Source organism: Carcharhinus amblyrhynchos, chromosome 2 (genome assembly GCF_965287045.1).
Source record: "Carcharhinus amblyrhynchos chromosome 2, sCarAmb.v2.hapA, whole genome shotgun sequence".
Classification (NCBI taxonomy): Eukaryota; Metazoa; Chordata; class Chondrichthyes; order Carcharhiniformes; family Carcharhinidae; genus Carcharhinus; species Carcharhinus amblyrhynchos.
In genome coordinates this window covers 36,982,220-37,126,398 of record NC_137325.1, presented here as the reverse complement: position 1 = coordinate 37,126,398, position 144,179 = coordinate 36,982,220, and the positions used below count along the sequence as shown (strand labels likewise).

The 144,179-nt window shown below is 42.2% G+C and overlaps 2 protein-coding genes across 3 annotated transcripts; both read right to left on the bottom strand.

Moving 5' to 3' along the window:
* Positions 1 to 45,443: 45,443 nt before the first annotated feature.
* Positions 45,444 to 96,907, bottom strand: LOC145353754 (mitochondrial calcium uniporter regulator 1-like). Of its 2 annotated transcripts, XM_080204530.1 has the most exons (9): positions 96,607 to 96,907; positions 79,795 to 79,914; positions 76,502 to 76,605; positions 73,955 to 74,056; positions 71,269 to 71,310; positions 62,394 to 62,465; positions 50,730 to 50,783; positions 48,527 to 48,641; positions 45,445 to 47,826 (listed from the first exon to the last, which is right to left on the bottom strand). In XM_080204530.1, exons 1-9 carry the CDS (start codon positions 96,905 to 96,907, stop codon positions 47,771 to 47,773), a joined length of 966 nt encoding a protein of 321 aa, XP_080060656.1. In that variant the 3' UTR covers positions 45,445 to 47,770. The 2 variants fall into 2 exon arrangements, with proteins under 2 accessions (XP_080060664.1, XP_080060656.1); XM_080204538.1 differs by lacking the exon at positions 96,607 to 96,907 and having other exon boundaries at positions 45,444 to 47,826; positions 48,527 to 48,632; positions 79,795 to 79,894.
* A 5,878-nt stretch (positions 96,908 to 102,785) lies between these two features.
* On the bottom strand, positions 102,786 to 106,125 carry LOC145353744 (regulator of G-protein signaling 9-binding protein-like). Its single transcript, XM_080204519.1, has one exon. The coding sequence runs from the start codon at positions 105,769 to 105,771 to the stop codon at positions 105,007 to 105,009; it is 765 nt and encodes a 254-aa protein (XP_080060645.1). The 5' UTR covers positions 105,772 to 106,125; the 3' UTR covers positions 102,786 to 105,006.
* Positions 106,126 to 144,179: the final 38,054 nt, after the last annotated feature.

Genomic DNA, 144,179 nt, shown 5'->3' with positions numbered 1-144,179 from the left:
TTCATTGCTCTTCATGATGCATACTAGATACTTCTGATACCTGAAGTTCATCCCAACCAAATTTTTCATTAGCAAACTTATCTTTCATATGTGACAATTGGTTTTATACATTGAACAATTTTGCCTGAGTAGAGTCCAATTCCTGCATGCTATTCTTACAGCTCAGATTATTTAATTTTTCTTTTGCTAATTGTTTCCCAGAGTCTTCTACTTTCTCTTCCAACTATTTAATTTTTTCTTGACCTTCCTGGTTCTTGATTGTAATTTCAGCCATGTCATTTTTCAATAATTCAATTGTTCTCAGTACATTAGAGGCATCCAGTGCATTTTCTTATAGTTCCTTGATTTTCAGGGTTGGAATTACATTTTCTAATCTTATTTGTCTTTTTTTTTCACCGCCTGCAGCAGTGCTTTACTCTTGTCCTTAATTTTGGTTTCACTGTTAGTTTGTCTCCAGTGAAGCCTTGTTTCAGTTCTGTAATTATGCTACTCATGGCTTCATTTTTTGCACGCAATTTGGCAAGTTAGGATTTTTGCTTTCAATTCCTCTGCTTTTCCATTCAACTGGTTCTTCAATTCTTCAGTCTCTTTCTCTTGGATTCCTCCTGGAATATTGAACATTGCTGAATCTTCTCTACTAACTGGTTATTCAGGTATTTCAGAGTCACATTAAATTTGTTTTACTTCTCTTCATAATTTTCCAGAGGAATAACTTCGATCTGAGGAATTCTTGTAGCATCCTTGACCAGGTTTTCCTTTCTTTGCAATACTCAATTACTTTGTCTTGATTTTTCTGGTGATTTAATAGAGACTGTGGTTTTCTTCTGCCAGTCCCCCATTCTGTGCTTAAGACAGTCTTCATTTCTTCAACTGCAGAAGATGTACTACTTCTGTATTTGATTTTGAATGACAATTAGAAGTTCTCTCAAATGTTTGTTTTCTTGTTCACTTCTTGCCAACACACACTGTACTTCAATATATTGTCTTGTCACCGCTGATAATTCCAACACAGCTTTTGCCTAAGTAGTATTCAATACCTTTATTACCGCTTCATGTTTATCCATGATTATGTATTGATTCATCAAAGGGTCTTTCAGGACAAGTTCTTTGTGTACCTTTACTGCTTGCTGTGATGCTTGGCTACATAGGGTCATAGTCAAAGAGCACAGAAAGAGGCCCTTCAGCCTATAGTGTCTGTGCCAACCATCAAGCACCTAACTTTTCCAATCTCATTTTCCCAACTTGATCCATAGCCATGACATTTCAATTGCTCACCTAAACACTTCTGAAATGTTGTGAGGGTTTCTGCCTCTACCACCCTTTCAGACAGTGAGATTCCCACCACCCCCTGGGTGAAAAGGGTTTTCTTCAAATTCCCTCTAAATATCCTGCACCTTACCATAAATATATGCCCCCTGGTTATTGATCCCGCTCCTATGGGGAAAAGCTTCTCTTTATCTGTCCTATCCATGTCCTTCGTAATTTTGTACACCTCAATTAGGTACTCCTTTAGCCTTCTCTGCTCTACGGAGGACAAACCCAGCCTAATTAGCCTTTCTTCATAGCTGAAGTGCTCCAACCCAGGCAACATCCTGGTGAATATCCTTTGCACCCTTTCAAGTGCAGAGCAGAGAGGCGGATGTGGTCTAACGACCATTTTATACAACTCCATCATAACCTCCCTGCTCTGATAATTTATGCCTCAGCCAATAAAGGGAAGTATCCTATGTGCATTTTAACCACCTTATTTACCTGTCCTGCTGTTTTCAAGGACCTATGCACATGCATCCTAAACTCCCTCTGTCTTCTGTATTTCCTAGCATCCAACCATTCATACTTTCAACTTGTTCTTTCAACTCAACTTCGATAGGAACATTTCCCTATTGAATTGTTTAATTTTCTTTTTGCAGGTTTTGTTTCCTTTGGGTTATCTCACATAGCTTCATTGACAGCCAGCTGCTCACTCCGCACTGCCACTGGCTGTTACATTTCAGGTAATGTGTTTGCATTTTCAAAAATATCTACTTTTGAGATTTTTAGCTGTTTCTCAGCCTCTTCGGCACTAAACTCCTTGGCTCATGCATCTCATTGTGCTAACATGGTCTGCAAACATCTAATATTTTACTTAGTATTGTCTCCCTCAGTCTGGGGCTCTCCTGTCTTAACTCACTCTGATGTTTCCTTGTCCCGTTGGTGCTTTACTGGTGAGTTTTCTCAACTTTTTAAGTTTTGCACTCTACACAACATGGAGTTTACAAGGCTTTTAATATCTCACCAAATGTAGTTGAGGATTCGGATTAAGTTATACCTTATTTTAAGATTACTTCACCTGCAAATACACCAAAGTATAAAAACCTTTTCAGCTGTACTTCTACTGATTCGTTTAATCCTGATGTACTCCTGTAGTTGAAACATCTTCTTTTCTAAAGACACCAAATTTTGAGTCTGGTTTGGCTTTTGCCTTAGCCTGAATTGGTCTGGCTGTTTTAATGTACCATCCGTGGCCATTTTTATAACAGATGAGTACCTTTTTAACAGTCTTTTTCTCTTCTAGGTGGCTCAACAGTTTCAGTTTTAATTCTTCTCTCTGTTCTCCTTGAGCTTTGTCAGGTTTTGGCTACCTCTCACTGCACTGACAGGGTAGATCTTTTTCAAACTAATTGATTCTCCAGGAAACGTCAAAACAAGTAATTTGGGCCAACTATCTGCCCCTCCAAGCCTGGAAACACCTGGAAGGTTTTTTAAACTCTGCCTGCCTTTTAAAAAAAAGAACATTTTTCAGTTGAGCTTGGCTACCATGTGTTATGGTGCCAGTTGTGCACCCATTGCTTCAGCTTTCTTGCAGTTGCACCCTGGATATGCTGGTTCTGATTGCTGCATATCTTAAATGGTAATTTCAGCTTTAGTTACTGCATTTTTTTCACCCTTTTGTGATTCGGCAAGTCCCTTGATTCTGTATTCACTCAAGTCCTTCGTTCCATCAGCACAGTGCATTCCTCTGCTTTTGTCCTTTTTGGAATTTTATTCAGCTTTTTTGTTGTGATTTGGTTAGGTCTTTCGACTCTGCCTCTATGTTGGATTGGGTTTGGCTCTTCCTCCGGACAGTGGATTCACCTGCTTTTCCTTTTTCTGAATTTTGCTCAGCTGTTTTGATCTAATTTCCTCTGCCTTCAATCAAGTCTCCACATGCCATGGTGGAGTCCTTGAGCTTCCACATCTGCAATGGGACTTTTTTTTAGGCTGTGTCTTCAACTGTGCCTTCAATTTCCTTTTAGATGACCTCCAACTGTACCTTCAATTTAGGCGCACTTCTCTTCAGCTTCTTTCATTCTTCACGCTTTGAGATTCTATGTTCCTTCTCCAGTTTCTCTGGGATTTTGGAGTCCAATTTTCACTGCTTCCACTTTATAAAGTTGTTGAGTGTCTCACTAAAAGGTCTGAAAGCTTGTATGGTTGAACAGACATCATTTATTGGTAGTCCTAATTATAGACAGCTCCAAGATATTGCCATGTATTGGTGTTGTCTCTAAGCCAGCTCCTTTCAGACTGTACTACATAGACAGTCTATCATGTGACTTTCTACATCATAACATGGGCAAGTACTGTTCTCCAGTCCCACATTAACCCTTGCTCTGCCAAACACTCCTATACCACAATTGACTCAATCACTGAGACTGATAAAGAGGCTGCCAAAAGGCTACCAACTGATCGAGAGATCAGTATCCTCCTTTTCAGACTAGAATACTGATATAGATGACTGGCTATGGAGCACTCATTGGGTCTAACTATTGTGTTAAAACCAACAGTGCTCTTTTCACTTGAACAGCTTGATTCATAGAAACCCTACAGTGCAGGAGGAGGCCACTCAGTCCATTGAATATGACCAACAATAATCGCACCCAGGCCCTATCCCTGCAATCCCAAATAATTACCCTGCTAATCCCTTTAATCTACACACCCTGGGACACTAAGGGGCAATTTAGCATGGCCAATTCACCTAATTTGCACATCTTTGGACTGTGAGAGCAAACCAGAACACCTGGAGGAAACCCAAGCAGACATCAGGAGAACATGCAAACTCCACACAGGCATTGACCCAAGGAATCAAAACCCAGTGCTAATCACTGTGCCACCCATAATTAAATATCATTATTAGAATGATGCCTATCAATTTACAATATTTAAAATGATTAAAAAAATGGTGGCACAGTGGTTAGCACTGCTGCCTGACAGTGCCAGGGACCCAGTTTTGATTCCGGCTTGGGTCACTGTCTGTGTGCAGTCTGCATATTTTCCCTGTGTCTGTGTGGATTTCCTTCAGGTGTTCTGGTTTCCTCCCACAGTCCAAGGAGGCACAGGTTAGGTGGATTGGCCATGCTAAATTGCCCCTTGGAGTCAGGGGGACTAGCTAGGGTAAATGCATGGGGTTAGGGTTTAGGGCCTGGATGGGATTGTGGTCGGTGCAAATTTAATGGGCCGAATGGCCTCCTTCTGCACTGTAGGATTCTATGATCTTCCCACTTCATGCCAATTCCAAATTCTTAGTGGGCTTATACAACATGATAATTAATATAGCAGAAACAGTAATGGTAACAATATGGTTTGTGAAATAAAAAGTGAATTTTACACTGTAATTTTGCATCATGGTCACCCATGGTACTTGCCCCATTGGTGGCCAATTGTGACACTAGTCTGTCTCAAAAGCTGCAATCACGTTTCACTGAATTGGCAACAGTATTTTGTTTTTATTATTTGCAGCAGGACATAGATAGGATGCAGGACTGGGCAGAGAAGTGGCAGATGGACTTCAACGCGGATAAATGTGTAGTCGTCCATTTTGGCAGAACCAACGGGATGAACGAGTACACTATCAAGGGCAGAAGTCTGAGTAGTGTTGAGGAGCAGAAGGACCTTGGGGTCCGGGTCCACAGGACTCTTAAATCGGCCTCGCAGGTGGAGGAGGTGGTCAAGAAGGTGTATGGTGTACTGGCCTTCATTAATCGAGGGATTGAGTTTAGGAGTCGGGAGGTAATGCTGCAACTTTATAAGACCCTTGTCAGGCCTCATTTGGAGTATTGTGCGCAGTTCTGGTCGCCTCACTATAGGAAAGATGTAGAAGCTATTGAAAGGGTGCAGAGGAGATTTACAAGGATGTTGCCTGGACTGGGAGGCATGCCTTATGAAGTTAGGTTGAGGGAGCTGGGACTCTTTTCCCTGGAGAGACAAAGGTTGAGAGGCGACCTGATAGAAGTTTACAAAATGTTGAGAGGAATAGATAGGGTGGACTCTCAGAGGCTATTTCCCCGGTTTGAAATGGTCGCTACGAGAGGACACAGATTTAAGGTGCGGGGAGGGAGGTTCAGAAGTGATGTTAGGGGTAAGTTTTTCACTCAGAGGGTGGTGAGTGAATGGAATCGGCTGCCGTCAGTGGTGGTGGAGGCGAACTCGCTGGGGTCTTTTAAAAGACTTCTGGATGAGTATATGGGGTTTAATGAGATTGAGGGTTATAGATAGGTCTGTAGGTTGGTAGGTGATGTGATCGGCGCAACTTGTGGGCCGAAGGGCCTGTTTGTGCTGTAGTGTTCTATGTTCTATGTTCTATGTTCTATTATCCTTGTTTTATTTAGAAATGAAATCAACATTTAAAAAAAAATGGATGGCTAAGTTTACAGTTAATTATTTGTACTCAAAATTACAGGGATACTTTGTAAAACTAATATTAAAAGGACTTGAGTGTTCCCAAAGAATGTTTAATGTTAACAGCTTCCATGGCTGCAATTCACAGTGGGTCCTTTTGACTGCTTGTGAACAGAGTTAAACATTTTAAATAATTCTCAGTATTTCAGATTCACCTTTGTGCATCATGAATTTTTTCAGTGATACGACTACATGATTATACTCTCTAGGAAATAAGTACAGGTCTTTTCAGTGTCCTTTAACATATATCATTGCTCCATTCTCCCTCTGATCTGCTATCGCCATGTTTGGACACTGATTAGTTACTTGTGCAGTGGTTATCCGCCAGGTCTTTTTTTCAACCCTTCAGCTGAAGGTCATCTGTGTTTGGCGCATCAAATCAATATCCACATGTGAATCTGCTGATGGGCTCTCAACTGATGATGTTCTGGCAGCTTTGGCCATTAATTTAGACATCGTTCCATTGTTAAAAGTAGAAGTATGGCACTTCTGGAGGTGTTAAACTTTTGCGTAGGCGACAAGCTGGAGGAGAAGAAATTATGAATGAATAAAGTCTAAGGAAGTTGGAGGGTAGATTTTTGGTAGGGCTAATTAGTACAGCATTAGGGATATGTTGGAGGCATATAGAAAGAAGCATGTTATCATGCTTCTGATTTTCATCCTAGATATTTTCTTGGGTTCAGCATCTTCCTTGCAATGCCCAGAATGTGGAGCCGGCCTTTATGAATAATGTATGACTGCTAGAATGTATCACATAATTCTCCTCTTGGGGGAAAAAAATAAGTCTGCAAACTTTAGATTGTTTTATTAAATAAAACAGATTAATGAATCGTAACCTTCGTTTTTCTCCCTAATGGATAAAATAATAAGTCTCATTTCACCTCATCTCCATACAGAGTCTGAAACTGTTGGTGAGTACAACGTTTGAACATAGAACTTCTGTTCTGGCTGGAGCACTGGAACAGACTTCCCAAAGAAATATTATTTAAATCCTTTGATATTAATCAAAAACATAAGGCAATAGATAATTCCATCTCTCATAGTTACCTTAAATCAACTATTTGAAAGGTTTACGCTCCAAGTACAATGGGCACTTTCAATGAAGAAAGAAAACTTCTTGGAGTTCAAAGATGGCAAAGCTAAATTTGGCCAGCTAGAGGAAAGGGGATCAAACTCAACATTTGGCTGATTTGGCAAGAAGGGGCCTGAGCTGAAAACTGGGGAGCGCCAAAACACCTAGTCTGAGGGCCAAGCCCAGAACTGCAAGCTGAACTTGAAGGCCAAAGACAGGTGACAGAGAAGTGATCCTGGAGTGATCCTCCAAAATGGTGTTGACTAATTTCTAAAATTATCTGAACAGGCTTAACCCTACTTTCAACCCATCTTCACCCCCACATGCCCAGATCCCGCACAGGGGTCTGTAACTGAAATCAGAATATCTGTAATTGAAGTCACTGTGCTGACACAGTGAATAGTACAACAAGGTTTTCCTCAGGCACAGCTGATAATTGAAATGACCATTTTCTTGCCAGACTGTTAAAAACTGAAACTATTTTACATGGGTGGCACAATGGCGAGCACTTCTGCCTCACAGCACCAGGGACCCATATTCAATTCTGGCTTTGAGTGACTGTCTGTATGCAGTTTGCATGTTCTCCCCATGTCTGTGTGGGTTTCCTCCGAGTGCTCTGGTTTCCTCCCACAGTCCCAACATGTGCAGTTTAGATGGATTGGATACCAAGGGGAAATTTAGCATGCCAAAGATGTGTAAATTAGGGGGATTAGCAAGGTAAATACATGGCATTGTGGGGATAGGGCAGGGATGGGCTCTGTTGGAGAGTTGGTGCAGACGTGATGAGTCGAATGGGCTCCTTATGCACTGTATGGATTCTATGATTGATATGCACATTGATTAGAATATGTTATTAGAAACAGGTCATATAATTGTCTAATATAACCCCACAAGCCAATGGACTATCAAAGCACCAAATAAAGCTGAAATAAAAAATAAAAGTAAAGTCACCATAGTCACAGCTGACCCATATGCTTTGAGGGGGAGAGCTGACTGGTGGGGATTTTAACCTGAGGATCACCACGCCTCAGGCGAGGGGCATGGTTGAGAAGGTATGCCTTCATGAATAATCTGTTGGCATCATCCTGCTTCACTGACCAGCTGTTCAGCCTACTGAACTAAACTGATCCCAAAATGAACAATGTATGGAGAATTAATGGACATTGCCCAATAGATTCACTCCATTGAAATGGTTAAAAACAGAAATCCATGGAGAATTCTGTATCACAGATCTTTTAAAAAAGCCAATAGAATCTCTACACTACAGAAGGAGGCCATTTGGCCCATCAAGTCTGTGACAACCACAATCCCACCCAGGCCCTATTATTCCTGTAACCTCACACATTTACCCTGCTAAGACCTTGACACTAGGGTCAATTTAGCACGGCCAATCAACCTAACCCGCACATCTTTGGACTGTGGGAAGAAACCGGAGCACCCAGAGGAAACCCACACAGACACGGGGAGAAAGTGCAAACTCCACACAGACAGTGACCTGAGGCTGGAATTGAACCTGGGTCCCTGGCGCTGTGAGGCAGCAGTGCTAACCACTGTGCCACCCTGATTGTTCTTCTGTGTCATCCTCTTCAGTCCTCACCACAAATTCTGTTCCCTAGCCACCAACTCCATCTCTCTCTCTCTGGACATTGTCTGAGGTCGAACCAGACAATTTGCAACCTTGATTTGCTACATGACATGCAGAAGAGCTTCTGACTTTTGTATCTGTTCCATCACCAAGGCTGCCTACATCCACCAAGGTAACATCTTGCCTCAGTTCATCCATGTCTTTATTACCTCAAGACTTGACTTTTCCAATGCTCTCCTGGCCAGCTCCACAGCTTACCTGCTGTAACCTTGAGCTTCTCTGAAATTCTGCTACTTTCTGCATCAAATCCCTGCATGTTGACCCACCTTGGCCTTTGGTCCCCTATTGGAATTTGATTGGTTGTCTGTCAATCAACTGTGGGGTGGTGCCAGGAGAGTGGCTTCGGGTAGAAAGATGGCAACAAGAGCGTAAGCATCGCAATACGTGTTCTCAATAAAAATTGGGTCTAGCTGCACCAAACCTGCTCCTTCCTCATGTCATTACACTGGCAATGAGGATGGGATCCAATTTACTGTACAACATCTTTCTGCTCTTTAGTCACAGGAGAAGTTCCAGAAGACTAGAGAATAGCCAATGTTGTTTCTTTGTTTAAGAAAGGTAACAGGGATAATCCAGGAAATTACAGGCCAGTGAGTCTTACATTCCAGGCAGGAAAATTATTGGAGAAGGTTCTTAGGGACACAATTTACCCACGTTCAGAACAAATAGATTTATTGGCAATAGGCAGCATGGCTTTGTGTCGGGGAGGTCATGTCTCACAAACGTGATTGAGTTTTTTGAGTAAGTGACAAAGATGACTGATGAGGGCAGGGTGGTGGATGTTGTCTACATGGACTTTAGCAAGGTCTTTGACAAGGCCCCTCATGGCAAGCTGAGACAGAAGGTGAAGTCACATGGGTCCATAGTGAGCTGGTAAGAGGGAACTGGTTTGCTCATAGAAGACAGAGTCTAACAGGGAAAGGGTGTTTTTCTGACTGGAGATCTGTAACCAGTGGTGTTCTTCAGGGATCACTGCTGGGACCCCTGTTGTTTGTAATATGTATAAATGATTTAGAGGAGAATGCAAGTAGTCTGATTAGTAAGTTTGCGGATGTACAAGGACTGGGGAACTGCCGATAGCAAGGAGGATTGAAGTGGAGATGCTGGTGTTGGACTGGAGAGCGAGGAGGATTGCCAGAGGATACAGCAGGATATAGATATGCTGGAGATGTGGGCAGTGAAATTGGAATTTAATCCAGGCAAATGAGAGGTGATGCATTTTGGAAGGTCTAATGCAGGAGGGAAGTGTACAGTATGTGGCAGATCCTTAGAAGCATTAACATACAGAGGGACCTTGCTGGAAAATGGCAACATATGTGGATAAGGTGATCAAGAAGGTGTATGTCGGGGCATAGAGTATAAAAATCAGCAAGTTGTTGCAGCTGTATAGAACTTTAGTTAGGCCACATTTGGAATACTGTGTACAGTTATGCATACCACACCACCAGAAGGATGTGGAGGCTTTGGAAAGGGTACAGAAAAGTCTTAGCAGGATGTTGCCTGGTTTGGTGGGTATTAGTTATGAAGAGAGATTGGACAAACCTGCTTTGTTTTCACTTGAATATCGGAGGCTAAGACCAGATAGAAATTTACAAAATTGAGTGGCATGAATGGGATGGACAGCTGGAGTCTTTTTCTCAGGTTAGAAATGCCAATTACTAGGGGATATAGGTGTAATGTAAAAGGGGGAAAGTTTAAAGGAGATGTGAGAGGCAAGATTTTTGTACAGAGGATGATAAGTACCTGGAATGCACTGCCAGAGGAGGTGGTAGAAGCTGCATTTAGCAATGCTTAAGAGGCATCTTGACACACACATGAATAGGCGGGGAATAGAAGGATATGGACCACATTAGTGCAAAAGGTCTTTAGTTTAGAAAGACGTCATGTGTCAGTGCAGGCTTGGTAGGCTGAAGGGCCTGTTTCTCAACAGTAATGTTCTTTGTTCTTATGCTGCATACTTCAGCATGGTTGCTGTGAGTGCCACAAAATTCAAAAACAACAAGGTCCTGCAAAGTTGAAAATAAAATAAAACGAAGACTCACCTAGACAAGTGTTGTAGCATTTTTGAAAAAAAGCCCCATGATCCCCAAAACTAGAAAAGTGCAGGAAACTCAGAAGAATTGGCAAGCTGTCAACATTTTTAAAAATGTCACTGTCTTAAATTATTAACCGCAGTTAAAATGATAAATGCAAGAAAAATAAAACAGCCAGCACCTGCAAAAGCAAAAAGAAAAATGACTTACTGTTCCATGTTGTTGTTTGGGAGGATCGTAAGATGTTGATGCTGAGGACTGGAGTTAGTATGTCGAGACACTTGGTTGCTATTTCATTGTGAATGAAATTATTGATGGAAGTAAACATAGAGCTATCCAGCTGAGTGTGTGTGGAAGCAACATGTATAATCTTATCAGAAACCTGGCTGCCCCAAACATATCCGATACTAAGTTGTACAATGAGCTAGTGAAGCCTGTAAAATCCCATTTTTAGCCCAAACCGTCTGTAATAATGCAATGCTTCAAGTTCAGCTTGAGAGTTCATGCTTCAGGAGAATCCATTGCTACCTTTAAGGTGAACCTGAAACAGTTCACTAAGTACTGAGAGTTTGGGAATGCCTTGGATTATCTGCTGTGGGACAGACTTGTATGCAGGGTGAATGATTACATAATACAGTGCTATTTACTTGCTTAATTGATTTTAACTGCGGTCTACACTTTTTCTCACTATGGAGAGCGCCAAGAAGATTCTCAGGATTTCCAGCACATAAACATTCGAATGTTAGGCAGAAGCCTGTCACTGAGCAGAGTGACACAACAGATTTACAGTACGATTCCTTGTATATCAAATGACATGTCAGGAAACCTACTTACAATGCATCAGCTGGCAAGAAGTGCATTTGCTATTGATGTAGAGGGAGTCTTGACTGGTCAGAAATATTCCACTTGAAGTCCGATGGAATTTTGGAGCTCTCGAAAAAATACAACACTGTTTTTCAAAAGGAATTGGAAAAATTAAAGGGCATGCCGGCCAAAATAATCATCAAGTCCCAGGCAAGACCACACTTCTTCAAGGTCAGGTCAGTATCTAACTAAGAGAAAAGTGGAAGCAGAGTTGTGTAGGTTAGAAAATTCGGAAACAATTCAGCCCATCTAGTACTGACCAGGCTGCACCCATCATCCCAGTTGTCAAGTGAGACTAGACCATTCAACAAAACAGCAAAGTTAGATACCACTTTCCCAAATTGATGGCTCATACACCAAGTTAGCATGAGGCAAGTCATTTGCCAAGAGAAGTATGAAGTTAGTTGAAACGGGGCAGCACATCAAGAGAGTCTGTAGCAGTTAATACTCAGAGAGGTCTCTACCAGTACACCTGATTGTCTTTTGGAGTTTTATCTGCATGTACCATTTTTCACTGAACTATGGAGAGTCTCCTGCAGGATTTTCATGTGTGGCCGTGTACGTAGGTGATGTCCTCATCACTGGGCCGGCTGCTGCTGAACACTTAGCTAATTTTGAGGATGTGATGAAAAGGTTTATGGAGTAAAAAGTCTGACAACACCAGGTTTTAGTCCAACCGATTTATTTGATAATAGACTCACAAGCTTTCGGGGTTAGTCCCCTCGTCAGGTGAATGGAGAGTTCTGGCCTCAGCATCAATTCACCTGACGAAGGGACTAACCCCGAAAGCTTGTGAGTCTATTATCAAATAAATCGGTTGGACTAAAACCTGGTGTTGTCAGACTTTTTACTGTGTTTACGCCAGTCCAACGCCGGCATATCCACATCAAGGTTTATGGAAGCAGGTGTGCATTTGAAGTGAGAGAAATGCACAATCCAGGCATCAGGGGTAGTCTACCGGGGCCACAAAGTGGATGCTATGCAGTTATATCCTGTTGAAGACAAGGTTCAAGCCATTAAAAATGCACCATCACTCTGTAATGTGACAGAGCTTAAATTATACAGCTGTTTCTTACCTATCTATGCACTATGCTTGTACCACTTCAACTGTTTCTGAGGAAGAGCCACCACTGGTCAAGAAAAGGTCTCTGTAGTAGTGAAGAAATTGCTTCAGCCGTCATGCTCAGTGGTACATTATGACCCAGCTAAAGAGCTCGGCTGACTCTTCTCTCTATAACATAGAAACCATACCATCGCATCAAATGGAGGATTGGTCAAGAAGGCCCATCAGTTCATTTCAAGAACACACTCCCAGGTTGAAAATGGCTACTGCCAGCTGGAGAAAGAAGAGCTGTCAGTTTTCTTTGGTGACAGCAAGTGTCAGCAATACCTGCAAGGGCAACCTTTTACAATTGTGTCTGACCAAAAGCGGCTGATGGACTGGTTCAGCAAAGACAAAGCTATTCCACTTATAGTTTCAGCAAAAATCCAGCACCAGGTTCTGATGTTATCAGCTTATAAGTGACACATTCATGTATTGTCCTGGCTTGCTTAAAGCCATTGCAGATACGTTCAGTCATTTTCCATTAAACAGCAATCCTGCCAACATACACGTTCCACAATTCTAACTAAGAAAATATACGGTTTTCCCACTTGGATTCAAACAACATAGAACAGGTTTAATCAAAGAGATATTCTTTGCACTGCACAGAACACAAACTTAAAGTAAAACAGTAGCTCCTGCAAACACCCAAATGACATCAGCGTCAAATCATGTAAGCAGCTCCTAAAGCAACCTGCAACCCTCTTAAATATATAACATCCCTCTTCCCTTCACTTCTGTGGTCATGACAACAAATTACTATGATGTTATACATAGGATTAATTATCCTATGTATAACATAGTGCTGTCCATTATCATGCTACACTGTCAATAACTAAGGCAATCAGGAGGACAACCTCTTTGGTTGTACACGATATTCTGGAATTTAGCTGTCCTTGATCCTAGAAGTATGATTTAGAACTTCAGTAGACACTTTGTCTCTTGGAACTAATCCTGCATCATTCTCATATGGTATAGTAGCTAAGCCAAAATATTCGGGCAACTCAACTTCAACTCCCATGGTAGTATTCACAACACCAGGGGCGAGAGAGGTTGGTATTTCTGGAGATGACTCTGAGAAATCATTTTGACATGACAACAATCAGTCAGCATGGTGCTGCCAAACTGGTTCATCTTTGGTTTGACCTGTTTTTGCTAAAACTATGGCCGAAACCCATTTCTCACTTGGGGCATAATTATGCAACAACACTCGGTCTCCTTGTTTAAATGAGCATTATTTTGCCCTATGTCTCATTTAATAACTTGAGATTGTTGTTCATGCCACACTATCTCTGAAGTTTGGAGAGGTAATAAAAAAATCAAGCTCGTTCTCAAACTTCTCTTTAAGAGTAGTAATGCAGGTTGAAATCTAGGTAGTCACACAAGTAGTGTTTCCATAAGATGTCAAAAAATTATTCACATGATGTGATAACAAGATAACAAAGCTTGCTCTTCTGAGGCTTCAAAAGAATGTTTCAAGATTGTACAGATCTGTCAGCTAATTGGATGGACGATAAGGTGCTAATTTTATATGCTGAATACCATTTACTTTGAGATAATCCTCAAACTCTTGTGAAGCATATTGTGAACCATTATTGCTAAAAATCTGTTCCATAGACTCGTACAGCACAAAAAAGACCCTTTGGTTCATCAAGCCTGTAGTGACAATAACTACCATTAAAGTCTCTCTAACCCCATTTTCCAGCATTTGGCCCATATCCTTGAATGAGCACTTGTTTCAAGTGCTCATCCAAATATTTTTTAAAGGTTGTAAAGTTTTCAGCTTCCACTAGTTTTCCCAGGCAGTGCATTCCAGATTTCCACCACTCTCTGTGTAAAAACAAATCTTTCTCAAATCCCCTATGAATATTCTGCCCCTTAGCCTAAAACTATACCCCTCAAGATTGACCAGTTTACCAGATCTTGCAAAAATTTCATGAAGTTTGTCAACTGTTTGTTAAATTGTAGGAGATCTCATGATGATATTTTCTAGCCACTTTGAGTGTGCATTAAATATGACTAATGTGATCATTGCCATTTTAGACCACTCTCAACAGTGTACTGGAGATGATGGTAGTGTATTCTTAGTCATGCACAGGATTGATACTGTCCCCCTTTTTTTTCGATCCGAGTATCCAGACCCAGTCACCAAAATAATTACATGCTAATTTCTTCATCCAGACTACACCAGGGTGTCCTTCATATAGTTTTTTTAAGAGCTCTTCCACACAGACAAGGAGGAATGATCAGTCGTATTCACCACAATAAACACCCACCTTGGATAGCCAATTCAAGCTTTCTTGATACATATGGTTTCAAATCAGGATGTGTATGATGTTTTCCAGCTAGTGTTGCTTTCAATATTATATCCGTCATCTTCCTCTTCATGATATCATTTCTGGTATGTCTCTGAACTTGAGAAGCTGTCACAGGTAAATGATCTACTGACAAAACTAGTTGGTGACATCTGCTCAATAGATAGAGCTAAGTGTGATAATCATCAGCATTAGCATAACACTCTGACAGACATTACTGTATATCGTAAGAATGTGCAGATAGGACAAGTGATCATCTTTGCAATGGTATACCTTTATACAGCCCAAAAATAGTTAAGAGTCAATGATCAGTTAATAATGCAAAGTGACAACTATAATGATGAAACTTTTGTACACCAAAAATTATGCTAATTGCTTTTTTTTTAGCTGAGCAAAGTTAGGTTCAGCATTAGTCAGAGTACATGAAGCAAAAGCTATTTGTTGTTCTTTTCTCAAAAACATCATATGTGAAACTACTGCCATTATTCCATAAGATGAAGCATCGCAAATAAGCAGTAATGGTAGCTCCAGAGTAAAATGAACCAATACTTCAGATTTCTGCAAAGCAGCTTTGACATCCTTGTATGCTTTCTCATATTCTGTTGTCCAGTCCTATGACTATTTCACACATAGTAAATTAAGCAATGGCTTCAATAATGTAGCTAAGTTAAGAACAAATTTGCCATTAAAATTCATTAATCCTAAAAAGGACCTCAATTGCATCACATTAGCCCAATTTGGTCCTTCTGAAATAGTTAGTATCCACCTTTTTAGGTGCTTAATGTAGGGCTCTACTATCAATAATGTGACCCAAATACTGGACTGACATTTGGAAAAGGTTACACTTTTCCTTCTTGATGCACAGACCACGTGCTTGAAGATGTTCCATTGTTGATTCTAAATTATCCAAACGCTCTTACTCACTGGATCCCGTAATTAGAATATCATCTTGGTAACATTGTACACCAGAGAGATCACTTAAAATCAGATCCATTAATCTTTGGAATAGGGCTGGTGTGGCTGTTATTCCAAAAGACAATTTTTTATAATGAAAAAGACCTTTATGAGTAACAATGGTAAGCAATGGTTGCGATTCAGCAGCTACATGCATCTGTAAATATGCTTGCTGAATTTCTGCCCACCTGATACCCCAGCAAACAAATCTTCAGTTACAGGGACCAGATATTGATTAGCACACAGCACAAGATTTATGCTTGTTTTAAAATGACCACAAATAAAAACTGAACCATCTGGTTTCATGCAACATATAACAGCGGGTAGCTGAATCACTCATTGTATCTGCCACTAACTCACCAGTGTTAACAATTCACACTAGTTCTTCTTTGACCAGAAGACGAATTGCATATGGCACCTCTCTTGCTTTGAAACTTTTTGGCTATTAGGCTTCTTCATGAGTTTCACTTAAGCTCCCTTCATTGAGCCAAGTGTCACTTCAAATACACTCTGCATTTATCTAGAATGTGCTATAGGTGTGTTTTGGCAACGCTTTCAGTTATGCTTTATCTTCTCCAACCATGATCTCCCAAATAAAGCTGGAAAATTACCACAGGCATCACAGAGAGGCAACTCGGCTGCTGACCATGATATAATGTTTTAATGGCACAATCTCTTCCATGTATGAATGCAAAATCATATCAGCTGGTTTTAAAGGTAGATGCTACAGTTTTTGCTGGTATCTAGTCTCAGGAATTAAAGATACAGCAACACCAATATCAACCTTCATCCTAATGTGTTGACCACTTAATTTCGCAATCAGGAGAATCTATGTGGTTCACCCTATATGGATAAGACATTCAGTTGGAGCTCTTCATCATATTTCTGGACATTCCCTTCTTCAGTCATAATTCTTCTACATTGTAAGTTCTTCTTTTAGAATGTGACCTATCCTTCTTCTGGAATTCAGATTTTTCTTCTGAATATTCTTCTCAGGAGAAACTGGCCTAGCCCACCAAACTTTTGCAATGTGATCCATTTTGCCACAATTCTTACATTGATTATCCTCACTCCAGTATTGACTCGCTGAATCACTCTTTTTGGCATATCTACAATGTGCTTGTTGCTGTTTTGACTTCTTACGAGTGGTTCTCAACTGTAGATCTTCATTCCTGCCCCAAATTGTGAAGCCTCTTCAACAACCAATTCCATTGGCATTGTGATTTCTCCTGCTGTCTTTAAAGTCAAAGCAAGTTCAGTAAGCAATATTCTTACAAAGAACAAAGAACAACACAGCACGGGAAACAGGCCCTTCGGCCCAACGAGACCGTGCCGCCATTTCAACATTGTGAGTCCCCTCTCCACCCATGACCCATGTCAATGCTTATGGCACTCCACATTGGAAACCAGATTGAGGGGAGAATAATTTAGGGACAATTTGTTACACCAATCAGCCTAAGAGCACATCTTTGGGGTGTGGGAGGAAACCGGAGCACCTGGAGAAAACCCACGCAAGCACAGGGAGAATGCGCAAACTCCCACAGACACTGGCCCAAATCCATGTATCTGCACAGCCAACAGTGATAGTCACTGAGCTGTCATGTTGCCTGTCAGCTGGTCCAGTTTAAGCACACACTAACAATGTGAAGCTCTAGGCTACTCTCACAACATCCAAGAGCAACCCTCGCATGACCCACTGCATGTATGCCCCTTGTTGGGCAACAAGGCAGACCGATTCTTTGGATAGCCTCATTTTGGACACCACAAATTCCCTCTTGTTTATAACTACACAAAGAGCTTGTTTCTTACATGATCTTCCTGGCACTTTGGTCGTTAATCATGTTGCTTCTCCCCAGTCTTCTAACATTTGAAGTGTGAGGACCTACAATTTTTTCCTTCTACTTAGAATCTTCTCTCTATGTTCTCAATTAAATAAAATCCCGGCTCATCGCCAATTTTGTTTTTGTAATGTTCTATGTTAAAGGTTGTTGGTTTTTACAAAAATAAAATGTGGTTTGCCCACACATTCGAATGAATGTACAATATGTTTATTAAAAGAGATGTTCCCTGCACTGCATAGAGTACAAACTGAAAATAAAACAGCAGCTTCTGCAATCACCCTTTGTATCATCACCAAATCATGTGATGAGCTCTTAAAGCAGCCTGTAGCCCTTTTCAACAAGAATTAGTGTGGCTGTTAAATTTCTTGGATTCATTATTTGTATACATTAAAGAGATCAAGAATTGGACAAGAGGAGACATAAGAACATAAGAACATAAGAAATAGGAGCAGGAGTAGGCCATCCAGCCCTTCGAGCCTGCCCCGCCATTCAATAAGATCATGGCTGATCTGTCGCTGCTCAGTTCCACTTTCCCGCTCTCTCCCCATAACCCTTAATCCCCTCTCCTATCAAAAACCCATCAACCCGCGTCTTAGAAATATTTAGCGAGGCAGCCTCCACCACTTCAACGGGCAGAGAATTCCAGAGATTCACCACCCTTTGAGTGAAGAAGTTCCTCCTCAACTCCGTTCTAAACCGCCCCCCTTTTATCTTGAGGCTGTGCCCCCTAGTCCTATTGTCTTTTTTGAGCAGGAAGAGTCTTTCCACCTCTATCCTATCCATCCCATTCATCATCTTATACGTTTCAATGAGATCTCCTCTCATTCTTCTAAACTCTAACGAGTACAAGCCCAGTTTATTCAGCCTCTCCTCATAGCTCAACCCTTTCAACTCCGGTATCAGCCTAGTAAACCTCCTCTGCACTCCCTCCAAGGCCAAAATATCTTTGCGCAGGTGCGGCGCCCAAAAATGCACACAGTACTCCAGTTGCGGCCTCACCAATGCCCTATACAGCTGCAGCAAGACGTCCCTACTTTTATATTCAATCCCCCTCGCTATGAAGGCCAGCATCCCATTCGCCTTCCTGACCACCTGCTGCACCTGCAAGCTGGGTTTTTGCGACTCATGCACAAGGACCCCGAGGTCCCTCTGCACCGTCGCCTGCTGCAGTTTTTCGCCTCGTAAGTAATAGTCCTTCCTACCATTTTTCCTACCAAAGTGGACCACCTCACACTTGCCAACATTAAATTCCATTTGCCATTTCCTGGCCCATTCGCCCAGCCTATCTAGATCCTTCTGCAGACTCTCCACACCCTCCGCACAATTTGCCGTTCCCCCAATCTTGGTGTCATCAGCAAATTTCGACACTCTACACTCGGTTCCCTCCTCCAGATCATCTATATAAATGGTAAAAAGCTGAGGCCCCAGCACCGACCCCTGGGGCACTCCACTAGTCACCATCCGCCAATCCGAATAGCACCCGTTGACTCCCACTCTCTGCCTCCTATTTGACAACCAATCCTCTATCCACGCTAACACCCTACCCCCAACTCCATGTCCCTCGACCTTCTGCAATAACCTCTTGTGAGGCACTTTGTCAAACGCTTTCTGAAAATCTAGAAAGACCACATCTACCGGCTCTCCTCTATCCACCGCCCTAGACACATCCTCATAGGACTCCAGTAAATTTGTCAGACACGACTTCCCTTTAATGAAACCGTGCTGCGTCTGCTCTATCAAGCAATTCCCTTCAAGATGCCTCGCAATTTCCTCCTTAATGACAGATTCTAACATTTTACCTACCACAGATGTTAAACTAACCGGCCTATAATTCCCCGCCTTTTGTCTGGCACCCTTCTTATTGACCCAGTATTGTCAAAAGTTAGGCTTTGTTTTGTAAGGCTGATCAGATAGCTGTTTTGATAATCTGTATCTCTTTTATTCCTGAAACACTGAACTGAGTTTTCAGGATGGTATCTTGCTATGGGGTTCCAGAATTGTGGTCCCTGTCTGGTGCAAAGAAGCATTCTTAGCAGAGCTTCACAATCCACATGATAAAGATATTGGCATGTCTGGTGACCAAGGTTAGACAGTGACATCAAGAACATGGTTACGCCCTTTGCCAACAGCACCAGAAGCTACCTGTTTTTCTCTTCACCCATGGGAATGGCTTGGCTGTCCTTTGGTCAGACTGCATTTTGACCATGTGGGACCATTTCCAGGCATCATAGTCCTGTTACTCATCAGCACAAATTAAAGCTGCTTGATGTTTATGAGGTAAGGACACCAACTTCAGCTGCACCTGTTGAGAAGCTTTACCATTCCTTCAGTTACATGGTTTGCTTAAGATTATTGTCTCCGATAATGGGACAGCTTTCACCAGCACAGAATTTCAACGGTATCCGGACCCGAACATCATCTGATACATAATGACTGTTCCCTGACATCCTTCATTGAACGGTCTTGGCAAAAGAGTTGTCCAGGCCTTTAAAGCCACAATGAAAAAGCTGTCTACAGGTACTTTGGAGTCTGATGTTTCCAGGTTCATCTGAGTTACTGCTTAACACCACAGATTACTACTGGCTCAATGCCATCAGAGCTACTGATGAAATGCTGCTTGCACACACATCTGGATTTGATGTTTCCCAATTTGGAGGGGAAGGTGAGACAGAAAAAACATGCTCAGAAAAGGAACCACAGCTCATAGAGATGGGTGCATATGTTGAATGTATGCAACCCTGCGTACATGTGTAACTTCAGAAGTGAACTTGCTGGGCTTCAGGAGCCATCATTTCAGAAATAAGTCCATTGTCATTTCGAGTTCAAGTTGGGGACAAAATAGTGTGCAGACATGTGGATCACATTCAAGTCAGAGAGACACATCCCAATGAATGCAAGGTCAACTTGTGATTGATGTTTCACCATCAACCTCTGAAATGTGTAATTGCAGGGCAGCTATATTCCTGACACATCAAATGAGTTCCTGAATACAGAACTAGCCAGTTCCAGGGATGCATCTTTTTGTACAGTTCAACAGCCCATTGTTCCTGTCCCAGAAACTTGCTTCGTAGAGCTGTGTCACTCTGACAGTTCCAGTAAAGCACCTCAGATACTTAATTTGCAAAAGAGAGAATGTTCCATTCTTTGTTTACAAGAAAAATTAAAGACAGGAGACTTTACAAATAGTTCATTTTCAGGAATGCTGTTGTAGTAAATGTATAAGGAACTTAAGGTGGGGGGGAAACGTATTAATTGGGTTGGTTGTCCCTCTCTCTTGTCAAATCAATTGTGGGACAGTGCGGGGGAGGGGGATTGCCTTCTGGTAGGAACTTGGCAATAAGCCTGTAAGCATCGTATGTTTTCAATAAAAGTTAAGCTTGTCTGCACCTCTCTCAAGTTGTTACATCGCCCAACACTGCCATTTAGAAATTCTTATTCTTGTTTTCAAATCCTTCCATGCTTTGCTCTTTCCTTTGCAATCTCCTCCAGCTCAAGTGCACTCTACCAGTGTAGGTTGTTGGTATTTCAGCTAGTTATAGTAGTACAGGTTGAGTGGCATCACTGAACCAGCAAAAGATCTAGAGATTTCATATGTAATTGTAAAACTACTTCTGTTCATGTTTTCTGCTGTATTTTATACATGTTCAAGATTCAATTCGCCTGAATTAGATTCCACCCACAAAACTGGCTGTACCCTCAGATCAAAATTGCAGGATTCCGGTGTTTGGAGAGGTTCCAGAAAACTCTTCAAATTACAGTCACTTTCTTAGGTGCACAGGGAGTAGTAGACATGTTTTCAATTTTTTTTCAGATCAAGAAATAATAATTTTCCAAGAAACTGACTGATGTACACGTATGAAAGTATTGAATAATTCAGTACAGGTTTATAGAAGTAATTTCCATTGATTTTAAAATAGATTGCTCATTGGTAGAGGACTGTTCACCTTTATTAAAATTATATTTTTTGCTAACAATACAGCTGAAAATAGGTATAAAAAAACTGCACCAGGTTATATGAATTAATGCATTTTGGTGGAATGAAAAATTCATTACATTTTATCACGCTGCTTGATTAATATTTTAAGTTGATTGTGCAAATTAACTTTAGTCAAAATGTAACGTAAACGAACCATTGCAATTTCAAGTGCATGTTTTCCAAGCTGAGAGGCATTATAAAAATGCAATCTTCCTTTTTTTATATCTGCTAAAATGCAATCTTTCTTTTGTTCTTCATCTGCTGTAGTATTTATTCTTGCAGGTTTGATCTTTCGCTTTGGGGGCGAGAAATGGAAATTAGTGGTTAGAATCTGAGAGACACGTAGGAATGGTACTGTTGACAATATTTTCATGAAAATCTCATTTTTATACTCGAGCAAATTTCAGTTATAGAAGGATCAGACTTACTTGAAAAAAGGAATGAACAGGATTATGGGAGAAGGTGGATGAATGGAACGAGACTGGTTTCTCATTCAGAGGGTGGGTGCAGACACGATGGGCCAAATGGCCTCCTTCTGCACTGTGCCAATTCTGTGGTTCTGTGACAAAAAGCATAAACAAGTATTTTATACCCAAACACTACGTGGGAGATGCCAAAAGGGCAAAGTATGTAATACAATTTGTAATACATATGCAAGTCTGTACATTTAGCAGATGTGACTGGATTTGGGAACTGAACTTAAATAGTTCGTATTGGCATCGATGAACATTTGCAAGATACATTTAGCTTAGCTCTATTGCAATTCCTAGTTTATTAAATTACATAGTTCCATGCTGTAGCTCTTGACTTGTGTAGCTTTCACACAGTTTCTGTCAGTTTCTTCATTTCAAAGTAAATATCTACTGAATAGAAATAAAATGACACGGGTATATTCAGGATTTTGGCAAAAAAAAGTAACCTAGGCTCCCAGAATTCTTTAGTTAAGAGTTGCCATGAAATGTTGAGGACAGAGATAGAATTCTTTAACATGAATAAATAAAACCTATATCTAAAATTCATAATCAGCAAATATTGTTATGTAAAGGATGAAAGGACTACAATGATGGTGAATAAGATAAGATCCCAATCAAAAATCATAATGACAAGAGCAGAACTACATGTCTGGCATTCCTAGAAAAGAAGTGGCAGCAAAGCAAACAGTACAAAACAAACTGCAAATATACAAAATTTTAAATGGAAAATGAAAACACCGGAAACACGTGGCAGAACAATTAGCATTTGCAAAGAGAAAATATAGGTTAATTGTTCACTAGACCAGAAAATTATAAATATTATTAAGTGCATCTCATATTCATTGAAACAATAAAAGCATTTAATAGCAGATTTAGGGAGATGTGATGTGCTCTGCTTAATGTGATTAAGTGCTTAGCAGCTCACCCCCAAAAAGTCACTGATAGTTTTAAAGAATGTTTTGAGTTTCATGGAAAATAGAACTGTAAAAGAAAATATTATAGAAAATTGATTCTTCAAAGCTACAAACATCCCTTGTGCCCCAAGATGAGCTGGTAACAGATATTCACCATTCTGAGCACAATACATAACGTTCCTATTCTTATTACAACTCCAAAGTGTCAATGCCTGAGCACTTGAAAAAGGTCCCTCAGCAACTGAGGAGCCAGTTACAGCAAAAACACATGAATAAAATAATTGAGTGTGTGGTTATGTTTAAGAGATTGATGCATGTTTTAAATTCCAACTTAGTTCGGAAATCAGTTACACCACCTGTTTTATCACCGTGCCAAGTTTTGGCACGGTTGCACAATGGAATTGGAATAATCTTCAATAATAGTGAAAAATATTCCAATATATTAAGTCATTTGCAGTGCATCCAAATTGTCAAGTCTCTGTGCAAACCTTCCACTACATAATCCTCAAGGAATATGATCTGTCAGGCACAGATCAATAAGAAACAAGCATTTGCAATTTAATAACTGTTCCACAATCTGCGTTACGGCAAATAGGGTCCAGAAGAAGGCTGGGATGAAAGCGCTTTATCTGAATGCACGAAGCATTCGGAATAAAGTGAATGAGCTGGTGGCGCAGATCGACACAAATGGATACGATCTGGTGGCCATTACAGAGACGTGGCTGCAAGGTGACAGGGACTGGGAGATGAATGTACAGGGCTATCAAGTGTTTAGGAAGGATAGGCAGGAGGAAAGAGGGGGTGGCGTAGCTCTGCTGATTAAGGACAGCATCAAGGTGGTAGCAAGGGATGATATCGGAGCCAAAGAGCAGAAAGTGGAATCGTTGTGGGTGGAGATTAGGAACAGCAAAGGGAGGAAGACGCTGGTGGGTGTCGTCTATAGGCCCCCGAATAATGATCTGGAGGTGGGGCGGGCTGTTAACGCGCAAATAAGTGCGGCGTGCAGGAATGGGACGGCAGTAGTTATGGGGGATTTCAATCTGCATATTGATTGGTCGACCCATGTTGGACGAGGTGGGCTCGAGGAGGAGTTCTTGGAATGCTGCCGGGATAGTTTCCTGGAACAGTGTGTGTTGGAGCCGACGAGGGATCGAGCTATCTTGGATCTGGTGCTATGTAATGAGGCGGGTAGAATTAGGGACCTTGAGGTGAAGGATCCTCTTGGAGAGAGTGATCATTGTATGGTGGAGTTTCTGGTGCAGATGGAGGAGGAGAAAGTGGGTTCCCGGACACGTGTCCTTTGTTTGAATAGAGGGGAGTATGGTAGGATGAGAGAAGAATTGGCAAATGTGGACTGGGGGAGCGCGTTGGAAGGTAGGTCTGCTGAGGAGCAGTGGAGGATCTTTAAGGAGATCTTTCTTGGTGCTCAGCAGAAATTTATTCCGATGGTTAAAAAGGACAGTAGGAAGAGAGGTAATAAGCCGTGGATAACGAAGGAGGTGAAGGAAAGTGTTAAATTAAAAGCGGAGGAATTTAGAGTAGCTAAGAGCAGTGGGCGAGAAGAGGATTGGGAAAGGTTTAAATGTCAACAAAGATTGACAAAAAAGTTGATAAAGGAGGGTAGAAGAAGCTATGAAGCTGGGCTAGCACTTAATATAAAAAAGGATAGCAAGAGTTTTTATAAATATATAAAAAGGAAGAGGCTGGCTAGGGTGAACGTTGGTCCCTTAGCGGATGAGAAAGGGGACCTAGTGGTAGGGGATGGGGATATGGCTAAGGTCTTGAATAACTTTTTTGTTTCTGTCTTCACGGAGGAGGACGTGAATAATTTGCCGGGTGTTAGCGATGGAAAGGTGGTAGGACTGGAGGGTCTTAATGACATTACTGTTACTAGAGAGGTGGTGCGCGACAGACTGGAGGGGCTGATTGTGGACAAGTCCCCAGGACCGGATGGAATGCATCCGAGGGTTCTGAAAGAAATGGCGGAGGTGATAGTGGATGCCTTGGTGGTTATTTTCCAGACGTCGCTGGATTCCGGGGAAGTGCCGGAGGATTGGAAAACGGCTAATGTTACGCCGTTGTTTAAGAAGGGTGCCAGGCAAAAGGCGGGGAATTACAGGCCGGTTAGTTTAACGTCTGTGGTAGGTAAAATGTTAGAATCCGTCATTAAGGAGGAAATTGCGAGGCATCTTGAAGGGAATTGCTTGATAGGGCAGACGCAACACGGTTTCATTAAAGGGAAGTCGTGTCTGACAAATTTACTGGAGTTCTATGAGGATGTGTCTAGGGCGGTGGATAGAGGAGAGCCGGTGGATGTGGTCTTTCTGGATTTTCAGAAGGCGTTTGATAAGGTACCTCACAAGAGGTTACTGCAGAAGGTCAGAGGACATGGAGTTGGGGGTAGGGTGTTAGCGTGGATAGAGGATTGGTTGTCAAATAGGAGGCAGAGAGTGGGGGTCAATGGGTGCTATTCGGATTGGCGGTTGGTGACTAGTGGGGTGCCCCAGGGGTCGGTGCTGGGGCCTCAGCTATTTACCATTTATATAGATGATCTGGAGGAGGGAACCGAGTGTAGGGTGTCGAAATTTGCTGATGACACCAAGATTGGGGGAAAGGCAAATTGTGTGGAGGGTGTGGAGAGTCTGCAGAAGGATCTAGATAGGCTGGGCGAATGGGCCAGGAAATGGCAAATGGAATTTAATGTTGGCAAGTGTGAGGTGGTCCACTTTGGTAGGAAGAATGGTAGGAAGGACTATTACTTATGTGGTGAAAAACTGCAGCAGGCGACGGTGCAGAGGGACCTCGGGGTCCTTGTGCATGAGTCGCAAAAACCCAGCCTGCAGGTGCAGCAGGTGGTCAGGAAGGCGAATGGGATGCTGGCCTTCATAGCGAGGGGGATTGAATATAAAAGTAGGGAGGTCTTGCTGCAGCTGTATAGGGCATTGGTGAGGCCGCAGCTGGAGTACTGTGTGCAGTTTTGGGCGCCGCACCTGCGCAAGGATATTTTGGCCTTGGAGGGAGTGCAGAGGAGGTTTACTAGGCTGATACCGGAGTTGAGGGGGTTGAGCTATGAGGAGAGGCTGAATAAACTAGGCTTGTACTCGTTAGAGTTTAGAAGAATGAGGGGAGATCTCATTGAGACGTATAAGATGATGAATGGGATGGATAGGATAGAGGTGGAAAGACTCTTCCCGCTCAAAAAAGACAGTAGGACTCGGGGGCACAGCCTCAAGATAAAGGGGGGGCGGTTCAGAACGGAGTTGAGGAGGAACTTCTTCACTCAAAGGGTGGTGAATCTCTGGAATTCTCTGCCCGTTGAAGTGGTGGAGGCTGCCTCGCTAAATATTTTTAAGAAGCGGGTTGATGGGTTTTTGATAAGAGAGGGGATTGAGGGTTATGGGGAGAGGGTGGGAAAGTGGAACTGAGCCACGACAGATCAGCCATGATCTTATTGAATGGCGGGGCAGGCTCGAAGGGCCAGATGGCCTACTCCTGCTCCTATTTCTTATGTTCTTATGTTCTTATGTTCTGGTAATGTTCATCTACAGGGAGCAGCGTCGAGATTACAAAGCCTCTTCCTCTTGTGTAATAAGGCCCCAAATTGAAGCACACAAAATGCAGGGCTTTTGAGCAATGCATCTTTGAATCAATGCCAAAAGAGCAACAATTTGGATTGAAATTAATTAACCTTGAAAATACCATTTTCTTGATTTCAGGAAGATGTACCCTAACCTCCTTTACTGCCTTGGTTCAATAACCCTTAATGCCTCTGCCAACAAAAATCTATCAATCTGTCTTAAAACCTTCAATTGAAGGTCACCCCTGAATGGCCTAGCTCTAATTTGAAGATTATGATCCTTCGTTCTAGACATGTCCAACCAGAAGTAGTTGTTTCTGTTTACCCTATCAATGCCATTAATTATATCAAAGACGTTTAGCCCTGTTATCATGGTGGTAAATCTATGCTGCAACACCTTCAAGGCCAACATATCCTTCCTGAGGTATAATTTTGAGAACTGAACACAGTGCTTTAAGTGGCATCTAATCAGAGCTTTATTTAACCGTAACATAACTTCAATCTCTTTCTATTTCAGGCACCTTCAGATAAAACTACATCGCATAAGCCTTTTAAATTATATTTTTGTACCCATCCACAAACTTTTAGTGATTTCTGAATGAGGATACATAAATGTCTCTGCTTCTCTATAGTTCACAGCTATTCACTATTTAGAAAACACTTTGATTTATCTTTCTTAGGCCTGAAAAGGAAACTTTGTTACATTGAAACCCATCTGCCACATTTAAGTCATGTGGCATCAGTTAGCTCTAAGAGTCTAATATTCTTGCTCTTGGTGTGCTAACACAGAATATTTAGTCTGCTGGTGTAAGGAAAGCATTAACTTTAATGGAACATATCTTAGAGTGGCTTCAATTTTCCATGATATTGTATGAGAGCAAAGTCATGGAATACTGCATCACTTCCTGTGATTATGTATACTGTTTCATTAGCATATTGCAGTTAGAAGTAGCCCCTTATACTACACCCTCACTCCCCCAATTCTTCCCATTGTACAATGTCTCCCCCAACCTTCTGACTTCTATTTATTATTTATAGAGACAAATGCTGTGGCAGTTTCACCAATATACCCAAACAGATCCGGTGCTCCTTTGGAGGAGTTTGGGGATTTGAGTCTTGCGCATGATCTCTTAGGCTCTGCCGGGCAGGTGGGAGAATTTGTAGATGACTCTACAAATCACCAATCAGGTTGTCATTTTAATCTCTCATTGAACATAGCACCTCTGGTCTGTTCAGTGCGGTAGGTAAGTGCTCTGACTGCATTGGAGGTTTCTTCTGAGTGGCAACCAGTGCACGTTTGTTCTTTCACCGTACCATTTAAGTTTGAATGGAGGAGGAATATGGATGTAGTGTCTAGACAATCACTCGTTCAAAGTGAGCTTTGTCCTGGATCCAAATGGGCTCTCCTGGTTGAAGGTCTGATAGATTGCATGCTTGATGACATTTGTCATAGTCCCACATTTGGCTGGAATGATATTTGTTCTCATTCTCTGTCACTTTTTCCAAATCATTCACTTGTACTTATGGCATTAGTGTCTGTGGGAGAGTGGGGAATTGCAGTCTCAGTCTTTTTACAGTGAAGTGTTTACATGGCGCTAAACTACTTTGGAGTGGTGTTGAATGATAGCTCAGAAGTACTTTTGGATGCTGTCATTTTTCTTTGGTAATATTATCACCATTGGCTTGTGGGTATCTTGGTGAACTAGCAGAAGGACAAATCTATATAAAGTTGTGAACTGTTTAAAGTATTCATTGGGGAACTGTGGTCCATTGTCTGAGATTATAAGATCTGGGATTTGATGTGTTGCAAATATTTTCTTCAACAATGTAATCATAGCTTCAAAAGTTTGACCCTGTTATGTATGCAGGGTGTAGCGATGTTAAGAGGACAGGAAGGGTGACCTGCCAGGGAAACCACCCCTACAACTACTTGAGGGCTGGATTGCAAGGAGTACAGTTCTTCAATAAACCCGATTGTTCCTATGGCTTGCCTTTGGTGTGACTTCTTCTATCCATCTTGAGTAGTGTTCTACTATGATCAAGAACATCTTACCTCTGTGTTCAAAGAAGTCCAGCCCAAGATGTTCCCATGCTCCTGACGTAAAGGAAGATGACATCAATGTTTCTCATCTCCTGAAGATGAATCACACAAGTTGTACAGTTTGACACAATGGCTGGAATTTTACCACCTTGCCCACCCCGGAATTGGGGCTGGCGAGACTCGCAGAATAGAATTCTCTGTTGGCCTCTGGTGGGATTTTATAAGCCTCCCTTGAGCAAAGTTGTAAAATCCTGGCCAACATCTCCCAACAATTTTGAAAGATCTAATTACCAAATGGAATGCATTGCTGTAGTATTTTGAGATGCCTCAATGTCCTTGGTGCAATTATTTCAGTATACCAAGTCTCAGAACTTTCAGAATGCTCAGTCTCTCATCATAGATGAGTAAGTTATCAATTACACTGAGGTGCTCTCTGTTCATAATACTGTGAGAATGAGATTATCGCAAAAACCCAGTCTACAGGTGCAGCAGGTGATCAAGAAGGTGAATGAAATGTTGACCTTTATAGCGAGGGGGATAGAATATAAAAGTAGGGATGTCTTGCTGCGACTGTACAGGGTACTGGTGAGGCCGCAACTGGAGTACTGTGCGCAGTTTTGGTTGCTGCATTTGTGGAAGGATATATTGGCCTTGGAGGGAGTGCAGAGAAGGTTCACTAGGCTGATACCGGAGATGAGGGGTTAGCCTATGAGGAGAGATTGAATAGACTGGGTCTGTACTCGTTGGAGTTTAGAAGGATGAGGGGGGATCTTATAGAGATATACAAGATAATGAAGGGGATAGATAGGGTAGAGGTAGAGAGATTCTTCCCGCTTAGAAAGGATAGCAGAACTAGGGGGCACAGCCTCAAAATAAGGGGTGGGCAGTTTAGATCAGAGTTGAGGAGGAACTTCTTCACTCAAAGGATGGTGAGTCTCTGGAATTTTCTGCCCATTGAAGTGGTGGAGGCTACCTCGCTAAATATATTTAAGTCACGGGTAGATAGGTTTCTGATAGACAAGGGAATTAAGGGTTATGGGGAGAAAGCGGGAAAGTGGAGCTGATCCACTTCAGATCAGCCACGATCTTGTTGAATGGCGGGGCAGGCTTGAAGGGCTAGATGGCCTACTCCTACTCCTATTTCTCATGTTCTTATGTTCTTATGTGTAAGCTGGCCATCCTTTGATGCAATACTCTAACTTGAGCACATTCTTCAAATTTCTATGCATCTCTGATTTCAATTAGTCCCTGAGTTGTTGTTGTTAGAGATATGGTTTATGCAATGGTTTCCACCTCTTCAACAAAGGCTATATCACCTTGATTGAGCTTGCTACTGGGATATGGAACAAAGCATCTGTTGTATCCTCAGAACATAACCTGTCTTTACATCAAACATTATCAACCTCAGTCTGAATTGTTGTACTCGTGGAGACATTTTTGTTAACTCATTAGAATTTAAGATGTCACTAAAAGTTTGTGGTCTGTCTCTATGTTGAAATAAAGACCAAGAACACAATCTGCAAATTTTTCACAGCTAATGCTTCTTTCTCTATCTCTGTATATCTCTGTTCAGTCCCTATCATTGAACAGGATGCATAGTAAACCGGTCTACATTTTCCATCCATCCGTATCGCAGCTTCCAATCCTAAAGAAGGAATATCTACGGCAATGATAGTGGGTAGCTCTGGGTCAAAGAAAGCTAAAATATCATGTGATACTGCATCTCTTTTATTTTCTCTGTTGTGCTTCCTGCCAGCACCATGTACTATCTTGTTGTAACACTTACATAGTGGCTCATTGACAACAGCTAGATTGGGCAAGAACTTTACAACTTGGTTTACCACATCTATAAATCTCTGGAGCTCGGTCATGTTCTGATGAGATGAAAATTTCTTGATTACTCTTGTGTGTGGATCATCTCTGACCCTGGATGATTCTATAATTTGTCCAAGAAACTTGACATTTGGCTGCAAGAATTCCCATTTGTTCTTGAGTCTAAGTCTCACTTCCTGTAGGCATTGCAGCACTGCTCTCAGTCTGGTGTTATGTTCTATCTGAGTGATCAATGAATCAGGACATTATCCATGTTATATATGACTTCATCCAGTCCATCCAGGATATGTGACATTGTCCTCTGGAAGATTTCTGGCAACGACGTGATGCCAAATGGTAACTTGTTTAAACAAGATTTCTCAAACATTCTCAAACAATGAAGGTTTAAGCAACGTAAGACTCTTCATCAAGAGGCAGTTGCCTAATGCCACTATTTGCATCCAGCTCCACGAAGACGGAATTATTTCCAAAACTGTTGTCCATAGGGTGAGCTTCACATTCAACTGTCCTGTTCAGCTGGGTAAAAATCTGCACAAATTCTAACAGATTCGTTAGGTTCAGGTGCTGGAACACAACTTTGTTGGTTCTGTAGCAGATGAAATAACTCTTTTGCTTCAAAATGAGTCAGTTTTCTTCTTTATCTTTGGCATGAGTGGATGAAGAACCTTTCTGGGTGTAACCAGACACACTGGCTTCATATCAGGATGGAAAGTGATGTAACATGCTGTTTTCGAATGTTCTAGCCTGTGAACAGCTGTGGGAACTTGGCTCTGAAGTTTTCAGGCTGATCTCACTTTCCAGTTACTCGACTCTACAAATCAGATGTAAGATATTCTTTCCTGCTTAAGTGTGAACAGTTCTGTATCACATTTCATGTTTCAGTGATTTTTCTCTCTCTACATTGGAGGGTTACATTCAATTGTCCAATGACCTTGAGTTCAATATCTCCTGGCTTATGTAGGTTTTTTACATGATGGTTGAAGAGTGCTTTCCTCCAATCACAGTTCAACATCACCAGACTGCTACTCCTGTGGTCAACATTAAGCATATACTTATTCTCTCAACCAGCATATCAGCATTCCAGTGGCAGAAAGTCATCTCCATATCATTGACATCTTCTATTTCATGAACCTTGCCACCTTTTGAAGGTTTGTCTTTTTACTTTATTCTGTACAGGCTGCTTGCTGTGGCACCAAGATTGAAAATGATCCTTCTTTCCGCAAAAGTAGTATTTGGTCTCCTTGGAGGGACAGCTTTCTCACCTTTATTTTCCCTGTCACACTGATAACTGTTACCGGGGTGTTTAATGGCAGCTCTTTCAGCCTTCCCTGTTTTTTTTTTACAGCCGTCTCTCTGCTTCTAAATTTAACATACTGCACTGAGTTGGTCATTTTTAGGATACAGTTCTCCCTGTCACCCTGAATCATCAATCGATTTTGCTTCCTGACCTCAGCTTCCCTGCTCAATTGAATTGCTTTTGTTGAGATAACTCATCCACCGACAACAAGTTGTCAAACAAGTACTTCATCCAACACTCTGACAACAGTTTTGTCCCTGATTAGTTATCTGCCATTTCACAGTTCTCTGCAAGTCTGTACCGATTCTTGATAAATGTATCAATGTTTTCCCTTTATCATTACATACACTTGATAAATTTAGGCTGCTTGACAATGATATTCTATTGCAGATTGAAGTGCGCATCCAATGCTTTTATCACTTCATTGTATGTTGTTTTATCTTCATCGATCTCTTGCCTGACTAGGATATCATCTGCACAGCTATAATAGCATTCCAACTTGCTCACCCCTTGCGGCTTCACCACAAGGCCAAATGCAGCAGCTTACCTGATAAATCTTTGGTGCTAGTTCAGCCAGTCTTCTCATAGAATTATAGCCTCCTTCTGCACTGTAGGATTCTATTTGAATCATCATAGAATCATAGAACCCTACAGTGCAGAAAGAGGCCCTTCGGCCCATTGAGTCTGCACCAACCACAATCCCACCCAGGCCCTACCCCCATATCCCTACATATTATACCCACCAATCCCTCTACCCTACGTGTCCCTGAACACTAAGGGGCAATTTCTTAGCATGGCCAGTCAACCCAACCCGCACATCTTTGGACTGTGGAGGAAACCGGAGTACCCGGAGGAAACCCACGCAGACCTAATTTGAGTTTGCACCAACCACAATCCCACCCAGGCCCTATCCCCATAATCCCATGCATTTATCTTGCTAGTCATCCTGACACTGAGGGGCAATTTAGAATAGCCAATCCAAGTAACACACATGTCTTTGAGTGTGAGAGGAAATCAAAGCACCTGGAGGAAACCCATGCAGACAAGTGGAGAATATGCAAACTCCACACAGACAACGACCCAAGTCAAGAATCAAACCCGGGTCTCTGGCGCTGTGAGGCAGCAGTGCTGACCACTGTGCCACCGTGCTGCCCCTGTGCTTCTGCTAAATTTAAGCCTGCAAACTGCTCAAACCTTACTGGTAATAGCAGAGACTTTCCATATTTGTTCTTTCACTTGCAATCTCCATATAATATTCTTAATCCCACTGTGCAAACACGGCCTGCTGAGGTAAGGAAAACATTAATTAAACATCTCTTACTGTGTCTGCATCTTTTCAGAAGGTTGTACAAGAACAAGATCATTGCATCACTTCCTGTCATGTGTATTGTCTCATTAGCATATTATAAAATTAACCTCTTCTCCTACATCACCCCCAAATGAAATGAATGGTTTACAGTAAAGATGGCCATTCAGCAGATAGTATCAGTGACATCCCACCTGGTGCAATCATAACCAATCCCATTACACTATTCCCTTGCAATAGATGCAATTTGCTCTGCTTCAAATATTTATAGGCATTTCATTTGAAAGCAATAGACCTTGCCTCAACCACCACGGATGACAAAACAACCCTCAGTGGAAACTTCTTTAAATCCTTTTATCCTCAATGACAATTTTAATTTGATGACCCTTCATCACTGACTTCTCAGCTAGTGTCTTTCCCTAGTCATATCAAAATCCTTCATAATTATTTATCTTAATTTTCTGTGCTCCATTGGAAATGATCCTTTTACCTCAAGTTAATTGTCTTAATAATGGTAGTTTGCATTCACGATATCATGTTGAATTAATTGAATATTCTTTCTTAATTTCAGACATGCTGGGTAGATAGAATCAGTTGCTAGGGAATAGAATTGGAATGGCTTCAATCTTCCTATTGTTTAACTGGAGAAAGCTCTGTTCATCCTGGACATGTTATTATAATCCCATGTCATTATAATCCCCAACACAATTCCTAAGATTTTAGCATTATCACACCCCAGGGCAAGTCAATGCTTAGTCATTGAATTTGATCCTCACAAACTAGCAGGGTTATATGTAGTTAATGTTTTGTTGAAAAACAGAACACGCTGCCAAAGTTTTCTGTTTTTCACCCATTAGGCAAGATGAAAATCTTCAACAGCGCGTCTCTTTTTTCAGCAATATATAATGTCCTGTATTTCCAAGCAACTATTAATATATTGCTGCTACAAATTTGGAATCCTTATACAAGCATTGCAAGGCGTAGTAATTGTTCTGTCCTGAAAAAATACTCTCCAACTCACTATAAGCATTACATAGGAAAATTGAACAATATTAAAAACAATATAACTGCATCCAATTCCTGATACTGCATCACTTTTGCATCAACTCAAATTAATCTGTTTTCATATTTAATGGCAAATAATAAAGGCATAGATAGCAAAGATTAATTAGAATTGTAGAACCCGAGTAGCTATAAAAAGTAACAATGGATGAGCAAAAACTATAAGGTGAAACAAGCAAAATCATTCAAAAATATGTTCCAAAATGTTTCACCGTTGCTTATTTTAGTTATTGAATTTACAATTGTAAAGATAAACTTTGCAATGTAGAACATGAAAAAATACAGATTATACAATCAACTCAATTTTTAAAATTCATTCAGGTGATGTTGTGTCACTGGCTAAACTGGCATTTATTGCCCTTGAAAAGGTGGTGGTGAGCTGCCTTCTTGATTTGCTGCAGTCCATGTGATGTAGATACACCCACAGTGCTGTTAGAAAGGCTGTTCCAGAATTTTCACCCAGCAATGGTGAAGGAATGATGATGTATTTCCAAGTCAGGGTGGTGAGCGACTTGGAGGGAAATGTCCAGGTAGTTTTATTCCTGTGAATCTGCTGCTAGATGGTAATGGTTGTGGGTTTGTAAGGTGCTGTCTAAGGAGCCTTGGAGAGCTATTGCAGTGCACTTGTAGATGGTACATACACTGCTGCCACTGTGCATCGGTGTAGGAGGGAATAAATGTTTGTGGAAAGGGTGCCAATCAAGGAAGTTGCTTTGTCCTGGATCGTGTCAAGCTTCTTCAGTGTTGTTGGCATTCCACTCATCCAGGCAAGAACAAAGAACGAAGAAAATTACAGCACAGGAACATACCCTTCGTTCCTCCAAACCTGCACCGACCATGCTGCCTGACTGAACTAAAGCCCCCTACTCTTGCAGGGACCATATTCCTCTGTTCCCATCCTATTCATGTATTTGTCAAGATGCCCCTTAAAAGTCACAACCGTATCCGCTTCCACTACCTCCCCCGGTAACGAGTTCCAGGCACCCACTACTCTCTGTGTAAAAAATTTGCCTTGTACATTTCGTTTAAACCTTGCCTTTCGCATCTTAAGCCTGTGCCCCCTGGTAATTGACTCTTCCACCCTAGGAAAAAGCTTCTGACTATCCACTCTGTCCATGCCTCTCATAATCTTGTAGACTTCTATCAGGTCGCCCCTCAACCTCTGTCATTCCAGTGAGGACAAACTAAGTTTCTCCAACCTCTCCTCATAACTAATGTCCTCCATTCCAGGTAACATCCTGGTAAATCTTTTCTGTACCCTCTCCAAAGCCTCCACATCCTTTTGGTACTGTGGCGACCAGAATTGAACACTGTATTCCAAATGTGGTCTCACTAAGGTTCTATAAAGTGTCAACATGATTTGTCAATTTTTACACTGCCGATGAAGGCAAGTATGCCGTTATGCCTTCTAGACAACTTCTCCACCTGCATTGCCACTTTCAGTGACCTGTGTACCTGTACACCCAGATCCCTTTGCCTATCAATACTCTTAAGGGTTCTGCCATTTACTGCATATTTCCTATCTGTATTAGACCTTTCAAAATGCATTACCTCACATTTGTCTGGATTAAACTCCATCTGGCATCTCTCTGCTCAAGTCTCCAACTGATCTATATCCTGCTGTATCCTCTGATGTTCCTCATTGCTATCCACAAATCCACTAACCTTTGTGTCGTCCGCAAACTTACTAATCAAACCAGTTACATTTTCCTCCAAATCATTTATATATATTACAAACAGCAAGGGGCGCGTATTTCATCACACACCTGACTTGTAGACTGTGGACAGGGTTTGGGGAGTTAAGTTGCAGGACTTATAGCCTCTGACCTGCATTTGCAGCCACAGTATTTAGCTTCTGGTCCATTGGTAATCCTCAGGATGTTAATGGATTCGGCAATGGTAATGCCATTGACTGTCAAGGGCTTAGATTCTGTCATTAACTTAGATTCTCTCTAGTTGGAAAATGGTTATTGCCTGCACTTATATGGCACAAATGTTACTTGAAATTTGTCAGTCTGAACATGGACATTGTCCAGATCTTGCTGTATTTGGACATGAACTGCTTCAAGATGAGGAGTCATGCATGATGCTGAACATTGTGCAATCATCAGCAATCACTCCCACTTCTGACATCATGATGAAAGGAAGGTCATTGATGAAGCAGCTGAAGATGTTTGGGCGGAGAGACTGCCCTGAGAAACTCCTGCAATGAGGTCTGGGAGCTCAGATGTCTGACCTCCAACAATGGCAACCATCTTACTTTGTGCTGGGTATGACTCCAACCAGTGGAAAGATTCAATGTTGCTTCATGTCAAAGGCAGTCACTCTCATCTCTGAAGTTCAGCTCTTTGGTCCATTTTGGACCAAGGTTGTAATGAGGTCAGAAGCTGAGTGACGCTGGTGGAACCAAAGCTAAGTGTCAGTGAACAGGTTATTGCTAAGCAAGTGCTGCTTGATAACACTACTAATGACCCCTTCTATCTGCTGATAGTGTGCTGATTGGCCAGTTTGGATTTAAGAAGGGCAGCAGGAATAATCCAGGAAATTATAGGCCGGTGAGCCTTACATCAGTGGTAGGGAAATTATTGGAAAAGATTCTTTATGGACAAGATTTTCTTACATTTGGAAACAAATTGATTTATTAATGATAAACAGCATGGTTCATGAAGGGGAGATTGTGCCTCACTAACTTGATCAAGTTTTTCGGGGAAGTGATGAAGATGATAAATGAGGGAAAGGCAGTGGGTGTTGTATACGTGGACTTCATGGTACCTCGTGGTAGACTGGTACGAAAGGTGAAGTCTCACAGGATCAAAGGAGAGCTGGTGGATACAGAACTGGCTTGGCCATAGAAGAAAGGGTAGCAGTAGAGGACTTTTCTGAATGGAAGACGGTGACTAGTGATGTTCCACAGGGATCAGTTCTAGGAGCTTTGTTGTCCATAGTATACATAAATGATTTGGAAGAAAATGTAGCTGATTAGTAAGTTCACAGATGACAAAAATTCGTGGCATTGCAGATAGTACAGAGGATTGTCAGAAATATAGCAAGATATAGACCGGTGGAGATTTGGGTGGAGAAATGGCAGATGGAGTTTAATCCAGACAAGTGTGAGAAAATGCATTTTGGAAGGTCCAATGCATGTAGGAATTATACAGTAAATGGTAGGACCCTTAGGAGAATTCACAGGCAGAGAGACCTGGCTGTACATGTCCACTGATCACAAAGTGGTAATGCAAATGGATAAGATAGTCAAGAAGATATACAGTATGCTTGCTTTCATCGGTTGGAGCATTGAGTATAAAAATTGGTAGGTCATGCTGTACAGAACTTTAATTAGGCCTTAGTAGAATATTGTGTAGAATTCTGGTTGCCACACTACCAGAAGGATGTGGAAACTTTGGAGAGGGTACAGAAGAGGTTTACCAGGATGTTCCTGGTCTGGAGGTATTAGCTATGAGAAGAGGTTGGATAAACTTGATTTGTTTTCACTGGAATGACAGAAATTGAGGGGTGACCTGATAGAGGTTTACAAGATTATTAGTGGTGTCGATAGAATGGATAGTCAGATGCTCTTCCCTGGAGTAGAAAAATACTAGGGGACATAGGTTTAAGGCTAAGGAGGAGTTGGGAAAAGTACCATAACCACAGAGATAGCCCTTGCACTGAGAAATGCAGAGAAAAGGATTGGAATTCTGGACGTTGATCTGTGTGGTCCCAGCATCCCTCGGGACAGGAGATGGGCGAGGCAAGGTTTTTTTTTACACAGAGGATGAAGAATTTCTGGAATGTGCTGCCCGGGGAAGTGGTGGGAGCAGGTACAGTAGCAGCATCTAAGGGGCAACTTGACAAATACATGAATAGGATGGGAATGGAAGGATATGGAGTCCTTAAATACATGTGGTTTTAGTTTAGGCAGACATTGTGATCGGCGCAGGCCTGGAGGGCCAATCTTTGTTCTTTCTTTGTCCACTAAGGTCACAATCTGTCTTGTCATCCAGGGTTCCTGAATCTTGCCATCTTCATCCTTCATTTTTACAGGGACATACTTGCCCTGAATTGTTGACAACTGACTTTTAAAAGACTCCTACATATTGGATGTGGATTTACTCTCAAACAGCTGCCCCCAGTCTACATTTCCTAGCTCCTGCCAAATACTGTCATAGTTGGCTTTCCCTCAGTTTAGTACTTTCACTCTGGGACTACTTCTATCCTTTTCTAACTTGAAACTTATAAAATTGTGATCACTGTTCCCAAAAATGGTCCCCCACTGAGACATCAGTCACCTGTCTGGGCTCATTTCCCAGAACCAGGTCTAAGATAATCCAACTCGGGAAGAGGCCATCTCCATTTTGCCTCAAGAAGCACTCTTCAATACACGAACAAACTCCGCCCTATCCAAGCCCCTGCCGCTAAAGGAGTCCCAGTCTATATTGCAGAAGTTAATAACTGTCCACCACCAGGGATGTGGCAGGACTACACAACTTAGATCTCCATTGGTTGTAGAATCACTTAATTCTGTCCATCACTTATGAACGTAGGAACTGGAATACGCCATTCAGCCTTCTCTGCCATTTAATACAATCATGGCTAATCAGACACTTCAATGCCTTTTACATTCATTATCCACATAACCCTTTGTTATGGTTAATCAGAAATCTATCAATTCCTGCTTTAAACATACTCAATGACTGAGCTTCAACTGACCTCTGGGGTCAAGAATTCCAAAGATTCACAACCCTCTGTAAAGAAATTTCTTATCTCAGTTCTATGTGGCATCCCCCTATTTTGAAATTGTCTCCCCTGGTTCTAGACTTCCCAACCTACATTGACTCTATTTCTTTAAATGAAATCACTTCATTCTTCAAAACAGGCTCAGTTTGCCCAATCTCTCACCTGCCATTCCTGGAACAAGTTTTGTGAAGCTTTGTTGCACTCCCTCTGGCAATCATATCCTTTGAGATGTGGGGACCAAAACTGCACAGTACACCAGGTGTGATCTAACCAAGCTCCTATACAATTGAAGCAAAATCCCTACTCCTGTGCTCAAATTCTCTTTTGATAAAGACTAACATTCCATTAGCCATCCTAATAGACTGTTGCACCTGCATGCTAGCCTTCAGTGACTTATGGAATGGACACTCCAACTCCCTCTGTACATCCTGGGGTAGCATGGTGGCAGAGTGGTTAGCACTGCTGTCTCACTTCACCAGGGACCTGGGTTCAATTCCCACCCTGAGTCATTGTCTGTGTGCTGTTTGCACATTCTCCCTCTGTCTGCATGGGTTTTCTCTGGTGCTCTGGTTTCCTGCCACAATCCAAAAGACATGCTGGTTAGTGCATTGGCTATGCTAAATTTCCCCTCATTGTTAGGGGGTTAGCAGGGTAAATAAGTGGGGTTGCGGGGAATAGAGCCTGGGTGGGATTGTGCTCAGTGCAGAATTGATGGGCCAAATGGCATGCTTCTGCACTGTAGGATTCTACGATCTCTCTAATTTGTGGACTTACTAATTTCTTACCATTTAGGAAATACTCTGCACATCTGTTCCTGCTACCAAAATGGATTACCTCATTTTTCCATCTGCTATGTTTTTGCCCACTCACTAAGTCTGTCCAAATTCTCCTGTCGCAGTTTTACATCATTCTCACAACACATATTCTGCCTAGCTTATCTGAAAACTTGGAAATATTTCATTTGGTCCCCACATCCAAATCATTGATATATATTGTGAACAGCTGGGGCCCCAAGTACAAATTCTTTTGGTACCCCAATAGCGACACTCTGCCATGGCAAGAATGACCCATTTATTTCTACTCTCAGTTTTCAAAAATCTCCAATGAGTTCAAACAAGATTCCCCATTTGTAAATCGATGCTGACAATGCCCAATCAGATCATGATTGCTCAAGTGTCAAATTATTCTTTAGAATAGATTCCTGCATTTTCCCTACCACTTGTGTAAGCTAACAGGTCTCTAGTTCCCTTCCCTGTTTTCTCTCTCCTTAAATAGTGGGGTGACATCTGCTACCTTCCAATCTTCAGGAACCATTCCTGAGAGAATTTTGGAAGATGATCACCAATATATCCACAATTGCTGTAGCAATCTCTTTCAACATTCTGGAATCCATAATATCAGATTTATGCTGTTTGGTGTGCAAGTAGTCCTATGTTGTAATTTTACCAGGTTCACACCTCATTATTAGGTGTATCCTTCACATGTCCATATCAAGGTTTTTACTAGGGGCCTAAACCTCTCTGAAAGATCAAGGAATCTGAGTTGGTACTCTCCCCAGTCTATAACTAAAGGAATGGAACTATAATCTGCTAGCAAACATTTGCATACTTACGAGTACCAGCATGTGATCATCTCTACAGAATGCAGTTTGATTTTCAGCAGATAAACCGTTTTGCACAGCATGGAAACATTATAAGTTTCAGCAATTTTTCCAAATGCCCACAAAACAAACTAACACATGAACTTTTAACATTTCTTGGAGGTTAAGTTTTGACAGGAAAGTTTTTTCAAGAGCCTATCATTATAGTGAGAAAAACACAGCTAGAGCTTGGGACAGTCGGAGAAAAAAGCTTTATTTCATAGTGTTTAATGAATGGCTCAGATGTGACTTTGTTTTAAATCTCAAAAATATTTGCATAAACAGATCTACATCAGTTGGCAAGAAAATCTCTTAGGAACCAGTCACTGCCACTGGGCAGGTCTCTTCCAAACTCTTTCACTGCGCACATATTTGGCCTTGAACAGCATACATATTATGGCCCATTGCGAATAACGCCAGACAATTTGTAATCACTCTCAAGCACATTTATTGTCCATCACAATCTAATCGCACGTGCCCCTGCACAACATTTAGCTTACAGGGTTCTGGTTCTCATTTGGATACTAACAGATCAGACTCAGTTTAGAGAGGATTAATGCGGAGATGTAAAAACCATTTTGAATTTTCACAGCAAAATATCAGATAGATCACAGACACCAATCTCTTTGTTTTTTTGCACTTTCAAGTTCTTTGAAACAGTGGTAATCACCTGGTACATTCCATAGTTGTTGTTATGAAAATATTTAAATGAGATACTGGGGACCACAAGCCAATATCTAGTAGAGGAAGGTTGGGTGATCAAATCTCGATGTGGTACAAGAAACAGTCAGTAACATTTTGCATGAAATTAAATCTCTGGAGGGTGGAGGCTGGCAGGCTGCCTAAAGAACCTTGGAATAGTGTAGTCTGGATCAGCGTTTCAGCAAAAAGTCTGACAACACCAGGTTTAAGTTCAACCGATTTATTTGATAGTAAACTCACAAGCTTTCGGGGTTTGTCCCTTCGTTCACCTGACGAAGGGACAAACCCTGGAAGCTTGTGAGTTTACTATCAAATAAATCAGTTGGACTTAAAACTGGTGTTGTCAGACTTTTTACTGTGTTTACCCCAGTCCAATGAGGGTTTCAGCATCAGGTGGGCCAAAGATCAGGGTTTGGGACAAGCAAAGTTAAAGTAAAGAATCTTTGGGATAAAGATTATATTAGTTTGACACTCATTTCACAAATGAAGTGTCACAAAACACAAATAGGTTCAGGCTCAACAGTGGCTAGCATAGGAGATGGAAGTTGTTGGATTGGGGTGGAGTTTGTGACAGAAATCGATGTTATCAGATTCAGTCTTCCAAATATACAAGTGGAGGAAACTGCAGCTCATTAGAGATTGAAAACCAGGAAAGCGGTTGGGCAACACTTGCAGTAAAGTAATTGAGAAAATAGTGGAGAGATGGAGCTGAGTGTCCAATGGGTAGAAGCGAACAGTACGAGGGAATGAACATAGGCGGAGTTCAGAGGGTAAATATGTGGTGTTATGGGGATAGGACCTGGGTGGCATTGTTGTTGGTGCAGGCCTGATGGGCCAAATGGCTTCCTTCTGCATTGTAGATTCTATAGAAGAGCAAAGAGGGGCTCAAGGCTTGATCTTTGGAAGATCCCCAAAGTAACAAAACAAGGGCTGGACAAGAGGTTTTTACTGGACATTCTTGCTTGTCTGATTATGAAGTATGTAATTAAGACAGGCTTATGGAGGGGCAGAAATTTCTTTCAGCTACTGTTGTTGTTCCTTCATTCAATACTTACTAGAAATAATGCATATAATGGAAAACACAGACAAAATAAATGCTATAAGATGATTTGTTATATCAGGTATACCTTTGGTATAGGCAAAAATATGGTGGAGTATAATGTTATAGAATATGAATGTGTCCACATTTGCAGGAAGAATAACTATATACTATTTAAAGAGAGAGATTTTAGAATTCTGTAGTCCACTGAGATCTGGATGACCTGGTACATAAATCACAAAGTTAGTAAGTGGACACAGTAAGTGGTAAAGTAAGTGGAACGTTGGCTGTTACAATGAGGGGAATGGAGCATAAATTAGGGAAGTCTTTCTGCATCTGTGCAAGGCCTTGGTGAGACCACATCTGGAATACAGTGTAAAGTTGTGGTCTCCTTATTTGAAAAGGATACAAATGTGTTAGAAGCAATTCAGAGAATGTTAACTTCACTCATTGCTGGGAAGAAGGGACCATCAGCCGAAGAAAGGTTGGCATTGTATCCATTGGGTTTAGACAAATGAGAGATGATCGGATTGAAACGTTCCGAGGGGACTTAATAGGATGGACACTGAGAAGATGCTTCTCTTGTAGGGAGCAGTTTCAACTCTCTTCCGCCCTCTTCCTTCAGGAAAAAAAATGCAAAAGTCACTTACCAACCGACTGAAGAACAGCTTCTTCCCTGCTGCTGTCAGATTTTTGAATGGACTTACTTTGCACTAAGTTGGTCTTTCTCTACACCCTAGCTACGATTGTAATACTATATTCTGAACCCTCTCATTCCCTTCTCTGTGAACAATATGTTTTGTCTGTGTCGAGCACAAGAGACAATCCTTTTCACCATAGGTTATAAGAACATAAGAAATAGGAGCAGGAGTAGGCCATCTGGCCCTTCGAGCCTGCCCCGCCATTCAATAAGATCATGGCTGATCTGTCGTGGCTCAGTTCCACATTCCCGCCCTCTCCCCATAACCCTTAATCCCCCCTCTTATCAAAAACCCATCAACCCGCATCTTAAAAATATTTAGCGAGGTAGCCTCCACCACTTCAACGGGCAGAGAATTCCAGAGATTCACCACCCTTTGAGTGAAGAAATTCTTCAACTCCGTTCTAAACCGTTATAACATGTGACAATAATAAATCAGATCAAAATAAGGGGTTTCCTCACAAGATGGAGGTGAGTTTTTTTTTCTTTCAGAGGGACATTAGCCTGAAGAATTCTCTTTCCTGAAAGCAGTGGGGACTGGGTTATTGAATTTATTCAATGCTTAAGTGAATTGATTTTTGATAGATAAGGGAGTTGAGGGATATAGGAGAGACAAAGAAAAGTGGAGTTGAGACCTCGATCAGATCAGCCATGATCTTATCTAATGGTGGAGCAGGCTTAAAGGGCCAGGTGGCCTGCTCCTATGTTCCTTGGCCTCTGTAGGAAGATCTTGATGGTTCCTATATGAATGCAAGGCATAAATATTAAACAGCACAGCAGCCTACAACTGTTTCTTGCAAATGGTATTTTACAGGCTAAACATTTGACTTCAACTAAGCTAATTTGTTTCTCTATCAAACAAAACAAATTTGAAAGTTAAAAACAAACTGAGTATGCTGAAAAAAATTCAAAAGACCTGGCAGCATTTTTTTTTGTTTTTATTCCAATTCAATCAAATCAAGTCCAATTCAGAGTCTCAACAAGTTGAGACATTCCTGATCCAAGCTGACAAGACAGGGCTCTCACCTCCTGTCTTGCGCTTGATCTACATGATCCAAGTTGATTGTAGGAGGCATAACTCCTTCTCCAAGGCTTGATCTCATTTGCATCTTAGCCAAAAGGCCAAGATGCCACTTTTAAAAATTGCTTCAAATGAAGCTAAAATGTCACCTAATAACTTCAACCAAGCACATCTGTAAGGAGAAACAACGGAGTTAAAGTTTTGAGACAATTTGGCTCTTCATCAGAACTGACAGGCAAAATCTCTTGTACCTACAATGTAGTATCTAAAACATTGCAACAAGTTAATCAAATTTAAAAGAAAGAGATAGATGACCACAGTGGGGGAGGGGGAAGGAACGTTTTTGCATCAAGACAAAAACTCCCTTTTTCATACCCCACGCATTTTAAGATAATGGAGCAAGATCACAGTCTGAAGTTGAACTCAATGTTGAGTCCCACAGGCTCTAACCCGCCTAACTGGAAAATGAGATGCTGCTCCAAGTTTGTGCTGGGTTTCACTGGAGCACTGCAACAGGCCAAGGATGGACAGGAGAGCAAGGTGCTGAGTTAAAATGGCAAAACAGCAGGAAGATTGGGTTTTGCTTGTGGATTGAGCAAAGGTGTTCTGCAAAGTAGTCACCCAGTCTGCATTTAGCCTCCCCAGTGTTGAGGAGACTGGAATGCAAGGAGATACAAGTGAAATGCTGCTTAACCTTAAAGGAGTGTTTGGGGTCATGAATGGAGAGGAAGGAGATAAAGCAGCAGGTGTTGCACCAGTGATTGCAAGGGAAGGTGTCATGGAAAAGGGACGCGAAGTTGGATGTGATGGACGAGTGGACCAGTGTGTCATACAGGAAGCTTTTCCTGTGAAATGCTGACAGGGGACGTCAGAAAGATTCTTGGTGGCATCATGCTGGAGATGGCAGAGGATGATTCTTTGAACGTGGAGGCTCTTGGGCTGGAAAGTGAGGACAAGATGGACCCTGTCACAATTTGAGAGAAGGGATGAAGACAGAGGTGCTGGAAATGGATTGAACCCAATTGAGTGCCCTGTCAAACATTAAGGGGTAACTTCAGTTAAGGAAAAACACGTCAGAAGCAGAATTTTCAAAGGTGGCATCATTGGAACAGGTGTGATGGAGGTGGAGTCCTAGCAGGAAGCAGGGCAAGGAGTTGTACTTGAGGTAGCCGTGGGAGTCTGTGGGCTTGTAATGAATACTGGTGGTCAGGCTATTGTTGGAAATGGAGACAGAAAGGTCAATGTAGAGAATAGAAGTACTGGAGATGAACCATGTGAAGGGAGAAGGGGCTGGAAAAAAAAATCATTTTTCCCAGGTCTAGGTGACAGTACTAAGCAACACGGATATAACCATCAATATAATGGAAAAAAACAGTTGTGGCAGCAGGCTTGAATAGCACTGGAACAAGAACTATTAAAAAGACAGTCATAACTGGGGCCCATGTGGTAACTCATGGCCACATCTTTTATTTGCAAGAAGTGAGACAAGTCAAAAGGAGGAATTATTGAGCGACAGAACAAGTTCAACCAGGAGGAGGAAAGTGATGGCGGATGGGGAGTATTCGGATCTCTGCTCAAGGAACAGGCAGAGGCAGAGAGCCCTCAGACCTCCCTGGTCGGGTTTGGTGATGTAGAAGGATTGGACGTCCATAATGAAAAGGAGGCACTTAAGGCCAGAGAACTGGAAATTGTTGATAAGACATAGGAAATCAGAGGAATCACAAATTAGGTGGGAAGAGACCAGACAACGGGAGACAACATGGATTCAAGATAGGAAGAAATTAGTTCCGTACGGCAGGAACAGACTGATATATTGAATCCATCAGGGCTGTCCTATTTCTGGATTTTGGCAAGGAGGTAGCAGTAGACTGTATTGGGTTGGGGGATGAGGTTGGAGGCTGTGGAGGGAAAATTTCCAGAGGCACTGAGTTCTGAAAGTTATGTTGAAGCATTATATACAACTTGAATTTGTATAATGTCAAATCGTACACAGCTAAAATCTATTTATTCAGCACATTATTAAAGCAAGTTTAATTAGTGTTTTGCATTGTACATAGGAAATTACAGGGCTGATAAGTTACAGGTTAGCTTTGTAGCCAGCAATTAAATGGCCATTCTTTCAATTAACTACCCAGTTTTGCTCAAAAAAAGTGAATTATCATACCAAGTATAGGTACAAAAGACAACATTACCATATCCTGTTAATTTTTTTTTAATTCATTACTGTTCATATAAACATTACAAATGTCAATGAGACCATGGCAGAGCTGCAAGACTTCAACATTAAATAGAGGGAATATTTACAGCACAAATTGGTTTCTCTTTTAGCCTTAAACAATGCATGAAATAACTTTAAATTTCAATGGGAGAAAATGCAACTATTGGCATCACATTTAACTTCCACCATTTCAAAGTTTAAACTTCCTCTAAGATGCAATGTTAATAGAAGATTCAATTTTTTGGTATTTTTATGCTTGTTTTGCCTGAATAAATTGATTCCACAGGAAAAATTCCACAGGCATCAGATACTTTCTTGCATCTCATCCAAGTAACTTTTCTGCATCTAAGAATGTAGGTGGTTAACTGACTGGTCATCATGCAAGACATGATGGCACACCAAATCAGTTCCAATTATGCACAGTCCAGCAGGAATCACTGGAAAACAACTAGGTTGAAAATCTTGTCATATTCTCTCTCTACACAGTGGCAGAAATCAAATTGCAGTATTTTATTCTACGCAGGCCTAGATCAACTAACTCCGATATCAGTCAAAACATCAGGTTAAAATACTGATCATTATTTTGTTGTCCCAATATTTTGCAAGGTAAGAAGAACAAATGCTTTCACATTTCCAATTGGTCTTAACACTATTTATTAGGTTTAGTTTTTAAAAAGGCGAGAAATTTTTCTGATAAATTAGTGAAGAAAAATTAAATTATACATCTATCCAAATTCTTACTTAAAAAGACAATTATTAGAAAGTTTCATCAGGCCAAATAATAGAAACAAGTTCTTCTGCAAATCTGGGAATAGAGAAATGCTTTGCAGGATAAGTTGAAAAACACCTTAAAGCTTGATTGAATGTGATTCATTTGGCTTTTCTTTTTCCTGTATACATTAGCTACATTATTTTTATTCTTATTACAAAACACTGCAAAATTAGATTTTATGAAATTATGGGCACTGATATGTGGTACTGCACTGATTGAAGTTGATACATCATTCACATAACTCGCCTGACACTACTGGGAAGCATTAAATCATTCCTTAAATGCTTTTGATAATCATGAGATTAATTCCAGTACTAACTGATGATAGTTTATCAACAAAATTCCTGAACTGTCATGATCTCTACCAAATGATTTGGAAACAATGCAAACAAAAATTTGACAATTTTTGCTTTGGTTTCTGTACATGTGAAAATATCCCAAACTTGTCCAGTGTGAAACAATTACTGACGAGCTTCCAGAAGCTTTTTTCTGCATACACCCTGTATGTCTAAGCTGTTACTATCACAAACAGCAATGTGAACTTTATAATGAACACTGATAACTTAATTTTTGGTTGGCCAAAAGAAGTAGAATAAAAAACTATTTTGAGACAAGTAATACAGGTTTGTGGTAAAAATAAATGAAGAATAGCTTTAAATTGTTAAATTAGTACAAAATTTACATGTGCAATTCTCTCAATTTACATAATTTAGCATACATAATTTGTCAGCACCAAATTTGGTAACAAAATGCATACTACATTTAAAAAGTTCAATAGATTAACACAAATTTTTAAGTGAATTAATATACAAAAGTCTTGATTCTTTAAGGCATCCAAGCTTCGCAGATGATTATGTCCTAGATATTATAAACAAACAATCACAATGGATCATTTTCCTGACACCTTGAGGATGAATGTTAACGTCCAGCGAGGGATTAAATTTCATACCCAGAGGCGATAAAATCCAAGTACTATGGTAAGACATGTGAAAATTGAACCTACAAGGAAACATGCATCAAGAATAAAGATCAATGGCAAGATTGTCAAATGTACATTATTTCACCAGCTCAAAAACTTTTTCATGAAAATGAAATTGTTGTAGTTACACTGCAATCAATTAATTCCAATCATAGAGGAACATCCTTTATATTAGGTCCTCAGATTTGCATGCTAAGACCTGCTTCTTACTATGATCTATGAATCATTGACCCATGAAAATCTGACATTCTGATCCTGATTGGGAAGAGTCAGTTTTGGCAAAATAATCAAAGCGAACCAGCAGACATGCATCTCCTACACCACTGTGATTTCAACCAAGCAAGATTCAATGCAAAAAACTTCTAAGCAACTCTAGGAGAAAAGTATAGATTCAAAAGATATTTGAAAGTTTGAGCTATACAGTACTGAAATTAAAAAGTAACATGCTCAAGAGATTACATATTACTTAAATTAACAAGTGTATCTAAAAAATCCTTAGCCCATTTATTATTGCTTGATCACAATTAAGAAGCAACTATTATAACATACTTTTCTTTCATTCATTCTTGATTTCCATTTTACTTAATTTGGAAGTTAGATGTCATACTGTCTATTAGATACCTGATCTCACACTCCTGCCATCAGCAAATGCATAGGTGACTTATAGAACAATTTACAGCATATACAGCAATCATTACCAATCTCAAACAAACTTCTTACCTGCTAAATATTTAATGGTATCAAGTTTGTGGGATTCCAACAGAGTTTTGAGCCCCGCTACTTCAGTGTCTATCTTTCGGTTTATTTGAGTCACAGCTTGGTTTTGCTGCGAATGCTGGAAGTTAGGTAGGAGCCACATCAAAACTTAAGTGACATTAAGCAGTTTATAAAGAAAAAGCACTCCTACAAATAGATACTGTCTGAAACTACCATAGAGAAAGGCAGGAGCTCAACTATTCAACAGTGTAGGCTAAGGTGCAATGTCCTCAGTTCAGGACCCCTTTTGGCACTTGAGCATGAACATCAAGGCCTACATTGCAGCTTAACTGAGGGAGTGCTACGCTATCAAAGAGGCTGTCTTTTGAATCAAATGCTAGTGTTCTCAGATTAATGTAGATGATTCCAATGCACTATCTTGAACAGCAGGAGAGTTATCCCTGGAATCTTGACCAATATTTTCTCCTCAATCAGCATCACAAAACTGATTATCTGGCCATGATCATCATGTTTCTTTCATTACCACGCTTCATTTGGCTTGGAGGCCTCTGTTGGTCATGAAAAGTGCTCTGTAAATACAAGTCTTCCTTTTCATTCTAACCTTCAATCCAAGGAAGAAATCATGGCCATGGTAAGGAACAAAGTGAATTATGTAATTAAATTTCAAAAGATAATTTGTCTGTTCAATACAGTACTTGTGTGGATGTTTTTGTTATGCTGTTTGCTTTGGGGTTTTAATGTTACTTTTCTCCTAATTAAGATTTTACAATAATGGGTTTGATAGAGAGTTTAAAATCAAATGGAAATTGGATTGGTTAAAAGTGTAACTGAAATAAGATTTTGAAATTCCTTAACCTTGAGTATAATTGATGGCCACGATTGTCCTCAAGAAAATACAGGAATTCAACAAAGGTTTCTAGCTCTGTCAGCTTAAGAAGCTGGAAGTGGAAATTGACTTGTTTAAAATTTGAGCTGCAGCAATCACTTTGAAATTCACATCAGCATTAGTTTATAAAAGCAGATCTGTGGGGAATAACTAAACATGCAAATTTTAAACATAGGGTGGAAGATGCAAGATAAGTGTGAAAATGTGACAGTCCTAATTTGGTAGGGTTAATTAAAGGTTGGGATATTTGAAATTATAATAACTCTTGTTTTGGATTAACCTTGGATGAAAACTTCTCATTAGGTTCAAAGATATATTCCTGATATGATTGGCACTGAAAAGATAATTCTAGAATTAGATTCTAAGAAAAGAATTAGTCGTGGATTCTGAATGCTTGCCAAAAAAAGTGATGACGAAACTTTGTATTAGCTAAAGTTTAGCTAAAAACGTTCTGGCAAGCTGACACATAACCCCTCTAATTATTGGGTGGTAAAAACATACTCACCCACTCTTGAGACATGTGTTACAGTCAGATCCAGTGAGTTGCCCTGCTTAGAAGTGCCAATTCTGTAGGGGTTTTTTCAGAGGCTAAGTATTGAGCTTAACTTTAGCTAATACAAAGACTCGTGGCTACAGCATCCTGGTAAAAGATGTTGCTTTATTGACCAAAGGCCAGGCAAACTAACCCTTCTCTGAAGTTACATCAGTGGCAATACAGTTATACAACTTCCAAAAGAGATTTTACCCGCCTTCTGGCTCATCATGAGCCAATTATTAAATGTTATATACCTCGGCCATTTACAGATATCCTTTGTACGACAGTATGAGAACGATACGCTCTAGTAGTTTCTGCTTCACATTCCCATGGCCTATGGTTCTGGATTCTTATCTGGCCTATTCATTTAGCTGTCTGGAATCACCAACTTGTCTTTGCTCAATGGATCTCTCATTCACCGAGCTGTCTGTACCCATGCTGATAACAGGTATGCTTCTATGGGTATATGTGGTTCACCTGACTGGCCTATTTCCCCTGATGCCTTAGAACCCTGTGCCATTAGCCAAGATGTATGCCTCTTCAATAATAAACTTTCAAAACTACATGTTTAAATTCTGTAACCGTGGTTGTGCGTGTTTCTATGCAGACAGTACCTCGGTAAAATACAAGGCAGTCTAAGATTCTTATCCTAAGTTAATCCAGTCTGTTCTAATTGTCTTTATTAGTATTTTAAATCCCAAAGTATTTTGAAGTTCTCCAACATTAACGTGGCCATACGAAGAACAATTATAAGGAATAATTAAGTTTCAAAAGACAAGTCTTACCAACTCTACAATATCTGCTCTGGTTTCCAATACTCTCTTTTCATGCTCTGTTAACTGTAGAGGCAGACAGAAAGTAACACCAGAAATAGATTACAAAGTTCAAATAGGCAGCTTGGTGTGACATTTAGTATGGGTGTTCAAATGTTCTATGCTATACTGATTTTTTTTTTGCAAATAAATTCTGTACTAAACAATAACCTTTAAAACAAGATTCTTGCTAACACTAGAATGGCAGATGCGAAGGCATGATGTTCGTAAGAAACTAATGGCTGAAATTCTTTTGCTATGCATTCCAATCTAAACTTGTTCTAAACTTGGTATACATAGTTGCAATTATAGTGCATCACCAAATGCTTCCTCATTCTTAACTCTGAAAGACTATTGTAAATATTCTTTCACTCGTAACTCATTATTAAACATATATGCACAGTATACAACAGAAAAGCTGGTTACTGAGATTATCATATTAAAATAGCACAAACCCACTTTTGTACTGAAGAGGAATAAACACCACCAGACTATAAACCACAAAACTATAAACAAGTCAGGTTTATTAAAACAAAGATTTAACAGTAGCATAAAGTCAATTCAACAGATTTCACCTGATTAGAAGTTTTGCAGAAGTTCTTTATTGTTGTATTTTAGGCCCAACCATCCTTAGCTGCTTCATCAATGCTCCCCCTTTCATCACAAGATCACAAGTGGGGATGTTTGCAGATGCTGGCACAATGTTCAGCATCAATCACAACTTCTCAAATACTAAAGCAGTTCATATCCAAATGCAGCAGGCCCTGGGCAATATCCAGGCTTGGGCTGACAAGAAACATTTCTGCTACACAAGTGCTGGATCATGACCACCGCCAACGAGAGAGGATCTAACTATCGCCCCTTGAGATTCAATGACATTAAAAACCACGATTCCTCCATCATGAACAGCCTGGAGTTACCATTGAGCAGAAACTGAACTGGACGAGCCAAATAAGTACAGTGGTAACAGAGCTGGTCAAAGGCTGGGGAATCCTGAGGTGAGTAATTCGTCTCTTGACTCCCCAAAGCCTTTCCATCACTTGCGAATCAAGATTGTAATGGAATACTCTCCACTTATCTGGGTAAGTGCAACTCCAAAAACAGTCAAGAAGTTCTACGACAAAGCAGTTTGCTTGATTGCTACCTCTTCACAAACATTCAATTCCTGCACCATCAACGAACGTGGCAGCTGTGTGTAATGCACTGCAGGAACTCACCAGGTTCCTTAGGTAATACCTTCCAAATCTACAACTACTGCCATTTTGGATCTTTCTCTACACCCTAGCTATGACTCCAACACTTTCTGCTCTCTCTCATTTCCTTCTTTATGAACAGTATGCTGTCAGTATAGTGCACAAGAAAAATACTTTTCACTGTATGCTAATACGTGACAATAATAAATAAAATCAAAGAGATTGGAGATCCCCCTCCAATTCACTGACTTGGAAATATATCATATTCCTTCAATACTGGATTTGCTCCCCAACAACACTGGGTATATCACCTCAGACTGCAGCAGTTCAAGGCAGCTGCTCACCACCACCTTCTGAAGGGCAACTAGGGAATGGGCAATAAATACTGGCCTAGCCAGCGACGCCCACATACCGTAAAATGAATTTTTAAAACCATGTATATTCTAGTGCACAAAATAGATATTACTTTCCTACACCCTATACCACCAAACCCAAAAAACAAATAACAGTCATTTCTATTTTTCACTTTACCACCACAAAGCTGCAAATAAATTGGTATTGTTTGAGCCAAGGTGGTGGTGGTAGGACAGATGAATTGGAAAAGGAAGTCATTTTTATCCTCAAAATCAAGAGCTCCTTGCTAGTGTCAGGCTTCAGAAGCTCTCTTCCCTCAAACCTGCTGCAAAAGATGAACAGAGTCAAGTCCATAAGGGGTAATGATAACTGATGATCTGTTTCCTTCACTCAAGCAGATTTAGGATAAGTCTTCCAATAATAAGTAGCTCATTTGCCCCAACACACTGTTACTCATGTCTTAAATATAACTTGCATCAAAGTTATGCTGGGCATTATGACCCTCCTAAAACTAGGCAAATGCTGTGGCAATTATACTTTCTAGCATGGGTCACTGGACTTTCCTAGTCTGTATGACACTGCTCCATAGTTTCTAATGGTGAAATCCCAACACCACTGGATAAGGATGTCCCTTACTAGACTTTTTGCATCTAAAATTCTGGGTATTATAAAGCAAAGTGTTGATAGTGTATAAAGTGGTGGAAGAGTGCATTCCACTTCTTTATTCAAGGATTTTATGATATGCTTCACAGCTGTGTACATCTCCACGCAGTATAAAGGCACCAATATAGGCATAAACACGGTAACCAATATATTACTCTTTATGTGCTGATGTGGTAATGTCTATTACCAGACTAGCAATCCAGAGGCCCAGGCTCATGCTCTGGGGACACTGGTTAAATTCCCACCATGGCAGCTGGTGTAAATTAAATTCATAGAATCCCTACAGCGTATAAGGAGGCCATTCTGCTCATCAGTTAATAAGTCAACTGTCATTCCTGTACCAAAGAAAAACCAGGCAGTGTGCCTTAATGACTACCACTCAGTGGCTCTGACATCCATCATTAGTAAGTGCTTCAAAAGGTTAATCATAGCTTGCAACAACTCCCGTCTCCCAAACTGTCTGGATCCACCACAGTTTGCCTATCACAACAGGTCCACAGCAGATGCCATCTCCCTGGCCCTACACTCAACCCTGGAACACCTGAACAACAAGGACATTTATGTCAGACTCCTATTTATTTGATTACAGCTTACTTTTTAACACCATTATTCCTACAAAACTAATCTCCAACTTTGTGATCTTTGGCTTGGCTCCTCCCTCTGTGACTGGATCTGAGACTTCCTAACCCAAAGACTGCAATTAAGGATAGGCAACAACACCTCCTCCATGATTATCCTCAACACCAGTGCCCCGCAAGGCTGTGTCCTTCGTCCCTTACTATACTCCTTATACACTTACGACTGTGTAGCCAAATTCCACTCCAACTCCATTTTTAAGTTTGAAAGCATCCTTTCTGCTTCTAGCACAGCTTGGTATGGCTCCTGCTCTGTTGAAGACCTCAGGAAACTACAAAGAGTTGCAAACGTAGTCCAGTCCTTCACACAAATCAGCCTCCCATTCATTGACTCCATCTACACTTCCTGCTGGCTTGGTAAAGAAGCCAGCATTAATCAAGGACCCCACATGCTCCTGGTACACATTCTTCCACCTTCTTTCATTGAAGAAGGTGGAAGATCACTTACCTAATGACTCGAACAACTTCTTCCCTGTTGCCATCAAACTTTTGAATGGACCTCCCATATACTAAATCATAAGAACATAAGAAATAGGAACAGGAGTAGGCCATCTAGCCTGCCTCGCCATTCAATAAGATCATGGCTGATCTGACAATGGTTCAGTTTCACTTCACTGCTTGCTCCCTATAACCTTTAATTCCCTTATTGATCAGAAATCTATCTGCCTGTGACTTAAATACACTTAACGAGGTAGCCTCCACTGCTTCAATGAGCAGAGAATTCCAAAGATTCACCACCCTCATAGAAGTTCCTCCTCAACTCTGTTCTAAATTGACTCCCCCTTATTTTGAGACTGTGCCCTCTAGTTCGTTTCCTTTCTAAGTGGAAATAATCTCTCTGCCTCTACCCTGTCTAGCCCCTTCATTATCTTATATGTCTCTATAAGATCTCCACGTAAGTAATAATCCTTCCTACCAAAGTGGACCACCTCGCACTTGCCAACATTAAATTCCATTTGCCAGTTCCTGGCCCATTCGCCCAGCCTATCTAGATCCTTCTGCAGACTCTCCACACCCTCCGCACAATTTGCCTTTCCACCAACCTTGGCGTCATCAGCAAATTTCGACACCATACACTCGGTTCCCTCCTCCAGATCATCTATATAAATGGTAAATAGCTGAGGCCCCAGCACCGACCCCTGAGGCACTCCACTATCACCATCCGCCAATCCGAATAGCACCCATTGACCCCCACTCTCTGCCTCCTATTTGACAACCAGTCCTCTATCCACGCTAACACCCTACCCCCAACTCCATGTCCCCTGACCTTCTGCAATAACCTCTTGTGAGGTACCTTGTCAAATGCCTTCTGAAAATCAAGGAAGACCACATCCACTGGCTCTCCTCTATCCACCGCCCTAGACACATCCTCATAGAACTCAAGTAAATTTGTCAGACACGACTTCCCCTTAACGAAACCGTGCTGCGTCTGCTCTATCAAGCAATTCCCCTCAAGATGCCTCGCTATTTCCTCCTTGATGACAGATTCTAACATTTTACCTACAACAGACGTGAAACTAACCGGCCTATAATTCCCCGCATTTTGCCTGGCACCCTTCTTAAACAACGGCGTAACATTAGCCGCTTTCCAATCTTCCGGCACTTCCCCGGAATCCAGCGATGTCTGGAAAATAACCACCAAGGCATCCAATATCACCTCCGCCATTTCTTTCAGAACCCTCGGATGCATTCCATCCGGTCCTGGGGACTTGTCCACAATCAGCCCCTCCAGTCTGTCGACCACCACTTCTCTCGTAACAGTAATGTCATCGAGACCCTCCAGTCCTACCACCTTTCCATCTCTAACACCCGGCAAATTATTCACGTCCTCCTCCGTGAAGACCGAAACAAAAAAGTTATTCAAGACCTCAGCCATTTCCCCATCCCCTACCACTAAGTCCCCCTTCTCATCCTCTAAGGGTCCAACGTTCACCCTAGCCAGCCTCTTCCTTTTTATATACTTATAAAAACTCTTGCTATCCTTTTTTATATTAAGCGCTAGCCCAGCTTCATAGTTTCTCCTACCCTTCTTTATCAACTTCTTTGTCAATCTTTGTTGACATTTAAACCTCTCCCAATCCTCTTCTCGCCCACTACTCTTAGCTACTCTAAACGCCTCCGCTTTTAATTTAACACTTTCCTTCACCTCCTTCGTTATCCACGGCTGATTACCTCTCCTCCTACGGTCCTTTTTGACCATCGGAATAAATTTCTGCTGAGCACCAAGAAAGATCTCCTTAAAAATCCTCCACTGCTCCTCAGCAGACCTACCTTCCAACGCACTCCCCCAGTCCACATTCGCCAATTCCTCTCTCATCCTACCGTACTCCCCTCTGTTCAAACAAAGGACTCGTGTCCTTCGCAGCAGGTGACGGTGCAGAGGGACCTCGGGGTCCTTGTGCATGAGTCGCAAAAACCCAGCTTGCAGGTGCAGCAGGTGGTCAGGAAGGCAAATGGGATGCTGGCCTTCATAGCGAGGGGGATTGAATATAAAAGTAGGGAGGTCTTGCTGAGGCTATATAGGGCATTGGTGAGGCCGCAGCTGGAGTACTGTGTGCAGTTTTGGGCACCGTACTTACGCAAGGATATTTTGGCCTTGGAGGGAGTGCAGAGGAGGTTTACTAGGCTGATGCCGGAGTTGAGGGGGTTGAGCTATGAGGAGAGGCTGAATAAACTAGGCTTGTACTCGTTAGAGTTTAGAAGAATGAGGGGAGATCTCATTGAGACGTATAAGATGATGAATGGGATGGCTGGATAGAGGTGGAGAGACTCTTCCCGCTCAAAAAGGACAGTAGGACTAGGGGGCACAGTCTCAAAATAAAGGGGGGGGGGGGCGGTTTAGAACGGAGTTGAGGAAGAACTTCTTCACTCAAAGGGTGGTGAATCTCTGGAATTCTCTGCCCGTTGAAGTGGTGGAGGCTACCTCGCTAAATATTTTTAAAGAAGCGGGTTGATGGGTTTTTGATAAGAGAGGGGATTAAGGGTTATGGGGAGAGGGCGGGAATGTGGAACTGAGCCACAACAGATCAGCCATGATCTTATTGAATGGCGGGGCAGGCTCGAAGGGCCAGATGGCCTACTCTTGCTCCTATTTCTTATGTTCTTAAGATCTCCCCTCAGCCTTCTAAACTCCAACGAGTACAGGCCCAATCTACTCAATCTCTCCTCATAAGCTAACCCCCTCATCTCCAGTATCAACCTGGTGAACCTTCTCTGTACTCCCTCCAAGGCCAATATATCCTTTCGCAAATAAGGGGACCAAAATTGCATACAGTACTCTAGTTGCGGCCTCACCAGTACCTTGTACAATTGCAGCAAGACCTCCCTGCTTTTATACTCCATCCCCCTCGCGATAAAGGCCAACATTCCATTTGCCTTCTTGGTCACCTGCTGCACCTGCAAACTGACTTATTGCGATTCATGCACAAGGACCCCCAAGGTCCCTCTGCACAGTAGCATGTTGTAATTTTTCATCATTTAAATAATAATCCATTTTACTATTATTCCTTCCAAAGTGGATAACCTCACACTTGCCAACGTTATACTCCATCTACCAGATCCTCGCCCACTCACTCAGCCTATCCAAATCTCTCTGCAGACTTTCCGCATCCTCCACGCAATTCGCTTTCCCACTCATCTTTGTGTCATCCGCAAACTTTGTTACCCTACGCTCGGTCCCCTCCTCCAGATCGTTTATGTATATGGTAGACAGTTGAGGCCCCAGCACCGATCCCTGCAGCATGCCACTAGTCACCAACTGCCAACCGGAAAAGCACCCATTTATTCCAACACTCTGCTTCCTGTTAGATAGCCAATCCTCAATCCACAATAACACTTTAACCCCAACTCCGTGTACCTTAATCTTTTGCAGCAACTTTTCTTCCAGTAACCAGTCGATCTTTCTCTACACCCGAGATATGACTAACGTTATATTCTGCACTCTCTCCTTCTCCCTTAAATACTCAATGAATGGTATGTTTTGTCTGTATAGTACACAAGAAACAGTACTTTTCACTGTATCCCAAAATGTGATAATAATAAATCAAATCAAGAAATAAAAACTATACTCAGTAATGGTAACCATGAAGCCATTGCTGATGGTCATAAAAACCTAGTTTATTAATGCCCTTTAGGGAAGGAAATCTGCCATCCTTACTTGTCCTGGACTACATGTGACTCCAAGCCCACAGTAACATGGTTCACTGAAATGGCCTAATAAGCCAGTCAGTTGTCCAAAGATGTGCAGGTTGAATGAGCATTCTCAATTGACACTCAAGTGTCAGGGGATTAGCAGGTTAAATAAGTGAAGTAATGGAGATAGGATTGTTGTTGGTGTGGGCCTGATGGGCCAAATGGCCTCCTTCTGCACTAAGGATTCTATCAAGCAACAGCCTGAAATTGCCCCTTTCATATCATACCTTGGAAAGTCCTAGACATTAATATCACAATTCCTGATGGTTGGATAGCAAAGACTCAGCAAGGAAATGCCCTAGGAGTCCTCAACATTGATTCCATGAAGTCTTGTGGCATCAGGTCAAGCATGGATAAGGAAACCTCTTACTATTACCACCCACTGCCACACCCCTTAGTTCATGAATCAGTACTCCTCCATCTTGAGCACAGTTGCAGGAAGCAATGACACCTTTAGGGTGTCAAAGGCACAGAATGCACTTGGGTGGGGGATTGCAATATTTACCAAGTGGCTCAGCAGCACCACTACTGCCTGAGCTGGTTGAATCTCCACATCATGACTAACTGAAGGACAAACCTGCTAGTTTAAGTCTGTGGCAGGTGGCGAGGGAACCAATAAAGGAAACACCTACTTGATTGCATCCTCACCAACCTGCCTGCTGCAGATGCATCTGATGACAATATCAGTAGGTATGACCAAAGTCAAAACTTCACATTGAGGATACCCTCCACTGCCTTGTGTGGTACTACCACCACATTCAGTGGGATAGATTTTAAACCAATCTAGCTACTCAAGACAGGGCAACCATGAGACACTGTGGGTCACATACCCCATCCTCAATGATGGAGGAGGCAAGTAAGAACAAAGCTGAAGTATTTGCAATAATCTTCAGCCTGAAGTGCTGAGTGATTGGTCCATTTTGGCCTTCTCCTGAGGTCCCAGAATTAAGAAAGTCAATTTGATTCACTCCATGTGATATCACTAAACAGCTGAAGGCACTGAAGACTGAAAAGGCTGCGGGCTCTGGCAACATTCCCGCAATAGTACTGAAGATTCGTGCTCCAGAACAAGTTGCACTCCTAGTCAAACTATTCCAGTACAGCTACAACATTGACATCTATCCAGCAGTATGGAAAACTGCCCGAGGTCTGTCCACAAAAAACAGGACAAATCCAACTCTGCCTACTGCCGCCCCAACTCAGCTCGATCATCAGCAAAGTGATACAACAAGTTGTGGCTATTGAAGATTAATTATCTTAGTCTCAGAACTTCCTCAGGGTACTGACCTAGGCCCAACCATCTCCATCTGCTTAAATCAATATTTGGTTGGACTTTAACCTGGTGTTGAGAGACTTCTTATTTTGCCTTCCCCAGTCCAACACTGGCATCTCTGTGGTAGCAATTTATAAGGGAGAGGGAGAGGGAGAGGGAGAGGGAGAGGGAGAGGGAGAGGGAGAGGGAGAGGGAGAGGGAGAGGGAGAGGGAGAGGGAGAGGGAGAGGGAGAGGGAGGTTGGCCAGCTTCAACTTGTTCCCAGTTTAAACTGAGAAAAAATACATCTTGCTTTCCCTTGCCTCCAGCAAAGAAAGACCTAGCAACGGCAAGTTTTAACATCACAGCCAATTAAGTCTTTGACTAACAGCTATAAAAAGCAAATGTTTCCCACTTCTGCTTAGGGATAGAAAGTATTCACTCCTGTCCCATATAGTAAAACACTGTGCCAAGTTAGGGGGAAAATATCCATTCCCAGGTTTACTCCCAAGGCATCCATAGACGACACTAATCAAAGTCACATGCAAACAAATGTTCTCATTCAACTTTAAACACCGAAAGGACTTTAATGTAACATATACAAGCAATATCAGGGAGAGAAAGTATATAGGAATTAGAGATAAAAATATCCTAGATTTGTGCTCATTAGGAGATTCACACCAGTATACGTGATCCCAATGGCAAGATTGCTTTATTCTGTCAGGTCTGGTTACAACAGTGAGAAACAACGGATATTGACTTCTAAGGGTAATAGACGAAGTCAAGTCAGAGACTGTGAATCTCAATAACAAAATGTACTATTGCTATCTGCAGTTCAAATGCAAGAAATGGAGAGCAGTGAAGATGTTCGGTCAATTTTTCTGAGGTCACATTCAATAATATAACTCAGCTTGGAAATATAGCTTGGAAACTGAACTGTATTAAGGCGTCTGTAATTTCCTGCCACCGGATAAATTTGTCGAGCTATTACGGAATTTTTGGCGAGTGTCAATTCCATGGCCCAAATCCTCCAACACCCGGAGCATTGAAAGACTCAATGCAATCCGCTGATGTGCATCAGGGCCGTGAGAAAGTCCTGACATTTACACTTGCACAGTCCGTATGTAGGATGTTATAATTTCTGATAGCTGGTTTTACACTGCCTGGACTGCTCCTTCATTTGGTATGACAGTGAAATTAAATGGCTGTAGCCATTGTGCTGCCTGCCCTACACTCACTTCCAAGGAAATGTAAAGTCTGCTCAGGAGCACAAGCTCTAACCAACTCGGCTGCAGTGTCAAAACACTCCAACACAACAGCAGCCCCCATGTAGCCCACTCCAAACCCAACAATACTAATCACCCCCCAGCTGAAAATGTTCTCCCCAACTCTCCTGACTCACTTTGTGGAATCCTTGGCTCCTGTCCAACTGACAGCAGAATAGTAATCATGTTGGGCTGAGAAGACTAAGAAGATGGTTAGGGGACTAAAGAGATGGTGAACATTGGCTGACAGCTACGACTCACCAACTTCTACAGGTGCACCATGTAAAGCATTGTTTCTGGTTGTATCTCAGCTTGGTAAGGCTCCTGCTCTATCCAAGATCGCAAGGAACGACTAAAGGTCGTGATTGTAATCCAATCCATCACGCAAACCAGCTACCATCCACTGACTCAGTCTACACTTCCCGCTGCCTTGGCAAAACAACCTGCATAATTAAGGACCCCACGCACCCTGGATATTCTCTCTTCCACCCTATTCCATTGGGAAAAAGATACAAAAGTCTGAGGTCACGTACCTAACCGACTCAAGAACAGCTTTTTCCCGGCTGCTGTCAGACTCTTGAATGGACTTACCTTGCATTAAGTTGATCTTTCTCTACACCCTAGCTATGACTGTAACACTACATTCCCTTTCCTTCTCTATGAACAGTATGCTTTGTCTGTATAGCACGCAAGTAACAATACTTTTCACTGTATGTTAACACGTGACAAGAATAAATCAAATCAATAAAAAGATTTGGGGTGGGTGTGCAGCCAGGTGGGCATTGTCAGAAAAGTTTGGAGGCAAATATTTTTGGGACGGATGAGGCAGCAGTTGGCAAGGGGAAATATTAATAGTATTATAGAATCCCTAGAGTACAGATGGAGGCCATTCAGCTCATCAAGCCTGCAACGACCACAATCCCACCTATCCCCATAACCCCTCTTATTTACACTGCTAGTTCCTCAGTGCCTGGGACCCAGGTTCAATTCCAGCTTGGGTCACTATTTTGAGAGAGTTTTCGCATTCTCCCATGTCTGCCTGGGTTTCCTCCGGGTACTCCAGCTGTGTGAAGGTGAGGACATGAACATTACCAGGATGCTTTTGGGGCGGGAGGTGAAGGGAAAGAGTAAGCATTGTCATGGGAGTTGGGAGGCAAACATTGCTTAGGAAGGCTGAGGCAGCAGAAATGGGGGTGGGGGGTGGGGCGCAGGAAGGTGGGTGAGCATTGTCAAAGATGTGTAGGGGAAGGATGAGCATTGTCAAGGCTATAGAGGTAGCATCATCGGTGACAGACATTTGAAAATTCTGCAAGTCAAAGATCTGAAGGCAGACCTTAAAGGGTACGTTTTTAGTTCATAATGAAAATCAGTGCAATAGCCTTCCCCAATTTGCTTCTCATTAGACCCAAGCTGCGGCACTGACCAAGATCAAGGGCTCAACCCTAAAAAGCTAAGTGGATAGTCATGATGTCAGCAAAATGCATTCCTGTTCCGCTGCTGATGGGAAGATCTAGGCCAGAATTGACCAACATCTTCAAGAACTTCCTGTAGTGATACTAAATTTGCTTTTTAGATTCAACCAGCATCCACATGTCCCACTCAATTGGTTTATGTTACTTTCCAGATTCACCTTTTACATTTTGTCTACCATCCAAATGCCTCTTTTCTCTCCTTCTTCCAAGATTGGAGTTTCTCATACCCAGCACAAAGGATAAGCCTTTAGACTCTCTTTGGAACAACACAATGCTTGAATATTGCTATGCGTCTTGGTGACCAGGATTTGCTGTATACAATACCTTACACTTGTATTAAATTTCAGTGTTCATTGTTCCGGCAACTGACAAAACATTTTGAACAAAATAGGTATTTCTTGAGCAGTATCCTCAGAATTAGCTGCCTCCCTTGATTAAACTCACCAGCTGAGATGAGTATTATCTGCAACTATGACCAATTTGTATTGACTTTGAATTCATGCAAGTTATAAATAGGTACCAATTCTATGCGTATGCCATTCCACTTTAAAAACCTTCAAAAGCAGAGAAACATCACAAAGAAAAAGTGCATTCAACTACCAAAAATTCTTACCATTTCTTGAACTCTACTTTTTTCCAAATTCATGTCCAATTTGTTGTTTGATGAAACTTTAACAACTTCATCCTAAAAGAGGCATTTCAATAAAATTATTTCTACAAACAGAAATGAATTGAAATTTTTGAAGTCTGAAACAAACAGCTATTATATCAGATTAATTCAACCGCATTTGCTGGAAAATGCAAACTGGATTTTGGAATGTTGATCGTTAAGTAAATGTTTTGTTACAAGAGAAAATTTTAAAGCCTATTTCTGGGAGTAAAGTTTAGACCCTCTCATATGCCAATCATTATGAATTGAGAATTGTGAGGAAAAATCCATAAATACTGATTTTGGATGCTGATGAGACGATCAAATTCAAATATATTTTGTAATCTATAGTAATCTTAAATCTGTGTGCAAGTGGGGTGTAAGTGTTGAGTGAAAGGTGTAAGAAGAGTACGATATCCATTGTTTTAATGTAAAAATAAATATTTTCCTTGAGTTAAAACCTAATCAGTGGTTCTGTGATACCACCACGCTTGATAAACCAAAAACAAAATTAAAATTGCCATTACAATGTTTTCAGCTATGGCTTCATTCTTGGATCCTTTGGACCAATTACAACACCAATTGGGACTGTAACACCTACACTGAAATACTGTTGCGGACTTCGGCCCTTGTGTACCAACTTCCAGAAGAGTATTGTTATCCAAAAGAAATCAATCTGATAGATGGAGTTTTGGTACATATCAACCATGATCGAATGGAATGACACAACAGACAAGACTCGAGAGCGGAGTGAACTACTCCTATCCCTATGTTCCTTAAGATATCGCTCAGAAGTCAATTACAGAAATAATTGTGAGAAGTAGTGTAATTTTTAAGGCTGCAAGAGCTAACAGTACAATCAACAGTGATGGACGAGTTCAGCAGCATACAGAAAGGGGGAGGCACATGACAGACAGTTAACTAGGTTACACGAAACAGATAACCGCAGTGATGAGATTAAGCGCAAAATGGGAGTTGAGAGAGTGTTAATTGAAGGAATGACACAATACAAGCCATTTACAGTGTTTAAAGTTAACAAGGTTAACAGCCAAATAAGGGGGAATAACACAATACAAGCCATCACAATGTTTGAAAAACAGTATAAAATGTGCTGCAAATCTATGTAAGGTGTGCCAATTTTGACTAGACACCCGGTCTTGCAAGAACGACAAATAAAATCTTGCTCCTTCAGAACTTGACTTGACTAAATTGTTTAACTGTGAGCTGTGTTTCTCACAATTGGGGGCTCGTCCGGGATCCTAACATCCCTGGTAGGGAGGTTGCCAGTGACAACTGGGAAGACGCGTCCCGTTCCAAATTGAATGGTCCCAGGTGTTCATCGGTGGGCCTCTCTGCCACTGACTGTTGAGAATCCTAGGAAAGTTGTTCTGAACGAGTAAGTGGGAAACGATAGGCACCGTCGTGTGGTCGGGCAACGCTGTGCACAGACCAAGGTAAGAAAAGTGACTTTTAAGTATTGCCTTGGCGACCGGGTCGTGGTAGGTAAACCATGGGAAGTGGGGGTAGTAGGACAAAGTCCCCCGGGAAAGGTGCTGGGAATCCGCGGAGAAAGGGTGGGGCCCCAGGGAACATCCCTCCAGAAAGTCCTTTGGGACGGATGTTGGAAGAAGGGTGGGGCCCCAGGGAACATCCCTCCAGAAAGTCCGTTGGGAAGGATGTTGGAAGGTTTGGGCACTAGTACTAGGGATAGAAACAAGACGACAATGATGAAATATTGTGTTTTGTTTGGGTGAAGGAACCAATCAGGAGTCCGTCCGTCTTCTGGCCAAAGTACGGTTCGGTTGAGGATTGGGTTTGTCAGATTCTTAATAAATATGTGAGACAGAAGCAGCCGGCGTCCCAGGAAGGAATTGATCATGCAAGTTGCTGGATAATGTTAATTCAGGGGCTGCGGGGGAGGTTATGTGATGAGGGAGCAGAGGAAAGTCGAATAAGGGAGGTGCCCCTAGAGGCACTGGAGTTTGTGGATGGGTCACGAAGTATATAGATGGATCAGCATGAATGGGATGGACCTACAATTGGTCTGAGCAGAAAGAGGTAGAGAGAAGTATGTCAGTGGAACTGGGAACCCTGACATGGGCTTTTACTGAGGTGCGGGGAGAACGCTAATAGTGGTTATGTATTTGGAATTGTGCATGACTATATGACTGTTTGAGAGAGAAAGGGATTTGTCACGACATGAGGCACCCGAATCAAACATGGTCAAATTTATTAGAGGCCAGTGAGCTCCCATCAGTAAAGGGTTAAAAAGAGACAAGCAGGCTGACTCTGTATGGTACAGAGAGAGAGAGAGAGAGAGAGAGGGTGTAACTGTAATTGAGACCCTCATGTGATGTAATAGATATAGCCAATCAAAGTGAATTGCTTTAAGTTTTTAAGTTTACTAAATTATGTAGGGATCGGACAGAAATTTGAATTCTGCCAAGTGGGAAAGGTGGCATTATATTGCATCTTAAAGTTGTGAGGAGAGATAACCATTTAGGCACACAGTAGATTTGATTTTGTACTTGCCTGTGTTGGTTACAAAGGCAGAGCTGTAGAAATAATTAAACATGTAGATTGCACATTAGAATGCTTTCAGTATTTCTTCGTGCATCTGTGCTCCAAGTGATGTTTTGTTTTATTGTACCAGAATTGTAAGAAGGTGCAAGGGTCTTGATTTAGTGAGGATATTTAATGGTGATAAAAATAAATCTTATTTTGGATTTTCTGAATCAGGCTTTAGTTAATTAAACTGCTGTACTTTGACTCACAATTAGTCTCAGAGGTATCTTTACCTACAAGGATTGGTGCTGAAACCTGGGATCTGTTTACGGGTCCGGTTGAATGGCCACAACTGGAGCTCCGGAACAGATTACCAAATTTAAGGGAGTGAATCAAAGTACAGTAGGTGCTCATCTGTGATGAAAAAGTGTGAGTGTGTGTGAGAGGTCTGAGCTGAGCACGTACAGACAAGGAGGCATCTGTCTTTACACCTAGCCCTAGACCAGTTGTTAAGAGGGGTAGCCCCCTACGCAAAGCTCAGGAGTTTGAAGTGGGTGTAAAGGCTAGAGAAGGATGCCTGGGATGTGATGTTCAGACGTGAGTAAGAAAGAAAGCCGGCTTAATAGTGTGAGCTTAAAGGTGTAAGCTCACGAGTGTAAGCGGTGGTACGGAGGGGACTGATCACCCCTGATAGGTATCACCGGACTGTGATAAGAGCGACCTAGGGGTGGGATCCATTTCACCCACTAGATCAACAATGGAAATGATTGGAAAAAAAAGGACAGAACTAAGAAAATTGGAATTCTCTTAGTTTGAATTAATTGAACAGGTTTAAACCAGATTAATTGAACACATCTCAGTCTTGGGTAAAAAAAAATATTGGGCTGACGACAAGGAGAAAATTAAAACGTCAGAATCACAGATTAGAGAGTTAGAAAAGAGAAACCAAACAAAGAAAATAGCAGTATTGTTAATACATCAGTTAGCTGGACTAATTGAACAAGTAGTCACTTCCACTAAGAGGTGGAGTGGGGATAAAAAAGATTAAGGAATTAGAATTCAGAGTAAGGGAACTGGAGAAACAAAACCAAGTGTTAGAAGACTACTGCAGAGGGACATCACCTCCCTACCCCGGCAGTATGACCAAATAGACCCGATAGTCTGGGCAGGGGAAGGAAACCGAGGGGGATTAGACGCTCCTCCTCTGCAAATAAATTTTAAAAAAAGGAGAGACGGTGTGTGTTAAGCAATACCCTATACCTTTGCAAGGAAAAAAAGGATTACAGCCAGTAATTGAAGGATTGGTTAGAGATGGACTGTTAGAACCCTGCATGTCCCCTTATAATACCCCTATATTGCCTGTAAAGAAGCCTGAGGGAACGTACCGCCTGGTACAGGACCTAAGGGCCCTGAACCAGATAGTGACGATGCGACACCCCATTGTCCCTAATCCTTATATTTTATTAAGCAAGATTCCTCCTGATCACGGATGGTTCAGTGTAGTGGACCTAAAAGATGCATTTTGGACATGCCCACTGGTGGAAGAAAGTCGAGACTTATTTGCTTTTGAGTGGGAAAATCCTATCACAGGACGGAAACAGCAGTTCAGGTGGACAGTGCTCCCACAGGGGTTCACAGAGTCACCAAATCTTTTCGGTCAAGTCTTACAGCAGGTGTTAGAAAGATTTAAAAAGCCTGATGAAATCACGTTACTACAATATGTAGATGACCTACTAGTAACAGGAGGAGGAAAGGAAAAGGTAATAGAAGCCACAAATAGCTTATTGAATTATCTGGGACAACAGGGATTCAGGGTGTCAAAGAAAAAGCTGCAGTACGTAGAGAAGGAAGTTAAATACCTTGGACACCTAATCAGTGAGGGAAGGAGAAGAATAGATCCAGAAAGAATACAAGGAATCCTAGATCTAAATATACTATGGACTAAAAAGGAACTTAGGAGGTTCTTGGGATTAGTAGGATACTGTAGATTGTGGATCAAAGGGTACGCACAGAAAACTAAACAACTATATTTGAAGCTGTTAGAAGAAGAACCTAATGTTTTAAAGTGGACAGAGGATCTAAGCTGATAATAGAAACGAAACTCCCTTGGACTAAGTGCTTACCAAAAGCACTTTTTGCGTATTTGTACAGCTCCTCGAAAGGATTTGGGTTTATCCCCCTATGAAATGCTATTTGGACTACCTTATATGGGGGCAGTCGGGGAGTTACCGGTTCCTGAAATGAATGATCAATTTGTAAAGAAATATATACTGGGCCTGTCCTCCTCGATATCTTCCCTTAGGAAACAAGGATTATTGTCGCAGACTCCAGCCCTCGACTTCACGGTACATACAATTCAACCAGGAGATCGGGTCCTGGTAAAGTCATGGAAAGAAACTAAGCTGCAACCGGAATGGGAGGAACCATATGAAGCACTCCTAACAACTGAGACAGTAATCAGGACTGCTGAAAAGGGGTGGACACATCATACTATAATCAAGGGACTGGTAAAACCTCCAGATAATTCCAACACGTGGATGGTCAAACTGACTGAAGAACCTTTGAAGCTGAAATTTAAAAGACTCTAAATAATCAATTTTTAGTTGCGGCGTGAGCGCGGGAAAGGAACTGTTTTGAATTAAGTTCTCTCCTAAAAGGTAACGAGAAAGGGATAGAATGGAAGGGGTAACCTGGATAATGCTTTCCTTCCTCTTGTCCAAGAGAGTACTTACAAGTATGGGATATAATTCAGATAAGTTAGAAGAGGACAAGGGAAACACTATGAGCTCAGTTACGGTTCCGGATCTCACTACAACACAGGTAGTAGAGACAGACCTGTGTTCTTTGGTAATATGTGGGGATCTGGTGAGCCAGCAAAAATATTCGGTAGAATCCTTACAATTTTATGCCGACGGAAAGTATCCTTGGGGTAAACTCCCTTCCATAATATCCCTTCATCAGAAACATATGCAGCCAAGATCAGAATGCCTAGATAAGGAATACAATCTTATAGGGACCAAATGGACTGAAAAAAAAATAAGCAGTCCAGTCTTAGATCCTAAGAACCTCTCCCGGTACTCCATAGCTGGTGGGCCCTTCTTTACAGGTAACTGGACCAGGGACCAACAATTGCACCAGGCAGTATTTGGAATTAGGGTAAAGGAGGGAGGAAAAGATAGCAAATTGAAATGTTTCCGAATCTATGTAGATAAAAATTTGAAAACACCTGACTAGAATGATAAGGTTCCCCAAAACGACCCAAGGGCAGTAAGAGTGGTCGAAGTAAACAACCTAAAACAAATCCTTGAAATAGAGACTGGGTATGAGGAGACTAATGCCTGGGTAGAATGGGTCAAATACACTGTAAAAAGCTTAAATAAAAGCAATTGCTATGCCTGTGCGTCTGGGAAGCCAGTGGCCCAAATAGTACCCTTCCCTCTGGGATGGAAACGCGACAGAAGAGGTATGGAGTGCATGTTAGCCCTGTATCAAGAAAAGGAAGCATGGGGCAACCCGAACTGCACATCCCTATCCCTGATGTTCCCTCCTGTGGAAGCAAAGAACTTAAAAACTCCCCCTCAGTTTCTCACTGCCGTTGTGAATCACACTTCATGTGTGAACCGACAAAGGGCAGAGTTAACTCATAATATGGGGGAGTTAGAATCATGCTCAGAGGTCAGGAGCATTACAGAGAACGGAATGGGAGGGAACTATTCATCATTGAAAATCCCCAGAGCAGATATATGGTGGTATTGTGGAGGAAGGGTACTGAGGCCAACTCTAACCCCCTCAGTGGAAAGGTACATGTGCAATTGTCCAGTTGGCTATACCATTTACCCTGGCATTTGAAAAATCAAAAGGATCAGGAAAAACAAGAGATCAGTGATAGGAATTTCTTTTGATGGAAAGATATATCTAGATCCCATAGGAGTGCCTTGGGGAGTTCCAGATGAATTTAAAGCTCGAAATCAGATTACAGCTGGGTTTGAATCCTTGTTTTGGTGGGTAACAATAAATAAGAACGTAGATTGGATAAATTATATAAGATTGGGACGAGCAAGTGAATAGTATGTTAGCCAAACTGGAACAACCTACTCGCGCATATCTGGACTAAACCTGGAAAAAGGGATGCTAGTGAAAAATTACAGACAGTAAAAAGAAAAGGGGGGATTGTGAGAAGTAGTGTAATTTTTAAGGCTGCAAGAGCTAACAGTACAATCAACAGTGATGGACGAGTTCAGCAGCATACAGAAAGGGGGAGGCACATGACAGACAGTTAACTAGGTTACACGAAACAGATAACCGCAGTGATGAGATTAAGCGCAAAATGGGAGTTGAGAGAGTGTTAATTGAAGGAATGACACAATACAAGCCATTTACAGTGTTTAAAGTTAACAAGGTTAACAGCCAAATAAGGGGGAATAACACAATACAAGCCATCACAATGTTTGAAAAACAGTATAAAATGTGCTGCAAATCTATGTAAGGTGTGCCTATTTTGACTAGACACCCGGTCTTGCAAGAACGACAAATAAAATCTTGCTCCTTCAGAACTTGACTTGACTAAATTGTTTAACTGTGAGCTGTGTTTCTCACATAATATACCAAAAACAAAGAAATCTAATCATCTTATAGAGCTCCTGAAATACTTGAGCATGCCCAAGAGTTTACTAAACTCTGAGAACCCTTGTTTTTGCACAGTTAAAGCTCCTTACAGGACAAACTGTGGGAACCAGTTATGTGTTTGGAAACATCTTTAGACATACAAGCTAACACCTGCATTTAGTGATATAGCCTGTTACGTAATTTCCATAAATCATACCAGCATACAATGCTCACCAAGTAATCACACTACGTTTCATACACAAGATTTAACAGTAGTATCAAAGCAGATTACAGCAAAAGCTTAAAGCGATCAGAATGATAAACTACAATAAGGGAAGAAATATATAACTCAAGATGGTGTTACAGGTATTATTGCACGTACACAAAATTCTTTCTATTGGCTTCTCTAGGAATGCATGTGAGCCAACACTGCTGTGTGCAACAGTGAGCTGTCCCCATCAGTAGTCTTACATACCAGTGAGCTTTTGTTTTTCTATTCCAGACGAAAAACGATCAAGAAAACAGATTGCATCATTTTGTTTCCTTGTTCACAAGCTCAATTTGTTTGATAGTTATCAAGATGTAACAAATGTCACACAATCATGAAAAGTATTTTGAGTATTTGTTCTTTATGGGGGACTGAACCACATAATATGAAAGCTGGATACATAAATGGGTCAGAACAGCAGCACAGTGATTAACATTGCTGCTTCACAGTGCCAGGGACCTGGGTTCGATTCCCAGTTTGGGTCACTGTCTGTGTGGAGTTTGCACGTTCTCCCCATGTCTGCATGGGTTTCCTCTGGGTGCTCCAGTTTCCTCCCACATTCTGAAATACGTGCTGGCCAGGTGTATTGACCCGAACAGGCGCTGGACTATGGCGGCTAGGGGAATTTCACAGTAATGTCATTGCAGTATTAATGTAAGCCTTACTTGTGACTAATAGTTGAACTACCGCTCTCATTCCTTTGAGCAAAGTTATCAATACAAACATTCTGATCGCAGATGAGCTTAACAATACAGTAAAATGTATTGCAAACTACAAGGGGCATGAAATTTAAAAAAGACAAGTATAAATAGAAAACATCTGGTTTTCATAGCCATGATTACCAAAGTTGTGGGCTGCAAGTGGTATTATGTTGCCGTTAAATACCCAGTTACACCTGACTGAGTAAAGTACAACACAAGTTGTTTCAAATAGTGATGTGGGAGCAGGAATGTTGAAACTCCTTCACGATTGTTGGTTGTGGGGGGAACCACAGCTTGTGCCTGAATCCTAACAGACTGCAACTTCAGGAATTGTCCAATGATCTGCATGTACACTCAGCCACAAAATCCAACCAATACTCGCAAATTCACCAAGAAAGAAATTAGAATGGGATACATATCATCTGTGGCTTCGTAAGCATCCTAGTTCTTGAGTACCCAAATGCAGTTGGGACATCCCTAATGAGTGTTTGTCCCATCCTGCCTGGGCAATTATAGTTGGGTTGACCATTAGTGATGGACAGCAAGTAAGGGAAAGCGCAAATGAAATGGAATGGAGAGAATGGCATAGCACATTTTTGTCTGTTTCAGAAATGCTCAAATCATTATTTTCCAATACATACTCCGAATGCAATTTTGTGTGGATATATATTTAAAAACCATTACTACTGAAATTTATGAAGCCAACATTTATATAGCTTTGAATTTATCCAATCATCAATAACTTAGAAAAGGGACTTACTATTAGCTGCTTTTTAAGTTGCTGCAATTCAATTTTCAATTTCTGAAAAAGAAAATTGCAAATCAGTCTTCTCAAAATACAGAAAAGTCCAGGTGAAGCATTTAGAAGCATCCTCATTTAGCTATATAAACTATATACAGCTGGTTCATATAGTGTCAAAGTTCAGACCCACTGGCATGTACTTGCAACAAAAAACACATACTGCTACATTTTTAACCAAATCAGTTAACCTTTCAATTCTACAGATTTGAACTATGAACAAATAATACTCAAACTGGCCTCCCTGTTCAGAATTAAAAATGAATCCTGCCCCACTTTTGGTTGAACGTGCTCACTCTGAGTACAGTTCACGGAAACCATGCAGCATTAGTAGCTCATATCCAAGAGGTGAACTTCTCTACAAAATTTAAGTGATCAAATTAGTGTAGAGTTGCAGGCTATTTAACCACAGAGATAATCACAAAAGGACCCAAATGGTTTTCTCTTCCAGTCCTAAAAGCACTGAGGATTATCTGTAGTGCCCTTATTTTCATTTTAGCTTAGACCAGTTAACACAGAATAGCATTCAAAGCAGTGTTAATTTTACTGCAACAATTGTTCACTTAATAACAAGCTAATTTATAAGTTACCTTGGAATAATTCTCTTTTGAATAAAAATTCAAAATTCATTTAAATATACATCCCACCTCCTTCCATTTCTTTTCCCCATCACCCTTATAAATGAGCTTGATGCAAACAGGATTTCTCGATTAGGTGGCAAACTGCTGATGGATTGCTGCATGGTTTTTGTAAACAATAAATTGGATTTTTACTGCACCAAAAATGATATTTAGATAGCAACTTTAAGGAGATGCAAAGTTCCAAGATCCTTCACAGAAGGATAATAAAGTATAGGATACTGCACCAAATAAGGAGATCAGTTAACAAAAGCTTGGCCAAAGAGTTTGCTTTTCAGAAGCATCTCTGAGGAGCCAAGATAGGGAGGCAGAGACACGCAAGGAAGTATTCCAGAGCTTGGGACCTAGGCAACTGAAGGTACGGCCACCGAAGGTGATGCAATTAAAACCAGAGGAAAAGTGCAAGGAGGCCAGAATTAGATGAGCCAAAATTCCTTGTGCCATTCCAGGCCTGGTGGAAATGGCTGAGATAAGGAAGGCAAGGCCATAGAAGGATTTGAAAACAAGTAATTTCTAAAGTCAAGGCATTGCGTGACAGGAACAAACATTGGTCAGTGAGCACAGATGAAAGGGAGAAAGGACTTGCTGTGAGTTAAGTACGAGCAGCAGCATTTTAGATGATCTCACATTTATAGAGGGAGAATGTAAGAGACCATCCAAGTCTAGTGATCCAATCTAGAATTAACGAAGGCATGAATGAGGGTTTCAGCAGCAGATAAGCTGAGACGGGATGAAGTGAATGATATTACAAAGGCGGAAATAGACAATCTTAGTGACAGCATGAATGACATCAAAAGATCATCGTGGCATCAAATGAGACACCAAGAATGTAGATGATCTGGCTTAATCACAGACCAATGCCAGAGGAATGGAGCCAATACCCAGACAATGGAATTTGGGGCAGCAACCAAAAACAATGGTGTCAATCTTCTGAATGCTTAATTAGGAGGAAATTTCTGCTCCTATGTTGGATATTCAACATGTAATCTGATAATTTAGCAATAGTGAGGTGTCAGGAGAGGCTGTGGTGAAATAGAGCTGGATGTCATCAGAATACTTGTGAAAACTACTGCTTTTAATGATGTCACCTAGGGTCAACATACAGATGAGAAACAGGAGGGGACCAAGGTTAAATCCATGGGGGAAGCTGGGGGGAACTGTGCAGGAAGAGAAGCTGTTGCAAGTGATTCTCTGGTCAGCTAGATAAGAATGGAATCAGATGAGAGCAACCTCAGAGCTGGGCAATAGTGAGGGGGTGTGAGGAAGATGGTGTGGTTAATCGTGTCAAAGGCTTCGAACAGCTCAAAAAAGGACGATAAAGGAAAGTTTATCTTTGTTAGAGCCACTTGGGATGTCACTTGTGACTTTGAAAAAACTGTTTTGGTACTAATCGCAGGGATTGCAATTTGATTGGAGGAATTCAAGCATGGAGTTCCAGCAAAGTTGAGAACAGTTTTGGGAGGTGACAACATGATCAAGTACGTGAAATAAAAGGGAGGTTAGATATGACACAGTAAATTGCAATGGATAGTGGGGTCAATGGCTGGTATTTGAGGAGAGAGGTATGAAGGAAAACACCTCTCAAAAGGAAACCATTTACAAAATTGGTTATTAAGATGAAAACCATTTACAATATTGGTTGGCACAGTGGCTAGCACTAGTGACTCAGAGCGGCAGAGACCTGGGTTCAATTCCAGCCTTGGGTGACTGTCTGTGTCGAGTTTGCACACATTCTCCTCGTATCTGTGTGGGTTTCCTTTGGGTGTTCCAGTTTCCTCCGTCTGAAAGGCGTGCTGGTTAGATGCATTGGCTTTGCTGAATTCTCCCTCAGTATACCTGAACAGGAGCCAGAGTGTGGTGACTAGGGGATTTTCAAAGCAACTTTACTGCAGTGTTAATGTAAACTGACTTGTGACACTAGGAAATGAATTTCAAACTAATATAGGGACAAGGACATGGAAGTTGAGTGACTTGGTGATTTAACATCCAGCTTAAAACTGACAACTCACTTCATTTGCTGCTCGTATTGCTGAAAACTCACTCTTCTCCAATATGATCATGTCCTTTTTCACAGCAGTTATGTGTGACATAATATGCTGAAGCATTATCTCCTGTAATAGAAATACATTGTACAAAATTTTATTACAAGGCAATCAAAACCAAAAGCAGGTGCAATTGGGGCTCATGACTAGATTAAAAATTTAGTACCATAAGCAGACATCAAAATAGAAACAGGGGGATTAAACTTTAGTACGGATCTAAGAAAAAGATAGCTGCACTTAATCCTCTGAATGGTAACCAAAGGGATTTTGATAAAGCTTTAAAAAGTCATTATGAATTCTGAAGTGAACATAATTAGAATTAACTTGAAGTGAAAGTGTAAAAATACCTTGTTTATTAAATCCACTCAGATTCCACTAACAGGCAATTAGTAGTTTGCAATGCACAATTTTCATGTGTAGTTTCAGGGAATGGGGGTTTTCAACTTTTCAGAACACAACCAGAGACTACAGCTTATTGTCTCAACTACTCCATTATATCCAAACCAAAATTTGATGAATGCTTCAGCTTCCAGATACCATTTCAGTTTCTGTTCAGAATCCAAAAAGACTTGATTTGTGGTTTTAAAGTGAAATGACCAGAGCTTATGAATTCTGGTATCCATATATTCAGTTTTACAGATACTGACAACTATCAGCATGCTGACTGTACTTCAAGTGGCATGGTGGCATAATAGTTAGCACTGTTACCTCAGTGCCAGGGACCTGGGTTCAATTTCAGTCTTGGGTCACTGTCTGTGCAGAATTTGCTCATTCTCTCCATATCTGCATGGCTTTCCTTCGAGATCCTCAGTTTCTTCCCACAATCCAAAGATGTACTGGTTGGCTAGTTGGCCATGCTAAACTGCCCCTTTAGTGTCATGGGGACCAGTAGGGTAAATACATGGGGTTACAGGGATAGGGCCTGTTGTGGCTCAATTGCCAACATGGTCCTCTTCTGTGTGTAGGGATTCTATCATTCTGTGAAAAACTCCCATAGCTAAGAAAAATCACTATTACAATTCAAATTATTTTCCTCTCGACAGTTTAAGTGAAATCTGATACACAAATAGAAACTGAGGGCTGATTCCCCTGTCAGGCACGTGCATTGAAGAACTAATGCCTTTAAAGAGCACTAATCTAGAAATCATAGACCTGGAGCTAATTATATTCTATAATATTTTATAAGGTTGCAAGTTAATCCATTTTAATCATAGAAAACATTCTTTTTGGTTGTATCACAGTTTGCTCCTGCTCTGCCCAAGACCACAAGAAACTACAAAGGGTCATGAACAAAGCTCAGTCCATTACACAAACCAGTCTCCCATCCATTGAGATGGTCTACACTTCCTGCTGCCTTGGAAAAGCAGCCAGCATAATTAAGGACCCCACGCATCCCGGATCCTGTTCTGTCGGGAAAAAGATACAAAAGTCTGAGGTCATGTACCAACTGACTCAAGAACAGCTTCTTCCCTGCTGGCATCAGACTTTTAAATGGGCCTACCTCGCGCTAGGTTGATCTTTCTTTACACAATCACTGTAACACTATGTTCTGCATCCTCTCCTTTCCTTCTCTACGACTGGTATGCTTTGTCTGTGTAGCATGCAAGAAATAGTTTTCACTGTATACTAATACATGACAATAATAAATGAAATAAAAAAATTTTGGAAATCCTCTGCTAAACTTTCTGCATGTTCAGTTTTCTTTAAGTGCAGCTGAATACTATGCATCTGAGTTATTGATGTACCATGCAAGTGGTTATACTCTAAATGACTAAAAGCAGACAAAATATGAAACACAGAAGTGCAAATTAAGCTGCAAACTATAAAAGGCTCAGATTTAACTTTACAGCTCCTTGGAGATATTTCAATGTTAAGCGTTCATTGGTATGGGAACATGGAAAAAAATACAAAAGGAAAGGAACAATCTGTTTTTCATTTTGTTTTGTTGGGGTAATATGGTTAGTTATTCAGGTAACATCTGTCTGCCTTCACATTTTGTGTCAGATTATAACTTATATTACAGAAGGCTATGGAGTAGAAAAGGACATTTCTTCAAGAATATTCTGACATGAAATGTCCATGACTTTTTACTTTGGAGTTTTTCACATTTTGTAGATGAAAAAGGCAGGGACAAGGCTCACCAAAAAGAACACAAATCATGTTAAAGGAGGAATGTAATTTCAGTGTCAGATTTTAATCTGAGGTCCTTTAAGATCACTGATCAAATTACAAACCTGCAAAATGTTGTGTATCCTTTGTTGCTTGCAAAATGCAGTGTCACATTTCAAACATCAAACAAGAACATACTTTATCACTGGGGCAGAAACAAAAACAAAAATACTGGAGGCACAGGTCAGGTAGCATCCATCAGTAAAACACGAGGCAGTGTGCACTTGAAATGTGTTTTCTCTTCAGATGTTGACTGACCAGCCAAGTCTCTCCAGCATTTTCTGTTTTTGCTTTATTTCCATCTGCTGCGATATTTTGCTTCTTGTATCACTAGGGTTGTCTTACTTGTTGAATTTTGGTTGCCATGTCCTTGTATGTAATTTCCATACTGGAGTTTGTAACTCTTAGCAGTGCAGCTACCACAACCTCTGATTGCTTTGCGCTGAAACCTACAAGAAAAACAGCAGTTATCAGGAAAGCCTGACAGAATCAAAGCATTAGTGTGAAATTTAACAAGATTAGTGAAAAGGTTGGTAGACTGTAAAACAGCATCTACCAAAAATATAACATTTACCATTGAACCTCTATTTTAAATATGTCTCCACAAAATAATCCCACTCTCATTATACCCACAAAAATCAATCCTCAAATCAGATAAGGGCAAATACTAGTTTTTATCCAAAGTTCTCCAGCATTTTACGTTTTTGCTTTATTTCCATCAACTGCCATATTTTGCTTCTTGCATCACTAGGGTTGTCTTACATGTTGAATTTTGGTTGCCATGTCCTTGCATGTAACTTTCATACTGGAGTTTGTAACTCTCAACAGTGTAGCTATATCAATTTACTTTGTGCTGAAACTTGGGCAGCACAGTGGTTAGCACTGCTGCTTCACAGCACCAGGAACGTGGGTTTGATTCCCGGCTTGGGTCACTGACTGTGTGGAGTCTGTACATTTTTCCTGTGTATGCATGGGTCTGTACATTTTTCCTGTATCTGCATACTAAATTGCCCCTCAGTATCCTGGGATATGTAAGTTAGAGGGATTATCAGGGTAAATGTGGGGTTGTGGTGATAGGGCCTGAGGTGGGATTGTTGTCAATGCAGACCCGATGAGCCTAATGGCCTCCTTCTGCACTGTAGGAATGCTATGATTCTCACATGATAGCTGATATCCAGAAATACTACTACTTCTGTTCTCTTATTTCAACTAGATCATTTTTATCAGCTAATGCTACATCTTGTGTTACAATGACATTTAAATGTCAATTATCCTTCCCAGTTTCTGTTCGACTGATTATAAACCTCACTTTCATTTAGCCAGTTGAACTACTACAGCTTTAAAATCAACCCTGCACAGTTAACAAGAAAATGCTATTTACCCGAATACATTTAGTCCACTTTAATGTATTTTTTGTAATTTCATTAATACAATAATGTTGTAAAAAATAAAACAGATTTCAACTACTTGAACTAGTGGTAGGATTTTAATCATTCAAAAAAATCCCCAGTACGGTTGGAAAATGAAGGAGGCTGATCAACAAAACCATGTATTCAAATCAACAATTTTATTTGCAAAATTCCAAAATTTTTATTCCGCAGGTGGAGGTCCACCTCGTGTCAAATGAGGGGCATGCACACAGTGGGTCATGCGTGGGCTGCTCTTGGAAGTTCCAGGAGTGGCCTAGTACTTCGTGTCGGTGTGTGTGCTTGATCCTGGACTGGTAGACGGGCGCCACAACAGCTCGGTGACTAGCACTGCTAGCTGTGCAGATACATGGATTTGGGCCTGTGTCTGTGGGAGTTTGCGCATTCTCCTTGTGGTTGCGTGGGTTTCCTCCGGGCGCTCCGGTTTCCTCCCACACCCCAAAGATGTGCTCTTAGGCTGATTGGTTTTACCAAATTGACACTACTCTCCCCTGAATCTGGCTAAGTTAGGGGTTCCATTCGTAGACACGCAGGGTAGAATAGGTGTAGGGTGATGCGGCGGCACGGGCTCGTTGGGCCGAAGGGCCTGTTTCCCGTGCTGGGTTGTTCTTTGTTCTAAAAACAAGCTATTAGATGCAACCAAAGAGGTTAAAAAAAGCAAACAATGAATAATGGAGACTTAGGCGCATTAAATAGAAATAACCTGCCCCATAGTATGTTGTGGTTGCTAGGCTATTCATGTCAAATGACATTACACCCTCAAAGGGAGAGAGTCAAATTACTTACTTTTAAAGCACAATGATTGAGTGGATGCTATTGAAAATTATTTTCCACTCAATTAGATCCTACAACAGCTTTGGAAATGCATTTTGACTGTTATTGTATAGGATTCTAAATAGTTATCAATATGGGCATATACAAGAAGCACCAGCAAGTGGTTCTCCTTTTTAGTTGGAAGTACGTGAATTGTAAATGACCATTTGCAATTGTACACATTATTGGAAAATATGAGATTCAATTGTCCTGCACTGCTTTACAATCATTTACATTACACGAAATACAACACTAGCATCTATGTTGTTCTAATTTCTCTATGCTAAATGTGTATACGTATTATACATCACCACTAAGATTTTCCTTGTGTCTCTGAGATCAATTATGTATCTTTGGTTATTACAAATATTCAAATATAGATGTTAGTGATACAAAAATATAACTTTCTTGCACCAGGGATAACTTATCCTTTGCTACACAAAGCCACTTCAATATTGAAATGGCAGAATATCACAAGTTATATTGGGGTTGATGTTAATACAAAGTCCAAAATACCATAAGGGGGAGACAGTGGCACGGTGGTAGTGCAACTGGATTAGTAATCCAGAGGCCCAGGTAATCCTCTGGGAACCTGTATTGCTGTGGCACTTGGGCATAAATCAAAAGATTTCAGGCTTTGTTAAGAACAAAAGGTATTTATTGATAGAGGAACTAGGTACAGAAATCGCGTTCCAGTTTTTAATCTCACTGGCAGTGACAGTACCACAAGATCCCCCACTGGGCAATGGCAGGCAGCCTCCTGCCACCGAGAACTATGCTGTGGAGCAGGGAGAGTTCCCAGAAATCCTCCCATTGTCAGTCTCATAGGATTAATGGTGATCAAAACTGACAGCTGACAACTCCTTAAAAATCCAGACCATTAACTCTGATATAGCACTATACTCAAACATCTCTCAGTTTAAGCCCCAATTTATTCATATTAGGTTGAAAACCCAATTTCTAAGTGGAATAGCAGATCTTTCATCCCTTCAAATGTTCATCAATTCAAATTCCAGGATGGCTAACTATTTTTGAGTACCTAGAGTTTAAGAGTTTGCTTATTTTCTATCTTTGCAATGAAGCTAGATTACTCAGAACATTTCACTCCTCCAGAATACCAACTGATCTAAGAAACGCAACAGTAAAGGTAAAGTTTATTTATTGGTCACAAGTAGGCATACATTAACACTGCATTGAAGTTACTGTTAAAATCCCTAGTCACGACAATCTGGTGCCTGTTTGGGTACACAGAGAGAATTTAACATGGCCAATGCACCTAACCAGCATGTCTTTTGGGCTTGTGGGAGAAACCAGAGCATCTGGAGCATGTTTTAGTAAAATAGAAAATAAAATCAAGGCAACCTTTCCATCAGAAAATATGCACAAAGTTATATTTACCATATTTTTCCAGTTGTTGCACTACTGCATGAGTATCGAAATAGAACTTCCGACCTTCCAATGGCGGTAGGTCCACTTTCTTAGAGCTATACTGCAAAAATGCTGCAGATGCACATATATCTAAAAGAGAATTGATAACTTTAGGAGGAGAAAAACTGCCATTAACTTTCTGAAGTAGACAAATAGAGGACAGGAAATAAAGGTAAACCTTGAAAACGTTATTTGATTCAAACCTGTCGCACAGTGAAACCAAATATTTTCACCAAATCTTCGCCCTCAAATTGGTTCTGTTCGTTAAACTGGATCATAAAATGAAACTCAACAGCAGGTGGCAACAGCTAACAATTGCCACGAGGGCTAAAAGTACTTTCATATATCTTACTCTGGCAAACGTGTTTGACTGTTATAAAAATGAAAAACCTATTTTCATTACTTGAGAACGAAGAACAACACAGCACAGGGAACAGGCCCTTCGGCCCAACAAGCCCACGCCGTCAGAAACACAAAACCTTGTCTAACATTAGTCAACATCACTAACAGACAGCATTTCAGGTAGTGCCACAAAAACTTTGCAATTTCAGACAATCTCAAGTTGATTCAGGGAATCATGTTAGAAGTTGAATATTCTGCCTTCTTGGTGTTTTTTACTCATATCATGGCCCTGGTAGACAGAGGGGAACCAGCGGATGTGGTGTGCGGTAGACAGAGGGGAACCAGTGGATGTGGTGTTTCTCGATTTTCAAAAGGCGTTTGATAAGGTGCCGTACAAAAGGTTGCTTCAGAAGGTTAGGGAGCATGGAGTTGGGGGTAAGGTGTTAGCATGGATAGAGGATTGGTTGTCTAATAGGAGGCAGAGAGTTGGTATCAAGGGGTGCTATTCTGATTGGCGGTTGGTGACTAGTGGAGTGCTGGGGCCTCAGCTATTTACCATTTATATAGATGATCTGGAGGAGGGAGCTGAGTGTGTCATCAACAAATTTTGTTACCCTACAAAGATGAGTGGAAAAGCAAATTGTGCGGAGGGTGTGGAAAGTCTGCAGAGGGATCTGGATAAGCTGAGCGAGTGGGCGAGGACCTGGCAGATGGAGTACAATGTTAGCAAGTGTGAGGTTATCCACTTTGGCAGAAATAATAGTAGGAGGGATTACTATATAAAGGGCAAAAAGCTGCAGCATGCTACGGTGCAGAGGGACCTGGGGGTCCTTGTGCATGAGTCGCAAAAACCCAGTGTGCAGGTGATTAACAAGGCGAATGGGATGCTGGTCTTTATAGGGAGGGGGATAGAATATAAAAGCAGGAAGGTCTTGCTGCAACTGTACAGGGCATTGGTGAGGCCGCAGCTGGAGTACTGTATGCAGTTTTGGCCGCAGCACTCACACAAGGATATTTTGGCCTTGGAGGGAGTGCAGAGGAGGTTCACTAGGCTGATACCGGAGATGAGGGGGTTAGACTATGAAGAGAGACTAAATAGACTGGGTCTGTACTCGGAGTTTAGAAGGATGAGGGGGAGGATCTTATAGAGACGTATAAGATAATGAAAGGGATGGATAGGGAAGAGGAAGGAGATTCTTCCCGCTCAGAAAGGACAACAGGACTAGAGGGCACAGCCTCAAGATAAGGGGGGGGGGGGTGCAGTTTAGAAATGAGTTGAGGAGGAACTTCTTCACTCAAAGGGTGGTGAATCTCTGGAATTCTCAGCCCGTTGAAGTGGTGGAGGCTACCTTGCTAAATATATTTAAGTCATGGGTAGATAATTCCCTTGTCTGTCAAAAACTTAAGGGTTATGGGGAGAAAGCGGGAAAGTGGAACTGATCCACTTCAGATCAGCCATGATCTTATTGAATGGCGCAGCAGGCTCGAAGGGCTAGATGGCCTACTCCTGCTCCTATTTCTTATGTTCTTATGTCCCAGTTTGTCCATATTGTTTTTCTATGGACCTCTTCAAAATGCACCAATTATTCAATATTTGTTAATAATAATACTAAAGAATCCATATTTTCAGCATTCTAGCATTTATGGTCATGCTGTCAGTTGCCTAGGCACCATACTCTGGAATTCCCTCCTTAAGATTCCCCACTTCTCTCTTTCAAGGTTGACAGTCAATTCAAGTTCACGATTATCCATCAACATTTTTATGTCAAAATTTGCCATTTTTCTCAATATGTACACCACTTAACGTTTATGTCATCAGTAGATCTACTTCAAGTAGCATTTCATAGAAATCAGAAAGCCTACAGCACAGAAGGAGGCCCATCAAGTCTGTACCGACAACAATTCCACCTAGGCCCTATCTCCGTAACTTCACAGACTTACCCCGCTAATCCCTCTAACACTAAGGGGCAATTTAGCATGACCAATCAACTTAACCTGCACATCTTTGGACCGTGGGAGTAAACCGAAGCACCGGGAGGAAACCTACGTAGACACGGAGAATGTGCAAACTCCATACAGATAGTGGCTCAAGCTAGGAATTGAACACAGGTCCCTGGAGCTGTGAGGCAGCACTGCTAACCATTGTGCCACCATGTTGGCCAAGCTTAGCTAACACCAAATCTCAAGTTCAAGACTGATTACCATAGTGCTCTTGTCACAAAACTTTAAGACATCTATTCCAGATCCAGTCACAGGTGCTGAATGATCATTTTATTACCACTGAACAGCTAAACCAGCTTCTTAAAAAATTAAGAAACTTTCAGCTGCTTTTTCAGGAACAGGCCTATGTTAGTTGAGATATAGGAAATTATATCACAAGTGTTATTAACTAACTTGTTTTTTATTGAAAGGATGATTTGTTGATGGGCACAATACTTGACATTAAGCAGACAGATCAAAACATATTTGTCGAATAGCATGTGGACAATAAATTCAACCCACAAAGCCCAGTTAACTCAATCCTATTTGCACTATTCATGGTTTGTTCTTGTGAATTTATTGGGCCTATGGCCAGGGAGACTGCATTTGCTGTATGCACAGTTCTAATGTTTGTGGGCCTTGTGAAGCGGGAAGCCTAATTTCACTTCAAAGAAACACACATTGCCCAGTGTGCTGCACTTGAAGTAAAAACAGAAAATGCTGCATAAAAATTCAGCAGGGGAGATGGTATTATCACTGGATTATTAATCCATAACCTCATCTTAGGATCTGGGGATGTGGGTTTTAAGTCCACCATGGTGGATATGGAATTCAATCAAAAAAATCTGGAATTAAGAATCTACTGATGACCATGAAACCATTGTCAATTGTTGGAAAACCCATCTGATTCACTAATGTCCTTTAGGGAAGGAAATCTGCTGTCATTACCTTGTGGCCTTTATGTGACTCCAGAGCCACAGGAATGTGGTTGACTCTCAACTGCCCTCCATGGGCAACAAATGCTGGCCAGCCAGCGAAGCACATGTCCAAGAATGAACATAAAAAAGGTCTGGCAGCATCTATGGAGAGAAAGAGTTGTTTCAGGTCTAAACAACCCTGTACAGACCACTCTCCACAGATGCTGTCAGACCTGCTGAGTTTAACCAGCATTTTCTCTTTGTATTTCAGATGCCCAGTATTTTGTGATTATGCATTTCACTTGAATTACTTAGTAAATTTCTGTGCTAGAAATTCCATTACAAATTTAAAAAGACATTTCTATCTGAAATCCGCATCTGAAAGTTAAATATAGGTATGAGATACCGTGTTTGTCTCTGATAAATGAGGTGAAACTGCATCTTCTAGTAGAAATTCTCTAGGTTAAAAATCAGACTTTACAAGATTTCCTGCAATGGTCTGTGGTTTAGTAAATTTACAAATTAATGGGAAACATAATCTTCATACAATCGCGCTATCCACAAAGATAAATAAATCATATACCTCTACTTCAGGGAAATGCACTACTGAACAAAGATTGATAGGTTGAATAATAGTTTGTCAGGAGTGATAGGGAACATAGAAGCTCTTTTCTGTGTTTCTGACCACATTGAGAGATTACACAAGGGATATCACTCAATGCTATCTAAAAGACCTTCACATGGAAGAAAACATTTATTTTGTCACAGCTTGTCGTGATTAAGGCAAACTTTGACAATTTTACCATTAGTTTCTTACTACAACGCTATGTAGTAGCTTAAGTTGTATTCAAAAATAAAAAAAAAATCCCTTGGCAGTACTTAAACAACCAATAAATGCCCAACTCTTGAAAAACATTGAGATACGCTATTGCTGCATTTCACACTGATGGTTTTTGTTTGCCCTTCACCAAATCTGAAGTTGAATAGATGACAATCCAGATAATATAGCATTTCATACTACTAAAAGTCTTTACCTTTCATAGTAATTCTTGTTCATCAGTTAGGTAAGTAACTACAAACGTTTATTTACATATAATAGAGTTGCAGTCTTGTGGCTGCCAGTCAGCTCCCAAGAAGGTTATGGACCAGAAGCACAAGCTGATCATAATGAGCCCCCATCTTGCCCCTTGATAATTTCCTTGGGTCATATGACCCTTACTCTGCAGACAGATAGACACTTAAAGGGAAAATCATCACATCCCTCCTCCTGCAACTTATTTTATACAAAATGTCAATAATCAATTTACACAGTCCGAGATCATTAAACATTTAGTACATTAATTCAGTTAATTATAAATGCAGTCTTTTGGGGTTTTTTAAAAATCATTGTGATGTACCTCTTCTCTCTGGGGCGCTTCCACCGGATTGCTGTCAGCCAAAACCACAATGACAGGTATCTTTCCAAATACAGGAAGCTCAGTTCTGTTTCCATGGAGAAATCAGTCTTGCCTACCACAGGACAACCAGGTACTTCAGTACTTGGATAGTTGACAGCATTTCCAGATGGCAACATTGCTCCTGATGACAGCACTGGCAATTCTTGCTCTCTCAAATGGTCTGTGCTTTGCTGGACAATCCTTCCATCTACATCCACTTTCTATGAAGGGGTCCAGTTTTGGATACAACAATTCCAGGGACCCAATTTGATTCACTTCCAAAATTCCTCACTTATGCTACATCATCCACTGAGAATGACTACATTGACTTACATGAATCATGGTTTGTTCCCAACCCCCTCTCACACAAATTTGGAAACATGCAGCTCATTCTCATTGAGACGACAATTCATTAACAACTCTGTTGGCAGGACTTCAATTGCTGCATGTGGAGTCACCCTATAGTCCAGAAGGAATTGAGAAATTGTGGTTTCCAAGGACTTCCTGACTGCTTCATTAGGCCAGACTTTAAAGTTTGGACGCTCATTCAGCTAGTCTGTTGGACGCTGGATGGTAAGGTGCAGTCCAAATGTGCTTGATACCATTGAGGGTGGTAAAATTCTGGAACTCAGTGCTCATGAAAGCTGTCCTATTATCAGATACCATGACTTCAGGTATTGCGTGGGTGGAAAAACATTGGTACAATTTCTCAACTGTAGCGTGTGATGTCAGAGACTTCACCTCAAACATTTCCATCCACTTTGAACATGCATCGACAAGGAACAAAAACAATGTTCCCACGGATGGCCCAACATAATCAATATGGACATTTATTTATGGCTGGCCAGACCATTCCCAAGGGTGCAGTGGCCCTGCAGCAGGTAACCTTTGTTGTAATTAGCAGGGTTCACTGTGCTTGACTAGGTTCTCAATATCAGCATCAATACCGGGCCACCGGACATAACTACAGGTGAGCATCTTCATCTTAGACATACCTGGGTGGCCACTGTATAATTCAGGAGGAATTGGGGACAATTACTCTTGCTCCCCAAAGTATGATGCCACCATGACAACTCATGATTTCACATGAAATATGTTTCATCTCTTCGGAAACTGGCTCATTATCACAACCCATTAATATCCTGTGTCTGACTTTGGACAGCAGTGGATCTTGACTGGCCCAGACTAACAGCATATCCAAGACGTTCACCAATGACAATTTCATGCGATACTGGGGGAATGCAACAGTTTATTGCAAAGCCAGGCAACTAAATGTCTAAAGACATACAGGTTAGTTGGATTGGCCATGATAAATTGTCCCTTAGCTTCCCAAGATGCACAAGCTAGGGGGAATTAGTGGAGTAAATACGGGGCTAGGACCTGGGTACAACGCTCTGTCAGAAAGTCTTTGCAGATGCGATAGGCTGAATGGCCTCCTCCTGCACTGCAAGTTTGCTTTGATAAGCGCCACATTCATTGTGTGTTCCAGGCCAGCGCTTAAAGGTATATTCATAGGCGTAGAGGATTAATGCCCAATGCTGAATTTTTGCCAATATAATTGATGAATAACTTTGTCTTCTTTAAAAAGACTCAAAGGTGGTTTGTGATCAAAAACCACAGTGAAGTGCTTACCATAGAAGTACTGGTGGAATTTTGTGACACCAAAAACTATTGGTGGTCCTTCTTGATTTGTGAATAGCCTTTTTTAGCTCCCGAGAGGATTCTCAAGACATACTCTTTGGCCTTTCCAATCCATCATCCATCTCTTTGAACAACACTCTCTTTGTGGTTATCTCGGGACTCTTGCCTGTGCCACGGGATAGTTTAGAGCAGAACAGAGAGAGGGAAAGTTTGAACTTGTGGATGAGGGGATGGTGCAGGAGGGAGGGGTTCAGGTTCTTGAGCAATTGGGGCTCATTCTGGGGAAGGTGGGACCTCTACAGGAGTGATGGTCTACACCTGAATCAGAGGGGAATCAATATCTTGGGGGGAAAATTTGCAAAGGCTATGCAGGGGGGTTTAAACTGATTCAGAGGGGGGGTGGGATCCTGAGTAGCGGAGGTGAAAGTGAGGGGGGCATAGATGGGGACTGCAATGCACGGCATCGTGGGGGTGAAGCGAAGCAGGGTTTGAAATGCGTATACTTTAATGCGAGGAGTATTCGCAATAAAGTGGATGAACTTGCAGCGTGGATCAGTACCTGGGACTTTGATGTTGTGGCCATTTCAGAGACATGGATAGAGCAGGGTCAGGAACAGTTGTTGCAGGTTCCGGGGTTCAAATGCTTCAGTCGGAGCAGAGAAGGAGGTAGAAGGGGGGGAGGGGTAGCATTATTAGTCAAGGATTGTATCACGGTGTCAGAGAGGAAGTTTGATGAGGATTTGTCTGTTGAGGTAGTATGGGCTGAGATTAGAAATAGGAGAGGGGAGGTCACCCTGTTGGGAGTCTTTTATAGACCTCCTAAAAGTTCTAGAGAGGTTGAGGAAAGGATTGCGGAGACGATCCTGGATAGGAGTGAAAGTAATAGGGTAATTGTTATGGGGGACTTTAACTTTACTAATATTGATTGGAATAGCTATAGCTCTAGCTCATTAGAGGGATCAGTTTTTGTGCAAAGCGTGCAGGAAGGTTTTTTGACTCAGTATGTTGATAGGCCAACTAGAAGTGAGGCTATATTGGATTTGGTGCTGGGAAATGAGCCAGACCAGGTGCTAGACTTGAAAGTTGGTGTGCATTTTGGTGATAGTGACCACAATTCGGTTACGTTCACCTTAGTGATGGAAAGGGATAGGCATGAACCTCGGGTCAGTAGTTTTAGCTGGGGGAAGAGTAATTATGAGGCTATTAGGAGAGAATTAGGGAGCATAGGTTGGACTAGGAGACTACAGGGTCTCGGAACGTCCGAAATGTGGAGTTTTTTCAAGGAGCAGCTACTGCGAGTCCTTGATACGTATGTCCCTGTCAGGCAAGGAGGATTTGGTCGAGCTAGGGAACCGTGGTGCACTAAAAAAGTTGATTCGCTGGTTAAAAAGAAAAAGGAGGCTTACGTCCGGATGAGACTTGACGGCTCAGGTAGTGCACTAGAAAGCTTTAGATTGGCTAGGAGGGAGTTAAAGAGTGAGTTAAGAAGGGCTAAAAGAGGACATGAGAAGACTTTGGCTGATAGGATTAAGGAGAATCCTAAGGCGTTCTATAGATATGTTAAGAACAGAAGGTTGGTTACGGCAAGATTGGGGCCAGTTAGAGACAGCAGTGGGAATTTGTGTGTGGAGCCAGAAGAGATTGGAGAGGCATTGAACCAATATTTCTCTTCGGTGTTCACACAGGGGGACATAAATGTAGCTGTGGAGAACACTGGGTTACAGGGTTGTAAACTGGACAGTATTGCAGTTGATAAGGAGGATGTGCTAGATATTCTTGAGGGTTTGAAAATAGATAAGTCCCCTGGGCCGGACGGGATTTACCCTAGGATTCTCTGGGAGGCAAGAGAGGCGATTGCAGAGCCTCTGGCTCTGATCTTCAGGTCGTCGCTGGTCACAGGTATAGTGCCAGAAGATTGGAGGATAGCGAATGTTATCCCATTGTTTAAGAAGGGGAACAGAGACTTCCCTGGGAATTATAGACCGGTGAGTCTTACTTCTGTTGCGGGTAAGGTTTTAGAAAAAATTATTAGGGATAGGATTTATAGTTATTTGGAGAGTAATGAATTGACTGGAGATTGTCAGCATGGTTTTGTGGAGGGTAGGTCGTGCCTTACTAACCTTATTGAGTTTTTTGAGAAAGTGACCAAAGAGGTGGATGGGGGTAAGGCAGTTGACGTGGTATATATGGACTTTAGTAAGGCGTTTGATAAAGTTCACCATGGAAGGCTTCTGCAGAAAATGCAGATGTATGGGATTGAGGGTGATTTAGGTAATTGGATCAGGAATTGGCTGGCGGATAGGAGACAGAGGGTGGTGGTTGATGGTAAGTATTCGTCATGGAGTTCAGTTACGAGTGGTGTGCCTCAGGGATCTGTTCTGGGGCCACTGCTGTTTGTAATTTTTATAAATGATCTGGATGAGGGTATAGTTGGGTGGATTAGTAAATTTGCTGATGACACCAAAGTCGGAGGTGTGGTAGATAGTGAGGAAGGGTGTCTTAGTTTACAGGGAGACTTGGGCAAGTTGCAGAGCTGGGCCGAGAGGTGGCGGATGGAGTTTAATGTGGAAAAGTGTGAGGTAATTCACTTTGGCAGGAATAACAGATGTGTAGAGTATAGGGCTAACGGTAGGACTCTGAATAGTGTGGATGAACAGAGGGATCTAGGTGTATGTGTACATAGATCCCTGAAAGTTGGGAATCAAGTAGATAGGGTTGTTGGAAGGCATACGGTGTCTTGGCGTTTATTGGTAGGGGGATTGAATTTAGGAGCCGCAGCGTCATGTTGCAACTGTACAAGACTCTGGTGCGACCGCACTTGGAGTGCTGTGTGCAGTTCTGGTCCCCACATTATAGGAAGGTTGTGGAGGCTTTGGAGAGGGTGCAGAGGAGGTTTACCAGGATGTTGCCTGGTATGGAGGGGAGGTCCTATGAGAAGAGACTGAGGGATTTGAGGTTGTTTTTGTTAGAAAGAAGGCAGCTAAGAGGGGACCTTATTGAAACATATAAGATGATTAGAGGTTAAATAGGGTGGACAGTGATAGCCTTTTTCCTCGGATGGAGAAAGCAAGCACGAGGGGGCATAGCTTTAAATTAAGGGGTGGTAGTTATAGGACGGATGTCAGGGCTGGGTTCTTTACCTAGAGGGTGGTGAGGGATTGGAATGCCCTGCCTGCTGCAGTTGTAAATGCGCCTAGTTTGGGGGTGTTTAAGAGATCCGTGGATAGGTTTATGGATGGAAAGGGTTTGGTTTAGGTTAGAGGGTCATTGCTTTTTAACTGGTCGGCGCAACATCGTGGGCCGAAGGGCCTGTTCTGCGCTGTAATGTTCTATGTTCTAACACCTCACTGACATCAGATGGAGAGGATCAGAGTTAACACCAATTTTTTAGACAGAGTGCAATGCACCAATGAATTAATGAATATAATATTTGCTCCACTTTTAAAAGCTTCTCTGGGGTATCTTCCAAAATGAACACTGGTGCTTCTTTAGCAGCATATGCAAGGGGGCCAATCCTCAACAAACTTGGTAGAAACCGCCCATAATAATTGACCATTCCTCAGAACAATTTGAGCTCATATGTTTTTGGGGCCGGTGCCTTATTTATTGCTCATACCTTGTCTTCTAGGGGGTATGTATAATCCTTGAGCATCTATGTGATATGCCAGACAGGCTATCTTAGTGGCTTGAAAACTACATTTCGTTTTCTTAAGGTGAATTCCAACCGTTAAATTTCTTTAGTGCCTTCTTTAAGTTAGCTAGGTGCTCAGCTTCTGTCAATCTAGTTATCAAAAGATCATCCAGGTATAGTGCAACTCATGGCAGTCCTTGCAATAGACCTTCCATTGTTCTCTGGAAAATGGCACATATTGACAACACACCAAAAGGCAGTCACACAGACAGAATCAATTCATGTGTTTATCATGACAGAGAAGTATCATTAATTAAATTGCTAATAGGCGTGACTCATATCCAGTTTGTATAGGTCTGACCTCTGGCCAACTTTGCATACAGGTCTTCAATCTTTGGGATTGGACACTTTCTAACTTGATAACCTGAATAGTTGTCCATTTGTAATCTCCACAAATGCAGTGTGGTCAGGCTTTATCATGTGAACTATGGGTGCTGCCCACTCTGAACTGAACTGGCTGGATAATATCCAGTTCTTCAATTCTGTGTCCAAAATTCCTCACAAGGCATTTGGTACTGACCTCACTCTTAAAAAAATAAATGAGGGATTGCTTCTGGATCTACATTGATCTTGACCTTCACCTGAAGGTGCTTTACTTTAACTAACGTGTCGCAAAAAATATTTTCTAGTTTAATTTGATTATCTTGAACCAATCATGACCCAAAAGATTTGGCACTTGACCTGACACTATTATTACTGGGAGTGAGTGGACTGTTCGATGCATATTGGGACTATGGTCTTTGTCTTGATAGTTTCACTTGTGCAAGTTGTTAGATTTCTTTTGGTACCCCTCAAACACGACAGCTGGACTCCTACTTGTTCTCCTATCACTGGGGCAGAGGCTTCTATATCAACTATCTATCTACAAGGGCCCATCATTTACCAGAAGCACCACAGTGATGGGAGGCTACCTTGCTTGCTTTCACATTGAACAACGAGTGAACTTTTAAATTTTCGGTACTGGACACTTCAATACACTGATATGTTACTAGATAGACTAGACTTATTTTTACACTGGCGTCTTAAGTGATCTTTCCTGTGGCAAAAATAACATTCAGCCTCTTTGTATCTGCAGACTTCAAGGTAGTGATTATCCCCACATTGGTGATTGATTGGCCCTTTTACATTTTCTCACTCCATTCATGGCTGCATTTGCTTCCCATTTTAAAATTACATCTTCACTTTCAGCATCACTGCTGATTGCAACTTCCCTTCCGAACTGGTGGGCCATGTCATTTTGTGCATTTTAAAGCTCCTGAGCACCCTTCTCAGTGCTCTCTATTGCCAGCGCTATCTCTGCAAGTATATTCCATTGGATGGGCTCAATATTTACACTGCAGACTAAACAGTCCCACAGTCAGTCATTGCGAATGACTGAAGTTATAGTGCTGAGATCTGTCTTAATTTGGTAATATAAGTTGCAACAGTTTCCCCAGGGGTTCTCCCACGCGAGTTAAACTTAAATAGCTGCAATAGGTCGGTCACCAGTGGAGTGCCCCAGGGATCTGTTCTGGGACCCTTACTCTATGATTTTTATAAATGATCTGGATGAGGAAGTGGAGGTGGGGTGGGGGGAGGGTTCTTTCGGGTCAAACCAAGTAAACAAACTCAAATTACATTAGGATAAAGAAAAAGGGGGCGGTTCCCCAAAAGGAGGGAGAACAGCCCAAACAGAAACAAAAAGTACAAAGGAAACTTAAGACATGTCAAATCAAAATGTGATTGTCAGGATCTATAAACGCACCTCAGACCCTGCGGTGCCCAACGGGCGTGGAAGGCGTCAACTGTGCCCACAGACACCGCATGCTCCCTCTCCAGGGACACCCGGCCACGAACATAGCTGCGGTAGAGGGGAGGAAGTGGAGGGGTGGGTTGGCAAGTTTGCTGAAGACATAAAGGTTGGAGGTGTTGTGGATAGTGTGGAGGGATGACAGAAGTTGCAGCAAGACATTGATAGGATGCAAGACTGGGTTGAGAAGTTCAGCCCAGATAAGTGTGAAGTGGTTCATTTTGGCAGGTCAAATAGGATGGCAGAATATCATATTAATGGTAGGACTCTTGGCAGTGTGGAAGATCAGAAGGATCTTGGGGTTTGAGTTCATAGGACACTCAAAGCAGTTGCGCAGATTGAAACTGTGGTTAAGAAGACATATGGCGTATGGCAAAGAATTGAGTTTAGGAGTCGAGAGATAATGTTGCAGCTATATAGGACCCTGGTCAGACCCCACTTGGATTACTGTGCTCAGTTCTGGTCACCTCATTACAGGAAGGATGTGGAAGCCATAGAAAGGGTGCAAAGGAGATTTACAAGGATGTTGCCTGATTGGAGAGCATGCCTTATGAGGATAGGTTGAGGGAGCTTGGCCTTTTCTCCTTGGAGAGACGAAGGATGACGGGTCACCTGAAAAACTTGTATGAGGTGTTGAGAGGTATTGATCGAGTGGATAGTCAGAGGCTTTTTCCCAGGGCTGAAATGGTTGCCACAAGAGGACACAGGTTTAAGGTGCTGGGGAGTATGTACAGAGGAGATGTCAGGGGTAACTTTTTCACCCAGTAGTGGGTGCGTGGAATGGGCTGCTGGCAATGGTGGCGGGAGCAGATTTGATAGGGTCTTTTAAGAGACGTTTAGGTAAGCACATGGAACTTAGTAAAATAGAGATTACTAGGCTTACCTATAACCCTCTAAGGGAGGGACATGTTGAACACAACTTTCTGGGCCGAAGGGCCTGTATTGTGCTGTAGTTTGTCTATGTTTCTGTATGACTGATGGCTTTGGGTGACTGTGCGTTCTCACCAATTCAATTCTCTCAGGTGAATGATTTGAAGTCAGACACACTTGGAGATGTGAGGCTGCATATAGGTCTGGGTTGCACACGCACTCAAAGATTGACTTTCTCTTCCCCTTCTCATCAATTCTGTTGGCTCAAGTAGTCCAAGCGCTCAATTTGTGTCCAATCCTCCACAGGGAATCAAAAGGATCTATCTGCCTGTAAAAGGACATATTTGCAACCTATCTACTGTTTCTCAACCTGAACTTTATATTCACAATCTTCAATGTAATCTTATCAGTTAGGTAAATAACTACAAACACTTACTGATATCTAACTATAATAGAGGTTAGCAGCTTCATAGCTGCCAGTCAGCTCCAAGATGATTCTGGAACTGGAACTTCAATTTAGAGTAATCACCCACTCTGCTCCCCAGTTGGTTTCCCAGGTTACGTGATCCTTACTCTGCAGGTTGATCATTAAAGGTAGTGGGTCCTATTCAGTGTGCCATGAAGAGCCCCGAAGTGTGTCACAGAAATAGGGTCATTCAGCTCATTACAGATTTGGTTCTAACATGGACAAAAGAGCTGAATTCCAAAGGTGAGATGAGGTGAGAGTGACAGCACTCGACATCAAAGCCGCATTTGACTGAGTGCGACATCAAGGAGCCCTGGCAAAACTGGAATCAATGGGTATTAGGGGAAACTCTCTACTGGCTGGAGTCATACCTGGTGCATAGAAACATAGTTGTGGCCGTGGAGGGTCAGTCATCTCAGCTAAAGAACATCTCTGCAGGAATCCCACAGTATAGTGTCTTCAGCCCAACCATCTTCAGCTGCTTCAATGACTTTCCCTCCGTGATGTGGAGATTCCAGAGTGGGACTGGGGTGGGCACAGTAAGAAGTCTCATAACACAAGCTAAAGCCCAACAGGTTTATTTGATTTCGGAGCACTGCTCATTTATCAGGTAAGTGGGCCTGAACAGATGAGATCAACCTAGTGTTCAGACTTCTTACTGTACCTTCCCTCTGTCATAAGGTCAGAAGTGGTGATATTCACTGATGATTGCAGAATGTTCAACACCATTTGAGACTCCTCAGAAGCAATCTATGTTAAAATGCAACAAGATCAAATGGCCTTCTTCTGCATTGTACGGATTCTATGGATATTATCTGGACAATATCCAGGCTTGGGCTGACAAGTGGTAAGTAACATTTGCATCACACAAATGCCAAGCAATGACCATCACCAATAAGAGACACTAACAACCTCCCCATGACATTCAATGGTGTTACCATCACTGAATCCCCCAACGGGGTTACCACTGACCAGAAACTCAACTGGATTTGTCACATAAAGAGTAGCTACAAGGGCAGGTCAGAGGCTAGGAATACTTCGGCAAGTAACTCACCTCCTGACTCCCCAAAGCCTATCAACTATCTACAAGGCACAAGTCAGGAGTGTGATGGAATACTCCACCCTTGCCTGGGTGGGTGCAGCTCCAACAACATTCAAAACTCAACACCACTTAGGACAAAGCAGTCCGCTTGGTTTGTCCGACAACATCTACAAATATCAATTTCCTCCATCACTGACGCTCAGTAGCAGCAGTGTGTACCACCTACAAGCTGTTCTGCAGCAATTCACTAAAGATCCTGACACAGTACCTTCCAAGACCACTTCCATCTGGAAGAACAAGGGCAACAATGGAAACACTACCACCTGCAAGTTCCCCTTCAGTAAACTCACCATCCTGACTTGGAGATGTAGAGCCATTCCGTCACAGTCACTGGATCAAAATCCTGGAATTCCATTCCTAACAACATTATGGGTCAACCCATAGCACATGGACTGCAGCGATTCATGGCAGCGGCTCACCACCACCTTCTCAAGGGTAACTAGGTATAGGCAACAAATGCTGGCCAAACAACACTCATGTCCCACGAATTAATAAAAAGAAAATTCAAAATTTATATAGTTAAACTAAAACTAGCCTTGGTCTTCAGCTCTGTGGTTAGAGTGTCCAAGACCCAATGGATCTTGGGCTTCTCACACTTGCGCTGGCTGGAAGAGAGCTGCACATGCACAATTTAGTTTTTTCATTTGGTCAGGTCCATGATTAATGGGATTTGGAGCTGAAGAAAAAAGTCCCAAGCATTTGCAGAAAATACAAAACTCAAAAAGCGCACAAAAACGCTGGGTGAAGCAAGAGAGATAGGGAGAGGTTATAAAGAGAAGCAGGAAGAAGTTAAGGAGAAAAGTAAGGGAAGTATCCCTACAGTTTAGAAACAAGTCATTCGGCCCATCAAGTCTGCAATGGCCCTCCAACAGAGCATCTCAGATCCTAACCCTATAACCCCATACATATACCTGCCCCAAATCCCCGTAACCTACACATCCTGGGGCCAATCAACCTAACCTGCATACTTTGGACTGTGGGAGGAAACCCACGCCAACAAAGGAAGAATGTGCAAACTCTACACAGATGGTCACCCCAAAGCCAGTACTGAATCCCATTCCCTGGCGCTGTGAGGTAGAAATGCTAACCATCATGACAGAGGAGACATCAAGAGACTACTATGTAAAGTTAAAGCACATGGGAGAGCAGGTAACATTTTGAGATGGATAGAAAGTTGGTTAGCAGAAAAAAGCAGAGTTGGCATAAATTGGTCTTTTTCTGATTAGCAATCAGTGACTAGTGGGGTTCCATAGGGATTTGTGCTAGACCCCAACTGCTCACATTATATAGCAATGATTTTGAAGAGGGAACTGAATGCATCATCTCCAAATTTGCAGATGATACAAAGTTGGGTGGAGGGTGAGCTGCGAGGAGAATGCAGAGATGCTTCAGTGTGATTTGAACAGGCTGAGCACGTGGTGTTGTGAATAAATGTAAGGCTATCCATTTTAATAGCAATAGGAAGACAGATTGTTTAAACGAGTATAAGTTCAAAGAAGTGGCTACTCAGTGAGACCTTGGTGTCCTCATGCATCAGTTGCTGAAAGTAAGTGCACAGCTACAGCAGGCAGTAAAGAAGGTAAGTAGTATATTGGCCTTCTAACGAGAGGATTTGAGTGTAGGGATAAGGATGTTTTGCTGCAATAGATAGGGCACTGGTGAGGCCACACTTGGAGTATTGAGACACGTTTTGGTGTCCTTATCTGAGGAACAATGTCTTTGTTATGGGGGGGGGGGATTCTTGGGATGGCAGGTCTGTCATATGAGGACAGACTAAGTCAGTTAGGATTATATTCCCTGGAATTCAGAAAAGTGAAAGGGGATCTCACAGAAACTTGGAAAGTTCTAACAGGGTAGATTCAAACAGAATGGTGACAATGGTGGGACAATCCAGAACTAGTGGTCATAGTTTGACTATAAATTTCTTCACCTAGAGTGGCAAATGTATGGAATTCACTACCACAGAATGTAGTTGAGGTCAAAACATTGATTTCTTCTAGAAATCAGATATAGCTCTAGGGGCTAAAGTAATCAAGGAATATGGAGACGGTGAGTGGGGAAGAATCAGCATAATGAATTTGACAAATCAGTCATGATCAAAATGAATGGCAGAGCAGGCTTGAAGGGCCGAATATCTATTACTGCTTTTAATTTCTACATAAGACAGAGAAAATAGCAGGTATGCCTAAAAAAAATTGAAAGAGTTGTGCCATTACATATAAACGGTTGGCAACCACTGATTAAAGGGACAATCATCTTTCTAAACCCAAAACGTTAACCTGTCTTTTATATTTTCAGATGCTGTTAACCATTCCCCACTTTTCCACGATTTGATGTGGCTGGCTATTAAAATGAACATGCCACAGTTTGTCGCCGAGTCTCCAAATCCATCTGTAAATACAACAAAATAGAAAAATGTGGAAGTGGAGCCCCCAGAAATTTGGTGTCATCGTCCAGGAGTGGACATCCCCTGCCCCGAGTGTGCTGTACATTCAGCCAACATAACAGAGATACCGGCGAACGGATAGGGTCCTTCGCACCAGCTCACCTCTCCTGAACTGCCGCTGGCCAACGGCTGGTTCTAAGTTCACCCTGCGGCGCAGCAGCAGAATCCATCCCCGCTCCGGCTCTCCCACCGAGCGCACTAGACCGAGACCAGGAACAGCAGCACCAACGCCTCTTTGAGCGGCAACGAAGCAGAGCCTGGGATGAGCAAGCCGTCGGCAGGATGGAGATAGAGTCAGGCCCAAAGTGAGAGCGCCTGCCTTCAGCCTGGCAGTAAACACTCTCCTCCAGCCGACCAGAAGACCCCAACTCGCGCACAGCTCACTATTCCCCGCCGCTGACATCACCTCCCGCTGATGTCACCGCGTCATGCGTCCGCAAAAACGTCATGGCACAAACGGATGACGTATCACGTATATTTGATTTGTAGGCGCGCGGCGGGGAACAAAAAAAACGAAATTCTGTATTTATATAGCGCCTTTAACGCGTGTCATGGTGCTTTACAAATCAACGAGAAGTATCTCTCTCTTCTTAAGCAAACTTAGAAGTTTCCTTGAAGTGCAGCAGCAATGGTTCAAAATGGCAGCGACTTGTCTCTCAGAAAGCATCTCCCTTTGAGTCGCAACATCTTAATAATGATGCACGCAGAGCGTGAAAGAAAAGGAAGCATTTGATCCCACTTCTTCAGTCCTGGGACATTTTGGTCCCATGTGCCCAAAGATCTGTTGGCCGAGAATTCATCTGTTCAGTCATGTGAAGAAATAGCAGGTAGAACTCATCCTCAAATTGAGGGTCCACCGTTGATGATGTAACAAAGTATGACTCTGAGCCACACGAGGAGATTTTAAATTAGATGATCAAAACCTTGGAGCTGGGTTTGAAGGAGTGTTTTAAAGGAATTTTATAATTTATTTGTTAGTGTCACAAGTAGGCTTACATTAACAGTGCAGTGAAGTTACTGTGAAAATCCCCTAGTTGCCACAATCCGGCACCTGTAAGGGTATTCTAAGGGATAATTTAGCATGGCCAATCCACCTAACCAGCACATCTTTGGACTATGGGAGGAAACTGGAGCACCCGGAGGAAACCCATGCTGACACGGAGAACATGCAGACTCCACACAGACAGTGACTCAAGCTGGGAATTGAACCCAGATCCCTGGCACTGTGAGACAGCTGTCCTGATGACTGTGCAACATGCCAATAAAGTGGAATAGAGAAGTGTAGGGACTTCAGGTTAGGGCCTAGGAAACTGAAGGTAAGCCACCAATGGTGGAGCAAATAAAATTGGAGATGCTCAAAGGCCTGAATTAGAGGATTGCTGAACATGGATTGTTGTAAGGCTGCAAATATTACAGGACTAGAAAGGGTCAAGGCATGGAGGGATTTGAAAATAAAATGAAAATATTATTCTAAAACCATGCCAAAGTGCTCCACAACCAATGAATTATCTGATGCAAATGTCAGAGCTTATTTATGCTAATGCTTGTGGAAAGTACCTTTGCCTGGAGACTGTGAATTGAATTTCCCAATCTTCCTCAAGCGTACCAAGGGATTTCTTACGTTCAATTCTGAATCTTAATATCTCATCCTAAAAAATGGCAATTTTGACGTTGTCATCGCTGAGTACTGCACAAAACTGTTAGCGTAGGTTGTATGCTCAGTTGTGATGTGGATCTTTAACAAGAGGTAAGAGTATTATGAATTGAAACAAGAGATTAGAAACATCAATTGTTATTGGAACCTATGGAATCTGTAAAGGACTGTTCATGGATCTGAATGGTAGAACCAGGCATATGACATTTAGGCTCTCAAACTTGCTCTGCCACTGGTAATATCATGGCTGAACATTTATCATAATTCCATTTTCCTGCAGTAATTTTAATTTCCCTCAATACTTTTGCCAATCTCAATTTTAAAATTTTCAATAAACCTAGTTTCAATTGCTTTTTAGGGGGAGAGAGTTCCATATTTCCAAGACCAATTCTGTGTGTGAGGAAGCGCTTTCTAATATCACCTAAATAGTCTTGTTATAATTTTAAGATTATTCCCCCTCCTGGATTCCTCTACCAGGGAAAATTATTCAGAGGAAATAGTTTAAACAGCATTTAAATATTGCATGTGAACCCAGGATGCACTCTGCAACAGCGAGATTTTGGCTGCAATTATTCTGGGGAGAGGGGGTGATTGGCTGTAAAACCCCGCAGTAGCGAAGGGATAGGGTGATCAGCCATAAACAAAGAAAATTACAGCACAGAAACAGACCCTTTGGCCCTGCAAGTCTGCACCAACCATGCTGCCCAACTGAACTAAAATCCCCTACTCTTCTGGAGACCATATCCCTCTATTTCCATCCTATCCATGTATTGTCAAGACACCCATTAAAAGTCACTATCGTATCTACGTCTAATATCTCCCCCAACAGTGAGTTCCAGGCACCCACCACCCTCTGAGTTAAAAAACTTGCCTCATACATCTCCTTTAAACCTTGCCACTCGCACCTTAAACCTATGCCCCCTAGTAATTGACTCTTCCACCCTGGGAAAAAGCTTCTGACTATCCACTCTGTCCATACCCCTCATAATTTTGTAGCGTTCTATCATGTCGCCCCTCAACCTCCATCATTCCAGTGAGAACAAACCAAGTTTCTCCAACCTGTCCTCATAGCTAAAGGCCAGCTATAATGGGGAGAGGGAGTGACAGATTTCTGTGCTCAAAGGATACAGAAATCTGCACATGCGCAATGATGCACTTTGCTACGATCAGCCAGCTTTTGTGTGAGCTAGGCCCTGCTCATCCTCCCTGCTGGCGGAAAACTGGTTTGGCCTCATTTTCTTGATAGATGCAGATAAGATTTGTTTTTTAATTTGCTAAAAAAAAGGCACGGATTTCCCCTGTTTTCACGACCATTTGGCACCTAGAATTCTTTTGGTAAGATTAGCCCTTAATTTTCTATTCTTAACGGAATAGCAAACCTTTATACCATGTTTTATTCTGGAAAATTTGCTATACCTCTTCCAAGGTCAATATTATCATTCTTGAGGTTGGATGTCCAGAACTGAATGAAGTCTAACCAGAGCTTTATATAACAAAAGCTTTGACAAAGATCATCTGGACTTGAAATGTCAGCTCTTTTTTCTCTTTAAAGATGCTGCCAAACCTGCTAAGATTTTTCAGCATTTTCCCTTTTGGTTTCAGATTCCAGCATCCACAGTAATTTGCTTTTATCCAGAGCTTTATATAGTTGTAGCATAACTTGCTCACTGGTGTCTAATGATTTCTCTAGTTTTTATTGCTTCTCCACAGTTACTGATTTTTCGTCATTTAGACATCTTCTAGTTGACCTTTCTTGCGTTTAAAGTGGGTCATCTTCCATTTCCCCATATTGACCTTCAACTGTCACGGTGTTGCCTTCTCCTCTGAGCAGCAAACCTTGATGGCCCTTTACACATATGGGATTCCAATCCTATTTGGCATTAAAATTGTTAATTATATTATAATAATAGAATAAAACTAAATCAACAACAACCAGTTGCTACTGGAGAATATCATATTTTAAAAATAACTTTATTTTTCATTAACTCATCAGCTGTTACAGAAGTAAATTATTACAAATTCGCAGCTCTCCTATACTCCCAGTTTGTCACCTTTGAAGAATACAACTCTGTAAATATAATATTCCCACCACATACTTTTTATTATTGCTAAATGTGTTGAATGCTGAATTGACTCACTTACCTTTTAATATCCTATGTTTATTGTGCTGAAAGGGACATATCTTTGGAACGTTGTGGTTATTTGTCTTATTTCCCTGGGTTCACTGTTAACACTCTATTCTGAGTCATGGATTCAAATCCTTCTCCACAGACTTCAGCATATTATTTCCACTGGCACTTCACTGCAGCACTGAGAGAGTGCTGCACCATCGGATGTGCCAACTTTGGAATAAGGTATTAAACTTAGGTCCCATCTGCTCTCACAAATGAACAGAAATGATTCAATGCCTCTATTTGGAAAAAGAATCAGTGAGTTCTCCTGGTGTTTTGGTTAACATTTATTCTGCAACAACATCACAACAAATTATCTGATCACTTATTGCTGTAATAGCGTCTCCATTTCCTCCATTATAAAGTGATTACCCAGCAAAATTCTTAATTGGTTTTAAGACACCCTAACATCTGTCTCTTTCATTTGCATTTTTATTTTTATTTCAAAAATTCAGCTATGCTTTTTCAGTAATCTTTCCTTGTACAGTTGCATGTCCTAAATTACCATTCATATACCTGGTTGGTTGCCTACCACAAATATCAAACCTATTCCTTAGCCCCAACAGCTCTTGGGTATTATTTCCATAAGAGTATTAAATTATGCTTTCTGTGTGTATTCTTGTAGTGCAGAATACTGTTCTTAACTTGATTAAAGATTTAATGAACACAGCTTTACACTCTTATGTCAACATGCTCCTATCCCACAAAACTATTTTCCTCCTATCTAAGATCTATCCTATGTCCCCTTCTCTAGTTCATATCCATCATCCGTGACAATTTTGATGTATTCTATATTTTAAATGACTTCAGATTCTTTTGCCCATTTTAACTCATTTTTACCCAGGACATCCATTATTTCTTTGCCACCCTCCAACACCTGAATGTTCTCTGGCTTGTGTGTTTCTTGTACAGTGAGTGACCAATTCATGTTCATTACCACCCTCCTATATTTTGTTTATCTTGTTCTGTTTTTGAACAATTTCTCTTTGTTCCATTCACTTTCTCCAGTGAAAAGGCTGCTGCATAAGTCCCAGTTTTGCCTATCTGTCATTTTGCAAAATATATAGAACACTTTTTATGTTAATTCTCATATCTGACCTAAGGCAAATATAATTTGCTTCAAATTCCCACCAGTTCTTCATAATCATGTGGTTCATCTTTGATTCTTGCTTTCTAGATTTTCTAGATTGACATCTGGAATGAATGGGTTGCCATATGAGGAAAGGTTGGAGAGACTGGAGTTTAGAAGAATAAAGGATGACTTGATTCAAGTATATAAGATCCTCAATAGTCTCAACAAGGTGGACGTGGAAAAAACGTTTTCCCTTGGAGCACTATTTTAAAATTAGGGATCACCCTTTTAGGACAGAGATGAGGAGATTTTTTTTCTCTCTGAGGGATGTACACTTTAAACTCTACTTCAGAATGTGGTAGAAGTTGTATCATTGAATATTTTTAAGGCAGAGGTAGACAGATTCATATTAGGCAAGGGAATCAAAGGTCATTGGGGTGGGAATGTGAAATTTGAAACAAACTGATCAGCCATGATTCTATCGAATGACGGAGCAGTTCAAGAGGCTGAATGGTCTCCTTCCAGTTCTTTTTCTGGATTTTACTCTCTTTACCTTAGGCAAGTGGTTTTATATTACAAGCCCACTAACTCCAAAAACTATGCTAACCATGATCTATCATTCTGACTTCCTGTTGTTACAATTTTCTGATCACTCCTTTTACCAGCATTTACCATTGCAAGTTGCTATGTCAACATTGCCTGTACAATTTTGAACTGTCACAATGTAGGCTCTAGACAGTGGTACAATTAAGTTAGTTTTTAGAATTTCTGTCAGAAACCAAATGCCATCATGTATGTAAGCATATATATCATGTATATTAGTAAAAATACTAATTTTCCCATTGTGAGCAAAGGCAATTTACTACCATAAAATGTAAATGCAATAAGTAGGATTCTTTTCATGGTTCTCTGAAACAAAAAATCTAGTTACTTCTTAGTGAAAAGCTTGTTGCAGGTAAGGTTAATCCTCCTCTACTTTTTATACCAGGTGAAATTCTGCTGTTTGCAACATCTGACCTTTTCTTTAAGTTCATGTGAACAAAGTTTACAAATCCCTAGCACAAAATTCAGCTTGCATGAAAGTCTTGTGAAGGAACTGAAAATAAGAGCAGAATCCTCCACTTGCCTGGCAGCAGCATGTGGATTTTGATCCATGAGTATTATGCCTTTGTTGGCTTTAAATCACCACCTTAGTCTTTGTTCTCAACATTTCTATAGGTTACGAGTAAGTTTAATGAAGCTGGGTAGAGTTGCAAAATGAAGGGCAGCGTGAATGAGAATAATTTATGTAGTTTGAAAACATTTGAGGAATATGGACACAGGGCTTTATTCATGTAAATTAATTGTTTTACAACTTCTGCTTACATCTTACGATAGTATTATGAACAATGTTTTCAAGCCACTTTTTCAGTAACTGTTATTACGTTTTTTTTAAAAAAGGTGCATTTCACATTTACCACACTGCTGAATGCTCCTTAATTAGAGCCTTTTGCTTCATTCCACTTTTTCTTGTCAGTACTTATTTAAAGTCACTATTTATTACAACTTGGCAATCATGGAATGATTGACTTTCACTTTTTGTCTTATCACATCAAAACATCCAGAACACTTCATACAATAAATTACCATTTGCAGTGGAATTCTTGTTTAATAACAAAATCCATGCCCTTGTTTAATCTTCTGCAGTCAGTAGTTTTGATTTTTGGTCAAAGAAAACACATTTTCAATGTCAGAAATTGTCTCAACTAAAATAAATAATACTGCTTCCATAATTTTTAGTATATAATATATTTTATAATTTGATGCTACTTGCATACAATATTATATTCTATAGCATACAGGAAATGTTTCATTCTTACACGAAGAAGTGGTGGATTTGAATGATCGGACATTATTGGTTGCAGCTACTGCAAAGCAATTTGTGTGTGTATTGACATTTAATTGGGTATTTTAACTTGATAGGCAATCCCCAATTAAAAAAGAGGAAGTGTCTTAAGGAATGGGTTCTAAATTTAGTTTCATTTTGGTTTAGGGAAGCCTTTATCTTCTATAGGTGTTTACTAATGCTTTAATCCAGTCTAACATGCACTGACAGCAAACTGCTGCCTTGCTCAAGTGACCTATCTTTCATGTGTAACCACTGATAGAGAGTTTTGGTAAGCTATTCAAAGATAAGAAGATCACAAGAAATTTGATCTTTTTGTCACTAGGTCTTCCTACAATTATAATTACAGCAAGGATCGCTCTATATTGATCAGAAGCAGGATTTTATTTTCTATTTCCTTGCAAGAGTCACAGAGCCCTCCACAGCAGCAGATAAGAGGAACACAACTTAAGAGAATATTTTCTGATCCGAGTGCACAGTTTCTTGTGACAGGACCATACATTGACAATTTTACACTGCTTAGTTCATGATCCGCAATTTTCTGTTCATTGATTTCAGCACTGGATTCCCAAATGCTTTCCTGCCACTACTGAGTGTTGGTTATATAAGCTATTTTTTGGATCTTCTCTGCAGTGGTATCATGCCACATGGTGTCCTTATTCAGTAAGTTAACAGGGGTGTTAAATAGTCAGAAAAATTTGTCTCTTCATCATAGAGTGTTACAGCACAGGAGGGCAATCATGCCTGTTCCACCTCTTCAAAACAGCTATCTGATTAGTTCCAATCTCCCACTCTTTCTCAATGTCTTGCAAATTTTTGCTTTTCTATAATACATCCAATTGCCTTTTCAAAGTTTTTACTGAATCTGATTCCACACTCATTCAGGCCATACACTTCTGATCATGACAACTTGCTGCATTTTTTATAAAACATTTTATTTCTATATAACTGGTAAAGTTTAGGATTTAATACTTATAGTAGAAAAGTTATAAAGGATGCTCCATTTGGAATCACTTTATTCATATTCTATTTCATGGATTTAAAAAAAACTAAAACACTTGCTTTCAATCCAAATTATCTACTAAGTAGGCTGCATTGTTCTAAATTTCCACTTTGCTGTGCTATTTAAATTGCTTACTTTAAATTCATAATATTGCAAAAAGAATGAATTATCAACAGCTGCTTGTCCTCAAAAAACCATCACAAACCAAATGAATCTGTCATACCTTTTTAGTGACATGTCAAACATTTCTTCAGCATTTAAATTCATTTTGATTTTTTTTTCATATGACACCACTTGATCAACATTTTTTAAAATCCACCTTTCCCAAACTGTTTTCTATTTTTAAACTTTATTTTGCATTGCTCCTGGTGAAACCTAGGAAAGTAACATTTAATATTGTTATTTTTACCTTTATCATTTTAATTGAGCTCAGCCGTCAGTGAAATATAATTTTCATCGCAGCAAACGTTGTACAAGAGGAGAACCAATCACAGCTTCTGTAGCCCTACACAGCTCACAGTTTTATTTTTTGGCATACATCATACATATTAAGAAAACTTGTGCAAAAAAAACTTTGCCGTGTTTAGCAACTCACGGCTGAGCGTCTAACTGTTAGATGCTCCTTGATTTCTCCTCCGTGTGTATACAATGAATTGCAAATTAAGTGGGACCGACCCGCAGCCTCCTGAGTTCCACGGATCGGTGGGGGTCGAGCGATCATGCAAGGTTCACAACACAGACCGATAAGACGACGGCAATCAGAGCCACCGTGCAAAACAGCATTGACATAAAACACGTCTCACGGTCACAACACTGGTTGCTCCTCATCTCCTCCTCTGCGCACAGTAGGGCCACTGAAGAGGCGTCATTGCTGATCACGGAATGATACGCGTCTCCCTTGGCTTCCACCGTCCACCTGAGGACATTGACTTTCATCTCCATGTTCTCCATCATCCTGTCCACTTTTTCAATCTGCTCCTCCAGCTCATCCAGCTCCAGGTTCTCCACATTCTGCGTGCTGTCATGGACTATGTTTTGGACGCTCAGAGCCCGGGCTGCCACCTCCGAGGTCCCTCCAGACATCCCGGTCTGGATCAAATGTTTCTCGGTTCCCGAGAGAGGGAAACCCTGGCCCAGCTCTAACACTTTGCACATGTCCATCTGAAAGGTCTCCAGGTTAGAGGAGAAGATGACCCAGAGGCGCTCCATCTCGGCTCGCTCCTCCTTGCTCAGGTTCTTATCCCGAAGCACCGCCGTTAGCTTGTTCCTGATGACCATCGCCAGGTCCTGGGTTTTCTCTCGAGTTTTCCTAAGCTCATCCCGCAGGTTGGTGCAGTCCGATGAGCCCCCGACACTGATGGCCAGGTGCTTGTAGCATCCCGTCACCTTGTTCAGAGAGTCCACCAGAGATCTGCAGTCATCCCTCGCCTTTGCCGAATTTGCAGTCCCTTCATCTGCCACCTTGCTGTTTTGGATCGGCATAGGTCTCTCTTCTATCACCAACTTCACTGCTCTGAAATGTTAAAGGTACTTGCAAATAAAGAAACATCGATCTTCTGAGTGCAGCTTCTGATCTCAGTCCTGTATACAAGATAAATTTTCACTTTCAGCTAGCAGTGGGTGCGGACTCCGAGTTACAATTTAGAAATCCGGAAAAAGTTCTCACTGCAGATCATTTTTCTATCCATCTGCACACATCTCTTATTTTCCACCCGCGAGAGTTCCATCAAATCGAAAGCTGTCGGCTCTGGAAGCTCCAGTAAACGCTGCTCGCCTCTAAAGCGTGTCCAAGAGTGTCTGTTATTCACTTTGCAAATCCGGCTCTGAGATTACGGCGTATCTGGTGACGCATAAAGCACGAATGGAGTTTTAACCTTGCTGCACATGGATATGTCCATGTGGCTTGTGTGTAAAGCCTTGTCCCTCTGCAGGCTGTGCCATCAGTTGCCTCAAGGACTTAGAATTTCAGAGTTCTCTCAAGCGTACATCCCAGAACAAAGCTTCGCGATGTACCCAAAAATCACCTTCCAATTTCAATACATTCGGAATGGAAAGCTCAGTTGGCTGGACAGCTGGTCCTTGATGCGGAGTGACGCCAACGTCGTGGCTTCAATTCCAGTATTTGCTGAGGGTATTCACGAAGACCTCCCTTCTCAACCTTGCTCTTCAAATCATCACCAGCCTATGGTTGGTTATCTGGGACTATGGCAACTTTAGCTTTATATGCAAAGTTAACATTATTAATTATTGTTTGAACTTTTCTCCTTATTGACACTCAATAGGGACAGGAGACTGTGTTCTACAAACATTAAATTACATCTCAGATAGGGACCATCATTTGTGCTGGATCATCTAATAGGAATAATGGTGAGATTTGCACTAATTTTACTGGAAACACCATCACTTGGATATATATTTAATCCATACTAGTAAATTTATGTGCAGTTGCTCATGGTCACTTAATGAATGTAAGTTATTTGATGTACAGGATGACAATATACTTGGGAGAGAGATTAATTTGCCTATTGAAACCACCCTATGTTCAGGCCATGGAACTACATCAGGGAAGTTGATATTGTTAAACTAAATATGTTGACATAGTACTTTACAAAGTTAAGCTGATGATACAAATGTTTGGCAAAAATCGTGACACAATTTGTGAAAAGGACGTATGAGCCCCAAGTAAAATTGCTAACATAATACAAATTATATTTGGCTTTTATCTCAGTATTGAGCTGTGTTCAGAACAGTCTGGTACTCTGCTATAATTGTTAAAGTGGCTACTCAAAGGAAAGTGTAAATAGGTTGGTAAACTCATCCCCAACATTAAAAAAGTGTTGCTGATCGAGTCTGGAGTTTTGCATGTATATTTAAATATAAATGAAGTGGGAACTGCTTTCCCCAGTTAGAATGTAATGTGAGTAGACAGTACAGAAACATGGAACCTTGTCCATTGGGAGACTATATCGGGAATTGGGGTGTTCACCCTCCATGACTTACATTCATTAAATTTAATGAATGGAAAATCAGTGAGTGCGCAAACTGCTATTCCCAGTTTGTGCTCCTGATGGGCAAGCACTGCACTGAGAACACATATTCACAAGTTCACCCTGCTAAGTGTACCATTCCATAAATGGCACAGGTGTCAAAGCAGTTAAAACAACATAAGTGCACTGTAAAACTGCTCTTAGTGTATTAATTAAGAAGCAGTGAATCATTCTCTCATTTTGCTTGATTAGATCTGAATTGGCGTAAGCACAAGGAAGACAGAATTAGAACCTCTGTTGAAATCAATTAGGCAAGATATAGAATCATTTCAAACCACAATGGCAGACAACTGCAGGAAATTTATGTCTGCCTCTCATGTGCTACACATTGTTACATTTATTGGGCGCGATTTTACGGCCTCGCTTGACTCAAGACCGGAAAATCACACCCGAGGTCAACAGAACTTCCCATTATTGGCCCCTCACCTGCTCCAATTCCCATGGTGCGTGAGTGGTAGAATTCCTACGATTATCTTGGTTGTTTCTATTATAACAACTTGCATTTATGTAGCACCCTTAATATTGTAAAACATTTCAAGACAATTTACAAGTGTATTATTAAAATCAGACCTAGGCAGCTGAAGGCACGGCTGTTATTGGTGGTCAGATAGAAATCAGGGAGCAGAAGAGGCCAAAATTGGAAGAATGCAGAGAGATCTTGGAGGTTGTGAGGCTGGAGCATAGTTCCATGGATAGAGAGGGATGAAACAGTGAGTCTCTTGAACACAAAAGTAAGAATTTTAAATTTGGGTCTTTTCTTAACTAGACGCCAGTGAAGTCAAAAGTGTAGGTAATGAGTACAGTTGATGGATGAATGGAACTTAATGCAAGTTAGGATATGGGCAGCAGGAATTTGGATCAACTGAAGTTATAACAGGTGCAAGGGACATATGGATGAGAGTTTCAACAACTGATACACTGAGGGAAGAGCAGATAGTAAATATAATGGAGGTAGAGATAATTGATTTTGGTAAGGGAGTGAACGTAGGGTTGAAAGCTCAACTCAGGATCAAATAGGGTGCAGAGGTTGCACAAATTTGGTTTAGCCTCAGACAATGGCCAGGCAAGTGATTTGAGTTGAGGGAATGGATTTTGTGGAGGTGACCAAAGACAATTTTGATGTGGATATTGTGGTCAATAGCAAATGACTGGTGCTCATTGATCATTACATTTATGGTTACCCAGGCAATTTTAGTGATCTTTTGCATGGCAACCTGTAGTTATTAGAAATTAATTTCAGCACAGTGCCCTCGAGAGGACATCTAAGAGCTGTGTGTAAAGGGCAAACAACATGTCTCTTCAACCAATCGGATTGAGTAATCCTTAACGAGAAACACATGGGATCAAACTCAGATTGTTAGCATCAGTTATTTGGGAGCTACAGGCGCAGTTCGGGGGGTCAAAATGCTGTCCGTGGAAGACATTCACATTTTTGAGGTGCGCCAAAGGCCAAATTGGTGCTGGCATTATGGTGTGCCCAGTAAATGGCTGCCAGAAGTTTTCACAGCAGGCAGACCATGACAACAGCTAGCATTCAATGCTGATTTGATGTCAGTGCTGCTATATTTGAGCTTAATCTTGTGCAACTGACTTTGCATTCAGCCCAGAAAGGATCCTTCTCCACCAGTGCTATTTAAACAGATCATCAGCTACTTACAGGTTAGTTTCTGGTTGATTTCTTCTGGCTTCAATTCTGTAACTGTTTGGTGCTTCCTAATGTTATTGTTGCCAATGTCTGTAGGGAGTGATGTGGCAAATGCTCAAGGAGCTTTTGCTGACTTCATGGATTCTGAACAAACCAGATGCTCACAGATATGGATTCACTAGTAGCTATTGCCTTGGAATGCAGTGTAGAGAATGAACAGAGGCCACATGATCCAGGGTTTGTTGTTGGAAGAGGGAGGAATATTAGAGACAGAAACTCTCTCATTCGGATGCCATGTAACCGAAGGTCTTTAGGGAGCATTCTCCTACCTGACCCCCACCAAGGACAAATATTTAGACCTCTGCACTTAAGTAAGGACATCTTCTCTAAAAACTTCCACCTCCTGTAGCCACAACTGCAACCTCAGATTAGGGCAAGGATTACACTGGCAGTGGCTTTGTAAATGAACATGGCGATGAATTTATATGTGCCAGACTTCTAGACTGGAGCAGAAGATGTTTACAACATCTCCCAGTTTTCCCTCCACATTTGTATAAGAGCATTCACTGAAGCTCTTCAGAGATTCATACAGGTCAATACCTGGTTTCCTGACACAGTCATGATGCTTTCATTCTGTGACAGTCCCTTGTGCTAACTGCTTGATTTTTGACTATGGCAAATCAAAGGGGCATCACTGGCTTTCTGCTAATCATACCATTGATGATTCTGATGTGTAATCCATGCATATGTGGGCAGTACCCATATGGAAAAGCCATGCTGCTACAGGAAATGTGATAGAGCAGACAGTTGGCATACTGAAACACTGTTCCTGCTACCTGGACTGCTCTGGGATGCTCTACAGTACTTGGCAGAGCAGGTTTCGAGATTCATTGCGGTCTGCTGCATGCTGCACAACCTCACCGTTTTGAATGGATAGTCCTGTCACCAGTGAGCAGCCGAGGTGCAGGAGCATGAGGAGGAAGAGAACTTAAGAACAAGAAGTTGAAGAAAGATGTAGAGGATGAGAAAGTGAAAAGACACCCTAGAAAGTCCAGTTCTTTCCTGATGTTTGTGAGGTACTCATTTGAGTGCGATACAAGCCACCTCACCCAATTCCGCATTCATAAACAGTCTCAAGCCTTACTTTCCATCACTCACCATTTTGGTCACAAGGCAAAAATAAAAGCCACCATAAATTAAATATTCCTAATCAAACTGAGAAATAAAATCATTTCCTTTTGTATACAAAAGTCAGTAAAACACCCATGTGAATTTTCTTAATGCCAGTCTTTCATGTGCTCAGCCAATGTTATACTGACTGCAGCATGACTGGTGAAATACTGCTGACTTTCATTGTGGGAGACTGCAGATTGCCTTGGACCAATGTCGGGTGGACTGCAATATTCAGGTGGCACCAATCTGGACTGGTTAGCAGGCAGTGAAGGCACTGGCAGAGTGACAGGAATGGGAGGAAAATTGTTGTTCTGAAGGCAAATGAACAATGGATTTTGTTCCGAGGAGACAATGCCACCTCCTGGGATGATGCCTCTGCAAACCAAGTAATTATGTGGAGGACAGATTTCTGGGTGCTGCGATATCTTGTTAAGTCCCTCTGAACATAGTCATCAACAACCATGATGGCAGCAGTCTGAGTTTGCACAGCAGCAAGCTGGCTTTGCATGAATTCAGCATTAGCTTCCACCATAGCATTTACACATTAATGTAAGCTTCTTGCGTTGTAATACAAGCTGACACATCATCCGTCAGACATTCCGTCACGGTTGGGTCCATAATTGTGCTGATGGAGTTGCTCACCGCTTTTATACTGGAAACAGTGGGCTACAAGCCCTGCACTAAGTACTATGCCAAGTTGGTGCTCGACGTTCCAGCTGGGATTCTCCAGCCCTGCTCGTGAATAATGGTAGGTGGGGATTGGGGGCATATTGTGGGAGTGAAAAAGTCTGTTTCTCCTCGGCGTAAAAGCAGGTTGCCATCGTCCACTCTTGCCCTCAATGGCAGTGTGCTTTTCCCGTTGTGCCATGTTCGGAATTCTATTTGAATACATTAACATATCATGAATATTGAGGAAGCAGGGGGGCTGCAGAAAGACTTGGACAGGCTAGAAGAGTGGGCAAAGAAATGGCAGATGGAATACGTTGTGGAAAAGTGTGATGTTATGCATTTTGGAAGGAGGAATGGAAGCATAGACTATTTTCTAAATGGGAAAATGCTTAGGAAATCAGAAGCACAAGGGACTGGGGAGTCCTTGTTCAAGATTCTCTTGAAGTTAACGTGTAGGTTCAGTCGGCAGTTAGGAAGGCAAATGCAATGTTGGTATTCATGTCAAGAGGGTAAGAATACAAGAGCAGGGGTGTATTTCTGAGGCTGTATAAGGCTATGGTCAGACCCCATTTGGAGTATTGTGAGCAGTTTTGGGCCCCATTTCTAAGGAAGGATGTGCTGGTCTTAGAAATGGTCCAAAGGAGGTTCACAGGAATGATCCCTGGGATGGAAAGCTTGTCGTATGAGTAACGGTTGAGGACTCTGGGTCTGTTCTTGTTGGAATTTAAAAGGATGAGGGGGGATCTTATTGAAACTTACAGGATACTGCAAGGCCTGGATAGAGTGGACATAGAGAGAATGTTTCCACTAGTAGGAAGAACTAGAAGCAGAGGGCACAATTTCAGACTAAAGGGACGATCCTTTAAAACAGCAATGAGGAATTTCTTCAGCCAGAGTGGTGAATCTGTGGAACTGTTTGCCACAGAAGGCAGTGGAGGCCAGGTCATTGAGTGTTTTTAAGACAGAGATAGATAGATCCTTGATTAATAAGGGAACCAGGGGTTATGGGGAAAAGGTAAGAGAATAGGGAGGAGAAGAATATCAGACATGATTGAATGATGGAGCAGACGCGATGGGCCGAGTGGTCTAATTCTGCCATTATATCTCATGGTCATATGCAGGTGAGTTAGAGGACTACATGAGCCTCTACTTGACACAGCTTAGAAAGAATATCACTCAAACCTACAATGCATATCGACAAGATACTTCGCACCTAAGAACACTTAATCTTGAAGGGCATCACTGATGTTTGTAATGAATGGAGACACATCTTGATGAGATGGCTATGCACAGCATCAACCAGAGGCACATTACGAAAAATCTGCAGTTAACTGGGGGAGGGAACATTGTGTGACACATGATCAAGTACAACATAACTCAGCATACAGAGGAGGTAAACAGAAGAGAAGATGTGAAACGGGTGCAATTCTATTTACATTGGTGGCAAGTATATACATAAATGCCCATGCCACCATTGTGTCCCTTATATTCCACATTCTCCCTGTGTCTGTGTGGGTTTTGCTCTGGTTTCTGCCCACAGTGCAAAGATGTGCAGATTAGGTTGAATGGCCGTGCTAAATTACCCTAGTTTTAGCAGGATATATATGTGGGTTTACAGGGATAGGGTGGGATTGTTGTTGGTGCAGGCTCGATGGGCCAAATAGTCTCCTTCTATCTCTGTGCTGGTGGTAGCTGTGGGTGAGCGCTGTGATGGATCTATGTAAGAATCTATGTAAGAAAGATCTATGTGTGGATGCGGTTTAAATATGGTGCCCAGAGAGTGGATGCACTGAGGACATGGCAGGGCAGGTGAATACGCCTATGTAAGAGAGTAAAGAAAGTTAGTGCTTGGCAACAGACTCAAGGCATAACACTGCACTCCCAGTCTCACTGTCTGGAGGATCAGTTGGAACATGGTCCTCATTTTGGGTGTACTGCATGTTCCTCATATGGATGTGGACTCTGGTCTCTGGCATCCTGCCACTGGTTTGGGTCTCTCCCTCTTATTGTGGGCAAGATTGGCCTGCATGAAGACAGATGGAGAGAGTATAAGCAGGAAGCATGCTCAGGCAGCTTATAAGGATGCCTGCCTTCTTGGGTGCTGAGTAGGGCCATGTAGGGGTGAGGGCATGAACTGTACAGTTTGAGAGCCAAGATGGAGATGCCAGGGTGTGGTGGGAGAGTGAGTAGTGCTGGTAGTATGTGAGATCCCTGTGGAGCATCATCCTGCAAATATGTGAGGGGCTTGTGAGAGCATGAGCATGAGTTGAGAGGGATGAGAAGATTGATTTACTCTGGCTGTGCAGATGAGATCATTCAACCATCTGTGACACTGTATATCACTCTTGTCATGTGGGCTGAGGTGGCACTTACAACTTCACAAGCCGCTTTGGTGACCATGTTGGACCTCCACCGGCCACCCCCAGGATAGAGGTCACGGTGGGCCCCAGCAGCTTCCAGAAGGTGACCCAGACAGGTGTCACTAAACTTGAGGGTTGCACTCTTCCTGCTTTTTGGGGGCGTTTCTCACATGAAATACTTCTGGCCTGCAGACATTGAAAGATCTATGTGTGGATGCGGTTTAAATATGGCGCCCAGAGAGAGGATGCGCTGAGGTCATGGCAGGGCAGGTGAATCACAGGCTACCTTCTGCTGCTAAATAGCATATTTTCAGCTGATGCATATTTATTGAGATGGGAGGTGTACAATTGGGCACTGAAATGCATCATTACGTTTGGGAGAGATAAAGCCACTTTTCCTGCCCATCACCACACTTAGTCCATGGAAGGGAAAATCCTGTTTTCCATGTTGCTTAACATTGATTTCAGACTTTCTGCCAATCTTCCCAATGCATCAAACATTTCATTGTACGTGATAATCAATCAACAACCTATGTTGCCCCGTCAAAGTAATTATCAGAGTCCTGTGTAGCAGGGCTTGTGTGTGTGTCCTTATCCTCCAACAAGCTAGCATCTATTGCCCTTGATCCCATCCTTTGCTGAAGACTGGTATTTCACCACACCCAGCACTGAACTCTATTATGTAAATTGCATGAAGTGTCAGCATCTGACCTGGTGCCTGTAAGTGTGAAATCATATAATGGTGATGCGTGTTCATCTTTACTGTCTTCTTGCTTTTCCTCCATACCTAGTTGGATGCATTCTTGGGAGTCTGAAAAGAGAAAGGCACAAGGAGAAAGTTGTGTTGAGGGGAAGGGTAGAACGTTAGATTATTGTTGCACCATGCTTTGTCTTGGATGGCGTTAGAAATCGCAAATGAAAGTGAGCACCATATAATCATATGCAAACGCCTGCACTTCTGACTTTGTGATGGAAGGAAGTTCATTGGTGAAGCAGCTAAAAATGGTTAGGACTAGGACACCACTCTGAGGAGTTCCTGTAGTGATGACCTGGGCTATCCGTGATGTTTCATGTCACATAGTGTCAGTGAAAAACAATTCCAGTTTTGCACCAGAACCAATTGCTGAGACATGAGTTGACTCTAAAGTGAAACACAATGAGAGCATCTCCCCCAGCCACTATCACTGTGTTTTTTCTCTCTGGTGCTGGGCCTGGCTTTGATTCCAGATGCAAGCTGCTTCATGCCATTGGAATAGTTATAGTGAAAGTGCATGCACTTGACTTTTTCGAAGAAGCCATTCTAAACATTTTTGTCTATAAGACCATGCTCAGTTTATAGCCTGTTTCTTGTATTATCTACACAATAACATTCATACTGAATATTAAACTATTGCAACAGGGGACCATTAACATTAAAACAACAGTCATTAACATTCAAATACTAATTTGTTAGTTTAATGATTTGAATGTTCTCAGCCCAGACAATGGCAGATTGGAAGATGCTACCATTAGTTTTTTTTTAATTATAATCATTAGTCTGTGCACTGCTTACAAAAATAACAGCCTTTGCTTTGTAGTTGGGGATTTCAGCTATTGAACTGGAAGTGATTGTGCAGCCAACTTTTCTCAGCATTATTAGTATTCATTTGTGCTGGAGATAATTCAGAGGGGCACTTACGGCTGTCTAATTCATTAATTTTACAATTATAAAAATATGTACAATGTAAGATATCATTTTAGATATATCTATACAATCAGATTTGGTAACAGATTTTACAACTTATAGCTCTAAAGAAGCTTTTAGCTAAAAAAAAATCAGAGAAACATATATTTGAAAGTAATGATTCAAAGAAAGCAAAGAGCAACTAAAAAAAGTGTTCAGCTTCAGGCTGCCATTTCTTTAGTCAGGTGATGTTGTAACATTGCTTTTTCTTAAGTAATGTAGAAAAATGCCAAAAGCCATATATTCTAAACAATACATCCCAAAATGCCTTGCTTTTCAACAAACATTAACTTTGTGAAGCCCTTTGAAATCATTTGTTATCTCAATTGAGAGGGCAAAATCTATTTGCTGTGAAAGATATTGTTTGAAACATAATAACAATGCTGCTGAATTGAATGAATGACATTATTGTTGCTTTCTGTTACTCACATCATTGTGATCAGTTTTGATTTGCTTTGATCAGTACAGTCCTTGGAGATATAAGGGTAAACAATTCCTTCTAGCAACTGAATTTTGTCAGTGGAAACTGAACAAGTGGGTGGTGGAAAGTCACAAGTTACAGAATTCATTGGCTCCCTGTCTGATGTACTGTGAATAAAATTTTTGGCTTGATTGTCCTCTCACTCTCCTGGACAGAATGTTTCAGTATTTCATGACAGCAGTTATTTGTTGGACCTTCAACCAGCTGATATATCAATGCACGCACTTGCAGGTTACAGCTGAGATGTGTTGAAAGGATTTTCTGTGCAAAACCCCTTAAAGATTTCAGCGTGACTGCATTTTGAGAAATAGTTTGCAACCAGAATGTGTGCTTTATGGCTGAATGACCATGCATGGGAAGTATTGATGGGGCTGTAAGAGTAAATACATATTGGTCAGCAGTAAAAGAGCAGCAGTTTCTCTGGACGCATGTCTTTGAACATCAGCCGAGGCAAATTTCCTTAGTTTATATATGTACATATATGGCAAGGGGAATGGAATATAAAAGTAAGGAAACCTTTTTGTAATTATACAACACATTAGTGAGACCACCCTTGGAGTATTGAAAATATAATGTTCTCCTTATTTACCTTGCATTGGAGGTAATTTTTAAGAAGTTCATTAGTTTGATTCCTGGGGTGAAGGGATTGTCTTATGAGGAAGGTTGAACAGGTTGAGTATACTACTTAGAAGAGTGAGATTTGATCTTATTAAAACATAAAACCTTCTGAGAGGGCTTGACAGGGTACATTCTGAGAGCAAAGGAGAAAATGCTGGAAAATCTCAGCAGTTCTGGAGAGAAAAGAGCTGACGTTTCGAGTCCAGATGTCCCTTTGTCAAGCTTTGACGAGCTGACGTTTCGAGTCCAGATGACCCTTTGACGAAGAGTCATCTAGACTTGAAACATGAGCACTTTTCTCTCCTTACAGATGCTACCAGACCTCCTGAGATCTTCAAGCATTTACTCTTTTGGTTTCAGATTCCAACATTTGCAGTAATTTGCTTTTTCACATTCTGAGAGAATGTTTTCCTTGTGGGGGAATCTAGATTCAAAGGATACAGGTGAAAAAGAAAGGGTGTCCCATTTAAGACAGAGATGAGGAGGAATTTCTTCTCTCAGTGGGTCATTGATCTATGGATTTCTCTTTCCGAGAGCAGTGGGGATTGGCTCATTGAATATATTCAAGATGGAGTTAAACAGCTTTTTGATCTCTAAGGGAGTCGAGGGTTAAGTGGGGGAGGCAAGCAATTGGAATTATGCTTAATCAGATCAACCATGATATGATTGAATGGCGGAGTAGATTTGAGGGGCCCAACAGCCTTTTCCTGGTCCTATTTATTATGTTCTTATTGTATTTTCTCTGAGTATTGTGAATGATGCCCCAGGGAGTAGGACATAGAATCAGAATTAGGCCATTTAGTTTCTCCAGCTTGTTCCACCATTCAGTGCGATCAGGCTGATCTACGAACTAATCCGTGATTGAGCAAGAAGTAATTGAAGCTTGTAACAAAGGTGTAATTATGGGGCACTTTAATCTTCATATGACTGGCCCAATCAAATTGGCCAAGGTGGTTATAGAAGGCCTTTGTGACAGTTTCTGGAAGCTAAATATTGTGGAACTGACAAGGTATAATGTTATTTTAGTTTTATTATTATGTTGTGAGACAGGGTTAAGTGGAACATAAGAAATAGAAGCAGAAGTAAGCCATTTTAGACCTCAAGCCTTGTGGCTGACATGATTGTAACCTTTCCACCTCCAGCCCAACCACCGATTCCCTTGTAGATCAAAATCTAATCAAAGACAAATTCAACCTTACCTATATTCAATGATCCAGCCTCCACTGCTCTATGTGGAAGAGAATTCATAGGCTAATAACCATCAAAGAAAAGAAATTCCTCTTCATCATTTAAATGAAAAACTCCTAATTTTGAAACCATACCCCAAGTTTTAGAAACATTCAACATTTACTCCCAACTTTTATACACCGGCTGTCTTGAAATACAGGCCAATATTCCATTTACCTTCCTATTTACTTACTGCACCTGCATGTTACATTTTGTGATTTTTGTATATGGACACGGAGAGGAGGAGGACATGAATAATTTGCCAGGTGTTAGTGATGGAAAGGTGGTAGGACTGGAGGGTCTTAATGACATTACTGTTACTAGAGAGGCGGTGCTCGACAGACTGGAGGGGCTGATTGTGGACAAGTCCCCAGGACCGGATGGAATGCATCCGAGGGTTCTGAAAGAAATGGCGGAGGTGATAGTGGATGCCTTGGTGGTTATTTTCCAGACATCGCTGGATTCCGGGGAAGTGCCGGATGATTGGAAAACGGCTAATGTTACGCCGTTGTTTAAGAAGGGTGCCAGGCAAAAGGCGGGGAATTATAGGCCGGTTAGTTTAACGTCTGTGGTAGGTAAAATGTTAGAATCTGTCATTAAGGAGGAAATTGCGAGGCATCTTGAAGGGAATTGCTTGATAGAGCAGACGCAGCACGGTTTCATTAAAGGGAAGTCGTGTCTGACAAATTTACTGGAGTTCTATGAGGATGTGTCTAGGGCGGTGGATAGAGGAGAGCCGGTGGATGTGGTCTTTCTAGATTTTCAGAAGGTGTTTGACAAAGTACCTCACAAGAGGTTATTGCAGAAGGTCAAGGGACATGGAATTGGGGGTAGGGTGTTAGCGTGGATAGAGGATTGGTTGTCAAATAGGAGGCAGAGAGTGGGGGTCAACGGGTGCTATTCGGATTGGCGGATGGTGACTAGTGGAGTGCCCCAGGGGTCGGTGCTGGGGCCTCAGCTTTTTACCATTTATATAGATGATCTGGAGGAGGGAACCGAGTGTAGAGTGTCGAAATTTGCTGATGACACCAAGATTGGGGGAACGGCAAATTGTGCGGAGGGTGTGGAGAGTCTGCAGAAGGATCTAGATAGGCTGGGCGAATGGGCCAGGAAATGGCAAATGGAATTTAATGTTGGCAAGTGTGAGGTGGTCCACTTTGGTAGGAAAAATGGTAGGAAGGACTATTACTTACGAGGCGAAAAACTGCAGCAGGCGACGGTGCAGAGGGACCTCGGGGTCCTTGTGCATGAGTCGCAAAAACCCAGCTTGCAGGTGCAGCAGGTGGTCAGGAAGGCGAATGGGATGCTGGCCTTCATAGCGAGGGGGATTGAATATAAAAGTAGGGAGGTCTTGCTGCAGCTGTATAGGGCATTGGTGAGGCCGCAGCTGGAGTACTGTGTGCAGTTTTGGGCGCCGCACCTGCGCAAAGATATTTTGGCCTTGGAGGGAGTGCAGAGGAGGTTTACTAGGCTGATACCGGAGTTGAGGGGGTTGAGCTATGAGGAGAGGCTGAATAAACTGGGCTTGTACTCGTTAGAGTTTAGAAGAATGAGGGGAGATCTCATTGAGACGTATAAGATGATGAATGGGATGGATAGGATAGAGGTGGAGAGACTCTTCCCGCTCAAAAAAGACAGTAGGACTAGGGGGCACAGCCTCAAGATAAAAGGGGAGCGGTTTAGAACGGAGTTGAGGAGGAACTTCTTCACTCAAAGGGTGGTGAATCTCTGGAATTCTCTGCCCGTTGAAGTGGTGGAGGCTGCCTCGCTAAATATTTTTAAGACGCGGGTTGATGGGTTTTTGATAAGAGAGGGGATTAAGGGTTATGGGGAGAAAGCGGGAAAGTGGAACTGAGCAGCGACAGATCAGCCATGATCTTATTGAATGGCGGGGCAGGCTCGAAGGGCTAGATGGCCTACTCCTGCTCCTATTTCTTATGTTCTTATGTTCTTATGACACTAAATCCCTTTGTACATGGCAGTCTGCTGTCTATTGCCATTTAAATTATATTCTGCTTTTCAGTTCTTCTCAGCAAAGTGGACAACCAGACAATTTCTCACCATCCACATTGTCAAGTTCATCTGCCATTTTTTGTCCATTTACTGAACCTATCTGTCTCTGTTTGCAGATTATTTGTGCCTTAAAACTTGCTTTCCTATCTATCTTTGTACCATCAGCAAAGTTGGCTCTCTTCATGTCATTAATATTCATTGTAAATTAATAATCTTGGAGTAAAAATCCACTGTGAAAAGTATCATCATATAACAATATAAGATTGATTCGGGCAAAGGGAGTGAGTGGGGAAGTGAAGGGCAAGGGCTGGAGGGACTCTTCAAAAATCATTTAAACATAGTACCAGAGCCCAGAGGCAGACCTTGCAAACAACCGAGCTCTATACCCAGCAGCCTGCACATTCAATTTGGGCTCGCCTTCCCGTCTGTTTCACCCTGCACCTCACCACACAACCGACCGAAAATCCAACCCGTGGAAGACATTTTTAAAGGTTGGGTTTGCCCTGTTGGGTAATCTCCTGATTTGCGAACCCAACCCTGGGACGAAAGTCTGAACCATTATATCTGCCATCACATTAGAAGACACAAATTATAATTCCAGAAATAGGGGAAATCTAGTTGCAAAGAATGAATAACTTATGGCAATTCACATCAGTGGAGAAAAGGTACTGGAGGACGTTATGGGACTAAAATCCAACAAACCCTTAGGACTGATGGACTACATCTTACAGCTGTAAAGGAGTTAGCTGCAGAGATAGTGAATGCACTAGTTATAATTTTCAAAATTCCCTAGATCCTAGAATGGTCTCAACTGATTGGAAATTAGGAAGTGGAACCCTGATATTCATGAAAACTAGATGAGAAAAACAAGGAACCACAGGGCAGTTGGCTTGACATCATTTGTTGGGGAAAAGGCTGGAACCTATTAATAAAGTCTTAAAAATGCATGTAGAAACGTATGATCAGGCAAAGTCAGCATGGTTTTAAAAAATGTATTGTGAGTGATTCTCTCAGCCTGCTGAGCTACTTGGGCAGTGCAGTGGGCTGGGAGACATCAGTGGTGGCTGTTTCACAGGATTCACGCTGGGCACCATAGCCTCTGTGCACCTCCCAAGGTAAGGTTTTCAGCGTCATCATGTCCATGCCAAAAATTGGCCCGGAGCAGATTATTATTTGGAAAGGTCATGGAAACTGACATTTCCATATGGTTAACAAGCCTAAGATAGTATTCCAGGGCCTGCTACTGCACCACCACCGCACCCCCCCCCTCCCACCCCCCACCCCCCCAACCCTAACCCTACTTCCCCACCCGCCCCGGTTCTGGCCAGGAGTGGTTCACTTCAGCTGGTATTTATGACTGCTTCCCACTAATGGTGAACAGGCGCCCTGACACAGCTGGAGGGAACAGAGGTCATGGAGGTCAGGGTAAAGAGGGGTGTTGACCCTTAGAAAGTGTCAGCATGGCACCCTGGCACTATCTAATCTAGCACTACCCATCACTGGGCAGTGCCAAAGGTGCAGGGCCAAAGGGGGATGGGCCTACTGGGGAGGGGCTGTCGGGGGTGATTGGGTGGGGAGTTGAACCCACTGCCACTCTGCAGAAAGATCAGGGAAGGGAGGGAGTGAGGGCGATGATCAGAGCTGGCCATCGGGTTGGGGGGGGGGGGCGCGGGGGGGGAGCGGGTGTTGGGATTGGGGAGATCAGTCTTGCTGATGGGGGGGAGGGGGAATTGACATAGAGGCTGGCCCGGGGAGGTCCAGGATGCCAGCAATGGGTGGTGGGGGGGAGTGCGGGTCAGAAGGCCAGTAGTCGAGGGGTTTCAGGAGGGCAGCGATTGGAAGGCTGTCAGTACAGAGCCACTGTGCATGCACCAATCTCGGCTCTGAAAGATTGGCACATGTGCAGTGGCCTGCTCAGCACTATACTGCCAGCCTCTCAAGCAGGAATAAGGCCCGCCCACCACTTACCAGAGTGAATCCCGCTGAGACACTGTGCTTTGCAATGCACAGTGTGTCAGAGATTCACTCTGGTAAAGTATGCTAAAAAAACAGCAGGAATTACTCCCACTTTCCCACATGTTGGGAGCTTAGAATTTTTTTGGCTGAATCCTGGCCACTGTGTTTGATGAATTTATGGGAGCCTTTTGGGGATGTAGCTAGCAGGGCAGATCAAGGGGAACCAGTAGATGTTAGTATGTCTGGATTTCCAGATGACAGTCAATAAGATATAATACACAAGATAAATGCTCATGGAATTGGCAGTAATATATTAACATGGATAAAGAATTGGTCAATAGGTGAATGGTTATAAAGGGTATTTTCAAGCTGACAGTCTATACCTAGTGGAGTTCAGCAATGATCAGTGCCAGAACAACAGCTATTTATAATTTATTTTAACATTTTATGAGATGTATAAATAGGTTATGTGAGTGGGCAACAGGATGGCAGATGGAATATAATGTGGGGAAGTCTGAGTTTATTCATTTTGATTGTTAGATTAAAAAAGCAGAATATGTTTTAGAATGTGTGAATCTTCTGAATGTTGAAGTTCAAAGGAACAAAAAATTCGCACGGAAGTGCAGCAAGCAATTAGGAAGGCAAATGTGCAATTTTGGTCATCATATTTAAGGATATGCTTGCATTGGGAGCAGTGCAGAAAAGACTCACTAGATTGGTTCCAGCCCAGAAGGAAAAAATAGTAAAATGGGGAAATAAGAATACTAGTCCGAGCTGTTTTTGCCTTCTGGGAGACTGGTTCCTGGGGATGAGAGAGTTGCATTATAATGAGAGGCTCTTTGGAGTTTAGAAGAATGAGAAATGATTTCATTGAAACATACAAGATTCTGAAGGTTAATAGGTTGGCGCTGAGTTTTTTTTGCCGTGGCTCTTGTTACACCTGCACAGTTATACCCATAAAGTTATGGAAAATGAGCACTTTTTTAAAACAATATGCAGAGAGGGATCGCATGATGTAATTGAAGAAATGACTGCAGTTCTGGTGTCACTCATCTTTTAATGCCTTTATTTATCCAGATGCACAACCCATAATTATCTAATCCTGGAGTGTATACTCCATGCTATGTTCCTGGAAGATCCTGGTTAATTTTGGGTGATGAGGAGCCAAGGAAAGTCAAGAAATTCCTTGTTTGATCAAGGTGACCGGAGAAAGCTGGGGTAGGGCCTTGTTTGCAGTGGCAGTTTAGCTGGTGAATGGCGATGTTCTAGCTATTGAAATAGTGGGTGCCAATGTGAGTAAAGCTGTGGATGACAGTCTTGCTCAAATCATTGGTGTTCACATGTATGAACTGCAAGATATCTGAAATATAATGGATGAAATAGAGGAAAGAATTCTGTCAGAGAAGGCAGGTTCCTCGGCGGAGACTCACCTTTAGTCTGGAAATCCTATTATGTGGAATGTCAGACATCCTGGTATATTTGTGGAGATGGGGCCGGAGAAGGATGTCTATGTGCCTGGTCTCCTGAGGGGAGTTGAGGATAAATTCCCAGCTGAATTTGAGAACTGCTGCCACGCTTTTGTAATCTCAAAGAACAAAGAACAACCCAGCACGGGAAACAGGCCCTTCAGCCCAACGAGCCCGCGCCGCCGCATCCTCCTACACCTACCCTGCCCTGTGTGTATGTGAGTGGAACCCCTAATTTAGCCAGATTCAGGGGAGAATAGTGTCAATTTGGTATACGAATCAGCCTAAGAGCACATCTTTGGGGTGTGGGAGGAAACCGGAGCGCCCAGAGGAAACCCACGCAACCACAGGGAGAATGCGCAAACTCCCACAGACACAGGCCCAAATCCATGTATCTGCACAGCTAGCAGTGCTAGTCACTGAGCTGTTGCGGCGCCCGTCTACTGGTCCAGGATTAAGCACACACACCGACACGAAGTACTAGGCCACTCCCAGAACCTCCAAGAGCAGCCCACGCACGACCCACCGTGTGCATGCCCCTCGTTTGACAACAAGGTGGACCGACACCTGCGGAATAAAAAGACAAAAACGTTAACATGTAATTCTACATTTCCGGTGTCGTCCCGAGGCTCTGACCCTATTTAATACCCTCTACTATAACCCTCCATCCTTGTTTCGCTCATGTGTCTATCTAAGTAAACCTTAAACAAGTCCAACATGCCTGCCTCCACCAGCCTACTCGGTAGCACGTTCCATACCCCCACGACCCTCTGCGTGAAGAACCTTCCTCTCATATCCAAATTATACTTCTCCCCCCTCACCCTTAGATCGTGACCTCTCGTAATTGTCCCCAATCTAGGGAACAGCCTACCACTATTGACTCTATCTATTCCCTTCAGTATTTTATATACCTCTATCATGTCCCCCCTTAATCTCCGTCTTTCCAAGGAGAAGAGTCCCAGTTTCTCCAACCTTTCCTTGTAACTCAGTCCTTCCATGCCAGGCAACATCCTGGTAAACCTCCTGTGCACTCTCTCCAGAGTCTCCACGTCCTTCCGGTAGTAAGGTGACCAGAACTGGACGCAGTACTCCAAATGCGGTCTAACCAACGTTCTGTACAACTGAAGCATTAGACGGCAGCTCCTATACTCTATACCCCTTCCTATAAAGGCTAGCATTCCATAAGCTTTCCTCACAACCTTCTCTACTTGTGTCGCCACCTTCATAGACTTGTGAACCTGCACTCCCAGGTCCCTCTGTATTTCTATACTCCTAATCGGTCTACCTTTTATCACGTAGCTCCTCTCTGCATTATTCCTTCCAAAATGCATCACCTCGCATTTGTCAGGATTAAATTCCATCTGCCATCTATCTGCCCAATATACCAACCTATCTATATCCTGCTGTGTCACCTGACATTCCTCCTCGGTATCTGCCAATCCTGCCATCTTGGTGTCATCCACAAACTTGCTGATCACACCACATACGCTCTCTTCCAAGTCGTTTATATATACTACAAAGAGGAGAGGTCCCAGTACTGAGCCCTGCGGCACACCACTGGTGACTGGCCTCCAGCCCGAAAAGGTCCCCTTGACAACTACTCTCTGTCTCCTATTGCCCAGCCAGTTTTCAATCCACCTAGCTACCTGCCCTTGTATCCCATGTGCCTTAACCTTTTCTACCAGCCTACCATGACGGACTTTGTCAAATGCCTTACTGAAATCCATATAGATGACATCAACGGCTCGCCCATCGTCAACCGTTTTTGTCACCTCCTCAAAGAATTCTACCAGATTCGTAAGGCAAGACCTCCCCCTAACAAAGCCATGTTGCGTATCCCTAATCAGATCGCAAGGCTCCAAATGCTCATACATCCTACCCCTAAGAATTTTTTCCAATAATTTTCCTACCACTGATGTCAAACTCACTGGTCCATAATTACCAGGGCTGTCCCTACTACCTTTTTTAAACAGCGGTACAACATTAGCTACCCTCCAGTCTTCTGGGACCTCACCTGTGTCCAAAGAAGAGACAAAGATTTACATCAGAGGCCCAGCAATTTCATCTTTCACCTCCCTAAGCAGCCTGGGATAAATACCATCAGGCCCCGGAGCTTTATCCGTTTTTATGCTACCTAAAAATCTTAGCACTTCCTCCCTCGTAATGGATATTTCCTTCCACTGATCTACAGCTCCCTCCAAGACACTACACGACACCGAACCCCTCTCCTTCGTGAATACTGACGCAAAGTATTCATTCAGGATCTCCCCCATTCCCTCAGACTCGATACATAACTCCCCTCCTTTGTCCCTAAGAGGACCAATTTTCCCTCTAACCACTCTCTTGCTCCTAATATAAGAGTAAAATGCTTTTGGATTTTCCTTAATCCTATCAGCCAAAGCCATTTCATGCCCTCTCTTCGCCTTTCTAACTCCCCTTTTTAGCTCCCTCCTACTCTCTCTATATTCCTCCAGCGCACTCTCCGTACCCAGTTGTTTTGACCTAACATATGCCCCCCTCTTCTTCCGGACCAAGTCTTCGATACCTCCTGTAATCCACGGCTCTCTAATCCTACCTTTCCCATCCTTCCACTTAACCGGCACATGCCTTTCCTGCAACATTTTCAGTTTGCCCTTAAAAGCCTCCCACTTGCCAACCGTGGACTTGCCAGCTGACAGTCCCTCCCAATCAGTGTCCTTCAGCTCCCTCCTAATCCAGCTATAGCTCACCTTCCCCCAGTTCAGCACTCTCCCCTTCGGACGGCACTCATCCCTTTCCATTTTTATCCTAAAGTAGACGGACTTGTGGTCACTGTTAGCCACGTGTTCGCCTACCTCAACCTCAACCACCTGCCCCAGCTTATTTCCCAACACTAAATCCAGTATAGCCCCCTCCCTAGTTGGGCTAGTTACGTACTGCTCTAGGGACCCTTCCAACACACATTTTACAAACTCCTCTCCCTCTGTACCCCCAGCTCTAGGCCCCTTCCAATCCACTCCAGGAAGATTAAAGTCACCCACTACAACCACCTTATTCTTTCTGCACCTATCCAAAATGCCTCTGCAAATACCTTCCTCCACTGACCTCGGGCTGTTGGGTGGCCTATAGTATACCCCTAGCATCGTAATCTCTCCCTTTTTATTCCTCAACTCCACCCACAGCGACTCAATCCCTAACTCCTCCATATTGTCCTCCCTCTGCGCTGCTGTGATGTGCTCCTTTACTAACAGTGCCACCCCTCCACCTCTCTTCAACCCTCCTCTGTCACACCTAAAACACTTATAACCAGGAACATTCAGCTGCTAGTCCTGACCTTCACATAACCACGTCTCCGTTACTGCCACCACATCTAACTTCCTCACAAACATCAAGGCCCTAAGCTCATCCGTTTTTCCTGTCACACTCCTTGCATTGAAACAGACACAGTCCAACCCACCAGTGTCCCTCCTTCTCCCTGATAATTTTCCTTTCACCCAACTCACTCCCGGCCCCAGTGTCTAATGAGCTATCAGTCACATCCCCACCACCCCCCCCCTATTAGTTTAAACCATTCCTAAACACACCAGCTAACCTCCCTGCTAAGACACCTGTCCCTCTCCCATTCAAATTCTCCCCATCCCTCCTATACAGTTGCCCTTCTCTCATAAATACCTCCCAGTGGTCTACAGTTTGAAAGTTGGGTGTTTCGAAGAGGCATACTGTTCCCAGCCTTTGAGAACTGGAGTCAGGTATATACCCAAATCGCTGGTCTTACATTGTTATGACCTCAGTGTTTGCTGAGAAGGACTGGGTGCATTACCACTTACTAGGGCCTAGGCCTCTCTCTGCCAGGGCTTCTGGGTGACGACACAACAGAGGTTCAGAGGCCTCAGTGAAACTATGGATGGTTCCGTGATGTTGCGCAACAATTTTGTCAAAGCTTTGGCCCTTTCAATCTCTGTGGATAGCTATAATATCCTGCAGTTCATCATTAATCTGATCTACTCCCCTTGTGATTATAATCCCGATTTTGTGATGTTGTCTTTTATCCTGACGAGGGCATTTGATATATGAGCACTGAAGTGCATATTGACTTTTATTCTCTGAAAGGCACTGATATTCATTTATTTATAGTGGAATTCATCCGCTGGAATGCTTTGGAGACCCGCCGAGCAAAGGAAGGACTCTACCTAGAATCTACTAACGAGAAGAGGGGAAGCAAGCCAGATCGCCGGTACAGGAGCTCAACAGCACCTCAACTGGACCAAAGCCAGAAACCTGCTATTATAAGGAATAAACCACTCTGAATTTGTTGCCAGAAATGCTCGACCTGAATTTTTGCATTGAACCATCAACCTGCAACATTTCAAGCTTCCATCTCAAAAGGCTCAATACTCAAATAAAGCAGGGACTTTTTGACTTTTTAAAACCTCAGTGTATGCTCTTTTGCAATCATCTGTTTGTGTTTGTGACTGTCTGTGTCTGTGTTAAGGGCATTCAAATGGTCATTGGATAGGCATATGGATAATATTGGAATAGTTTAGGTTAGAAAGTCATTAGATTCATTCCACTGGTTGGCGCAACATCGAGGGTCGAAGGGCCTGTACTGCGCTGTAATGTTCTATGTTTTATGTGTTGCATGAGTGGGTACTGTTGCAAATATGATTAAGTGTTGAAAAATAAAAAAGTATTTTTTTTAAAGAGAAGGATAATAAAATGGTTGAATGAGATGAAACAAAACTAAATAAAATAAATGGAAATGGGGTGAAGGTAGAGGGGAGAGGTCATGCTCTGAAGTTGTTGAACTCAATGTTCAGTCCAGAAGGCTATGAAGTGCCCAGTCGGAAGGTGAGGTGCTGTTCCTCCAGTTTGTGTTGGAGTTCACTAGAACATTGCAAAAGGCCAAGGATGGATATGTGGACAGAAGAGCAGGGTGGTGTGTTGAAGTGGCATGTGACAGAAGAGTCTGGGTCCTGCTTGCAGATGGATCGTAAGTGTTCAGCAAGTGGTCACCCAGTCTGCATTTGGTTCCTCCGATGTAGAGTAGACCACATTGGGAGCAGCGAATGCATTAGACCAGATTGAAGGAGGTGCATGTGAAGCACTGCTTCACCTGAAATGGGTGTTTAGGACCTGAGACAGTGAGCAGGGAGGAGGTAAAGTGGCAGGTGTTGCATGGTAAGGTGCTGTGGGCAGGGGGTGAGGTGTCAGATGTGATGGAGCCGTGGACCAGGGTGTCCCAGGGAGAATGGTCCCTGTGGACTGTTGATGGGGCGGGGGTGGGGGAGGGGGGGGAGGGGGGGGGGGGTGGTTGAGGGGAAGATGTGTTGAGTGATGGCATCGTGCTGGAATTGGCCGAAATGGAGGAGAATGATCCTTTGAATGTGGAGACTGGTGGGGTGAAAAGTGAGGACAAGGGGCACCCTATCCTGGTTCTGGGTGGGAAGAGAGGTGGTGAGAGCAGTGACCGGGGGATGGGTTGGATGTGGTTGTGGGCCCTGTCAACCACAGTGGTGGAAAACCACAATTGAGGAAGAAGGACAACATAGCAGCAACGCAATTTTGGAAAGTGGCATCATCAGAAAAGATGCAGCAGAGGTGAAGCAACTGAGAGAATGGGATGGAGTCTGTACAGGATGCGAAGAGCCGTAGTCAAGATAGTTGTGGGAGTCAGTGGGCTTGTAATGGATACTAGTAGACAGTTTATCAACAGAAATGGAGACAGAGAGGTTAAGGAAGGAAAGAGAAGTGTCAGAGATGGACCATGTGAAGGTAATAGAGGGGTGGAAATTGGAAGCAAAATTGATTAATTTATCCAGGGCCAGTCGAGGGCATAAAGTGACACCGAAATAGTCATCAATGTACCAATAAAGAAATTGTGGGAGGTGGCTGGAGTAGTACTGGAGCAAGGAATGCTCCACATAACCCATAAAAAAACAGGCATAACCAGCGCCCATGTGGGTGCCCGTAACCACACTTTTTATTTGGAGGAAGTGAGACAAGTTAAAGGAGAAATTGTTGAGTGAGAGAGCCAGTTCAGCCAGATGGAGGACAGTGATGGTGGATGAGGATTGCTCAGAGCTCTGTTTGAGGAAGAAACAAAGAGCTTTGAAGCCATCCTGTTGGGGAATGGAGGTGTAGATGGATTGGACATCCATTCTGAAGAGGAGGCAGCTTGGGCCAGGGAACTGGAAGTCATTGATAAGGCGTAGGACATCAGAGGAATCGAGGATTAGGTGGGAAGGGACTGGACAAGAGGAGAGAGAATGGAGACAAGATAGGAGGAAATGAGTTAGGTGGGGCAGGAACAAGTTGACATGAAGGGCATACCAGGGTGGTCCTGTTTGTGGATTTTGGAAAGGAGGGTTGTCTGGGGATGGGAAGCTATGTGGTTGGAGGTTGTGGAGGGATCTCCAGAGGAGATGAGGTCATTGACAGTCCTAGAAACAGTGGCTTGACGCTCGGTGTTTGGGTCGTGGTCCAGGGCAAGGTAGGAGGAAGTATCTGAGAGTTGGCGCTCAGCCTCTGCAAGGTAGAGGTCCATACGCCAGACAATAACAGCACCAATCTTGTCGGCGGGACAAGGGACAAGAGAGCGAAGTGCAGCAAGTTCAGAAGGAGACAAGTTGGAATGGTTAAGAGAAGTGGAGAAATTGAGACAGCTGATGTCACACCGACAATTCTCAATGCAAAGATCAAGAACAGATAAGAGGCCAGAGAGAGGGGTCCAGGTGGAGGGGGTGTGCTGGAGGTGGGTAAAAGGTTTTGTTGAACTGGAAGGAGGACTCCTGCCCAAAGACGTGAGTTTGGAGATGAAATCAGCCAAAGAAGAGTTCCACATCATGTCGAGCCCAAAATTCATCTAGTGAGGCCGTAAGGGTATGAAGCTGAGTCCTTTGCTGAGTACAGCATGCTCAGCCTCAGAGAAGGGAAGATCAGTGGGGATAGTGAATAAGCAGCAAGGGCTGGGGTTAGGAGGGATGAGATTTGGTGGACGGGAGGAGGTGGAGGGTAATGGATGGATGTTGGCATCAATGAGTTGTTGGAAGTTGCGTCCCTTAACAGCTAGTTAGTTCTAGATAGTTTTCAACAGTCTCTAAGAGAAGTAATGAAGGTGAGCTTTGGGGTGGTTGCATGAATAGTAGGTTACGACATAGAAATGGAAAAATATCTTGAATTGAAACAAGGAACAAATTTTAAACCTCACTCAAAGCTGAGAAAATACAAGGATCTGTGATAATATAATTTAGATGGAAACAGAAGTATGATACCAATTTTATCCTGGCCCTCTACATTATTGTCATGAAGATATCCTTGCATAATAATTATTGTTTTAACTTTTCAATTAAAAATCCCATACAAAATTCTGTGGATGTTCAATGATCCTTTTATTTCATGTCATTTTCAAACTTCCTAGTTTTACTGCAGCCTGGAGGGCCATTCAATCATGGTAATCTCCATAGCAACTGGAGGTAATTTCATTGTCAACATGAACTGCTTCATCTCGTGATCCAGTCAAGAATGAGGAATGCTGATTATTTATCCAGTGGATAATTTAATGTGAATGTCAGTAGAGTCTGCAATTCAAATCCAAGTTTGCAATAATCCACTGACGGGAACTTGTGTGAGATCTATCCTAGTCATTAAAAGCATCTTTTGATTGACTTAGAGCGATGGAGAATTTAATGGACCTGTCCTTCTAGCTGACTGTATGGAAGCTGTGATGTTGGAAGTGTTACATTAGGAAATACAAATTAAGTATGAATAAGAAATGAAGAGGATTTGTGAACCGTCAGATAAAAGCATGAAAAAAAATGTAGGGAATCCAAAGAAAGGCACTTGCATTTTGATCTTAAAACTTCCGAATTAGAAATTAATAATGGCATATTTTTTCTGCACTACATTACATGATGTATTAATAAACATTACCTCATGGAAAACATTCAAATCAATTACTGCACATTGCATTGTATAGTAAGTGTACTGAAATATATGTTGACATTTTACAATTTCAGTTCAATTTTTGCTGATGTACTTATTGTTCAACTGAGAGACATTCTACCTGGTTCCTGACCAAGATTTAACTCCTAAGTCAACTTCACTAAATAGATTTTCTGGTTATTATCACCTTGCTAATTGTTAGAATCTTGCTCTGCAAAATTTGGGAGCTATATTTTCCTGCTTTATAGTGCTGACATGCTGTTTAAAATTACTTAATCATCTGTAAAGTACTTTGGGACATCCAGAGATTCTGATTCCAATTGAAAACGTAAAATCTAAGATTTACAGATAACAAAATTTGACTGCAGAGCACATAGTTTTGACACTACTGGTGCCATTTCGGTTCCAAAATGGTGGCCATATTGTGCATGTTAGTGAATGCCAAGGTGAGGTTGTGAGATTCTCTCTTGTTGGAGATGGCAATTGCATGACACTTGTGAGTATGTTTATTACCATTTATCAGCCAAGCCTGAATGTTGTCCAAGATTTGCATATGGGCACAACTGCTTCAATTTCTGAGAATTTGTGAATGGTACTGAACATTGCAATCATCAGCGACCATTGCTATTTCTGATACATAGGACGGAAGGTCATTGATGAAGCAGTTGAAGATAGTTGAACCTGGAACACTACCCTGAGCAATTCCTGCAGCAATGTTCCAGGGCTTGAGATAATTGACTTCCAATAACCACAATTATCTTTCATTGTGCTATATATGATTCCAACCAGTGGAAAAGTTTCTCCTGATTCCCGATGACTTCATTTCTGCTGAATTCCTTAATGCCAAACTTGGTCAAATGTTGTCTTGATGCCAGGATTAGTCACTCTCCCCTCAATCCTGGAGTTTAGCTCTTTTACTTATGTTTGGACTGCAGCTGTAATGAGCCCTGGAGCTGAGCAGCCTTGGCAGAACCCAAATTGGGCATTGGCAAGCATATGGGATTATGCTCTTTAAAAATACAGACATAGAATACAAAATCTAGAAAGTTATGATGAACATTTGTAAAATACAGATTTGGCCTCAACTGGGGTATTATGCCAATTCTGCTCTTTTGGAAGGGTGTGTAAGCTTTAGAGAGGATGCAAAAAATGTTTATGAGAATGGTTCCAGGGATGAGAAACTTTAGTTACGTGGATCGATTGGAGAAGCAGATATTGTTCTCAGAAAAGATAAGATTGAAAGAGATTTGATAGAGATGTTCAAAACCATGATGGGTCTGACAAAATAGGCGGAGAGAAACAGTTCCCATTGATGGGATCAAGAACCATGGGAGACAGATTTAACATGATTAGCAAAAGAAGCAATTGTGACATGAAGAAGAATGTTTCTACAGCAAGTGAATGGGATCTGGAATGTATTGCTTGATAGTGTGATGGAGGCAGATTCAATTGAGGCTTTCAAAAAGGGCTGCAGTGAAAGAGAAGGGGAATGGGACTAGCAAAGTTATTCTTGGACACAATGAGTTGAATGATCTCCATCTGTACTATAACCATTCTATGATCATAGAACAGGTAATGGGGGTGTTCAAGCAGTTTGGACCACCCTGGAAGATCCCTTGCAGTACTCACCGGAGCATGTGTCCCAATTCAGCTTGGTCTGTTCTGTCTTGCATAAACTAGCCATCATAAAAGCACAAACCTTGCCATCACAGTGTGCAGCTCAGTTGCCTTTGCCTGGCACAGTACTGCTGACTTTCAGCTGGGGAGATGGTCTTGCATAATGCCTTCAAGTATCTTTGGCCCCAAAAGGCCTAATTTTGAACTGCACCACCTACCACAGCATGGGTGGCAGTAGGCTGGCCTGGCTGACTGGTAGGTAACAACAAGTGCACTGGTGGAGTGGCCGTACTGAAGGGACAAATGTTGTTTCCATGAAAGAGGACAGTAGATTAGTGCTTTAACGGGCTACTGCCACTTCGTGGGATGGCGTTGGGAAAGGTAGGTGTGCCTCAGCAATTGTAGTAATCTGCTGTGAGACTGATAGCCACAATGAGCACTGGTATCCACATCCTTGATGGCAACTGTCTAAATATCCACTAAATCACACAAACGTTGGGTGAATTTTGCTGCAATGGAAGCTGAGCATTAGCCATTAGAAGGTTAGTTCCAAATGGAGTTGGCTACCAATTCTGTATTAGAAATAGTGGGCTCCAAGTTGGTGTCAGATTCCTCCATGCTTCTTGTCAATGACAGCAACTTTCTGGCAGACCTGCTGATGTACAAAGCACCAAACATTGCATTGTTCATTTCCATCAGCCTTTTTCTGTACGCCACCTCATAGAAGTCCTCATCTGTACCTCTGGAGCAATTCAGGTGTGTGACTTCACTCTCTGGCAAACAGGCATTTGTGTTATCCTTTTTCCCTGCTCTGACTGCTGAACAGTCTTGCCTGATGACTAACCATATGCATATCTCATCACTATGTTACCTTCAATGACCTGGTACTTGCCAGTGCTTTTTATCATCAGTTTCCTGTTCCTTTGCATTTCCGGCACCTACTGCATTCTCTAACCAGGTGGCAGCTCTTGGGTATTTTAAAGATGAAAGGTGGGAGTGCATTTGCATTATTGAAGGAAGACAACAAAAGAGCTTGTGTATAAGAAGACGTTGATGAGGAGCAAATGGGATGTGGGAAGGTAGATTGGGCAGAAATGTACCCTCATTTTCTTGAATGTTAGCCCTGCCACTGTGCCAATTCCCTGCCACGTAGGTGCAACCTGCCTGTAACTTTGTGCCATCTTATTTGAAAGAGAGAAAGAAGAATGTCAGTGACTGTGGTGAAATGTGTTTGGATGATTTGCCTGATATTGTTGAATAGCTGGCAGTGTGCGCAAGCCGAGATATGTGGTTGTGAGGCTTTCACCAGTGTTAAGTATGTGTGGGTGGGTTAGCTTATGAGTATTAGGTTTGAGTCGTGCTTGATGGAGAATATTGGTAGGTAATTGAAGTGGTAAATGTAGCAGTATGTGAGACCAGTGGTTTATTTGCAACAATATAGCATGTGAAGATGCATTCAATAACCTAGGCCATTTGTTGAAGTCATTTAATGTCTTCCTACACTGCATCCAGGCTTATGGGACCATACTGTTTGCATTGACAGCAATGGATATTTACACCTAATGCGTCCTTGAAGATCTCTGGCTCCTTGGGAACAGATGACATCTCTTCTGTCTATCTCCTGCGCGGAGGCCTCCATTGCTTCATCAGACAACCTTGGAGCATGCTTTTTGCCCTGTTGTACCAGTTGCATAATTCTCTACTCAGAAACTCTTCTCCAGCTGCTTCCAGCACCAGCTGCAGACAGAATCCACTTGCCCTTTAAGAGATATGGACTGGCTTTAAATAATACAGGCTAAATTTAAGTGGTGCTAGCCTTACAGAACCACCTGCTGAGGGGTACAGCCTCATAGCAGCATATTTTAGGCTCGGCAGCACAGTGCTATAATTTAAATTTTCAGGCAGTACAAAGTTTGTGTACTGCATGCACCTTGCATCACAATAATAAGACATGGGTTAATCGTGCATCACTCTACTCTCTTATTCATCTTTTGTCTCATAGATTTTTGTTCGGTACAATTTGGAATTATGAATTCAGGTGGACAGGTGGAGTTGCGATACATATCAGTCATATTTAGTTAAGTGGTGGAACGGGCTTGAAGGGCTGAGTTGCCTACTCTTGATCCTGTGAAGTTGTGAACAGTTATTAAGAACATAAGAAATAGGAGCAGAAGTAGGCCATCTAGCCCTTCGAGCCTGCCCCGCCATTCAATAAGATCATGGCTGATCTGTCGTGGCTCAGTTCCACATTCCCGCCCTCTCCCCATAACCCTTAATCCCCTCGCTTATCAGAAACCCATCAACCCGCGTCTTAAAAATATTTAGCGAGGCAGCCTCCACCACTTCAACGGGTAGAGAATTCCAGAGATTCACCACCCTTTGAGTGAAGAAGTTCCTCCTCAACTCCGTTCTAAACCGGCCCCCCTTTATCTTGAGGCCGTGCCCCCTAGTCCTACTGTCCTTTCTGAGCGGGAAGAGTCTCTCCACCTCTATCCTATCCATCCCATTCATCATCTTATATGTCTCAATGAGATCTCCCCTCATTCTATAATTATAAATTCTTCTTCCTCCTGAAATTTGATGTTTTGTTTGAAGGGGTGTTGCTGAAACTCTAGCACACGAATAATCAGAGATCAGCGTAGACCTGACCTCTTATGTAAATCCAGCCTCCAGCTTTCAGGGTAATTTACTTCAATTCAATGCTGTGGCAAATTGCAAATTCAATACTGAAGTTTTTGCATGCAGGAATTGATTTAGAGGCAATGGGACATGAATGGTCAGTAATTAGATCGCTGATACGCTCCCATCTCTGGGCCAGAATCTTTATTTAGTGAGTAGCAGAACCATATAGATTAGAAGCTGCCACCAACGCCCCATCTCCACACAATTTAGATGACTTGTTTGAACACCGTTAATTCATTAAATTCATTAGCATAAACTATGCTATATGTAGATTTACCTTAAATATAATCACTGAAGCAGACCATTCAGCCCAAATATTCCATGCCAGTGTTTATGTCACACTGCTTCAGTGTCCCTAGAGAATGCAAAGGGGAATAAAAACAGCTAAGTTTTGTGTAAGTGTCAGATGAGACCAAGAATGTGCTCGTCTGTGATGGATTCATGGTCAACCATCCTGCAAGAACTCACTGCCAAGATTCTCAAGTGGATAATGGCCCCTTGAGTGAGACATTGAAGAATAGTTTGCATCTGTGGAACTGCGTCCCAGCAAGGAGTAAACACATTGAGAATGTGGGGATATAGAGTTACAGTAGAGTAACTAGAATATATGTGTTATTTTCCAAATCAACTTAAAGGTTTGATTTGATTTATTATTGTCACATCTATTGGTATACAGTGAAAAGTATTGTTTCTTGCATGCTATACAGATAGAGTATACCATACATAGAGAAGGAGAGGGTGCAGAATGTAGTGTTACAGTCAAAGCTATGGTATAGAGAAAGATCAACTTAATATAAGGTAGTCCATTCAAAATTCTGATGGCAACAGGGAAGGAGTTGTCATTACGTGCCTCAGGCTTTTGTACCTTTTTCCCAATTGAAGAAGATGGAAGAGAGTATGCCTGGGGTGCATGCATGGGGTCCTTGATTATGCTGGCTGCTTTTGTGAGGCAGCAGGAAGTGTAGACAGAGTTAATGGGTGGGTGCTTGGTTTGTGTAATGGATTGGGCTTCATTCACGACCCTTTGTAGTTTCTTCCAGTCTTGGTCAGAGCAGGAGCCATATCAAACTATGATACAACCAGAAAGAGTACTTTCTATGGTGCATCTGTAAAGGTTGGTGAGAATCATAGCCATTGTGCCAAATTTCCTAAGCCTCTTGAGGAAGTAGAGACGTTGGTGGGCTTCCTTAACTTCACTTCATCCCTGTTGATGTAGGCAGGGGCATGTCCTCCACTACATTTCCTGAAGCCAATGACCTTCTTCGTTTTGCTGATATTGAGGGAGAGGTTATTGTCATCACATCAGTTCACCAGATTCTCTTTCTCTTTCCTGTGGTCCGTCTCATTGTTTGAGATCCGACCAACTACGGTGGTGTTTTCAGCAAATTTGAAAATCGAATTGGAGGGGAATTTGGCCACACAGTCATATGCATATAAGGAGGATCGTAAGGGGCTGGGGCACAGCCTTGTGGAGCATTGATGTTAAAGATGATCGTGGAGGAAATGTTGTTGTCTATCCTTACTGACTGCAGTGTGTGGGTCAGGAAGTCTAGGATCCAGTTACAGAGAGAGGTGCTGAGCCTTAGGTCACAGAGTTTGGAAATGAATTTTGTAGGAATAATGATGTTGAAGCCTGAGCTGTAGTCAATAATAGGAGTTTGACATAGATGTCTTTGTTATCCATGTGTTTGAGGGGATGTGTAGGGCCAGGGAGATGGTATCTGCTTGAGACCTGTTGAGGTGATAGATGAACTGTAGTGGATCCAGGCAACTGTAGTGGGAGGCTGGAATTAAATTTGTGCAATGACTAGCCTTTCGAAGCATTGTGTTCTGAATGGCATGCATTACATCATAATATCCATGATGCTCATGATTCCAAATAAACCTGTTGGACTTTAACCTGGTGTTGTGAGACTTCTTATCATAATATACAATTAACAGATAATCAAACATTCTTGCAGACTGATCTACACTCAAAGAAAATAGCACTTGATACATTTGTGATACATGCATTCATGCTATGCCAGGCAATAAAGGAGCACATAGTTGTATGTATAACATATTTTGAGATTAACAGTTGAGAGACAGCCTGGTAATAGAAGAAACTGCAAAACAATATGGTAATGAAGATTTAGATAATGAATCTGAAAGTATCTAAATAAGTGTCAGGCCGTCAATTTGGGAACAGTACATGATACGGGATAAGCCTGATTAAGGTCAGCAGGTTATTATTATAATCCTTGACAGGCATCTTAAACCATTAGTAATGAGCGGATTGGTGGAGAAAATCAGCAGAAGCCTGTGTCAAATGCAATTCCAGCATGATTACTGTAAATAGTATCTGACAGATTAAGGCATGAAGGACGTTGGATTGCGGGCTGGTGCCTTATAAGTATGTACTTAGGTAATTACTAAGAACCACATGCAAGTAGGATGTGGGAAGTAATTTCACCAAATCAGCTGCATTTTCCCTGAACTGGGATTGACTCAGAATGTACACATTATTGTCAAACGGAAATAGTTTCATGAATTTACTATTTATCTCATGAACTGTAGTTTGATTTCTGGAAAAAGTTCCCGACTAATGTCTATATAGAACATAAATGGCACAGAAATTGGCCGTTTGACCCCATTGGCCCATGTGATGTTTATACTACTTGAACTTTCACCATCTTTCCCCATTTTTAAATCTATTATCAACACATGCTTTTGCCTTCTGCTTCATAAATTTGATTAACTTTGCTTTAACTGCATCTACTTAAATAAAAGCAAAATACTGCAGATGCTGGAATCTGAAATAAAAACAGAAAAATGCTGGAAAATCTCAGCAGGCCTGACAACATCTCTGGAGAGAAAATCGAGCCAACGTTTTGCGGGGGGCAGGGGGGACTTTACCACTGCTTTATGCCCATTTTGTAGTGGGAAAATGCCATAAAATCAGGTGTAAAGCGGTTAGCATGAATGGTGCCAGTTCTTGTGACTGGCGCAATTTTACGACACCAGGATTTCCGGCATGGTTAGCCTCTCGCCAGTAATGGGTGAGAGGCTGGTTAATTTATAGAAATTTATTTAAATAGTGTTTTGCATCTGTTTAGCGAGGCTGCCGCTCAATCGTCCGGGCTCACTTGCCTTTATGGCCTCGCTAGGAGAGGCTCTTCCCAGCAAGGAAAACATCTACTCCCCATGAATGGGGAACATTCGTGTTGGCCTTGCTGGTGGAACTGGAGGCCAATGAGGTCCTCCCAGGGAGGCTGAGAGCAAGACGGGTGTGCCACTTGTGCAGTGCCAGACTGGCAGTGCCACCCTGGTACCTTGGTAATGCCAGCCTGGCACCTGGAGTATGCCCAATGGGCAGTGCCAGAGGGTGGAACCAGTAGGGGACATCAGTATGTGGGGATGGGCGCCCACTGCCACTTTGCATACGATTGGTGGGAGAGCGCAGTGGGACTATGATCGATGGGGGAGAGAGGGGGTTCTGTGATCAGTCTGAGTGGTGGGGGCTGTATCTTGGACTGCAGGCCCCTGCGATTGTGGAGGTGGGGGGGGGGTGTTACTTGAGGCTGCCTGCAGTAGCAGGAGTCTGACACCTCTCTTAGTCAGACCCCTGCTACTCTTAATGCGCAGGTTCAGTATCAGAGGTCTGCACATGCGCAATATCTCCCTCTACATGCTATCGGGCACATTAAGCCCCGTTCATAGCCTTCTGAAGCAAGAAACAGACTCATCCAAATTTTTAAAGACAAAATGCATAAGATTGGACTTGAAACCATGCCCAAAAGACAGATCTGGAACTCTCCCAGTTTCATGCCCGCCCAACACTTAGAAAAAAAACTTGTAAAATTCCACCCTTTGAGTCTGGATGACTCTTCATCAGAACTGTTTAATTCCACCGCTCCTTGTGGTTGCTAGTCCTACATTCTAATTACTCTGAATAAAGAAGTTTCTTCTGAATTCTCTACTAGATTTCTTGGTGACAATGTTACATTGATGACCTCTGGTTATGCTCTTCTCTACAAGAAGAAACATTTTCATTGTATCCATTCCATTAAAATCTTTAATAATTTTAAAAACCTCTATTAGGTCTCCCCAAGCCTGTTTTTTTCCAAGAGAAACAAGATCTATCATCTTAATCCTTTCCTGAATTATATGTCTACAAATTTCTAATAACTTGTAGACCTCTGCAGCCTTTCCAGTGTCCCTACATCCTCTTTATAATGTGGCAACCAGTATTGCATGCAGTATGCTAAGTGTGGTCTAAACGAGGTTCAATACAGGTTTAGCCTAACTCCTCTACTTTTCAATTCTATCTCTCTACAAATATAAACTAGAGCTTGGATTGCTTTTTTATGGCATTACTAACCTATGGAGCAACTTTTAGTGACTGCTGTATTTGTACTCCGAGAGTCTTCTGTTCCTCTGAGTCATCTAGACTTACACTTTCTAAGTAATAAGTAATGTTCCTGTTCTTCTGATCAAAATGTACCACCTTGCATTTATCTATATTTTTTTTCCTCTTTTATTACCCCTAATAAGTAAGGCTGCTCCAGCTCCCCTAATTACCTCTTCATCATTTATAAATATGGTATATCTGCACTCTCTAATTCTAAGTCCTGGTTTTTCTGAAGCCATACCTCTGAACATAAAGGATGCAATCTTACCGGCCCACTGTGCTGATCGACTGGTGCAGCAGACCAGGAAGATTGCGCGCAAGGCTGAAACTGTGAACTGGTTTGGCACCAAATGCCATCTTTCTGGCTGTTTTGCCAATGGGATTGATTTTGAAGCCAATTTGCAAATTAGCGTCACACTTTGCATGACATTAGTGGGGCTGACACAACTGTTTCCAGCCTCCCGGAATCATCCCCCCTCGTCGTTGATAGGTCTCACCAACAAGAATCACTAATGATCCTGACCAATAGGGACCAGGTGCCATGGCCATGCCGGGGGCATTAGAGGCCATTGAAGCCCCAGAATGGTTGGAGGCATGGCTGGGCTGTGCCCATTGGGCATTGCCATCTGGCAGTGCCTGTGAGGCACCCTGACAAACCTGGCACCCTGGCAGTGTCCATCAGGCACAATAATTGTTCCAGGCAGTGCCAAGGCTTAGGGCCTGAGTGGGGATGAGGCCATGAAGAGAACTCGCATGGGATGGGTGTGCAAAGTACAGATGATCGGCAGACGGGGGGAGATCATGCAAAGGGGGGTGACTGCCAAACTGCCAAAGGGGAAACTAGCAAAGGGAGGGGCACGCAGGAGATTTATGCAAGGGGGGTTGATTGAAAGACAGGAGGTGATCGGCAAAGTGGGGTAATTGGCAAACAAAGGAGACTAGCAAAAGGGGGCCATGCAGCAGGTTTATGCTAGGGGGCACGATTGGTAGATGGCAAAGTGGGATAATCGGCAAAAGGAGGGACATGCAGAGGCAGCGGATTGGCAAAGGGAGGTGGATGGGAGCGATTGGCAAAGAGGGGCATGCAGGGGAATAGGCCACTAAGTGTGTTGAGAAGGGGGACTCATTGGGAGTCTCCAGATGCCCCGTACTGGCGACTCATGTTGTTATGGCAGGCTTACACTGCCACTGATAATTGAGGCAGGGGGCGATATCCATTGGGTGGTTGGGGGGGGGGGGGGGGGGGTGGGGAGAGGGCGGTGGAGATTGGCAGGGAATCTCCCAGTGCATTGGAAGATCGGGATGCCAAGCGCTTTGCAACAGGCTTCCCTAGCCCCTCCACCGGAGCAAACCAAATTGAGAGTGTGGGAAGATTACATGGGATACATTGCTGAAATAAATGGAGTGAAACTCTGGTTTTTAGACTTCCATAACACTTAGGGCAGAATTTGATGTAAAAAAATTGGATAGTTTCAGGCTTGTTTTTTGGATGAGTTTAAAGAAGCAATCTTATAGCACTTAGTCAAAAAAAATTGCCAGGATGCAATTCTCGCCAGTAGGATGAGGGGTGAAGCTCAATCTTGTCAGTGAAGCTGGCTGCTGAGCTCTAGGGGAGCCATTGTACAGGTGCACTGATCTCAGAAAACTAGGAAATCTCCTGTCATCCCTCACTCTCACTCCCCCCCTCCCCCAGACATCAGGACCCATCACAGATTGATCACTGTGCCAATCTGCCCATCCCCCCAACCTGCCCCTCCTCTCAATCACCACTACTGCAATGTTACCCCTGCTCCCTTGATCGACACCTCGGGCATTGTCCCTCCACCTCACCAATCGCTGCCCTGAACACCACCTCCCAACTCTGATTGCTGCCCCCACTGTTCAACCTTCCTGCAGAATTCCTCCATCCCTACAGAGCTCCCCTGCCTCCTGCTCCTCATGAGCTGCCCTGTCAGGCCTCGCCCCCTCAGGCTCCACCCTCTTGGCACTGCCCCTCGCATGGCTAGGGTGCCCAGTGGACAATGCCAAGCAGCCTGGTACCACTGCCAGGCTGGCATTGCCCAATGGGTACTACCTGGCCCTGCCCTCAACCACCCCTTGGGGACCATACGTGATCCTCGTCGGTGAAGATCTACGGCCATTGAGGAGACAAGTTCAAGTGAGCCTAAACAATAGCATCCAGGACTCACTAAAGCATGTCATGATATTCAACTAGCTTTGCGCCCTTTCTGTGTAGCAAAGCTGAGTTCGCCAGTAAATCAGAGCTTATGAGAGGTGAAACACCAGGCGCGATCCTAACTTTTTGCCCTTCGCCTGATCTTACCGGCTTGCCTCACTGATTCGACTAGCTTGACGACCCGATAAGATCGAGGACTTAGAATCTTTTCGGGAAGGTTGTGCCCAAATAAATGCTCAAGATAGAAATGAGTAGAAATATTAAGAAATAAAACTGTGATTTGCAGTGTCGTGTTATACAGGGCTGAAATAAAGATCCTGGAGAAAGCAGATATACAAAGACTGGAAAATTGTGAAATGTGGGGCCAAAGTCTCAATTTTTGAGACTAATTGTAGTGGTGGGCAGCTACGGTGACACCTTTTCCCCTGGCCAGAATGACAAGATCCCATGCCAGATTTTGTACTTGGAAGCTCATTGATTATGTACAGGTGCATTCCCTTTCAAGTCGCTTGGTGGGCCAGCAGTTGATTCATTCGCTTGTCATCAGCTGGCAGTTTCGAAGGTCCTGCTGACATATCTAAACATCAATCCAGTAAACTCATATCACTTTCTCCAGCCTACCTATCTTCACCAGACTGTATAGGATGTCCAATATCCAGGAGCAAAAGGCAATTTGCCAAAGAAAACGGCAGTGCCAGCTGTCACCACCAAGGCCCTTGAAGCCTTATTCGAGGAGCCTAGACTCACAGGCATGTATTCTACCCATGGATGACTGGAGCAAGCACACAAACTGCACTTCTCCCCTTGGGAGGCCATTGCTCCAGAGGTCAGCACAGCTGTCACTTGCTCACAAGGCACCTGACAGTGCATGAAGTGAATGAATGATCTCATATGCTCCACAAGGATAAGACCTTTCTTGGCTCCCTCAGCTGTCAAACTCTTAGCATGGCATCATTATTCTCTTCATTGATCTCATAAGTCTAGTCACGGTGGACACATATCGCTTGGAAGGTGCTCGCTTGCACCTTCCAACAGCCCAGATACACACACACTCTGGTCATACATAGTTCAAGGTTAGACTGGGTTACTTTCTGGAGGACACCTCACATCACATCCTTGCAACCGTAGGAGGCAGGGACAGCCCAGATCTTCGGCACTCTGAGTGCTTCCAGAGACCAGCCACCTACTCAGTCCCAGTCAGCTGATGACCCTCTGGAAGCAGCTGTCAGCTCACCAGTTGAGATGCAAAGAGAATCAGCAGAACATTGAGTAGAGCTCCGAAAGTCTCTCAGCAGACTAGAGCACACAATGGATGAGCCCATCCATGATCTGTCTAATGTGGCTCTAAGATGGGAAGGTTGGCAACCAATATGGAATCTTGGTCCAGCAGGTCCTTCCAGATTTGTGCTCAGCCATGCACTCCATGGTTACACATTTTGGTGGGAACCAACATGGGCTGAGACAGCTTGATCTGCTACAGGTGCCCCATCTTCTGCAGGAGTCATGCCAGGGCCCTCTGGCACCCACAGGAAGGATGCACATCAGTTGGACTCCCCAGGAACCCTGAGCCCAGGATACCCCAAGAATGTGCTGCCACCCAGAGTGCCCTCTGCTTGTACCCACACTAACTTCAGCAGCTCAAGCCACCGAGGGTGCTTCTGCCCTGAACAAGCGTCACTTATGAGGCCAGAGCCTCCAGGGCTTGGGCCATCAGAGGATGTCCACCATGGTCATCACAAGTCCCAGGACATAGCAGTAAGCAGGCTGCCTCCACCCTGCCTGTGGATGTCAGGGCTGCACCAAAGCATAGTAAGTATTAGAAATGTTAACATTTTTTGATGTCATCTCAGGGTCATGGATGCTCTGTCACTGAGAATTAAATGCACTTTTTGGAAACCATTCCATGGGTATGTGAATGTAATGGTCAACCAAAAGCACTTTGCAATGCTGTTATTCTGAAGTTCAACCTTTCTCATGAATCTTTCTGCCTTATTTCCTTAATTCCCCTACTGATTAAAAACCTATCAATTTCAGCTTTGAAAATGTTCAAGAACTCGACCTCCACAGCCTCCTGGGGTAAACAATTACAAGGATTCACCACTCTCTGAGAGAAGAAATTCTTCCTCAAATCTAACTTAAATGAGTACCCCCTTATTCTGCAACTATGCCCAAGGGTCCTACACTCCTTTGTGAGTGGAAACATCCTCTTATCTAGTAACTGAAGTTAGACTAACTGGCCTGTAGCCAGACTGTGAAGGGCACTGCAAACTTCAATCATGTGGCAGACATGTACATATTGCAGAGAGTCACCTGAGTGGTCTAGGTACCTGAATTGCATCTTCAGAAATCCAATGATCTGCTCTACAAGGGAGTATATGGTGGCATGAACAGCATTGTACCTTTGCCTGGCTGGATCTGAGGGCTGCACACCAGAATCAAGAGCCAGTGTTTAAGTGGGTTGCCTGTATATTCTAGCAACCATACCTGCAGATGTGCCGGCCCCTCAAAGATCCCAAGCACTTGGAAGAACTGAGGATGTAGGAGTCATGACAACTCCCAGAGAACCAAGCACAGATATGCAGGATTTCCTTTTAGTGGTCTCACACACACCATAGATGTAATGGAGGTCCTTGCGGTTGATGAACATCAAGAGCTGCTAAGAGGAAGCCTATATAGCTACATGGATGCAATCTATTACTCCCTTCACTCTAAGGACTCTGAGGTAAC

What these genes read in the sequence shown, in the direction of transcription:
- LOC145353754 (XM_080204530.1), bottom strand. Translation starts at nt 96,907, where the DNA reads ATGTCAGCGGCGGGGAATAGTGAGCTGTGCGCGAGTTGGGGTCTTCTG. An exon ending in GAGCAGATATTGTAGAGTTG is followed by an intron (nt 48,642 to 50,729) that starts GTAAGACTTGTC and finishes CCTAACTTCCAG; the next exon opens with CATTCGCAGCAAAACCAAGC. An exon ending in TACCATTAAATATTTAGCAG is followed by an intron (nt 47,827 to 48,526) that starts GTAAGAAGTTTG and finishes GTTTCCTTGTAG; the next exon opens with GTTCAATTTTCACATGTCTT.
- LOC145353744 (XM_080204519.1), bottom strand. Translation starts at nt 105,771, where the DNA reads ATGCCGATCCAAAACAGCAAGGTGGCAGATGAAGGGACTGCAAATTCG.